The 111,447-nt window shown below is 31.8% G+C and overlaps 3 protein-coding genes and 7 non-coding genes across 14 annotated transcripts; 9 read left to right on the top strand and 1 right to left on the bottom strand.

The window, feature by feature from the left end:
* Nucleotides 1-14,326: 14,326 nt before the first annotated feature.
* On the top strand, nt 14,327-44,239 carry LOC139512132 (serine/threonine kinase-like domain-containing protein STKLD1). Of its 3 annotated transcripts, none has more exons than XM_071299529.1 (19): nt 14,327-14,418; nt 17,466-17,555; nt 18,685-18,729; nt 19,133-19,207; nt 20,844-20,948; nt 24,254-24,324; nt 24,942-25,054; nt 25,680-25,870; nt 27,133-27,200; nt 28,273-28,382; nt 32,294-32,533; nt 35,757-35,818; nt 36,669-36,735; nt 37,176-37,304; nt 38,091-38,219; nt 39,101-39,232; nt 39,598-39,750; nt 42,291-42,373; nt 43,150-44,239. In XM_071299529.1, the coding sequence occupies exons 1-19, from the start codon at nt 14,392-14,394 to the stop codon at nt 43,219-43,221; spliced, it is 1,962 nt and encodes a 653-aa protein (XP_071155630.1). In that variant the 5' UTR covers nt 14,327-14,391; the 3' UTR covers nt 43,222-44,239. The 3 variants fall into 3 exon arrangements, with proteins under 3 accessions (XP_071155630.1, XP_071155632.1, XP_071155633.1); XM_071299531.1 differs by lacking the exon at nt 42,291-42,373 and adding an exon at nt 40,934-41,013; XM_071299532.1 differs by lacking the exon at nt 42,291-42,373.
* A 1,968-nt stretch (nt 44,240-46,207) lies between these two features.
* Nucleotides 46,208-50,860, bottom strand: LOC139512105 (mediator of RNA polymerase II transcription subunit 22-like). 2 transcript variants are annotated; one of them, XM_071299495.1, is made up of 4 exons: nt 50,753-50,860; nt 48,949-49,100; nt 47,611-47,691; nt 46,208-46,438 (listed from the first exon to the last, which is right to left on the bottom strand). In XM_071299495.1, exons 2-4 carry the CDS (start codon nt 49,072-49,074, stop codon nt 46,220-46,222), a joined length of 426 nt encoding a protein of 141 aa, XP_071155596.1. In that variant the 5' UTR covers nt 49,075-49,100; nt 50,753-50,860; the 3' UTR covers nt 46,208-46,219. The 2 variants fall into 2 exon arrangements, with proteins under 2 accessions (XP_071155596.1, XP_071155597.1); XM_071299496.1 differs by having other exon boundaries at nt 50,778-50,859.
* Nucleotides 50,861-59,108: 8,248 nt separating this feature from the next.
* On the top strand, nt 59,109-87,545 carry LOC139512104 (large ribosomal subunit protein eL8-like). 2 transcript variants are annotated; one of them, XM_071299494.1, is made up of 7 exons: nt 59,109-59,151; nt 66,584-66,704; nt 67,629-67,778; nt 68,401-68,621; nt 70,372-70,502; nt 72,674-72,743; nt 87,397-87,545. In XM_071299494.1, exons 1-7 carry the CDS (start codon nt 59,149-59,151, stop codon nt 87,499-87,501), a joined length of 801 nt encoding a protein of 266 aa, XP_071155595.1. In that variant the 5' UTR covers nt 59,109-59,148; the 3' UTR covers nt 87,502-87,545. The 2 variants fall into 2 exon arrangements, with proteins under 2 accessions (XP_071155595.1, XP_071155594.1); XM_071299493.1 differs by lacking the exon at nt 59,109-59,151 and adding an exon at nt 64,264-64,287.
* LOC139513913 (small nucleolar RNA SNORD24) lies at nt 68,119-68,195 on the top strand. Its single transcript, XR_011662548.1, has one exon. It is a non-coding gene; the product is annotated as a small nucleolar RNA SNORD24 (small nucleolar RNA).
* LOC139513909 (small nucleolar RNA SNORD36) lies at nt 69,066-69,141 on the top strand. Its single transcript, XR_011662545.1, has one exon. It is a non-coding gene; the product is annotated as a small nucleolar RNA SNORD36 (small nucleolar RNA).
* Nucleotides 70,154-70,230, top strand: LOC139513911 (small nucleolar RNA SNORD24). Its single transcript, XR_011662547.1, has one exon. It is a non-coding gene; the product is annotated as a small nucleolar RNA SNORD24 (small nucleolar RNA).
* LOC139513910 (small nucleolar RNA SNORD36) lies at nt 70,931-71,005 on the top strand. Its single transcript, XR_011662546.1, has one exon. It is a non-coding gene; the product is annotated as a small nucleolar RNA SNORD36 (small nucleolar RNA).
* On the top strand, nt 71,421-71,499 carry LOC139513908 (small nucleolar RNA SNORD36). The gene has a single exon (XR_011662544.1). It is a non-coding gene; the product is annotated as a small nucleolar RNA SNORD36 (small nucleolar RNA).
* LOC139513906 (small nucleolar RNA SNORD36) lies at nt 72,037-72,115 on the top strand. Its single transcript, XR_011662542.1, has one exon. It is a non-coding gene; the product is annotated as a small nucleolar RNA SNORD36 (small nucleolar RNA).
* On the top strand, nt 72,489-72,567 carry LOC139513907 (small nucleolar RNA SNORD36). The gene has a single exon (XR_011662543.1). It is a non-coding gene; the product is annotated as a small nucleolar RNA SNORD36 (small nucleolar RNA).
* Nucleotides 87,546-111,447: the final 23,902 nt, after the last annotated feature.

The following is a 111,447-nucleotide window of genomic DNA, read 5'->3' as shown; positions in this document are numbered from 1 at the left end:
ATTGGAAGGCCATATAGTTTACAACTTTTTTGGAGTTTTGGGTCCTCAATGCTCTTCATTTTTATATGTTTGGCTCTTTAACAATTTTGATCTGAGCGTCACTGATGAGTCTTATGTAGAGGAAACGCGCGTCTGGTGTAATAAATTATAAGCCTGGTACCTTTGATAACTATAACCTCAATTTAAGATAGACTCTTGAATTTTTGAAAAAGTCTAAATAGGATGTACGGATCATATAAACCCGCAGGCAAATATAATACAGTCCAAACGAAAAATTATAAACAAGTCTAAATTAAAAACAACGTTCAAACCTATGGTCGCGTTGGATAAAAACCACAAATGGTATACCTGTGCATGGAAAACAAAACGTCTTGGTGATAGAGGGTCTACATACAGCACCAACAACATTTTCGAAAAAAAAATTAAAAAGTATATTTTAACAAAACTCATTTGACTAGCAGAAAAAAAAAATTTGATACCAAAATAGAACGAAAAAAATCTATTATGCAATGCCCAACGTTCATGCGAATTAGACCGCTGACTTCTGGATTAACGATTCATTAAGATATTTCTTGAAGTTATATTTTGAATTCGAATTCGAAATCGACATGTTGAAAAATAAATAATGACCATTTATAATAATAGTTATTGCTTTTTACAATAATTTCAACTTGTCAGTAAAATTAACTATTATTTCTGTGATCTTGTAACAATGGTTACCAATTTGATTATATAAATCATAACCTGATAATTTATGACACCTTATATGAAGGGCATAAATAATGCAAAGATCCTCATATAAAATACCCGGACGCGTATGGTCGGACCATACGAGTGTACATACCCATATGATCATGGCCATGCTTCGCGTATGGTCAAAATAATTGTATGATCCGAAACATATATATAAAAAGAAGTGGTATGATGGCCAATGAGACAACATATATACACACATATTTTTTTTAATGAAGCGTGAATAAAAACATCGCCAGTTTGTCATATGGTCATTTGCCAGTTGATTGATTTTAGCTAGTGAGTTTGGGATGGAATGCAAAAGATATACAAAGGCATGAAAAGTTTCGATAGTGCACTTGGACAATCATGTATGATTCTGTAGTGAATTCGATCGGTTTTTTGGTGACTTAGAAATAAATTAGTCTAGAATAAAATTTGTGATGAATGTTCTCAATAAAAGGACTAATAGAACGACTTTTGTTGGCTTTAATATATATATATAAGAATGTCTTATGATTTTGCGTACATGGGTCAGGTTAGATATAGGCTACTCTTCCCCATAAACATATATCTAACATTGTTGGGATGATGTTTAGACGAATTATATATACAGATATATTTTCAGCCTTGTATCACCACCACTGCTGATGATCCGATTGATAAAATTTGTTGTAGAGTCGTCACTGGTTCAGACGTACTAATATTATAATTATATCTGTGACTGTATCTTACATTAACTTGAAGGAATCTTTATTATAGCGTATTCAGCTGATTTGTAAATATTCCATCTTCATGCCTTATACCGGTATCATTCCATGTAAAACTGACGAGGAAAGGTATAATCCTGCTTTATTATTTGTAGAGCCAAGGTGGTCGAGTGGTCTTACGCGTCGGATAAGGTGCAAGGCGATTAGTTCCCACGATATATCAGTAGCATGAGTTCAAATCCCGGCGACAGAAGAACAAAAATACAAATCTAACATTGTTGAGCTGATGTTTAGACGAATTATAGATATTCATCTGTAAGGTATACTCTTGGAACAATATACTTTTGTATATTCCTGGTTCTATTCTGTTTTTGTATTATTCCTCAACTATTTTGGAGAACCATTGAAAAGACAACGTAATAAGTCCACTACTGTTACTCAATTATGGACTGAAACACCACATTATCGTCCAGGGAGATAGATATTAATAAAAATAAAGATCATAGAATGAAAAATATTTTAAGATCCTTTAATGAGATCAATAGTCCTCCGTTACTCTCACGGTAACCCAATATTGTATGCTATCACTATACATTAAAAATTAATGTTCCTGTCACCCTGTGACACTATATCGCACTTCTGCTAGGACCACAGTTATTGTAAAGTCTTAATCATTTCACTCATCTCAATGTGTACTGCAAAGCACATGCCTCTGCTCAAAGCTTCAAATGTTTCTTGTCTAGATGAAGGGATACAACTTTATATCCTGTACAGTCAGGAATCAAAGACAACAACTCGTCCGTCTGTTCAAAAATTGCATCACTTAGATTCACACGCTTTAGCACCTCGGTGGTTTTTCCATGTAGTAGTTTCAAGAATGGACTTTTTATACTGTCAAAAGCGACACATTGAATTAAGAAATGTTTCCTATCCTCATCACCATTATGACATAATAAGCAGGTTGAGTCTACTTGATACTTGTTAATTTTTTGTTTATGGATTTGGAGTAAGTAAGTGTCTAACATAAGTCTGCATTTGATACCTGCCCTCTGGATTGAGAAATAGTCAAATTTTGCACTTATCCATACAAGATGTGGATTATCAAAAGTTAATTGCTCAAAGTTTTTATATTGAAGAGATGATTGTTCACGGGCTTCCGAATGTATTTTGTTAGCCAAATATATTTTTTACAGATTTAGATACTAAGTTTTTCCATTTGAATTTTCCTTGTGGTTCTTGTAATAGTACTGATGATGAAGGAATGTTATATTTCTCCAATAGCTGTTGAACTAGATAATCCAGCTTTATGAATGTCTGTCGTTGATAGCTAATTGTCTCTGTGCTAGTTAAACTCCACTGTATTTGGATTTGTTATAATATTTCCGAACAATGTTAAAGTTCTTTTATCAATTTCCGCTTCTATTGGCGTCTGGCCAGACAAAAGGTAAATTGCTAGATCAGCTGTTAGATGTTGACTACGTTTTAATAATTGTTTAAGATAAGATAACAGTGGTTTTATATCACTAACTGTTGATCAAATTACTTCAAGTCCATGTATGAGTCTTGGTATTATAAATATATGGATAATATGGATAGGTATAGTGGGGTTTAACCCATTCAGACCGTGGAGGCCACCTTCCATCAGTGAATATGTTGCCTTTCTTGCAGGACTGTTCCTTGAGTTGCTAAAATTATTTGTGCCAAACTTTGATGATTTATATCTTTCGATACCTAGATGAAAAGCAGATTGTGACGTTGGAATCTATTTCGAGTTCATGGTGAAATTTCAGGATTGTTTGTCATTAAATTGAACCACAGATTATTTTGTTTTACTTATACAGTAATGTTCTTTATCTGCATAATCCCCTTGTATGTCAAGCATTGCTTGTAGATCCTCTGGGTGTTTGAGACCAGACATACATCATCTGCTACTGTGCCACAATTATATATGGGTCCGATATAACTTCCTAAATTTTGAGTCTCCATATGATCCAACATTCATTGGGTTTATTTTAAAAGTTTATATGCTGCAGCTCTCCCTTGTCTTACCACCTTTTCGTACCCCTTGGTGTTCAGAGAAGATTTTTGCAATAGTTCACTCTCCCACTTTATTTGTGAGGTTAAGTTTTTATACCATTCCTTGAAAATTAGCCACGAGTCACTTTTACTATCACTTTGATGGAGCTTTTGCAGTAATGAGCTATGTCAAACTAATTCAAATGCATTATGGGCGTCAAGAAATGCAACATAATGGCATGTGCAGGTCCTGTGCATCTACAATTACTTCATTCAGTATCAAAGCTGTAAATGGTTCAGATATACCCCTAGTGAAACTCTGTGCGTTTTTGAGTGTTTTATCTTTCTTTTCTAAATTTATTTTTTCAGTCTTATATTTTATTTAGAATACTGGTTACAGTTATTTTTCTACAAGATTTAGGGTTATCTAGTGGTTTCTCTGTACACGTATACATTGGTGTTGATATTCGGGGGGGGGGGGGGGGGGGGGGGGCAGGACGATTTGTTTTGGATCAGTTATTTATTTTTGTAAACTGAGAGATTACCTATTTTCTGCACTATTGAAACAAGATTTTTCATTTTCATTAAAGCAAGGGACTGATTATTTATTTTCACAACTATATTTATGATATTCGAAAACATACAATTTTTAAATTATTTGTTTATCATAAATAATACATGTATAGACAAGTCATTATATTATTTAATCAGACTTAATCATCATCCTCTGCAGAAATGAATCTTTTATATTCCCAACTGCATATACATGTATTGCATTATTGTAACATACACAGTATTAAAGTTTGGTTGTAACTAGGCTCTTTTAAAAGTATTGGCAAATATGTTTCGCCGAGCGAGGTAAAAAAAAATTGAAGGCCCAAGAAGCTATAGAACAAATGATGCAAAATTATGCTTTCTGGGTGTTCCCATGCAGACCCTTTCTTAATCTGAAAATGCAAGTTCTGTTGTAATAATTGTTTAACAATATTTTGGTCTCAAAACAAAATGTATAGAATTAGTGTAATACTTAAGTTTCAAGGGACAACATCAAAAGACCAATATGCATCATCAAGCAAAAATGTAATTCACAAACTGAAATCAGAAGGGTAATCAATGAACAAAAGACAAATAAATAAGAAACATTGATCCCGAAAAATCAGTTTGCAGCTACGTCTGAGGGAGAACAGAACTTGCTTCTTGCAAGGGACTCGCTGGGAGCACAATTTGCCGATATGGAGACAAGCGTTTGGTTTTGAAATTTCCTACATGATGCATATTTGTCTCAATCTGTCAATGTAGTTACGGTCCTGATTTAATTAAAGTGAGGTAAGTGTTCCTGAGACAATATACCTCAAGTTAAATGAAACCAATTTACAAACATTTCACTATATTTAAATAATATTTACACTTTTATTATTAAAAGATTTGGGAAGAAGTGTTTACCGAATTTAATAAAAAAAAAAGAAGAGATTAATTTATGAAGAATCTGGTGCCATATCATACTTTTGATTAGACCTGCTAATTTTTAATACATCATTACAAGTCAGGTAACGTATTGTCAAACTACTACAGAACAAACCATTTATTTTTCAGTCAACCAAGAACTTATTTTTAGACGTGCTCTAGCCTTAAAAAAGTGCAGAGATGATGTAACCGTCGAAAAACTGTTGTCTTTCCCTATAGAACCAATTCCGACTGCTCTGTTCCATGATGACGGTACCATGAGAAAATGTACAAAGGCTGATGAACTTGAAAATGAGATATGTTCATCTTTTGCTCTTCCTCCTTTTGACATTTCCTTCACAGCCTTAATAAGCGATGGTATGGATGTGGTTCAATCAATGGAAGCTAAGAAATTTTCAAGTTTTGGTGAGCTAGGTATTTTTTACATTCAACAACAATCTTTACATTTTTCGACAGCAGCAACTATTACAGACGTCTTCGTTAGATATGATGTCGAAGATTCTATTAAATCTGCTGAAAGAGAACGAAGGTCTTTAACATCTGCAAGTCATCGAATTTATCAGGTAAACGAGGGAAGCAGTATCCCTGACTGGAAAAAGTTTCTTTAAAACAGCAAAAACAAGCAAGCCCTCATCACTTTCCTTGGAGAATTTACAACACAATTTTACAGCGAAAAAAATGTCCTAACTGATGGACGTATTTCATATCTGGCCGGAGCATTCCATAATCCTGAGGCAGTTAAAAAGATCCGCAACGACACAATAAGTGATTGTTTGTGTTTGTTCAGCACACAAGAAGAAGCAGATACCCGTATCATATTACATGCCCTACATGCTGACAAGCAGTTCGGGAATTCTAATGTAAGGGGTAGAATAGTTATACGGTGTTCAAATACGGGCGTTTTAGTTCTTTGTGTCCATTATTTTTATCATCTGCAACACACGGATCAGCTATGGATTCTTATGGGAACAGTAACAAGCGGAAAGGATGGTAGGCGGTATATCCCATTGCATGATTTATGCAGTTCCCTGTCGAATATCACTTGTAAAATTTTGCCATCAGCCCATGCTTTAATATCAGATTTGATGCAGATTGCTCAGTCTGATCTTGATATTTCAATAAACGCCTCAAGAAAACTTGTTACAAGATTATATGATCCTAAGGGAAAGTATAAATCTTGTCAAAATGTTAAATAAATTGCGTGTCAGACTGGCGACCAGAAAAGACTCTGCTCTTGTTCGTCTTCCACCAAGCGAAGCGTCTTTCAAGCAACATGTCTTGAGAGCGTGCATTCAATCAAAAGTACCTTACACGAAGCAAAACCCCACATAAGTTCTCCGTATGACTTTGGTTTGCAAAAAGGCAGCAACGGTCCAATGCCAATTCTATTTACTGGTATGATGTCATCCGACTTTCTACAAGATTTGGTCTGTTCCTGCAAAGGTAAATCAATCTGTAGTAGATCTTGTGTCTGCTTTGAGCAAAACCTCTGCTGCACTGAGTTATGTCCTTGCCAAGGAAGTGCTCTTTGTAAGAACATGTTGACAAATGAACCAAGTCTGGACGATGAGAATGATGAGATTACAAATTAAAATACAGCTCTGGTATCCCGACACCCCAATATTTCTACACCTAAATAGCCAAACACCTAAATAATCAGACATCCGTCACCCCAATAGTCCGAACTCTCTATCATTTATAGGATAACGGAATACTTTTAAAAAGTATATATCTTAACATAAGAAATCCAAATAAAAGGTTCAATATTAGGATGACCTTGTTGTCGTTTGAACCGGCGATGCAAGTTATGAAAATAAGTTGGTATATTATTGTTTAAACAATATTTTATTCAAATAAATTGAATTGGATTGGCAACAGGCATAGCCTATGTAAGCCCTCTCCACAAAACAAGGTACAATATATTACATTCAAACAAAGCAACACATACACAAACATAATGAATAAAACAGAATTATTTTTTTTCAAAAATACCTCTTAGCTGACTGGAATGATGTTTCAAATAGTTAAATTATGAAAAAAGTTTTAATATTCTAGGCGATAAGCTCCAGCATTGATTTAGAGGTCTCACATTAAATTAAATGGTCTCTAGACTAGTCAGTTATATAAAATAATAAATTTAATAACTCATTCATAAAACAACATGTTTTGTATCATGATTGTACTTATTTTTACTAAATTATTGCACCTGAAGAAAAACGACATTGAGTAGTAACTATATTGATACATTAAAGAATTATAATGATATAAAAAGAATTTAGAATGTTAATAATAAGAAGAGAGAGAGAGAAAAAAAATAGGTTTAAGAAATTAAAGATATACAAATTGAATATATGAATGATACAAAAATAAAGGTGCATTTATTTGCTTTTTAGCTTTAATAATATTAATTTCAATGTACTGTCATTTCATTATTAACTTTTGTTTCAGTTTTAATTATTTTTCAGCTGGTTCGGGTCTAGGAGCTTAAATATAATATAAAATAAAGACATACAAAGTAAAAGTTAATTTGGTTTTGGACTATAAAATACATTTCATTATACAAATGATTAATCTCTCTGAATTTTATATATATTCCTGAACAGCCTTAAATATCTGTACATCTGTTGGTATATTAGTGCCAAAGTAGCCGAACATCAAGTGTTGTTTAATCAATTCGATATTTCAAGATACACGGTGGCCGACCACAGTAAAATCAAACACAGTTTAAACTTAATGAGTGATCGTATTCTTGTGATGTTTTATATCAAAATAATCTAGTTGTTGCAGATTTTATAAAATGTGAGTTAGTACTCTTATCACATCTGATTAAGTGATTTAAATGAAATTGCAGTATGATCCAGTATGTCAACATATTGCACATCAATAAGTAAAAAAAACACCTGCCATATGGTTCTCTGACCTTGACGCGGTTGGTAGGCTTTCAAACTAACAGGAGACCACACGTTTCATCCATTTTAATGAACAGTTCATCTTACTTTTCTATGAAAATGAAAATACGCCATAGTTATGTTTCCCCTTGCTTTAAATATTTTGTCTCGGATTATTTATATCAAATTTGCAGTAAATATGTTTGTAAATACGTGCAATCAGTTGATATGGAAATCTTATAAGATTTAAATAATGCAAGGGCGACTACCGATGAATTTGTGCAATTAATAGTTGACTTTTTAAGACTCCGAGAGAAAACGTTACGTAACATACGTTACCGTTAAAATGGACCAAAGTTAATTAATACTATATGATAGAAATATCTTTTCCCATCAGTAATACTGTATTCTTATGAATTGTTTCGTTTTTGCAGTTGTTTTAACTCGATTTTTCTACTGCAAGTATCCAAAGAATTGAAATTGCACCAACGACCTTTGACCCCGATTTAAAAAAAATTACACCATAATTTCTTTTGACGACCGGGATATTTGAAAAGTACACATTCTTAGCTTGCCATTGATATATAATTTAGCCGTGTGTTAGGTAGGTGCATTAAAAATGTATATTTGGCTATCATGTCACTCGCCTATTAATATAAATAAGAAGATGTGATATGAGTGCCAATGAGACAACTCTCCATCCAAGTCACTATGAATAAAAAGTTAACAATAATAGGTCAAAGTACGGCCATCAACACGAAGCCTTGGCTCACACTGAACAGCAAGCTATAAAGGGCCATTTGCGATTAACTCTACCTGATGGACATACAATTTACATGTGTCAAGTATGGAGCCAGTAATTCGCCGTTTCAGAATCTAATGCATTCCGGGTAATATTTTCAAAAGTGTACTGTAACACCAAAGCGCCGTGGCTGGTTAAAAACGTCCTACACAATTGCAATTCAACCAATGACGTGACGTTATTTTCATTTTGGGGTACGAACAATAAAATGGCCCATAGTCCTTTAGATTCTGAAACGGCCAATTGTCTGTCATGCTCGTTTTCGTTTGCTGTTTTACCATAATTTATGCTGTTGGTTTTCTCGTCTAAATTATTTAACATTTTGTCATGTCGGGGCCTTTTATAGCGATTATATTGTACTATACGGTACGTGTTGTGTTCATTGATGAACTAAAGGTTGTGCAGTGACCTATAGTTGTTCACATCCGCGTACTTTGGTCTCAACTAAGTTTTCGGACGGTGATTTCATATATAAAAACTCGAATGCTCATAGGACAAAAGTCAAATGGTGACTTATATACTCATTACGGCAGTTTTACTACGTCTTTTCTTAATACCATAAATTTAAGCTTTGTTGAGAGATGATACGTACCTTTATTCGCATTAATATATATATTGCGAAAATGTGTGCATTGATTATTAAAAAGTGATCTGAATGGAATTTCCAAACGAGATAAGGGAGGAGGGGAACAGCGTCATCCCCGTTCGATGTCGTTATTTTTTTCTAAATTGATATTTCCGAAAAGCACCGCCCTTTATTGTCTGATGCCTTACATGCAACTACCGATAAGTATCAGTTAACTAGCTAGTATTTCTTATGGACACCCGAATAGGGTTTTTAAGTGAAGTTTTAAATAATTGAAAATCTATGCAGAATGTTATGTTCATCTTACTTAAATTAATGACGCCTAGTTTCAATTTTGAAAGGCCGTCTTGTCAGTAGTGGATACTTATTGTTTGTAAAGAAAGGGGTACATTTTATATAGATAGGTTTTGACATTATTTTTCTCTCTCTCTTAATTTTATGCCGTGCTCTATTTTGTAACCTAACCCATACCCTCAATGTTTCAAGATTGCAATGCAACCTCTCTAAATATTAGCAAAATTAATATTTTGGGAGACTTCGTTACAAGTAACCTTCAAATATTGTTTTTGCTCAGTTCTTATGCCTCATAAATATTGTCACCGATGCATACGTATATATTTGTGTACAATATATGAGGTATAGTTTATATGCTTAACTTGCAATTTAATCTATAAAAGAATATCAATTATAAAAATTATTAATTGTCTACTTTGAAAATACAATTTTGTCGAAAATATATATTTGTATTCAAAAAAAATCAATCAAAAGAAGCAATATTTATGTTTGTAAAATATCAAGGGAAGTAACTGCGTATTTTTACCGAGTTTAAATGTTTTCATTAGGTAACTGATTTAAGTCAGTTTGTCTTGCCACCTATGGACCACTCTTTTAAAACATGTAAAGAGCGTTGCACTTTCTCTACACGAGGCATCGACTTTAACGTGACGGTCCCCATTCTGACCGATCGTTCGAACGTGACTGCGTACTTGTACATACAGCACAGCCAAACGAACGACACACTTTGGCAAGGGTTTTACTGTCCGGATTAGAAGCTAGAAGACCTGTAGACTAGTTACCATATTTCTATTCACCGGTTACCCTTGGAGTTGGTGGCCAGATTAATAGAAGATGCATCACTCTTTTTATTTCGTGTTTTACTCATTCTTGTTGCTTTTGACGTCAGTAATAATCACCCAGTAAGCTCGATGTTTATACTATGAGATCAAGTTCAATTACATTATGTAAGGGTTTAGGTGAGTTCATTATTCTTTAACTTTTCAGACCATTTTTCTCGACACATTATTTATTTTTACCGGCTCTTATTCTCTATTCTTTATATTTCCGGACCCCTTCATTCTCTATATAGTCTTATTTCTTGGGTTTTTTTCTGTATTCTTTATACTTTTTGTACTTTAATTTATTCTGCTCTTTTTACCAATTATTTTATGTAGTAAATTTATAACAAAACTAAGAATTAGTGACAAAATTCTAAAAAAAATTTTAAAGTAAGACATTATAAGGTTCATATACCTTGAATGTGAGAGGATAAAAACTTGTATCGTTAGAAATTTGAAATAAATAGAGAACTCAGAAACAACATTTTTTTCTAATAACTTGGAAAGAAACATTTCTGTTCAAGATTTGTCTTATAAAGAAAATGTGATCTTTATACTCAATCCATCGACACCATCACAAACTATTAAAGGGGCATTAGCTACGAGATATATATTTTTTGTTTGTTCAATCATTAATGAAAGTGATATAGTGAAATAATCATTCGCTTTTAGTAGCCACTTTGGTTCAATTTTGTTAACATAAGATAAGGAACATCGTTGATGAATTATTCACTTGCAAGTGAATAATTCGACCTCATTGAATCCGTATTTATGTGACCTTTAATTTAACCCAGTCCCCTAGTTATAGATGTGTTGTGCATGTATTCAGCTATATATTAAAAGGAAAATAATGTTATCATTTGAAGTGAAACAAAGATGGGTGTTTCGGTTGACTGATTAGATCCACATAAAATCATTCTTACACAAGTAAACACGATGATAAACATATTTTTAACCCCCAATGTAAAATCAAAGAGACATAGAAAAATCTAATTGCACGCGGTCGCTATCTGTTTATTTGTATGTGTATGTTTATACCGGATTATATGACGATCGGACGTCTTCGGACGTCATCTCGATGGTAATAAGATATCGTCTAGAAACAAATACACACGAACTGTTGATGCATTTTATCCAGTCCATGCATTGTTAATTATTCATTTTAGACTTTTTTCAACAAATTATACCATTTTGGACCGGGTATCACAAAGCAATTTCAAAACATTGTCCATTTGTCAGTATTGTAGCATATATATGCACCTATAGTTGATGCAAAACCAAGTGACATGGCAACTGTCTATACTACGATGAAAAGATGTGTTGACATGTGTCAAAAAGCCGATCAAAGGTTCTCTGTCCAATGCTTTGACCAACAGCTATATACCATCGCTCAGCAAATAAAGTGGACAAACCCTTTGGAATTTCTTGATCATATTATACGCCTAGGTTGCTTCCATGCTTTATCTTGCTTCATAGCATCTGTTGGAAAACTCTGGGGTGACGGAGGTCTCACAGATCTGTTTGTTGATTCTGGTGTGTATGCAGCAGGTACGGTTGATCAAATTTTATCTTGAAAACAGTTTAATAGGTCGGTTCGAGGTCTCACTTTAGTGTATGATGCTACTATGTCTCTTTGGCTCTCGTCTGGATGTGAATATCTAATGGCCATCTTGAGAACATACCAGATGAGTTTTGGGATAGCCTCCAAATATGCTATAGTAGCTTTTCAGATGACCCGACTTCGTTTAATCTTAATATCACCAAATTTGGATCTTTATTTTAGACATATCTGTCACCTCTTCTTGAAGATTTTAAAAACTTGGGTTGTTCCGTTTCTGCAACATTTCAATACTGGGATATGTTTCTGCAAGCTATGGAAATCATGCTAGAAAATATTCGAGCGGAAAGAGATGGCTTGTGGTCACTCCATTTAAGTTCAGCTCGTTCAATGCTTCCTTTTCTTTTTGTGACCAACAGAAACAACTACTCTCGATGGCTACCGGTATATACTTGATATGCTTGATCTCCCTCCCGAAATTGAAAATAGTTTTCGTGTTGGTCTGTTTGCTATTCGTAAAAAAAAAACCTGGTACTTTTAATGGGGTGTGGAGTGACATGGCAACAGAAAAAAAAACAGTAATAAAAGACAGCAAGGGAAATGGAGGCATTGTTGGTATAACAAGAAAAAAGTCTGCACTCATCAGGTGGAATCTAAAAAGGCATATTGTAGGACATTTCACCGCAGAGATGAAAGCAAGATCCGGAATACTTCATGAAGACGATGTCAAACACGCCGAAAGTAGACCATCTTCCATGAAAAGAGATGAACAACAAGTGCAGGATTTAATTGGCCATATGAAGGATAAAATTATTAACCCTTTTGACACTAAAGATCACCCTCGTAAATTAATCAATATATCAACTGGCTTGCATGCAACAAAAGAAGTTCAAGACTGTTTACTTAAAGCAGTTACCACTGGCACGTCAATGCTTAAAAAAATTGTTCATGAAGCTTTGTCTGCGAATGAAAAAGGGAGTTTCTATGATCCAATTCAACGATCAAACATGAAGACTTGTACTGACATGAACAAAAAGACAAAACTGAAGTGCAGATCAGATGATATAATTAAGGGAAACACGGTGATCATCAAGGCTGAGTTATTTATTTTCAAAATCTCACTTACGCCCCCCCCCCCTAGAAAATCAAATGACCGTCCCCTACGGTCCTACTAAAAAGCGCCCGGGAGCGCCCGGGAAAAGAAAAAGCGCACCGGCGGGGAAAAGAAAAAGCGCCCGGAGAAGGAAAATTAGCGCCCGGAGAAGAAAAATTAGCGTCCGGGAGAAGAAAATAATAATATTTTATAATAATATTTGTTTCCCTTAAAAAATAACTAATCATTGCTTGTTTTGTCTTTAATATAAATGGGGATATGTACGATGCTACATCTAAAGTGTTGTTGTACTTTTACATTTTAGATTTCAAAATTGTATATAAGTAAGTAAATAAATATAAATAATAGTATATAGAAGAATCATGAAAGACAAAATGTATATTTTGTTACTAAAAATAATCGGTGACTGAGGTCTAATATTTTCGCAACTGCATGGTGAACACTTTGTTTTTATACAGATGCTAAGATAGGTTTATTATATCTTTTTATAAAACTAAAACTGTTTCAATGGCTATGGTTAGGGTTTTAATGCTCAGATTTAAATTTGAACCAAACACCTGCTTTTTACCCCCTTGTTTTAACTACGGTATATGTATAGTACTGCTTTTTTGCTGATTGTTTATGTGTACCTCTTTTAATTTTGATTAAATTAATACTTATCTGTGAAATTTGAGTTGTCTTATACATTTTTCATTTTGATATCGTTTTTGAAAATCATGTGTCTTTTGATGTCTTACATGTTATAAACCTTCCGCATAAACTGTGATCCATTATTATCAGTCTTTCGAAATAGTATTCATATATTATTGTTAAAATTGAAATATTCATACTTGTTTTTGTGCTTTATTACAAATGTCATCTGAATTTGCAAATTACTTGTCTAAAACAAAAACAAAAATCGATGTCCATAACTTAACAAAGTTGTCTCATGCCAATAAAATATCTATATATTTTTCTCCGGGCGCTTTTCCTTTTCCCCGGGCGCTATATTTTCTTCTCCGGGCGCTTTTCCTTTTCCCCGGACGCTTTTTTTTTCACCCGGGCGCTCCCGGGCGCATATTAGTAGGACTCGTCATCTAAGTTTTGTTACTGCTGACATTATTATTTGACCTCCATTTTCCAGGTCGTTTTAAATACTGTTCCCAGTGTTCCCTAGGCACTAGGAATAGCCGAAAACAAAACTAATTTCATAGCAAGAATTTATATCAATAGGTCTTATTACAAATCCTTGCTCATGGCAATAACATATACATTACTTTTGAAACAGAATAAATTGGACAGGTTTTCGAGAAATTATTTTTTTTGACGCTATATAATTTTACGGATACATTTCAGTGTTGCAACCGTTTACGGTTAATATTTTTATTTTTCAACACAACAACACGCAAGCGCAGACAGAAAGCTTCATGTTGTCAAGCATGGAGAACTACAAGGTACAAATTTAGATTTTTGTATACATTCTTTCTTCAAATGAAGATGTGCCCCTAATTTATCAATGCGTGCCCTACCTCTTTATAGTATTTCGTACTGAACAATCAATGTGTAGTCGCATTTGGTCTCACAAATTAAAAAAGAAGGCCCGAAAAGAGATATTTGTTATAAACTTTCCCAAAAATTCTAGGCTATATATTATTTTTATGAAGTTAATAATTATTTATTAAATTATTCAGATATAAGTTTTGAAGTGGTTTAAAATATTTAGATAAAAGACTATCCTGTAGACTGTAGTGTATCCTGCCAGATTGTGGAATTTTGTCAATCTCATATGATTCCTCAATTGGATTAAAAATATTATTTAAGTGTGTGCCTTTCCCAAGTCAGGAACCTGTATTTCAGTGGTTGTCGTTTGTTTATGTATTACTTATTTGTTTTTCGTTCATTTTTTATATAAATAAGGCTGTTAGTTTTCTCGTTTAAATTGTTTTACATTGTCTTATCAGGGCCTTTTATAGCTGACTACATGTATGTGGTATGGGCTTTGCTCATTGTTGAAGGCCGTACGGTGACCTATAGTTGTTAATGTCTGTGTCATTTTTGTTTCTTGTGGACAGTTGTCTCATTGGCAATCATACCACATCTTCTCTTTTTATATATATATATATAGTCAAAGGATAACTACACTCAGTCTATATTCTCTGTCAAATATGTGATAGGCAGGTAGGTCTGAGAAAGAGTCTTGGACTAATATACCAAGACTGATGACAGTCATGACAGAATGTCCTTTTGAAAGGAATATATTTTTTTATTTGTCATTTTAATACATTGTATACATGTAACATGATATCAATGTCCATTTTTACATTGTAAATTTGTAAACAAAATTACAAACAACAGTGAATAAACTCTTTGTTTACACACAGCCTGTGATATTGCTGATTTCCTCATATCATGATCATGCATATTAACACAGAAACACAAATAAAATCAATCTTGTTATTGTTTTATATAGCCTTCCGAAAGGGATAAAAAAGAATAAAATTGATAAGTTCAAGAGTTAATTAATAACTGCAATCCTGTGATTTACCATATTTGGCCAATTTCCATTAAAAAAATTACATCATCAGATAAAATTTGTCAAATTTATATCAGATTGAAATAATTTTTGCTCTTCATCCTTGGCAGTGTGCTTGGTTCAAACTTAGCTATATTTTCGTAGTGCAAAATCTTTCCTTTATTCAAAATTAGCTATTTTTGGAAGGCATGCATGAAATCACCTAACATTTGAGGAACTCTCAGAACAGGGGTTTTCTCTAATTTTGGACACACATTACCAGATTACACATTTTCTAGAGGAGGAAACCATACAAACAGAAGATTTTATGAAATAAAAGAATGTTGTGAATGTGTACACACAATATTATCCAATTATTGGTTTTAGAATGAAATTCAAAACAGTGTGGCTGTGGCCATTGATTGACACATTAAATTCATCCATTGACTGGGAAAATTTAGGTGAACATTTGTATGTAACGACCACTGCTCACTATGTACTTTTTAAAGACACTTAAACTATATGGGGTCACTAAAGGTTCTCAACACCTTAATAAAGTAATTCGAAAAACTAATCAGAAATAACACGATGTTTTGATTTATATCAATTTTATAAATCAAAACATAAAGGTTATTCCTGATTAATTTTTTCAATTATTTTATAATTAAAGGCGTTAAGAAACCTTTGGTGACCCCACAGTTTAAATGTCTATCGTAGGTACGTCGTGAACAGTGGTCGTTACAGACAAACGTTCTTGTAAATTGTCCCAGTCAATGGATGAATTTAATGTGCCAATCAATGGCCACAGCCACACTGTTTTGAATTTCATTCTATCAGTTGAATGAAGTGAAGTCTTAGGTGCGTGGATACACTGGAGTGCACCATACATTAAATACCATTGAATCCCTAAAATGAATACCTCGGGTATGCAGGACTGTTGCGATAAATTAAAAATGTAATTAAAATGTGATTTCACTGTTATCAACGTAGTAACACTTCCAGAGGATTATGGCAGTAATTCTTAAATAATGTGCTGTTACAACTGTATAATTGCTTTCACAATGTCAATGGATAAAGATTTATTGATTGTCATTATTGATCAATAATGACTAATGTATCGTATTTTGTAAAGTCCAAAAAAATCATACTAATTTTTGCTCTCGTTATTCCATAAAATTGAATTGAAAAGTTTGAGCATCAAATTTTTGTTGAAAAAACACTACAATAATTTCTGGACCAATGGGATAGGAAAAAACAGAATAATTACCTACCTGTATAAAACATGCTAAAACAACCTCAATGTTCATATAAACCCGCTTGGAAGGCTACATTATTCTTCAACTATCTAAAATCAATTTTATTGTACAAAAACTTTCATATTTAACATGTTTTAAAAATTCCCCATGGCCATAATGCGAAACTAAACTTCTAACTGTGTATTGCTAAATAAAGATCTTTGTTGACTAATTATTACTGTAAATACGTACAGAATTGTCCTACAGGATTTTTCACAGTTTAAAAATAAAAAAGTTGTGTAACAACCACATAAGCGAGATTGTTTTTGCTTGAATCTTACTCATAGATATAGGAAGATGTGGTGTGTAAATGTATATTTTTTTCTGTAGTTGTAAGTGCCTCGCATTTCAAGAAAAGTTGCATGGTTTATTTTCTTAACTGCATGATTTACTGTCAGCCAATATTGATTGATGTTAATATTAAATATGCTGTCATAACAATGATAGAAATTTCCATGGCAAAAAAGTAAAAAATGAAGAAAAGTCATACACTCAGCAAAACACAACAAAGTAAACTAGACAAATCCCATAAAAAATGAAAAAAGTTCATAATGCCTTAATGCTTGTGTCATACTTGTAGTAAAACAGTAAATTCTATTTGATCAACCTGTCATAACTGATGTCTGTAGATATTATTTTACCCTTGATACATGTAGATACTGCAATTATGATTGAATATCCTTTTTTTTAACAGATTGTAAAGCAGTTAGGACAAGGGGCTCAGTCTACAATATTTTTAGTAGAGGATCTGAAAAACGAGAACAAAACATGCATCTTGAAAAAGGTAATGATGAAATGTATAACTTCTCTCTTCTGCTACATTGTATGATAGAAAAAAAATATTGAGGTGAAGAACAGGGCTGTCAGTAATAAAATACAATTGATTTGTTTATAGATCAGAGTAAATTGTGTAAATTAAAAAACCTTTATTTAAATCACATGTCAAAAGATGAAAAAAAAAAATTGAAAAAAGTGGGGTATACTGTTTAACCTCTGCCTGTCAGTCCATTCGTTACATGATCGTCAGTCTGTCAGCCCTTCTGTCCCCTGAATAATCATCAGTGAGCATTAGATCAGTTTCACTTGTTATAAACTTTAATTTTATACAAGAATTACAAAATTATTCTTATGCAACCCCTAGTTAAATTTTAAACATTTGCCTTCTTTTTTCAACTCTTACTTTCCAAGACCAATAGCTGTATCTATTTTTTATAGTAAATCAAGGGTTTACTTATGCTTATGTTAGAATTTATTAGTTGTGTATGTGCATGCTCATGTTATGTTCAGGTGTGCAGGAGAAGACTTCCAAAAGTTGATGGAACTTTTGTCTAATCCTATTTGCATCTTTAATCAAATAAAATAATTATATACCTTTTTATGCCCCACCTACGATAGTAGAGGGGCATTATGTTTTCTGGTCTGTCCGTCCGTCTGTTCGTTCGTCCGTCTGTCCCGCTTCAGGTTAAAGTTTTTGGTCAAGGTAGTTTTTGATGAAGTTGAAGTCCAATCAACTTGAAACTTATTACACATGTTCCTTATGATATGATCTTTCTAATTTTAAAGCCAAATTAAACTTTTGACCCCAATTTCACGGTCCACTGAACATAGAAAATGAAAGTTCATGTTTCAGGTTAAAGTTTTTGGTCAAGGTAGTTTTTGATGAAGTTGAAGTCCAATCAACTTGAAACTTAGTACACATGTTCCCTATGATATTATCTTTCTAATTTTAATGCAGAATTATATTTTTTATCCAATTTCGTGGTCCATTGAACATGGAAAATGATAGTGCGAGTGGGGCATCCGTGTACTTTGAACACATTCTTGTTATAACTTATGTATATTTATAATTTGGAGGTATTATAAACATGTTTATATTTACATGACTAATACTAATATGTTTTTGTGTATTTCAGGTGGAATGTTTTGATGAAAGCGAGGCAAACAAAGCTTTTAGAGAGGTTAGACTTTATATAGTAGTATTGAAAAGTATTTTATTGTTTAGGTTTTTTTTTAATTAGGTTTATTGTGAATGGCATGGGCTGTGAAAATTCACCTTCAATTGCGATTCTTGAGTGAATAAAAAATAATAAGCAGAAAATACAAAGAGGACATTTAAGAAATTGTAAGTCAGAAGAAAAATTAAAACATAAAAATCGATGGAAAGACAAACCAGTCCACAAAACACTACATAGAAAGCAGTCTATCATCATTCTGAGCAACATGAGCACCATCAGTCTTTCTTTTCTCATTAGAATTTTATGTTATACACCAAATATTTACATACTGGTATATTTTATTGTTGAATTTAAATATTTTTCCTTTTAATAAAATATATATATATTATATACTTCTATATTCCAGTCTCTGGCTTTGCAAGAATTAAACCATCCATATGTATCAGGCTATAAAGAATTTTTTGTTATGTGGGAGAAGAAGGTGAGTTTAGTGATTTAGCAATAACAGAGCTGTTCCTTTTCTCTTTTTGTCAAGTGCTTGTAGGAATTTTGTGTGGTAACATTAATTGAGCAAATCCATTTCAATCCCATAGATTATTGACAGATACATGTATGCTAATTTGATTTAGAATATGTCTATCTTCTTTTAAATATCTGGAGTACTTACATATAATATTATGCGAGCTTTTAAAAAATATACACATGGAAAAAAGTATTGCAACACCTTGATTTTTTAAAATTTGAAAAATCAGCCTCTTTTTTTGGATGGAATATAATAAAATATTTGTATAATATTATTGAAACATAGTTTATGATAACATTGGCATTGAAACGAACAAAAAATGTTTGAAAAAAAATGATTTATATAACCACAACTTTAATAACAAAATGAAGTGTTTTTTGTACAAAAAAATGCATTTTACAACTTTTACTGTAGTCGAACCTTACAATGTCAGACATTTCAAAATTAATCTTCAGATGACTGTTCACATCATGGTTAATCGTTATTCGCCAAAAAATTAGTACTTTGTGCGCAGCCTCCTTTCAAATGGATAACCGCATCTAAACGTCTTCTGATTCCTGCCAAAAATCGACTAATTTGTTGCTAAGGTAGCACCAACCATTTCTGATGAAGAGCATTGTTTATTTCATGATGTGTTTGAACTGGGGTGTCCTTTCGCGCACGTTCCGCCCAATAGTGTTCCATATATGCTCGATATGGTTCAAATCCGGCCTACGATCCGTCCAAGGAAGATGAACCAAGTTCCATTGGGACAATGGATCTTCCTCCACGATGCTAATTTTCAACTTTAGCGAACTCTGCACTACATTGGATACGGAAAACTGTGTGTCTGTTTGTAAGCATAGGTCTCTGAAATGGTCTTATCGCACGATAACCAGTAGCGATGAGTCGATCACAAACAGTTCTTGTTAAAAAGCTCCTGTATGCCCACCACTCTCTTTTTAGGATTGTATTGTATGCAATGGGTTTCCTTCTGACCAACCTTAATTATGTTTGTTTTTCCCTAGCAAATGGTATAGGGGGTCTTCTTTATCTCGGAAGGTCTTGAACATCGTTTAGTGCCTTATTTTTTAACTCAAAACGACTTATAGTGGAATGGTGATGACCAACAATACGTGCAGTTGTTACAGCGACATCCCTGCTTCTCTCATGCTGATAATATGCCATCTTGCTGCAGTTTAGAGTTGTCGAGGACCCATTACAAGGTGTCAATCACATAAATTTAAAAACTTTGTTATTTAAAGTGTTGAAAACAATGAGGATGAAAACATCTGTTTTGCTGTTTACGGGTACAGTAGCTGCATGTGCAGATAACAACTTATCGATTCGATATTTATTGATTAAGCTCAGGTGATACTTAAATAATGTTTAAGTTGTTCTATTTTACCAAATTATATCACAAAAGAATAAAAAGTGTTTTTTTTATTTCAATTTCAATTTGGTGTTGCAATACTTTTTTCCATGTGTATATATGATGATCTAAAGCAAAATCTGCTGTAATGTACAATTTGCAAGTTTATAATATCCATGTTTTCAAAATCATTTGCAGGGTTTATCTATGTACTGATCTCATTTATTCCATATATTTTTTCAGGATTCATCTATGTACATGTGTATAGCAATGGATTACTTTCCAAAAGGCCATCTAGGTCAATATATTGATGAAAAAAGACAGAGCAAAGAAATTATTGATGAAGAGGTGAGACTTCAGATTTGATCAAATTGAGATACTGTAGATGTGCTGGTATTTTATTAGGATTGGAGAATATAAATATCCCTTCAACCAGGGGTTTGTCAAAGAACTTCTAGTCCTTTTTCTAAAAAAGTTCATCGGAAGGTACCAAGACCTTGTTGATAAATATTCCGTATCAACTTCACAAATAATATATGATGGTCTTGATGTATAGATTCTGCGTACTGATGTTGTTTATCATCTTAACAACGTGTTTTATTGTTCTTTCATTTGTCTTTGTATTTCTGAAAGTAATTCTTACATACTTTTGATTTTTTAACCCTGTATGCTAACATTGCCCATGCAAAATTTTAAAATTGTTTGTATAAACATTGAACAACAAAAATATGTGATGTATAAAATTTTCGGAAGTTAGACACACAAAGCAATGAATGTGTTTGTAGATAGATGTTTTTGTGTTCTGTTAAATTGTTCCTTTTAAAATTGTGTCACGATGATGACTACTGTACCCATATTTTGATTATTTTATTTATTATGTCTGTTTAGGGCAGATTTTACAGTATTGTGTTCTGTCTCCTACTTTCATGTTGCTAATGTGACGGAGACAAAAATGAGTAACGTTAGCGACATTTGGACATGTCACATGAGCAACAACATCTTTAAAAGTTAAAATGTATGCACACAGTGATGTTTAATATATGCCTGGAGTAATAAAATTGTACAGTCTGGTTTAGAATTTCTAAATATACAGAATGTCATTTGCAGGTGTACTTTATATCAAATGAATACACAAGAAACCAAAAAATTAGTAACGTTAGCGACATTTGGACATGTCACATGAGCAACAACATCTTTAAAAGTTAAAATGTATGCACACAGTGATGTTTAAAATATGCCTGGAGTAATAAAATTGTACAGTCTGGTTTAGAATTTCTAAATATACAGAATGTCATTTGCAGGTGTACTTTATATCAAATGAATACACAAGAAACCAATTCGTAATAGTAACATTAGCAACATCTACTATCATGACATTATGTTTTGTTGCGAACGTCTTTTTGATGGACGGAATACATTTAAGGTCCTCTTGTAACGATATTACATACAACTTACCTTCTTTGCTTCCCCATCATGTGAAGGAACTGACTCCGAATCTATTTCTGCAAAGGGCGATATCGTAACTCCTATACAGGAGAGTTACAGATATAAATATATGTTGCTCACGTGACACTGATTTGGACGGAAACCTCGAACAGTAACGTTCGCAAAAAATAAAACAGCCAATGATATTGATTCCTCAAGTCCTTTGACCCCCTTACGTCATCCAAATTTAATATGATTGCTATTTTCAATTATTTATAAAACCCGGGATAAAAATAACTACAATGGGCTGTCTGAGAACTAACAAGAAAATTGCGATCGTGACATACCACAATGGACGGAAAAGACGTGACGTTAGCAACAATATTATTAAATTACCTTTTTTAGCCTTTACCAATAAAAATCTGCCTTAAAGTTATGATTAAAACACAAAAGAAGACTTTTTATTAAAATATAAGTCCATGTTATTAGGCTCCACTTATAAATAATACTTCAAAATTCCACTCCAAATAAGCTGGATGTCAGTAAAGTAGGTCATGATGTCTATTCCATGTCCAATATTTTGAAATTGAAAACCCTCTAATTCTAACATAAAACACAAACACAGAGTAATTTTTATTTTTATTTACTCAGAAAGACACATTTTATTCAATAACATAATGCATTACTCCATTACACAGGTTGTTTCACAGTTTCAGCAATTGCTTTTTTGATGGATACAAAAAACAATAATTCCTTCTTATTGTAAAATCTGCCTTAGTTCACACATCATTGTAAATATAATGGAATTTGATGAGACTTTCAACAAAGTGAGAGGTTTAGCGCTATAAAACCAGGTTTAATCCACCATTTTCTACATTTGAAAATGCCTGTACCAAGTCAGGAATATGACAGTTCTTGTCCATTCAATTTTGATGTGTTTTGTCATTTGATTTTGCCATGTGATTACGGACTTTCCGATTTGATTTCCTCTGAGTTCAGTATTTTTGTAATTTTACTTTTCTCAACTACTGTCACATTTTATCTAGTGTCCCAGTGGGTATTCATTATCTGCAAAATTAAGATATTATAACAAAAAATCTGTAAAAAGCTCAGTTAATTGTTCAAATTTTTTAGTAGACCAAATTTCCATACTATACACTTAGTAGTTACATATTTATGCAGCATTCAAATTGCAAAGAAATTAGATAAATTTTTCATAATTTTATTTATATAAATCATGAAAAATGATACTCTATAAGAAGGAAAGGAATTTGTCAAAGTGCAATATATTGCAACAAGAAAGAACAGATGATGTATACTTACCTCTTTCAAATTCTTGTGTCGACAATAAAGACAACAACACTCATGTTTTTACCACATAGTATCTGTTTATTGGGTCTACATGTTTCGCCTAATCGATAGGCATCATCAGGACAATTGTACAAAGAAATATGACAGTGAAGTATGAATTTAGCGGTTAGCGGTTTTAACCGGAAGTGTAAGTTACATAATAGTAGTTATGGTGACGTTATATGAATGGAAAGTGAAAGTAAATAGAAAATATATAAATAGAAATGTTAGTGTTTTCTTGAAAGGTAACAGCATCTCGTGTGGTTGACATCTATCCGGTTCTGTGTAGTTAATCTCATGGGAGGTCTTTGGTGGTATTGTACGTTATTGTTATCTAATAATCATGTCAGTGAATTCCAAATTGGACAACACCTCACTGTTCATTCCGTACAGCCAACTGGCTTCGCTCTGGGACCCTCGAGTTACTGCTTCCAATTGTATAACTTATTAGTATACAGCATTAATACCATGGTTCAGAAATGTGTAGATTGGAAATCCTGACCTCATATATACTTCAGGTTTTAATTAAAATGTATTTATCAACTTTACATCATATTTTGCATGATTTGATGATTTAAACATTTAAAGTATTTAAAAGCAATGAGTATTAAAAAGTAAAATCACAAAAATACTGAACTTATAGGAAAATCAATTCAGAAAGTCCATAATCACATGGCAAAATCAAATAACAGAACGCATCAAAAACGAATGGACAAGAACAGTCATAAAATATATTTCTTGTTGAACTTGTTGTCTTGGACTTCTGATGACTTGATAATAAAAAGAAACAAAACTTTTTAAAAGAAGACTACTTTCGATGTCTTGAAACAGCATGTTTACTTAAAATAACTGTATATTTACATTTTTTTTTATTTTAGAAAATAAAGACTTGGATTGGACAGATAATAGAAGCCTTAGTATATGCACATGAGAAGGGAATAATTCACAGGTATTTAAACAAGGACTTTCTTCATGTCATTTTGTAAGAGAGTTGTTTTAAGAAGACAAATGTAATAGAGCACAAAAGTACTTTAGATTTAGTTTTCAAAAACCACCACAATGTTTATGTGCCCTGAGACTTGATTGCAATTATTTGCAAAATGGTTTAAAGAAATTCTGTATATATTTAACATGTTTTACATTCAGAATGCATGCTTTCTAAATTAATCTTAGGTAACTCTGCTTTCTGATTCCTGAAACACATACTCAAAAGAAGTTTTCAGACAGAAGGTTATTACCACAATCTTTAAAAAGATTAAATTCAACAGAACAATACAAAGAATTAGGTATCCAGTTTCATAATTAATTGTTTCTTAAAATGATAAATGGAAGTGATTTTGTCTTCACCAAAACTGCATTGTCATGTTAAATAGACTTTATGTTAAATCCACATTTAGCAAACTTTCTCAAAAAGGGTTTACACTATATATAAGATCACAACTAATCCAGTTTTTTTTGTCCATATTCATTTACAGATTATTTATTTTTTTAAGTTAGTAAGGAAATAGAAAATAGAGATTTAATAGTTTGTGTATTTCCTCTTTCTCATTATATTTTCCATTTCAGAGATGTTCGACCCAATAATATGTATGTAAATGATGATGGTAATTTGGTTCTTGGAGATTTTTCTGTTGCCTCTGTAATGGGGGATACCAGAACATGTACAAGATCAACATTAGGTTAGTATTGCTGTTCATTGCCATCAACACCAAATTCCCTAAAAGAACAAAAGCCTAGAAGAGTCCTGATTTGGCACAGTCACATATATTATATGGTGGTGTTAAAGTTTTAACTATAGTTATTTTAGCTAAGGACCCCTTCTCTCATGGCACTTTTTATGATGTACTGTGGATTCATTAATATTTGTTGGATACCAATTTTCGTGGGTACAGGTAAACAACGATTTCAACTGTTCAACGAACAACATATTTTCAAAATGCTTTGTATACAGAAATTGTCTAAACCACGAAATCATATATCCACGAACATGTAAGTATTTAGCAATCCACGAAAATTGATACCCACGGAAATAAATGAATCCACAGTAGTGTTTTGTATACTGTTATTTGTCTGTTGATCATTTTCCCCTTTTTTTGTTAGTATGACATTGTCAGTTTATTTTTGACTTATAAGTGAGAAACCCTGAGTATTTTTCTTCTCTCTTTTTCAAAAAATGATACTGACATTGACATATAATGGTATATATGTATTATGAGTAAACTTGATTTGAAACAGAAATACATCCTACTGAATTCAGGACATAGTTTCAAAATGAAAAAAAAAAAATCCTTTTTTTTTCTACAGATATAACAAACTACATGGCTCCAGAAATGACTGACAAGTTTACCATGGCATCTGATGTGTGGGCTTTCGGTTGTATCTTATTGGAGCTGACAACAACATCCTTATACACACAAGAAGAAATTATGGATAAAATCAGAGACATCAAGGAAGATTCATTTGTAATGGAACAGATATTTGAAGAAATTTCTAGAGTAAGTAAAAATATAAATGTTACTGTTGCATTTGTTGCACATCACGTAATGAAAGAAAATGGTAAGAATGCATACATGAAAATACACGAAGGACTTTACTCCTACAACAATTTTTTTTTAATGAATTTTTTGCAATGTGTTACATGTAAACTATTATCACTTAAAATATATAAGAATGTGTAGATTGAATATTAATTTTTCTGACTTTTCAAGCAAATATACTGTATTTTCACTATTTATTTTATCTTTCAATTTTTAACAAATGTCTGCTTTTAATATGGTTTTCTTTGTTTTGTAAAAGTAGTTAAATAAAGTACTGTAATATTTTTTTATTGAATAATCCCAAAACATGAGTATCACATTAATAAGAACCGCACTTGAATTAATTACAGATATCTAGATAAAAATTTGCCTGATATCTCGAAAATTATTTCACTTTGACGAGTTCTCGTTTTATAAATCAAAATGATTTCAAATTTATTACTTTGAAAGTTAAAATTGACACAATCATTATTAAAATTGTTTCTGTTTGCAATATAAATAATAAGGGGAGATAACACAAGGGAAATATTAGTTTATCAAGGGAGACAACATGTCTTTGCGATGTCAGAAAAAAATAAGAACATTAATCTTTTCATGAGATATTATTATGAAGAAAATGGATAATTTGACATACAGTTAAGAGGGTAGGGTTTGGTTATACCAAAATTTTCCTCACTTTTAATTTCTTGTATATTTACATCATTGAAAATGATTAACAGCAGTCTTTATCTAATTTTTATCTATTATTGAAAAAAATGAAATGTTGTGCAAACTATACAATCCTTCATTGAAAACAGTTATCACTTGATTTATTTCACTTGACTGGTTGGGGTTTAACAGGTTCATTTATTTAAGACCAGACCATCTATAGACAGGTGTATCGGGATAAACTCGTCAATGAAGTGTCTAGTTATTTGTCTATTATCAAACACTCAGTTCATTTGTATATCTGTTTGGGACACTGATAGGTGATCAGAAATCAATTATAATTATAACGGCCTTCATCGTTATCACACACATCTTCAAATAGACTGTCCATATGCAAATTAAAACGTAAGCTCTGCCAAGTCAGTTGATATAACATTGGCAATATACAGACAGAAAACCATAAACAATAGGTTAATTTTGAAATTAAGATATTCTTACCATTCCTTTTCATCATATTTTTACTGCAAACTGCTTTAAAAATTCAAAGCATTCTTGTCTTTCTTTTTTTTCAGTTCTATTCAAGTGATATTATAAGCTTACTAAGAAATACTTTGAAGAGAAATAAAAGACCAACAGCCAGGTAAATAGTTATTTCATGATAGATAGCTCTTATTTAAAAGTACCTTCCAAATTAATACTGGTATAATTAGCAACTTAATGAAAATTATGTTACACTACTACTACGGGAGCATTAAACAACCTTGACTGGCGTTTAAGCCCTCACAAGGTTGGCACTATGACATTACATTATGATTTTAACAGTTTATTGTTGAAAATATTCAGTTTTACCATCAAAAGTTATGTTTTGAAGGAAACAAAATCTGACAGCAATTTAGAAATGAAAAAATAAGCATTTCCCAAATACAATATAAATTTTTAAAGTACCTTCAATTAAATAACAGTAGAATTCCGCTGTTTGCAAATTCATAAATCGATTGAGAAAAAACCAAAAACTGGGTTACAAATTAAAACTGTGGGAAATACATCAAATATAAGAGGAGAACTATTACACAACAGAAACACAACACTGAAATGTAACACACACAGAAACAAACTATAATATAACAATGGCCATTTTCCTGACTTGGTATAGGACCTTTTAAGAAAAAAATGGTGGGTTGAACCTGGTTTTGCGGATTGATTTACTGCATATTATCACAACTTATCTTGCCAGCTGAGAACCCAAGGCTTTGGTTAATTGCTTCCTAGATTTTGATATGGTTGCATAATAGTTATGAATTTTTTACTATGACATTTTCAACTAGGCAATTACTATTTAAAGGTTTTGTAAAAATATAAACTGTTAAATTGAATGAAAATGTTGTTATTTAACTGTAAAACAATTGTGCTTATAATACTTGGTAAGGTCATTTAAAAAAAAAATGTTTTACCACAATGAAGAAGTGCAATGATCAATTAATTTGCAAATCAAGCAGCAATCCAGCAGAATTAAGGTACTTATCTAGTATATAGAAAATTAATGAAAAGATAACATCAGTTTCAATTCATCACATTTCTATATATTTCCCAGATATCATTTTTATTTCATATCCCCAAAAAATAATGAGATTTGTAAGCTTACCAATGACACAACTTCCAACCACAAAGACCGAAGGTCAAGGGTGTAATTTATTTGCCTTTAATCATTTCAGAGAATTGCAAGACAAAAATAATTATGTACAGGAATGTGTAAAAAGAAGTGATGCTTCACAGTTAGAGAAGAGAAAGAGGAGAGAATCCATTATAATACCCAAAGACCAAAGTATGTTTACTTGATCATGTATTACATGTATTGTAGATTTATTTTTGTTTGTGTGGTATTCATTTTTCTGGAATTGTGGGTAAAGGGTCACCACAAAGGAGTAGGTCCGGTAAGGGCTGATTTCGGCCTCAAATATTTCAGGTTCATCTGACGAAAGATTTTGGACACTTTTTATACACTTAAGTATCTATTTCAGTTGCTTCAATTAGTTTATGTGAAAGATTATAACTGATTTAGTCATTAAAAACGCTTGGATTCAAGCTTAAATATGAAAAATCTATTAAAGATGCAAAAAAATGTCACTTTTCAGATTTTTTTGTCAAAAATGAAAGTGGCTGCATCTGTGTTCATTCTCAACCTTTATATATGTTATACATGCACATATATATATTATCATCAAATACAACTTGCATTTCAATATTAAGAATGAACACAAATGCGGCCACTTTCATTTAAGACGGAAACCGTCTAAAAATTAACTAAAATGCTAAAATTGTGAAGATTTCAGTAATTTAGCATGACTTAATGATGCTAGTACCTGATAAATTGTGAATTTTATTGTCAAAAACAGCCCATATTTATGTAGCAGAAGTATTCTACTTTCCAATAAATAACTTAAAGTTTACATTTTAACAATTTTTTGGGACCAAAAAGGGGTCTTACATACATGGTACCCAGGCAATTGAAATGGGGTATCCACCAATATAAGCAATTTTTGAATACTCTTTTAAGTGTACAATGAATTCATATTTTATATTCTCCTTTGCCTTCTATGCAGTTTTCTAGAGCCATGCAGTCTCCTCAATCAAAACCAGGTGCTCCGCAGGGCGCAGCTTTATACGACCGCAGAGGTCGAACCCTGAACAGTTGGTGCAAGTATGGACAAAACATTCAAGCGTGATACAGCTCTGAATTTGGATTGTGATCAAATTTTTGACATTACATGTTTTTTTTTTACACAAAACAAATGTCAAGATTTTACAAATCAATTAAAGATTTCTTCTTCAACATTTTTAAATCTAAAATTAAATAGTTGACACAGCATAGGTTTCTGACACAGAATGAATGTGGTCTAATGAACTTAAAAGTTTTTTTTTGCCTTTGAGCAATTCACTATGCTGTTGAATATTAATCCTCTCAAAAAAATGTTTGAAGAAATTTTCTTTTTATTTATGAAATCTGAAATGAGAAAAATTTAAACCCCCCCCCTTTTTTTTCACATCCCTGTTTCCCTTTTTCCAAAACTGATATCAATTCAAATTTCTAATGGAGTTTGCAACAATAACTACTCTTTTAAATACATCATAAAATATTAAAATGTAAAATAAAGTGCTTGTTATCACTGAATGGTAAAGATTGGTTGGTAGTAAAAGTGAATATACATTGTTTATTGTATAAAACAATAAAAAAAACTTCATCAGCAACATTTTATATTGGCAAATTTCCAATGAAGTTATTTACATAAAGTTATTGGCAAATAAAAATAGAAAATGACATCATAGTCATGTCTGGCAAAAGTCCAACATACATTATCTAAAAACATTTTAGATAAGATAAGGAAAAAAAGCTTCATCAGCAACATTTTATATTGGCAAATTTCCAATGAAGTTATTTACATAAAGTTATTGGCAAATAAAAATAGAAAATGACATCATAGTCATGTCTGGCAAATTTCCAACATATATTATCAACTACTATTCTATACAAAGAAAGATAACTCCAATTGAAAAATAATTGCTATTGCACAATATTGTGCATTAGATATTTCTTGCTATTGTGCAATACTGTGCAATTGAAAATTTTTTGCTATTGCACAATACTTGATATGGAATCCTGATTTGGACCAACTTGAAAACTGGGCCCATAATCAAAAATCAAAGTACATATTTAGATAAAGCATATCAAATAAGCCCAAGAATTTAATTTTTGTTAAAATCAAACTTAGTTTAATTTTGGACCCTTTGGACCTTAATGTAGACCAATTTGAAAACTGGACCAAAAATTAAGAATCTACATACACAGTTAGATTTGGAATATCAAAGAACCCATTTATTCAATTTTTGATGAAATCAAACAAAGTTTAATTTTGGGTCCCCATTTGGACCAACTTGAAAACTAGGCCAATAATTAAAAATCTAAGTACATTTTTAAATTCAGCATATCAAAAAAACCCTAGGATTCAATTTTTGTTAAAATCAAACTAAGTTTTAATTTTGGACCCTTTGGACCTTAATGTAGACCAATTTGAAAACAGGACCAAAAATTAAGAATCTACATACATAGTTAGATTCGGCATATCAAAAGAACCCCAATTATTTAATTTTTGATGAAATCACACAAAGTTCAATTTTGGACCCTTTGGGCCCCTTATTCCTAAATTGTTAGGACCAAAACTCCCAAAATCAAACCCAACCTTCCTTTTATGGTCATAAACCTTGTATTTAAATTTCATAGATTTCTATTTACTTATACTAAAGTTATGGTGCAAAAACCGGACCAAAAATTAAGAATCTACATACACAGTTAGATTTGGAATATCAAAGAACCCATTTATTCTATTTTTGATGAAATCAAACAAAGTTTAATTTTGGACCCCCATTTGGACCAACTTGAAAACTAGGCCAATAATTAAAAATCTAAGTACATTTTTAAATTCAGCATATCAAAGAACCCCAAGGATTCAATTTTTGTTAAAATCAAACTAAGTTTAATTTTGGACCCTTTGGACCTTAATGTAGACCAATTTGAAAACGGGACCAAAAATTAAGAATCTACATACATAGTTAGATTCGGCATATCAAAGAACCCCAATTATTTAATTTTTGATGAAATCACACAAAGTTCAATTTTGGACCCTTTGGGCCCCTTATTCCTAAACTGTTAGGACCAAAACTCCCAAAATCAAACCCAACCTTCCTTTTATGGTCATAAACCTTGTGTTTAAATTTCATAGATTTCTATTTACTTATACTAAAGTTATGGTGCAAAAACCAAAAATAATGCTTATTTGGGCCCCTTTTTGGCCCCTAATTCATTAACTATTGTGACCTCAACTCCAAAAATCAATCCCAACCGTCCTTTTGTGGTCATAAACCTTGTGTTAAAATTTCATTGATTTCTATTTACTTATACTAAAGTTATTGTGCGAAAACCAAGAATAATGCTTATTTGGGCCCTTTTTTGGCCCTTAATTCCTAAACTGTTGGAACCAAAACTCCCAAAATCAATCCCAATCTTCCTTTTGTGGTAATAAACCTTGTGTCAAAATTTCATAGATTTCTTATCACTTAAACTAAAGTTGTAGTGCGAAAACCAAGAAAATGCTTATTTGGGCCCTTTTTGGCCCCTAATTCCTAAAATGTTAGGACCAAAACTCCCAAAATCAATCCCAACCTTCCTTTTGTGGTCATAAACCTTGTGTTAAAATTTCATTGATTTCTATTCACTTTTAGTTAGAGTGCGAAAACTAAAAGTATTCGGACGACGCAGACGACGACGCCAACGTGATAGCAATATACGACCAAAAAATTAAAATTTTTGCGGTCGTTTAAAAATTGGTACGCTCTCAAATTAAACAAGTCCACAGTTAATTTATGCAATACACTGTTAATTGTAAAGAACAATTTCTAGTATGAATTTCAAGAAAATATTTTATGAGCATATTCCCTTTCCAAAATTATTACTGCATATTAGCATATTCTGCATGTTTCATTAAAAAAAAGATGTGGTATAATTGCCAATGAGACAACTCTCCACCATAGACCAAATGATATAGAAGTTAGCAACTATAGGTCTCGGTACAGTCTTCAACAATGAGCAAAACCCATACTGCACATCAAACTATAAAAGGCTATATAAAATGGCAAATAGCAAATATATATCATTTATACAATTACTTTTCTATTTGTCAGCTGAATTGCCAAAAGGACAAGGAATAAGACCAGTAGTACAGTATCTTGCCAATATGGTCGATTATGAAGACAATGTTAGATCAGCTTTGGAGTATCTTGTAGAACTTGCAAAGGAAGTTGAAGTGTTTGAAATTGATGCCAGCGGAAAACGTATGATTAAAGCTGCCATGCGAAATAATCTGCTAGATAAAGACATACAAATAGCTGGCTTTAATATACTTAACAGTTTAATTATAACAGGTAGGGTAGTATGGATAGAATTATAACTGCTTCTAGAGTGCTCATTCAACCATGTTTGTGTTAGTAAAATTTATTCTGAGTTGTTTTGGTGTATTCAGAGTATAGGCTAATCCATAAAAGCATACATAAGACCCAGAACAGGCAATTCCAAATCACAACTTTGAGTGAGTGTCAAATACTTTTTGTACATATAAGAGGATTTCAAAAATTGCTTATATAGGTGGATACCCCATTTCAATTGCCTGGGTACCATGTATGTTTGAATGGTACAGCCCTAGCATTGCTCTTTGTGTATTCAATAATGATTATCTTTCTTTCAAAGTCTTATAATTTCAGATTTCCAACTTTGGGTTTGGAACACCATTGACAAGAAATAATGATCGTTTATGGTTGGGCAGTAGCATGATATTAGCTAACATTATACCATGCATTTTTGATATAGTTTAACTTAGCATTTTTGTATATTTAGTGTTTATATGGTAAAAAATTATCGTTGAAATTGTTTTAGAGGCTAATTTTAAAATTTTCGCTACATAGGCATAACTATCATGATGTGTATGTGCTTTTTGACTTATTGTTATATATTGATCCTGTCTATTTTTTTTAATGTAACATTAATCAGTTGATATTGAAGAAGTTTAATTGTTTTATGTTTTCAGCATTAAGAGAAGGTATAAATGAAAATGACCCCTAATTGATTCCTCAGACACTAATGAATAATATTCTATGAACCATAATACACACTGTTTATTAACTAATTACCACAGCACACCAGGTATCCCGATTTGAAATCTGTGGAGGGAACTAAATCGGGAGAAGCAATTTAGTTGGAGTCAGATTCAGATTTTACTTACCCACCGTAACAAACTTTCCATTAATTGCTCAATTTGATACAGATCCATACACAGTTTCATATTGAGATACTCAGTGTGCACAGGAAATCAATATTGTTTAACTTATATCCAATGTTTCACATACTGAATTCACAAAGGTTTGTTGCAATTTTATGTTTTTTTTCTATGACTGAATGTCCATGAATATTCTGATGTCTGAGGCAAAAGTACTGTTTCACTCAAAGTGAAAAATGATTGATAAAAGTGATCAATATTCACTAAGAGTTATTACTTCATGAATTTGGTCTGTAAAAGACTGTAGATTCATAATTATTATTCGTTGGATACCAATTTTTGTGGGTACAGGTGAACCAGGAATTTTTATGTTTAATGAATTACAAATTTCTATAGGCTTTGTATGCGGTAAATCATTTGTTACATAAATGAGCAAAATTTGTAATTGAGACACAAGTTATCTGTGAGTTGCTACATATAGAATAATAGGTAGTTTCGTTTTTGATACTGACTATATCATGTGGAATATCTAGAGCCCATTAGGGCGAGTTTAGATATTCCACATGATACAGTCAGTATCAAAAACGAAATTACCTATTCTGTTTATCGGTAATTATGACATCACACAATGTATTGCCTAATACTTTCAGTGATACAGCCAGTACTTTGATACTAGAAAATATTAGGCAGTAAGATCAAAGGGAAAATATATGAATTACCGATAATTGAGAGTATTCAGTCAAAATATTTAGTGGTGTTAAAAAGTAAATTTGTGATCACTATGATAGTTTACCTTTTGTGTACATGTATAGCCATGTTTATCCAAATCGTTGTTGACAAATATATGTTAACACATTTGTTTTAGCTATGCTATACAATAAAAATATTATTGCATTTGTTGATTATTATCCTTAGTAGAATATGTATTGCTCTTGCAAGCTCATGCAAAATAAAAATCTATTCAGTACAGTATTCACCAATAGCCCTACAATTACCCTATAGTTTGAATTAATCTTTTAGTCCTTAAATTGTGAAACCACAAAAGTTATTTTAGTTTTTATTAAAATGAAAATTTTCAATTAAGTATAAAAAAAGAAGATGTGGTATGATTGCTAATGAGACAACTCTCCACTAGAGACCAAAATGACACAGAAATTAACAACTATAGGTCACTGTACGACCTTCAACAATGAGCAAAGCCAATACCGCATAGTCAGATATAAAAGGCCCTGAAATGACAATGTAAAACAATTCAAACGAGAAAACTAACAGCCTTATTTATGTAATATTTTAAAAATTTCTTTGTCCTAAACTTACTGTGGCTGTCCTTAGTTTCAATTATTTTGATTGCAATTTATGTATAAAACTAATGTTTTTAAATAACACTGGGCATATATTGGATTCTATATATAGTTAATAGGAGTTTATATATATTAATGAAAAATAAAAATATGGTTTATGATGTAACTTCAATATGCCTTTAATTTTAAGTTTTCTTCAAAGTATCAGCATAATAAAACAATTAACATTATATATGACATACTGCTAATTCAGAAATAAGTGATATGTTATGGGGTTTTTTTATTCAAAGAAAAAATGCTTGACTTTCAATTATTGATTCAAAAGTCAAATGTTCATTCAAATTAAGAATAATAACCCGGTAATAGAAAATCAATTTTTGTCATATTATTGAATGATATTCGCATTTTAAAATGTATTGCATGTCAGAACTCTTAACTTAGAGAGTAGTTAAATTATAATATATTAATAAAGATATATACAAGTAGCATAAATAAAACAAAACAACATTTTAATGTTGAACAGAAAAAGATTATGAACAGTAGTGCTTATAAATATTATATGTTAGCAATATTTCCTTTTTGCCAGTGTTCTAGACAGAATTATGCATACAATTAAAATGTCTTACAATTTTGAAATACGATTTTCACACAAACTTAAAACCAATACTTATTTTAAATGAAAATCAATCATCAGTAAGACTTCCTTCCCATTGGACAACCTTCAAATTAAAGTCAATTGAAAGATAAGCATCTTTGCAATTTTCTTTCTACCCAATTTTTTTAAATTGAATTTTGCATATAGTCCGAACAATTTTTTACCCAGCCAGATCTTAGACTTCTGTATATATATTATCAATGTTTTTCAATGTTTGTATGGTATTTGCTCTCTGCGAATCTATAATAATTCTAAGTATCAAGTTAAGACAAGTGGTCATCTTTTAAATTGGTAAAATGATATGCATTTTATCTCAATTAAAAAAAATGCATTCTCTGTTGTTTACAGTGACAAAGGAGCTTGTTTTATACAGATACTAGCTAGAGTTGATTATGATATTTACATGTTTTTATTTTCAGCACAAACTGATGATGTTTTGTTTACACCAGAGATTATATCTATCGTGCCTGTTGCTATGGAGGTATAGTATTTTATTTGTTCTATCATATTCACTTTCTAGTTAACATATATTATGAGTATTTTAGCCTCAGGACTATTGAGGGCTGGGGGTCAATAATTTTATAAAAAGACATTGAATGAATAAGTTGCTGCTTTCCCATCAAGCAACTGCATTTGGGAGTAAGAGCACAGACAGGTCAGCTTGGAGTCTTGGTCAAGTCAAATAATGTCCAGCAGATTTGTAATCTGACAAGTTATACAGTATAATTTGATGAAACTAATTACAACTGAGAGAGTATTAAAGTATGGTTTTTCTTTGTAATACTTATTCATCATGTCACTCAAAATGTATAGCTGTATAAAGGCAAAGGGCAAAAAGATTGCATAAACCTCAATATTTTCTTCTTCCGAATTATGATAAAATGGCCAACCAACGCTTGATGACAAGTTTAGGCTCTTCACAATCAGCCAAAAATATAAATTCCTGGACTTGTCTGGACAATAATACTTTTTTGAGAGACATGGACTTTAAGAACTGTTAACAAATTTTCAACAGCTAGAGTGAATCAAACATTAATTTTGACAGTTATATAGGCATTGTATTTACCCAGAAAAACAAATTTATATTTCACAAATGTTAGAAGTGGTGTTTCAGAACATACAGTTTCTCCCAATAAGAAAAAAAAAGGATTACATATTTATTTATAGAAAATGCTATTATTTTTTTGGCTATTTTGATATCACCCACAATTAATTTTTCAAAAGCTATTTGTGAATTCAACACTTACATATGATCAGGTACAAGAAAAAATGTATAAGTTTGTAGCATCTCGAATGTAATACACCTCAATCATGTCAATATCTATTTACAGCACCATGAAACATCAGCAGAACTCCAACAGTCTGGTGCAGCACTTTTAATGGCATTAGCATCACAAGGTAATAATATCAGTCTTTTAGCGTGTTTTCACATTGCTATTGTGTACCAATCACAATATCTTATACTACTTCTATTTCTTTAACTGCTGGCTATATGAAGTATTTTTGTCTTTTAGTTTTATATCTGAAATATTACTAATTGAAGTCTAGGTGAACATTTGTATGGAAAGCACACAAAATTGGCTAAAAAAGTTCTTAAAAAAAAGTTCTGAAGTTGCAATTCCATTTAAAAAATATTGTTTCATAATATTTGAAAATAATTTGTTTACATTTAGTTTAAGATAAATGAATTTTATAGCATTAATAATAAGAAAAGGATCATCCCCAAAAAGAGATAACTTGTGCATTTTAAGAATTTTTTTTAACAAATGGGAGACAACTTGTAGATATAGAATTACTAAAAAAATCAGGAACTCATGCTTATGTGTTTATAATTACAGAGGGTGCAGCTGAGGTTATTGGTCTCTATGGAGGTGTAGAACACATTATTACTGCACTTAAGACACATCCTAACAACCCTGAGTTGTGTTCAACATGTTGCCATGCTTTGTGGAGTCTTGCAGTTGTTGGTAAGTACATGGAGTCTCCTGTGGTAGATATTGGTAGCTAGGTTTATATATGATCTTCTTATTATACAGATCCTGTGTCAATACTTCATCTGACAATGTTCTGTTCTACTGCTTGATATGGTAGTTATTACATCAGCAAATTATTTGAAGGTGTGTTTGTTATGAAAAAAATAGAGGATCCCAAAAGGTCAAAAATTAAAACAGATATTAGGGTGGAGCCATGCCATATCCTTGTAAGCAATATGTATTTTAATAAGATCATATATCATACTTTATCAAAGATTGAAAGAATGTATTTTAAAAAACGTTATCCTAGTTTGACTGCAATACAACTAGGACAAAAGATTTTGTACTTTTTCTTAATTGTAATTATATACAAATGTTCATTATGGGTCAAGTCAAGTATAACTATACAAATATTTGTATTCCACAAAATATTTTTTTTTCATTTTTTTTTTTTTATAAATAAATTGACGTATTGATAAACAAAATTGGTATATAAGTAAGAATGAGAAGAAAATCTTTAGCTGGTCCATTAGCTGAATAACTTTGGGAAATTTGTTATGCAGTCTTTGACAAGGGACATTCAGGAATATATTGGGTCTTCAAAGAACTTGATTGACCTTATAAAACTTTCATCTTTAACCCAATATCACAGCATACTCAGTATGTCAGGACAAAGCCAATGCAATTTTTAGTTTTCTACAATGAAATTCTTTTAATTAGGTTACTGTTGCAGTCAGAATTTCAAGATATAAATTTAGATTTACAGAATTTATTTTGTAGAGGATAACGTAAAGATAGCAACAGAACAGAAAGCCATATCACATGTCTGTGGTGCACTGAAGACACATATGAACTCACCAGATGTGGCAGAAGCTGCTTCAGCTGCCCTCTTGTCTCTTACACTAAATGGTAATGATTACAACATCATTCATGTTAAACTTTATGTCTGGACCATATCAATAGAAAAAAATCAGAAGATTTTATCATGACAATACACAAGATAAAACATAGTAGAAACTTTTTTTTTAATCCCAATTTTATATAGATTTAAGAAACTATTTTCCTTCAAAGCATAAGACTGGCTTGCAGTCAGAATAAAATGTCAAGGTAAAGTGACACATCTCCATGTGTATACTGTTACAGTGTGTACTAGCTTCATAAAATTCCTGCTCAGCCTGTCAGTCTAGTAAAAAGTAGGGTACATATTTATACCACATAAACCTATTCTCATCCTGATATACATGAAAAATTTTACTCTGAACTTTGAATATCAATTCATTATCGCTTTCAAGGAAAATAAATCACCAATACATCAAAACAAAACAAAATAAATCACCAAAACATCACCATCAAAGAAAAATGAATCAGAAAATATTACCATTATTTAAAAAAATATCAACACATCATCATCATTTAAGGAAAACAGATCACCATTATCTCACCATCATTCAAGGTTAGCAAATCACCAATACATCACCATCAAAAGAAAAAAAATCACCAATACATCACCATCAAAAGAAAGAAAATCACCAATATATCACAATCAAAGGAAAACAAATCACCAATACATCACAATCAAAGGGGAAAAAAACCTCTACAACATCATCATCAAAGAGAAGTTATATCTGAAAAGGACCGTAAATTCCAAGAAAAGTGACTGGAAAAAAATTCATTGGGAAGTATTTTCTGAATTGACTGAAAAGGGATAGAGATAATTCTGAATAATAAGGAATATCAATTTGGAAATTATTGTTTTCAGTTCATAATATTCTATTTATTTACTTTTACAGATGAGAATTTTGACAATGTAGGAGACTTGGACTGTGTTGGGTTATTAATTGATGCAATAGAAAAACATATGAAGAATGCAAAAGTTGTGAAAAATGCTTGTCTGGCACTGGCCAGTCTAGTGGAACCAGATGGTTAGTAAACTCATTACTTGGTTATGTTTGGTGTGTTTCATTGTTGGTTCCTAAATTAAGATGAAACTGATTTATCTATAGAAATAAAACACTACACATTTTAACATTGTTTGATGGACTTGAGGAATAAATATGAAAATAGATTACTTTGGTTTATTTTTGTGGGTATTTTTTTTTCTTCACTTTTCTTATTTTTCATTAATGTTAACTTTAAGCACTGATTATTGAAATAAATAATCTATAAAATAACCTCTTAAGTTAGTAAGCAGACTTTACTGATGTAAAGTATTAATCAGAACATTTCACTTGACATATTACCACTGAATTGCAAATTAATCCTATAATACTCATTTATTTTTTCCTAGAGGAAAGTGCATACAGAGTATTGACAAATGAGGTTTCAACTGGAGGTCATGTGGCAGGAGTTCCCATCATACTTAAAGCATATGACCTTCACAAGGACAATGCTGAGGTTGTGGAAAGTATTGTGTCATTAGTAATGGAATTATCAGAATATGGTATGTAGCACATATTAAAAAAATGATTCGTGTATCACCATTATAATTCCTTTTTATTAAAGAAAAATTTAAACATTATATCTCCCAACAAAACATTTTTTAATTTTTTTTGGGGGGAGTAGGGATTTTTGTACCATATCATAAAGTAATAACTGATAGTGAAAGAAATAAAATTTGTAACGAAAAAATAAAAGTTTAATTTTTTGCTGAAATGTTTGTACCCACGAGCCACATTAAGTAATGTAGACAGGGATATCATCGTTGTCTAACTTGTTTAAGGGGAAGTAATCAAATTAATTTTCTTGAAAAACTAAATGCATTGGTGAATTGGGGATTTTATTTTGTGATATGTTGATCTGTATGTCGTATTAAATAATTAGTGTTCTCCCCTCAATTTTTTGGTAAAAAGTAAAATCACAAAAATACTGAACGTAGAGGAAAATCAATTCGAAAAGTCCATAATCACATGGCAAATCAAATAACAAAATGCATCAAAAATGAATGGACAAGAACTGTCATATTCCTGACTTGGTACAGGCATTTTCAAATGTAGAAAATGGTGGATTAAACCTGATTTAAACTGGGAATTTCAAAATACCATTTTGCTTTTAAAAATTATAGCATCACATCCATAACACAGTAAGAAAATAATTTTCATAGCATCTGAGTTATTTTTAGGTGGGAAGCAACCCAAGGCCCTATTGTGGGAAAAAATTGGTTGATTATCTAGGGCTTTGCTGGAGCAGGCCCCCTTATGAAAAGTTTTTGAACCACAACTGAGCATCACATTCAATCAATGTAGTGAGATCACTGTTTTAATTTAAGAATTGCCAGCAGTAGTGGTGAAACTTTTATTCTCTTTAACAAATCAAATTTTCTCGTTCAATGTTAAAAAAAAATGATTATCAAAGCTGCTGATAGCCATGAATTAAATTTGAATATTGGTTATATTTGTAAATGATGTAAGTGGACATCATTAATGTTCAAAATATAGGTAACATGTGTTTCAAAATAATTTCGGATTCACAAAGAATGGATCGAACTGAAATTTGTTGACATAGAAATTATTTTATCAACAAGATACTCACTGCACAGTAGATATAAAATTGTCTGCAATAAAGATCTTATCTTCTATGACATAAGCTTTCAAGTATATTATTTCTTTGTAAATATCACCTTCTAGATGATATATGTGAGGATTTATCAGACTATAAGATTGGTTTCAATCTTTGGGAAATACAACAAAAATTTACAAAAAATAAGGTGAGGTGTATGTCAAATGGCTGTTCATTTGTGTGCTTTATGGGGTTGTTGGTATGTGACTGTATCATTAGTTAGATGTGTGACTTTAAGCTATTTTGATGTGGTGTTTGTATACATTTAATAAAATGTAAATGCTTTTGTAACAGAATAAACAATATATGATGCTTTTTGAGACATAACCAGAAATGTATATGACAGCATGAAAGACTCCTAAGATAATATATTTATATTTTCCAATGTCTACTTAGCTATATACAGCCATCACTAACCATTGGTAATCACAGCTTTTCTTTTTTGCTATACCTAAACTTCAGACACATTTTAAAAAGTTTTCAGATTTTTTTGCCCCACCAAATTCTTCTTTATTGCTATTTTGAGTTTATTTTGAGCTAGCAAATCATTGAAAATAAAAACAAAATTGTCATATTGTTACACGTAAAATTATCACATTTTACATCACGTAAATTAAAAGGGAAATAATTTTAAAGTTTAGTTTGTGCTCTCATTCCAATTTTTACTAGATATGAAAATATCTGCTCTTTAGCATCCATGGATAAACTGCTGCATGAAAATAACCTTTTTCAAAACTCTGATAAAATGAAATATTATAATCCTTGCTTAAAATTCCTTTGGTCTATAAGTGTTTGATTTATATGTGAAATTTATCTTCAATGAAACAACATGTACTTTTAAAAGAGTCAAACCTGTATAATTAAGTCTGCCTCAAGACCAGAGAAAACCAACCTTTGAATTGATGTTAAAAATGTAAAACTATAACAGGATAGAAGAGGGCAAACAGACAACAGGTTTTCACGGAATAAAGGTGACCTTGGGTATGACATATATATATCGCAGTATAAGCTGTGTTGCAATATACAAATTTAATCTACACGGCTCTTATTCTAATTATTTATAATATTATTTTGTGTTGTTCTTTGAACGCATTGAAACTAAATTTATAAGTATGTGTAAACTTGAAGAAGATCAGTGTAGGTTTAATTGTTTTATGGTGTTTTGCTGGTTTATGCTCAATCTGAATTAAATACAGATCATGTGTCTAAGCTTTGCTTACAAGGATATGACAACACTCCTTTTTGCTTTCTTTTCTGGTAATTTCACATGAGCCACTGAAATTTCAGAATTCTAAAGTTCAAATTTCTGTAGGTGTGTGTTAATCCAACAAAACCAGACACAAGATATGTATTCTAATGAGATAAATTTATGCTTTTTTGTGGTGATTGTTTTAACATGTGTTTTCTTGTATGATAACCTTACAGATGATGTGTGTGCTGAAATGAAACATTTAAATGTTGGACCAAATCTTCTATCACAGATATTTAAACGATTTAAAGAAAATAGGGTAAGATGTCAGATAAAAATAGTATTACCGTAGTTGAAAGTTGAAAGGTAAATATTTCATATGGTAGCAAATCATACTTTCAATTTCTATTTTATTGTTTACAAAATCAACTTGCATGTCTGCTTATCTGGTGGATCGAGCTACTCAATGGGAGATAACTCTTCTTTCCAGCTCCCCTAAGAGGGAAATTATGTGTGACAACCTTTTTTCATTCAAAGTTTTCAATTTTGATTTTTTTTAAATTAAAAGAAGGAGCCTCCTTACTAAACATACTGTGTTGGCAGGTATGTTGTTGCATCAACAGACTTTGATTGAGAGTTTACAATTATTTTATGGCATTGATATAATGATCCTTCGATAATATATAGATTTTTTATCTTTAAATTTAAACCAAAAAAATCGTCAAAATGAAAAGAATTTCTTGGATAATATGTTCAGTGTTGAATTAATTTTCCAGATTTTTTAAAACAAGTAGTAAAAATGATTCTATCAATTTTTAATTCTTGATACATCATGTATTATCAACCTGTGTTTCAAACGGCAAGTACATTATAAATGTCACATTTAAGAAGAGTGCCACTTGAAAAGCACAATAAGATACCCCTGGTATCATTCATTAAAAGAAGACTTAACAGGAACAAATTACTTGATGTTATTTAACTCCATCAAAGTTTATATGGTTGTTTCCAGTGATCAGCATTTTGGCAATTTCTCCTATCCCTTTTCATGACATATTATAACAAAAATTAAATTGTTTATCTTGATTTTATTTTCAGGATATAATGGACCCATGTGAAAAGGCTTTAGGAAAGCTACAGTTGATATCTGGACAGAAAGCTAAAGCATAATCAATTACCCATCATGCACCTGATTGCTCATTTAACTAAGAAAATGAACTCTAGACAGTCCATATGGACTGAATCAGAGTTATGAGAGGATTATAACAATATTTTAAGGTCGAGATGATATTTATTGTAAAGATAAACACTAAACAAAATATGCAACATAGAATATTTTATTCCAGCATTAGTCTTTTGTTCTAAATAACTGCCAAAACAATGAGGAACAAATTTGGCAGGAACAACAAATTAATAAGGGGTTGATCTTTATAAAAGTACTCATTTGTTACATTGATGAAGACATGGCCACCAAAAGCAATTATTGATTCTCACAAGGCAAATATATTCTCTGAGATTGCAAGGCTAAATTTTTTTGAAATAATAAATATAGTAAATATCAACACTTCGCTGGTTTTAAAAAGTTACATATAGTATTAAATAGTATTAAAGATGTATATTTGATTCATTTGGTAGAACTCACTTTATACTCTAAGAGTCTGACATTTTATATATATGTAGTTTAAGTCCACAAGCAATCATATCTTATGTATAATTTTGTAATTCAAAATATGGCATTCTTTATGACATGTAAAAATGGCAATGACATAGTTTTGATTGGTTGCAAGTACCTTCATTTATCTTCTTAATCCTAGATATACAGGTCAGAAGATACATTCATATTGTTATTTATTTATTGTTTGAGAACATTTGGTGCCAATTTGAAAGGTATTATAAATTAAGGGATATTTGAATTACAACTTTTTTGAGATTGTGTCTTATATTTAATAATATGATACAATTTACTGGTAATCTAGATTTTTATACTTTCTGGGAGACATACATGTATGCTATATGCTTACTCAAACTACTATTGTATTATTTGTGAAATTTATGTTTTGTATGCCACATTTTATCTGTGATATTGTAAACTGTGATTTGTTTTTTATTATTATTGTTTTAAAGACGTGTTATGTATATGGTATTTTTTATGACATTTTTATCAAATAAAATATAAAAACCTTGATAAGTTTGAATTAGTGCAAATACTTTTGTTTGTCCTGTAAGTCAGTTCATTGTACCTTATGTTAATAAATTGAACAAAACTATCAGATGAATGGCATCAGTAGTATTAAACAGCTGTTCAATAGTCATAAATTGTTTAAGCGAAAACAAATCAGGGTCACAAACCAAAATCGAGGGAAACACATCAAATATAAGAGGAAAACAAATAAACAACAGAAACACTGCAACAAAAACCAACACCAACAAACAGACTATTTTTAAAATAACAACTTCCATATTCCTGACTTGGTAAATGAACATTATTACCAGAGGTGAACAAAAGATATGATGTACATATATGTGCACAAGACAATATATTGAAAATATAAAAGTTTAACATAATCATACACATGCTGAACTGTCTCATCTGCTTTACTTATGATTAAATGTTTGTTGAAATATGTTACTGTGGATTCATTTATTTTTAGTTGGTATCAATTTTCGTGGATTGCTGAAAACTTGCATATTCGTGGACATCTGATTTCGTGGTTTTGCAAACCTCTGTATACATGTGCAAGGGTCTATTGAAAATATGTTATTCGTTGGACATTTGAATTCGTGGTTCACCTGTACCAACGAAACCCACGAAAATTGGTATCCAATGAATAATAATGAATCCACAGTATTCTAAGCTGGAGGTTGCACCACAAGTATTACATACACTAAACATTATCAACAATCCATGAAAATGATACCAGGGTCAGATGAACCACATCAGACTGATATTGGAATTATTTTATACACCAAATACAGTGGCTCTAAAGTCATGCCTTCTTTATGTAACGGAGAAAGACAAAACCACAAAAAAACCTTCCCATTAAACAATGAACCATAAAAATGAGGTCCAAGCCATACAAATCCTGCCAAGCAGATATGTTAACCTTACAATCATTCCTACACCAAATGTTGTTGACCTACTGCTTATAGCATTAGAGAAACTGACAAGACCATGAAAACTTAACACCGACCAATGTACCATGAAAATAAGGTAAAGATCATATGTAACCTGCCAGACAGACTTACAATAATTAAATACACTGATTGTAATGGCCCTATTGCTTATAGTATCTGAAAAAAATTTACACCAGTAATAGACCTAGAATAGATATTTAGGTGAAAATTGAAAGAATTGTCTCAATTTTAATCACACTATTGTCTGAGAAATAAGAGTGCATGGCTAAACCAACTTGATAGTAAAGTTAGAAAGGACCTTTGTTATTACAAACTTTAGTGTTGTAAGATGTTTTTTGTGTCTGGTCCTAATGTTTTATGATAACATTCAAAGTACAAGTACTTAGATTTAAATGAAAATTGATATCTAGCTAGATAGAAGGTTGCTGGTGTCATATTCATCAGCTTCCTTTTTATGCCCAACTTCAGGACATTATTTTTATTGGTTTATTTTGGTTTGTCCATCTTTCCCGCTTCAGGTTAAAGTTTTTGGTCAAGGTAGTTTTTGATGAAGTTGAAGTTCAACTTAGTACACATGTTCCCTATGATATGATCTTTCTAATTTTAATGCCAAATTAGAGTTTTTACCCCAATTTCACAGTCTACTGAACATAGAAAATAATAGTGCAAGTGGGGGAACCATGTACTATGGACACATTCTTGGTAAAATTGGCTACCATTTTGAAAATAGCATGGTTTTAAGATACATTTTTGAAAATACATTAATTAAAAATTTAATAGAAAAAAAATGTTTCAGTTAGGCACAAAATTTCAAGTTTACAAAAATTGATACCCTAGGAACATGTATTTCTTTGTTTGCATCAGTCTTAATTATTTGTTTCTGTGCCTCACATAAATGTGTAAGTGGGGTCCTAGCTGACATGTCAGTTTTTTTAAGTTTATAAGAATCAAATGCACTCAATAATTTCCTAATTTACAGGAATCTATATATAACAGAAGGTATCACAACAAAAGACTAAAATCTATTTTAAATTTATTTATAAGATGAAGAATAATATTCATCTTCTAGTTCAAAGAGTTCAACAGACATCTCATCCTTCAGGTTCATTAATGTTTTGTCACATTCACTTTGTATGTTTTTATATAGTTGAGTGTTAGTCGTAATGGACTCATTCACTGATGGAAAGTCATTTAATACAAGGAACTGTTTGAGATCTGATACCAGCTTCATTAGAGATTCTCCAGCCCTTCCCTGCAAAAAAAATTAATTCAAATTTCAATTAAGTACATGTATATATAAAATTTAGGTGGAAAATCTTACCATTTGTATCATCGGCCATAAGTCCTTTAGGATTTTCCCTTCTACAAGGATGTCATTATGTTTAAAAGTTATAGGAGAATTGAGAAAAGTTACAGAAGAAATGTTTGACAGTGAAATCTGGCTATTTTTAAAGCTTTGAAATAAAGAATGGAAATGGGGACTGTTGTCAAAGAGTTCACTCTTTTACAAATGTTTTACAATACATTAAAAAAAAGTTGCATGTCAATCTCTGTATTTGTTATAATATTTGGTTAAGTTTATATCTCATACACTTCTGGCAATATATTTAACTCTTGCTGGTGAGACCTGGCCAAAACAAAGACATATTCACATGATTTATAGTGTAAGTATCTAATTTTGGGATAATGCAGGAATTGTACTTACAAAAAATGTTAAAGGTATCATTTTTTCACAATTTTTTTTTAATTTTGATTCCAATCTGAACTTTTAAATACAATTAATACCTGTAAAGTCATGGTAGTGAATAAATCAGAGTAGAAATGAACATTTCAATACTTAAAATATTTTGTCTTGAACATCATGACTATATTTAGAATAACTTCATTTTACATCACTTTATAATTCAGATGTGTATGTATCAAATGTAAGTAACTTTTACAAAGCTGTAATTCAAAAATTATTGGCTGATTTTTGCTTCCAAACACTAACAACTGTTGACTATGGATTCATAATGATCTAAAGACTTGTATTGAAAATTTGTCAAATTTTCAAATGTAATATCTCTTATTATATATAAAGGTGGTACCCAACACCTTAACAAAAATTAATTTGGCACGTTTAATTTTCATAAAATTTTGACAAAGTATTTACTTTGACCCTTTGACAAAAATATAAAGATTTCAAAAAATTGGAACCAACCGTTTTATCAGAAAAAATACACTGGTTATATAGCAGTTTGACAAACACTTATTTTGATCATTGAGAAGCTTAATATTCCCTTACCAACACAATGTAATTAAAACGTTAAGCTGATTTTACAGAGTTATCTCCCTGTAGTGTTAGGTACCACCTTAAATCTTTAATCCACACACTTTTTAAAATTAAGTGAATCCACAGTATGTACAATTTATTGGAATACTTACTATGTTAGAAGCTCTGACTTGCATTTCATACTGGTCCTGCTCTGTCTGAGTCATCTTTGCAATCTGGGAATCCTCTTCTACCTGCCAATGCATATGTTATGCTCAAGATTAATAAATATAACCCGATACATGTATCTAAAAACATCAACACTTTCTTTCTTATTCCTTTCTCAATTTCAATTTAAAAATTCCATTGAAAAAGATTAATATATCTGATTACAGATAGTAGTGTTTATACTTGTTCACCAAGTTTTATATAAGATTTTGAACTAGTTTCTATTGTTTATAATTCGTTGTTTCAGAATCTAATGGATTCTGGGTACTTTTTCGAACGCATACACCAAAATGTTGTGATTGTTTAAAAGGTTATTTTTATTTTGATGTACAAACAATGAGGTTACCCATAGTCCTTTAGATTCTGAAAAGGCAAATTGATTGTCATATGTTCTACAGTGGTGTACATGACTACATGTATATATAATTGAATCTATTTACAAATACTTTAATTTTGGATGTAACACGTCTTCTAATTGGCTGACGTTATTTTGTTATCAGCCCAGACATAATTTAGTCATATGACCGTGACATCATCAACGTTTTTTCATGGTTTTCTACGGTATAAAATGGAATTTAGAATTAAATTATAAGGAATGACTGTAATATTTTTTCTGTCTATGAAGAAATAACATAAAAAATTTGGTGCACACTGAATAACGCACATATTTCTACAAATCACATCATCAAGTATATAAAAATAATAAGATGTGGTATGAGTGTCAATGAGACAACTCTCCATCCAAGTAACAATATATAAAAAGTTAACAATTATACGTTATCTAGGTTAAAGTACATATAAACATGACCTGTATATTATATATATATATATATAAGCGTATTAGGTCATTAGTTTTCTCATTTGAATTGTTTTACATTTGTCATTTCGGGGCTTTTTATAGCTGACTATGCAGTATGGGCTTTGCTCATTGTTGAAGTCCGTACCGTTACCTACAGTTGTTGATTTCAGTGTCTTTTAGTCTCTTGTCATGCTTGTGGAGAGTTGTCTCATTGGCAATAATACCACATCTTCTTTCTTTTATGATAAGTATTACACTTTACTGATACAAGACTATTAAAAGGAAGGGGAAAAAATATCCTTTTTTCTATTTAAAAAATATAGTACATTAATTTTTATGAAAAATTTACATCATTGTCATGTAAACAATTTACTTGATCAGAATTAACTTTCTGAGAGAAGCTGAATAAAGTAAAATTTCTGTACTAACATAAATTTCAAAATTGTTATCTTGTAAACAAAATCTGTATGTTTGGTACACTCACCCTAGCTAGTCGTATTATTTCTGTAAAGTTATCAAACATAGACCTGATGTCATCCTTTAACTTTTTGTGGTAGGTTTTCAACAAAGCCTCTTTAGTCTGTGATATTGCTCTTTGAGGTTGAGACATGATGTATCTATTTCAAACAACCATAACTGCAAGAAATTGTTATTATAATTTTATAATGGTAACTATAGGATAAATATAGATTCTACCACTGCGTCAAAGTGTGTCATTTACATTATACAATATTTACCAATTTAAGGTTTACATAATCTTTTGGCTAATATGGCCATATTTACACCACAAATTTTACTCTGAGACTGAGTACAGACAAACCTATGCACCTGCAAAAGTTTTAATAAAGGCATGGGTGGACCTAGAAAATTCAATTTTAAATGCATTTTATGTTTCAGAAAATTAAAACTTTAAATGCATTTTATGTTTCAGAAAATTAAAATTTTAAATGCATTTTATGTTTCAGAATTAAAATTCTAAATGCATTTTATGTTTCAGAAAATTATAAACTTTTTTGGATTTTTCGCTAATTATTTTTTTTCATTCCTGCAGAACGTGCAAAAATAAACTATTTTGGGAAAACATTTGAGAATCTCCACTCATTATTCCTATAAGAGGGTGGTAAAGGGTTATTTTCGTGCAACGTAATCTGCCATTTTTATTTCATGTGCAGCCATCACAACTGTTCATTATTTACAGTGTTTCGTGAAATCAGCAAAAAGATCAACGTGCATGAAAGTTTATACTGTTTTAATTGTTCGTTCATAGTGAAATGGCAATTTTATTTCCAGTTCTTCCGTGCAGATACCCCCCCTTTACAGCCCTCCTATAACATATGACCTCGGGGCATTATTTTCTATTTCTGATAATTTTTCATTACTATCAACATGATCAATGATCTCATGGTCAGTAAATTATTTTTTTTAAATCAGTGTAACCAGCTGGTGTAACGTTACATGTATAAAAATGTTAAGGTTCATCATAAGGAATTGAAAAATATGGCCGTGTTTACACCTCCAAAATTACTATGAGTACAGACAAGCTGGTACATCCAGGAAAGTTTTAAGGCATGGCAGGAACTAGATATATAAAAGTTATATGAAGTCTACGTTTCAGAAAATTAAAAACTTACCTGGATTTTGATGTTCATTTTTTTTCCAGTTTGCGGAAGATAGCAAAATAAACAAACACCCGAGTTTCATTTGATACGGTCCACTCAGTTACACAGTTTAAACCTGTTAAATCACCTATTGTTTACAGGTGTCTATTGTCCATCTATTGTCCATTTAAATCAATACTACTCACAACATTGATTATATGAGGGGAGCTTCTCAATCGTTTTCACTACTTAGTTAATTTTTGCACCTTCTGCAGGAACGAAAAAAAATGGATAGCAAAATCTAGAAAAGTTTATAATTTTCTGAAACACAAAATGCATTTAAAATTTATATATCTAGTTCCTGCCATCCCTTAAAACTGTTGCAGGTGTATAGGTTAGTCTGTACTCAGAGTAAAATTTGGGGTGTAAATACGGCCATTTTAGCCAAAAGGTTATGATGAACCTTAAATATTGAAGTCATATGTTATACAATTATAGAACTAGGAACACAGGCACTTGTTTCTATCCATATGGATAGTCGACCTTTATCAGTTTATTATTTATATGGACAGAAACAAGTGCCTGTGACAAGAAAGATGAATCTATCTTTACCGTTCTTCTTTTACCGCATATTTTCAATTAAGAAGAAAAGTTAATTGCTTCTTTAAAAAAAAAGTAGTGGTAGCTCACCAATAATTTGTTATCTTGACAATACCTCAGTCAAATAAATAGATTGTCTTTTGTTATTTTTTTTCCTCAACTAAAATGCATCAAACATTTTATTGATTTAGATTTTTATATGGTTTCGACCCTAAGTACATTTCGGTCCTCCTGTTAGTTCATAAGGATTATTTATATCAATCAAGCGGAATTTTATTCATCAACAATATACACAGTTTTACAGAAAAATCTTGGATTTTGATTGGAGAAAGGATGATTTCAAGAAAAATTTAAGAACTATTTGTGCCGATTTTTGCGCTATATAGTATTTATAAATACGAACTGTTCACCTATTAATAGATATAACAACGAAGATGTGGTATGAGTAAAAGTAAACCACTATAGGACTGAGGTCAAAGTACGGTCTTCAACATGGAGCCTTGGCTCACATCGAACAGCTAGCTATAAAGGGCCCAAAAATGATAAGTATAAAACCAGATTTAAACGGAAAAGCCAACGGTCTCATATCTATATACATTCCGGGATATTCCACAGGGGATGCGCAAAAATACCCATAAACTAGTGGCCCCAAGGATTCCGGGATATTCCACAATAAATCGTAATTATGGCAAGCCGTTTTGCTATTTATTCTTACTTCAAGATATCTCATAAACTTTATAATATATCTTATATAGTTTACATGATATCTCCTAAAGTTTATAAGATATCTCCTAAAATTTATAAGATATCTTATATAGTTTATAAGATATCTCATACAATTTATCAGATATCTTATATAGTTGTCTTTATAAGATATCTTATATAATTTATAAGATATCTTTATAGTTTATAAAATATCTTACACAGTTTTAAAGATATCTTATAAAGTTTATAAGATATCTTATATAGTTTATTATCTCATATAATTTATCAGATATCTTATATAATTGTCTTTATAAGATATCTTATATAATTTATAAGATATCTTAAATAGTTTATAAAATATCTTACACAGTTTTAAAGATATCTTATAAACTTTATGAGATATCTTATATAAATTAAAGATATCTTAAATAACATTAAAGATATCTCATATAACCTTAAAGATATCTTATATAATATATGAGATATCTTATAAAAATGAAATTATATAAGTTATCATATACTTAGACTAAATAACATATGATTTTTACTGTATGATAATAACATCAAATTAACGTAAACTCCATATTTTACGAATTGGTGCTTAGCGGGCTGATATGAAAAGTTTATCACATGCTTCGATTGTTATCACATGCCTTTCCGTAACGTTATCACATGGCATTCCGGTGATACTCGGTAAATTCCGGAAAATACACCCCAATGCTACGTTTTCAGTGAAAAACATTACAAAGTAGTGTACAAAACAATTATTTGAATACTGGAAAGTATATTGTGTAAAATAATAAAATTGAATTAAAAAAAAATATATTAAATAAATGCTTTTTTAAGTTTTTCTGAAACATGATTTAGAAAGTTACTTTAAAAAAGTTGACTTTTCCAAACAATGTCCATTATGTATATTGTTGAATTATTATTTTTTTGTCGATTCGTCCATATTAAAATGTGTTTTTTTCTCTCTGTTGAGTCATATGCTCGAAAGATTTCATATTGAATGTATCTAATTTTGGGTCCGACGTCCGTGACATTTTTACTCTTTCAACTTCTTTTCGGGAACCACGTAAAAGGATCAATATATGAATCTGTTATCTTTCTCTACTGTTGAAGCATATGATAAAAAAATCATAACATGTCATTTTTCATATCGCATGTATTATCAGCCCTCGGTCAATATCAGCCCTCGAGCCATGCGGCTCTTGGGCTGATATTGAACCTAGGGCTGATAATACATGCGATATGAAAAATGACATGTAATAATCTGATAATATCTTATATATTAAAGGAGATATCTTATATATTATATAAGATATCTTATATATTATATAAGATATCTTATATATTATATAAGATATCTTATATATTATATAAGATATCTTATATATTATATAAGATATCTTATATATTAAAGGAGATATCTTATATATTATATGAGATATCTTATATATAATCTTATATATAATAGGAGATATCTTGAAATTCGAATAAATAGTTAAACGGCTTGCCATACGTTATGGTTCCGCGGAACCCAGTGTATCTCCTACTTTTGCTGTTAGTCACAGGCTCGATAAACATGGGGGGGGGGATATTTTTTAAAAATCCTCAAAATACTATCTTTTGATTGTGAGAAGCTTCTGTCCAAGTTTGGTAAAAATCCAGGACGGTTTACAATTCTAATAAAAGTTTGTAATTAAAATCTTTAACTGCAGATTTATGTTATATATTATAAGTGAAATACAGATAAACAGGAAATACATTTTTACACCGTGAATGTCCTTCTATATACTATCTTAGTTTGATCATAACCTAGCTTATTTTTTTCTAAGTTTGGTAGAAATCCAGGATAGTTTAAGAAAGTTATTAAAATTTAAAATCTTTAACCACAGAGGGAATATTTGTAGACACCGCCGCCGACGACAACAACGCCGAACACGGAATGAAGGAACGCTATATGTCTTGCTTTAGCGACAAAAGTCGCAGGCTCAGCAAAAACCAGAATTGAAAAACGAAAAACACTAATGAACCACACCAACAAACGACAACAATACAGTGAACATCAGGTTCCTAATTTGAAAGCCGCATGATGTGTGCACTTTCCTGCAGCATGCATTTCCAATGTGACTTGATGATGCCATGACCCTGTAATGATACTAATACACAGCTACTGTTGCATAGGTACTATTTCTGTACTAAAAATATGTACATGTAGTACTGGAAATTTACTTTTAATATTTAGTACTATTTCTTTACTTTAAAATTATTGTAATATTTAGGTACTTGTATTTTACAGTACTTGATTTGTACTAAATATTTTGGTACAGAAATAATACAATATTCCATGTTTGAAAATCATAATTTTAAGAGATTTGAAATAGAAAAACTTTCAAAATGCTGAAAATGTAACGGTAGTAACCAAAAATCTGTAGTACCTAAATTTCAAGTACAAATTAAGTACTGTAAAATACAGGTACCTATTTAAAATATGACAATAATTTTAAAGTAAAAAAAATAGTACTGAATATTAAAAGTAAATTTCCAGTACTACAGATTTTTAGTACAGAAATAGTACCTATGCAAAAGTAGCTGTATACATAGAGATATATGCAGGTTGTTAAGACACTAAATGAAAAAGTACATGTTCATAGAATTAAATGGAACCAAATGGATACTTCGGAGTACGAAAAATTGGTTGACATTGAGTTGAAAACTGAAGAAGATAAATGTATCTGAAACTTTAAAATTGGATTATATAAACTCATTTATGTCATCTATATGTAACACAATAGTTTCAACAGCAGAAAAACTGCAGCCAAGGAAAAAGAAGTCTTTTAAAAGGAAACGTGAGTGGACTCCTCAAATGTCAATTCTTGCTAAAGACTTAGATGCAAATTTCTTTCATTGGAAATGGAAAATGGAGGATGATAGAAACAGGAACAGTGAAAATTATAGAAAAATGAGATCAATATATAAAGAAAAACCTACGTTATGTCCAGAGGAAGCATGAAGCAAATAAGCGTCAAACTAAAATGTCAGAAATAATGACACTTAGTAAAACAAATGATAAACAATTTTACACATTGGTAAAACATCAAAGAAGAAAAGGATCCTCGAGCTCGTCTACCTCAGTCTTAAAATATAATGACAATGTTGCAGACTTTGATGAAGATATTCTAGAAACATGGGCTGATTATTTTGAAGATCTTGCCAACCCAGTTAATAACCCATGTTTTTTGATAACGAATATAACACCCGTGTTGAAAATGACAATAGTTTATTGCATGAGATGTATTCTACAAATAGAGACCCACTCCAGATGGTAAATGAAGACGAAGTAACGGACTGCATATTTTCATTCAAAAATGGAAAGTCTCCTGATGAGACAAGATTTACTAGCAATCACCTTAAACATGGAGGTCAAAATCTTATATAAAATTGAGAATGGAAATGGGGAATGTGCCATACTTACAATCCTTGTGAACTTACAGTCCGCGGTTTCAATTTGCAATTCGTAAAATAATTGAACATGGTCAGAAGAGGCCGAAAAAATGAGGAATTGGTTCTCAAATTGATACCAATATAACTTATTTGGGTTTAAGTATTACGTAACTCTGTATGTATGAAAAATTACAAGATAAAATATTACTATGTTACATAAAGTATATCCATACTAACAATCCTTGTGAACTTTATATTTCAAAATATACATGTTCCAACATGACACGGGTTATGTTCTTCTCATATATGTTATGATGGTATGATACTAAACCCCTAACGGGAAGGATTGTGCCTGATGTTCATATGATGAAATCATAATCTTTCAGTCAGTTTAATTGAAGTCTGGAGCTGGCATGTCAGTTAACTGCTAGTAGTCTGTTGTTATTTATGTATTATTGTCATTTTGTTTATTTTCTTTGGTTACATCTTCTGACATCAGACTCGGACTTCTCTTGAACTGAATTTTAATGTGCGTATTGTTATGCGTTTACTTTTCTACATTTGTTAGAGGTATAGGGGGAGGGTTGAGATCTCACAAACATGTTTAACCCCGCCGCATTTTTGCGCCTGTCCCAAGTCAGGAGCCTCTGGCCTTTGTTAGTCTTGTATTATTTTAATTTTAGTTTCTTGTGTACAATTTGGAAATTAGTATGGCGTTCATTATCACTGGACTAGTATATATTTGTTTAGGGGCCAGCTGAAGGACGCCTCCGGGTGCGGGAATTTCTCGCTACATTGAAGACCTGTTGGTGACCCTCTGCTGTTGTTTTTTATTTGGTCGGGTTGTTGTCTCTTTGACACATTCGTCATTTCCATTCTCAATTTTATATTCCAACTGTTCTCAAGAATGGCATAGCTTGTACAATTTTTAAAAGTGGTGGCAAACCAATAGACAATCCTATAATTCTTACAGAAAAATCACTGTAACCAATCCTATAGGGAAAATGATAGAAAAACTACATTTATTCCGAAACAGCAAAACTATTAGTAAAATCCAAAGTATTTTTTGTCCACTGAAAGATAATTTTGTATGACAAAATTTAAATTTGTAGTATGCTACAAATTTGGTTAAACTGATGAACTCGTTTTTGTTGAACAAAACTCACTTTTGTCCGTACCAAATTGAATTTCGAGTACAAAACCACAAGAGTCCCATTCGGCGCCCCGTATTGCTTGTGTAATAAAAATATTGCAACTTTATTACTCATAAGAAATAATGACTTTTAATACCAAACATGACAGAAAAAGAAGAACATGTTAAATTCACTATTTCACGCAATTTTACAACATGATATTTGGTTCAACTTGATTGTAAAGAAACTTAATACGCTCTATAAATATATATTGTGTAGGTATTTTTTTAAAAACACCATGTAGTTTGAAAACAAGTTCAATGACCCATAATTATTATCCATATTTTGTCAATAGATACCGATATGAGTTGTGAAAAATACAGTCCGGTTTCAATTTGCAATTCGTAAAATAATTGAACATGGTAGAAGAGGCCGAAAAAATGAGGAATTGATTCTCAAATTGATACCAATATAACTTATTTGGGTTTAAGTATTACGTAACTCAGTATGTATTTTATTAATGAAAAATTACAAGATAAAATATTACTATGTTACATAAAGTTCAAATGTGGGATTCGGAAACAAGTTTGGAAAAACTTATATAAATCCGTCTCCCAGGCTAAAAAAAATAACATCTATTTAACAAACAATATAATATTACGTGCCAACAGTTTATTCAGTTTAAGGTATAGCATATGATAAATTGAATAAACACACATGCACACAAAATACAACTAACAAAAAAAAAATAAAGAAATAAAAAAAAAATGAAACAGTCAACTCTAATTTACTTTCTTGATAGACAGTCACTGGAACTAACACACATCGTGACATGTCCGATTATAGTCAATAACACCGGGCAATCCACTCGATTTTACATCGTAATTATATATATATAATATAAACATATATATTATACAAGATCAACTTTCAAAATGTTTTGTTTTATTTATGTATTCAGAAAAGGGGTAGGTTCAGTAAGACCCCTTTTTGGTCCCAAAATATAGCAGTTTTACAAAATTGTGAAAATGTCATCTTTTAGCTGGTTATTGGAAAGTATATAGAATGCTTCTGCTACACAAATATAGGCTGTTTTTGTCAATACAATGCACATATATCGAGTACTAACATCATTAAGTCATGCTAAATTACTGAAATCTTAACAATTTTAGCATTTTACCTAAATTTTAGACGGTTTCCGTCGTAAATGAAAGTGGCCGCATTCGTGTTCGTTCATAATATTGAAATGTAAGTTGTATTTGATAATAATACATAACATATATAAAGATTGAGGATGAACACGGATGCGGCCACTTTCATTTTTGACAAAAACCATATGAAAAGTGACGATTTGTTGCATATTTGACAGATTTTTCATATTTAAGCTTGAATCTAAGCGTTTTTAATGACATGATCAGCTAAAATCTTTTACATTTACTTATTGAATCAACTAAAATAGACACTTAAATGTTTAAAAAGTGTCTAAAATCTTTCGTCAGCTGAACTTGAAATTTGAGGCCAAAATAGGTCCTTACCGGACCTACTCCTTTATGAAATATTTGCATATTGTCCTTGTCAGCCTTCAAACTGTCCCCATATAAGATAATTTTAAGATTAAAACAAGAGACCGTACCGATAGTATACCTTGGAATTTCATTAAATTTTGGACATTTGAAAAAGTAAAAGAGCCGGTAGTTTCTACTTGACCACAGGAACACCGTGCGTTTTCGATAAGATTATTTTTTAAATAGATGGTCCCTTAGAACACTACTCTGGTGTCTGAGTCTTGCTAAACATATCTGTTCTCTTCTACAGCCTAAGTGAAAATACTTTATTAATATTTTGAGAGAGCTACGTCTTAAAACCCGACTTTGATTGATTTAAACGAATGTCGTCTGGAATATTGTTCCAAAGGTTTATTACGGCCGGTATAGAAATGACTTTTGATAATAACTTGTTCTGCATAATAAACAGTTTGTAAATTCGAAGACCCCCTATTCCTGTGGTCGTGTAGATCTAGTCTCTGATTTGGAACTAACACAGAAAGATAATCAGACGGAACAATCTCCGTGAAACATTTGATGAAATTTTAATAACTTATGTGATCTTATGTTTATTACGCGAGACTGGAGAGTTTTCCAACCGGTTTCGTCGTACAGCAACTGTTTCGGTGTTATCTTCCATTTGTATAGTACCACCTGTAACGATTCTTGCTGCTTTTAGTTGTAAGTTTTCCAGAGATGTTTTAAAAAAATCAGGTATGTTATCCCAGACAATTTCACCATATTCTAAGACTGGGGGTATGAAAGATAAATAAATAGTTTCTAAATTTTTCCTTTTAAGTTTAAACTTTAGATTTTGGTAAAATGCTAATCTAGGAATAGCTTTATCAATAATCATTTTTACATGATTATTCCAGCTTCCGTGGCATCTTCATTTATAATAACCCCTTAACGCTTGTGCGACTCGACTTCTTTTATGTTATTATTACTCATATACACTGGCGGGTGGTCGGGTTCATGGTGCCTTTTTGAAATGGTCATTATTTCTGTTTTGTTTTGGGTTGAAATTGACAAGCAATTGCTTAGACCAATTATGTATTTTCTCAATATCTTTATTTAGATTTTCTGCCGCTTCATATTCGTTATCAACTACTATATAAATTGAGGTGTCATCAGCGAAAAGTTTAATATCACATTCGATATCATTAACTTTGTCATTTATATAAATGAGAAATAAAATAGGACCCAAGATATAGACCCTTGGGGTACCCAAGCTGAAACATGTTCATTGTTGGACGTTTCTCCACCAATCGAATGGCAACTTTTTGCCTTCTTGAGTTTAAATAGCATTCATACCAAAGTAACAAGTTTCAATTAATTCCGTTTTTTTAAGCTTATTATAAAGTAAGCCTTTATGCCAAACTCGGTCGAAAGCTCGACTTATGTCACAGAAAATTACCCTGACCTCTTTTCCTGTTTTCTGTTTATATTACATATAGAATAATATAATTGTTCAAGATTTGAATGAAAAAAAATACCTTGGGAAATGAGAATACAATTCACCAATGATTTTTGTTTTGTTTCTGTCATAGCTACTGATTCTTTACATTTTGGGACGATTGTAAATTATGGGACGAAATGTTAAAGTTCCACAACCGGAAGTGAATACAAATGCTTTGTCTCTTCCGGTTAAGTCAACATGGTGGGTGAACTGTTTCTAAATACTAAATTTTCAATCTGCCCTTATCATTGTAATCCTATATTATATTCAACTGAAAACTTGATTATAACTTCACTGTATATGTATTAAATATGTTGTGCTGCAAGTGCATGATTTTAATATTGATAAAATTGGATGTCAGATCACAATTGCAAGTTTACAAGCGATTATATCCATTCATCATACATTGATTAGAAAAATACGTAAACATATTTATTTTTGGTATGCTTAACTAATTAAACATGTTATGGTTTGAACCTGTCTTTTAAAATCACAAAGCGAAGAGTGGAGTGTTCGTATTGATAAATATACCTGGCATGAATGTTTAGCAAGTACTTGACGTAGGTAATTTTAAAGTCGGTATCGTCGCATGTACGTTAACTAAAACGGTAAAACTTGATACATTAAACTGACTTTCATGCAAATATCAAAACCATAATTTAAATGTCGATATAAAATCGAATTATTTTTTTTGATTTTTGAGCCCATGCACATGTTGCTGAAAACATGAAAACCAGCATTCACTGTAATATGTCATTCCAAAAAGATAACACTTCAAAGCAGCTTTACACATGTTAAATAATGCTTAAAACTGTTGAGCCAACAAGATGCATTTGCCTATACCTTTTGATTAGTCCGAGATTACTCTGACGTCCAACGGCTGTTTTGCCAGACAAGCTGGGGCCGTGGGACGTCGGAGCTCATCCCATATCAAAAAGTAGATATTTGCCCACCCAAAATAGATCCGTTGCTTCTGGTGCTGGTTAAGGGCCTTTGAATTATATAAATCGGGCATCAATCTGTTCATTTTTCATTTATCTCATCATTTATGTAAGTTTCACCTTCCTGCCAACCTTTATTTTTCCATATTTTAACAGTTTTCACCGAGACCCATCGATTTCTGCATTTTGACTTTCATTTTCAAAGATTATCACGTGACCACGAGAAAACAGTGCAAATAATCATAATGTAACACCTCGTTCATTAACGATGCAAGTTATCTAAATGTCGGAGAGCTTCTGATTGTTATCGTGATCAACTAAATGCTTAATACCGATTTCCTGTAAAGGAGGTGAAAAATCGTGGTTGGCTTCTAAATGTTAAACATCGATCTCCTATAAAGGAGGTGAAAAAATATAAATATTTGCATATTTGAGTCTGGAGGCTCTCTCGTAACTTAATGTCCATTTGAAAGTGAAAGTCAAAAATACAGAAATCGATGGGTCTCCGTGAAAACTGTTAAAATATGGAAAAATAAAGGTTGGCAGGAAGGTGAAACTTACATAAATGAAGAGAAAAATGAACAGATTGATGCCCGATTAATATAATTCAAAGGCCCTCAATCGGCAACAGAGCGACGAAGCAGCGCATCTATTTTGGGTGGGCAAATATCCACTGTTTGATAAGGGACGAGCTCTGACGTCCCACGGCCCCAGGTTGTTTGGCAAAACAGCCGTTGGACGTCAGAGTAATCTCGGACTACCTTTTGATATAAAGTGAACTTTATTCAGGAAAAGTTTTAGATGGGCTAATAAAATATATTGTCATTTCTTACTGGAGAGTCTGAGAAAAATGTGTGCTCCCATACACCTTATTGCTATTTGTCCGCCATTACTGGATATCACAGGTTTCGTAAAATTTTTAAGTTATCAAACAACATATCTGACGCTAGAATGGAATAGTGATGGTTGTATGTGTCAAAAGTTCAAGCAGCCGGGACTAAAGATAAGGGGTATTTAAGCAATCAAAATTTAAAATTGATATAATTTTACCACCATAATTTTAATACACACATGTATGTAATTAAGAGGGTAGTAATGCCCTAACCGTTGGGTGTCATACAGTAATTTTTGGCTATTGTTCGCGTCAATTTGGTTTAAATTTTACTGTGATTCATCAAATTATTGTTATCGTGATTCGTCAAAGGTTTGAAATATTAGTTATTTTTGGAAAATATTTCATGTGATTCAACAAAGTTATTGGATTTTTTATTGTCTGAAAGAAAGTAAATTTTATCGTTGTGCACCAAAAATTATCGCTAATGTTATTTGGTAATAATTTTTACCGTTACATGTCATGGAGGTACTCCATTACTACCCTCATGTAACTGTTGCTCTTAGTTCTTGTGATATTATTTTCCTAAGTGCTGAGCTACAAAGATTTTTCCTATTTTAAAGCGTTCTAAATTGCCACACGGGTTGAGGTTGCACTTATTTCCCCTTAAAGTCTTGTGCATCCAGAATCTTGTGGTGACGTGAAATACAAGAAAAGACACTAACTAAAATAATTTTGATTTACTCTGTTGGTGTAGAAATTTTTGCTTACAGAAAAGGGAGATGTGTTGTTTCGTTTATTTATTTGTAATTATTCCTAGTGGAATTCAAGTGTTTTAAGGCTTTGAAACATTAGTAAATAGTTAAACTGCTTGGAAGAATTATAAATTCTGTTTTTATTAAGTGTAAATAAAAGGTTCCTTTATTCTTAAAGTAGTTACAATAGAATAAACAACCCAACACATTTTTTCCTACCAGAGTTATCTTTTTTTGTTTTGTGTGACATCAAGATACATTTGTAATGTTGAGGAAAAACACCTTATCCCTCATACTAAATATGTGCTTATGCTATAAAATGATGAAATTTTCCATTAATCCATTCTCCTCCAACATATGAAGTAACAATGACAACACCAGCTCTGTGTAATAAGGTGACAGCGAGTCCTATATACAAGGTTTTCTTGTGTTAAGGATGACCTTGAACTTTATCGTCTAGTTATGGATTGTGTTGATGAAGAGAGCTTGGCTCTGATTATAGCCCACCATTAACACTTGCATATCTTAAATGATGTAATGGCAAAATTGTTCTTTTGGTGCTTATTTACCTTCTGGTTTATTCAAGTGCAAGTTTCACCCCAACCCCACCCCAAAATAAATTTTAAAACATACTTTGACATGTTTAAAGAAAAAAAATGAAATCATTCAAGGCCAGTGTCTTGACCAACTACTGTAAATTCAGAAATTATTGTGATGTTATTAATTTTTGCGAAAAATGTGACGGAGTTGTAAACGCAATAATTTAAACTCCCATTTTGAAATGTATATGAATTAAACAGGATTTTTCTCAAAATCATTATAATAAAAAATTGCATTTAAGTCTAGAATGACAAAATCACAATAACAAGTGCACACAATAATTTCTGAATTTACAGTAATTTAAAATCTGAAGTTGGTATAAATGAGGTAACTACAAGCAAAGTTTTTTAAAAAGTTGCGGCGGTTCACTTACATAAAGTTCTGAATATAAAAGAACACCTAAAAATTGTCTTTAATAGTTTATTGAAGTCTTCTGTCTAAATAGTCATCAGACTGATATGTAATGATAGTGGTGCAACTTTTAAGCCTACATCATCGCAACTATTGTAAATCCAAACCAAATTATAATTTATAACTCAATCATTATATCACTGTTTATTTGGTAATGCTATAACATGATGAAATTTTCCATTAATCCATTCTCTTACAACATATGAAGTAACAATGACAACACCAGCTCTGTGTAATAAGGTGACAGCGAGTCCTATATACAAGGTTTTCTTGTGTTAAGGATGACCTTAAACTTTATCGTCTAGTTATGGAATGTGTTGATGAAGAGAGCTTGGCTCTGATTATAGCCCTCCATTAACACTTGAATATCACAATTTAAAATGATGTAATGGTACAATTCATTGATAAGTAGTGTTTCCTACAGGTGGTTTTGGCGTGTAATGACGCCCTGCCGCGATTTCTCGACGCCCTGCCCTTTTTAGGAAAAAAATTTGGCGCCCTGCCCTAGTTTTGTCGAGATTCCTGACGCCATGCCTTTACGGTACTGAAAGACATATTTTATGAATACCGCTCGAGTTATTTCCCTTCAAACGTAAACAAAAGTACACTAGGACGCCATTTTGTAATCGATTTTGTAATCAGCTGATTAGCAAACTGCAATAGATTGAATAGTGAATACAGATACTAATCATGCGTCCTGATTGTATCCCCCAAGTCCCAGAAACATCGTTTTGCCTAGAAGATTAATGATATGACATTGTTTTGACAAGAAACTAAACCGGAAAACGATTTCAAAACATCGATTGCTTAGATCAATATTTTTGACAGCTGATGGATTTCTAATTTACATAATATACATTGTTTGCATGGTTGAACAAGCCAATGAACGGCGATCATGAGACATTTGTCAAAGTGAAAAGTAAAAATTCTTTGCAAACTATTTTTAAATACAAATGCTTGACTGCACCTTAAATGAAAGAATAAAAATCCAAACTAAATTATTAAAAGCAGAATAATCCAGAAAATAAATGAATTCCTTGATGAAATATGTCTTTTGTTTACAAACATGTCACATGATCATTTTAGGCGGGAAAAATACTTGGGAAAACACCTAAGTAACAGACAACTATTTCTGGCTATTTATAGACATTTAAAATAAACAGCTGATATGGTAGTGCCATGAAAGTAGTAAAACTTGGTGTATCTATATTAATTTAATTTGGAAAAGGGTGTAGAGGGGAAGGGGTTAATTTGTAAAGTTATTTTTTTTTTGTAATTTACTAAATTTTGGTTACTTAAAATGACCAGACAAATTCTTTAAGTTAATCATTTTAAATAGTCCATTCATATTTTAAAAAAAACCCAACCTATCACCCTGATATTTTTTATGGAACTCTGGCTTTGGCAAACCAACATTTTTTTTCAATGTGGTCCCACATCAAGAATATGATAGACCCAGAAAGAAGTCTGTTCCATGTATATATTTTGAACAATAACTATTAAGAGGTCATTAAACTAGTATTTTTTAAATGAATCCATTTTATAGAAATTGCCTGTTTATGTTAAGTAAGTGCCCTAAAATTGTTGTCCATCGCGCTTAATGTGCCCTCTGAGCTAACAATTACCCTGCCCTTTTTAAAAGCTGCAGGAAACACTATTAAGTGTTTGTCTGCCTTTAAATGCTGGCAAGTGCAATTTAATTTTTAAAGATTTATTAAACATAATTAAATTTTACAGGAGCTTAAAAAGAAAAATAAAAATCCAAGACCACCTTCTATTCTAGACTATAATGTCTAAAGTTGGTATAAATGAAGTAACCACAACAAAATGGGGAAAGAAAATTTGCGGAGGTTCAGTTTGGTATTAAATAAGAAAACTGATTCACCAAAAAAAATTCATAATTGGGAATATAAAAATTAAATTTTGAGCAAAAATCATAAGGGTCAATCCAAACCAAATTATAACTAGTAGATATATTTGTAGTACATCACTGTTTATTTGGTAATGCTATAACATGATGAAATTTTCCATTAATCCATTCTCTTACAACATATGAAGTAACAATGACAACACCAGCTCTGTGTAATAAGGTGATAGCGAGTCCTATATACAAGGTTTTCTTGTGTTAAGGATGACCTTGAACTTTATCGTCTAGTTATGGAATGTGTTGATGAAGAGAGCTTGGCTCTGATTATAGCTGTATAGTTAAAGCATACAGACAATTTGCTTGAATAAGTTGTCAAAAAAATGTTCTGTGCATTTTTACCAACTTGCTTGAAATTACTTTTCATCACCAGGTAGTTCAGGACAGAAGCTATCTTTCATTGATCTTCATTTCAAACATCATTGCAACAATCTTTAATAGCCCAAAATGGTCCAGAGGATAATTGCTTTTAGTAAAACTGTCTTTGTACATTTGTCTATCACAGGATATATTTTTTGGCTTGGGTTTTCAATAACAAAGAATGAAGAATGAAAAAAACGTGTTGTCTTAATTTTGTAGGATCGAAAATTACTGACAAGCCTGTACTATGATCTTGCTATGAATTATTATTTAATTTTATTCCTAGAATTAACAGTTAAAGTGTCAAGCTTGAACATGATGAAATTTTCCATTAATCCATTCTCTTACAACATATGAAGTAACAATGACAACACCAGCTCTGTGTAATAAGGTGACAGCGAGTCCTATATACAAGGTTTTCTTGTGTTAAGGATGACCTTGAACTTTATCGTCTAGTTATGGAATGTGTTTTTGAAGATAGTTTGGCTCTGATTATAGCTTGACACTTTTAACACATCTAAAGCAGGGCTCACGCTACCAGGCGACTTGGGCGAAGAAGTCGCCTTCCTGACCGTCACTTCGCTTTCCCCGACCCCCAAAAGCGAAATCAAGTCGCCTTGTTCTTGACGATACTCGCTTTCAGTCGCTTCCGTCATCGGACATTTTCAATTTTTACCAAGTTGATGAAACATCAATTTTTTATTGATAATTAAAGAAATTCAGACATAAACGATTCATTATCTTTAGAAAAGAGGTTGAAGCATTGTCTTCGCAGTGTGTAGCAGGTTATTTGATAAAAATACAACTTTTTATCACTTCATGCATTTTCGGAAGTTCCGGTGGTTGTTACTCAAAAACGTACATAAACCTAAATTTCGGCGGCAAAATAAGTTTGTTACTTCATTTAACCGTGATAAAAGTTGCCTCCAGTAAATGTTTAATCCATTTATTGCATTAAAAACGTCATGTTCCTTTTCAAATAACTTGTCAAACATCGTTTATTTTTGTAAATTTTCTTGCATTCGTCCGCCATTGACCGATTTCTAAACTACGGATCTGAACCAGAGCAGCTATGACCGAAATCCGTACTTTTACAATAATTACTACGGACGCACGGACGGAACAGCTGACAGAAGAATATTGATCCCAAAGGGAAAAATTACGCATTCCACACACATTAAGAGACTTTTGGTTACATCTAATTAATTGGTGTACATAATTCCCTATATTTTTTATGGATTGTTTCAAACTATTGATTAAAGTTGCTTAACTCTAAGACTATTATACTAATTTCAATATATTATGGCCCAGCTTAATAACTTTTATATTTTTTTATGAGAAACACTGAATTTCATACACAAGATAATTTTTAATTAAATTGTAATATAAATGATATATTATAATTTCTTTACATTTTTTTTAGTGCTAGATATTTAGTTGGAATAAGTTTCTCACAAGAACCTTAGTAAAACTTAAACAACTTTTAATTTCAAATGTTACTTTAATTGTATTTTTTTTTTACTCAGATATGAATTGAACAATATAAAAAGAACATTATTTACATATGGCCCTTTATACTATTGTAAAATCCAAACATTGTAGCGCACCGCGCGAATGAGCACTTCTCTTTCAAATCTCACCACTTCTCCCTATCAGTTTCAAAAAGAGAAGTCACTTCTCCCTATAATTCTGAAGTAGTGTGAGCCCTGATCTAAAGTTATTATTAGATTCTTGAGTCTATCCTTCAAATATATCTAGAAACAATAGGTTACAAATCGTGATGTCTAACTAAACATAATTTATTTTGTAGCCCATTAAAAAGGGGAAAAAGAAGAAGGTGGCATCTGCCCCTTCTGTAATCAAGAAGGCCATAGAAACCAAAAAGACTGTCAACCCCCTGATAGAAAAAAGACCAAGAAACTTTGGCATTGGTAAGTTTAAAGTATATACTGATTAACAAAAGATACATACATGTACTTCTATGAAAATTTATTTGTTGAGAAATAACTGTTTATTTAAGTTTGTTTTCAGATTGGTTAGAAATAATGACAAAATTTTTACAGCATTCACATAGATGCCAATCATTACGATTTTTCCGTGGTTTTTCCGATTTTGCGATAAAAACTACGCCATTACGGTCAAAGTCGAATAGTTACCAATCATCGACGTTCAATTTTGTAAAACACGGATTTTTATCATTACTTTTCCGTCCTGGTCCAGTATTTAGGAAACGTCAATGTAATGCTTCCGGTTTCTCGGGAGTTATCAACCTATTGTTGGGTAACTAACTGACTTCCGAAGAGGCAAACTTGCATTTTATTAAGTAGCTTTCCCCCTTTCTCTACTTCTCCTTTACAAAACAAAAATGTTTGAGTCGAGAACATCTGAACAATTAATGAATGGAATACATACTACAGACAACATGTTAAATGACAAATTTTAGTGTACATCACTTTGCAACCACTCGTCAGTAATTTTTATTGGTAAATGCACGTTTATGAATGATTACTGAAAACTTTTTAAAAATACGGATAATTTGATAGTTTGTTACTGATTGTGTCAAAAGGGGGTTGGCATCTATGTCAGAAATCGGCTTCTCAATGTTTGATATAGTTATATGAAACCACTGTACATGCAACGTATACAATCTGTTGATAAAAATGTAAAATTGGCAAAAGAATGGAAGTTAATTTATAATATTGCCTCATTTGCAATATGCTTTATGCACACTTTTGTGTAATTACTGACACTAAAATCTTTTGGCTTGCTAGTTCTAAGATCTATAATGATGCAAGGACTGAAAAAAAAAACCCCAAGATTTTATGGGGAATGTGAATTTTAATTTTTAATTACAGGCCAAGATATTCAGCCTAAGAGGGATCTCAGCCGTTTTGTCAGGTGGCCTAAGTATATCAGACTCCAGAGACAGAAGGCTGTGTTACTTAGGAGATTGAAGGTTCCACCACCAATCAACCAGTTTAGACAAGCTCTTGATAGACAAACAGGTAAATCCATCATTGTATTAGTCTTGTCAGCAAATAAAAAGGGCAGAAAGTTTTTTTGCAGTCAACATTTAAAGATTCTAATTTTTGGCTTAGCATCAGAAAGAGGCAAGAATTAACCATGAATGAGGTCACATCAACTATGACTTAAAATTTGAGAAGCATTTTCATTATAAAGATGCCAAATGAGTGTTTTGACATAATTTTGCACTTGTAATATTAGACATGGGAATGTTAAAGTGCCAGTGAGTCATGATGTCTTATGGACACATTCTTATTTGTGATAAATAAGCTCAAAATTGCACTTGAAATTACCAAATGATGGTATTTACAAGAAGCATTTGAACGATGATGATAAACATATTTGCTATTTGACAGCAGTATGATACAAAAAAATCTACCACCTAGATCTCTGAGTTCAAATTCTTGAAATGTATAACTCTTGGAATTATAAGTATGTTTCCATATTTTTTTAATTTGAAAACTAGTGTGATGTACATGTATGTTGCTTCAACTTGATACCAAGTAGTGAAATAGGAACAAATGTTTTTAACAAGAATACAATGTACGTAGAGTATATTCTAACAATTTATATGTATATATAAGAACGTTTATAATGTTTTAGCCACCCAGGTATTCAGGCTGTTAGAAAAATACAAGCCTGAAACAAAACAACAGAAAAGACTGCGTCTGAAAGCTCGTGCTGAAGAACGTGCTGATGGGAAAGACGACAAACCAACAAAAAGACCACCAGTTGTAAGATCTGGTATCAACACAGTTACCAACCTGGTAGAGCAGAAGAAAGCACAACTTGTTATCATTGCTCATGATGTTGAACCACTTGAAGTAAATATATAAAAAGATATTTCTGCTTGTTAAAATGCTGGGGTGGGTGAGAGTGGACCTTTTTGTAGTAGTATGCAAAAAATAGTTAATTATCTTTTCCAAAGCAATTCAAATTGATAATCAAAGGAAAATTTGTCGGACAACTATTTTATCATTTATTAATTTGCTTTAAAGGTATATCTGAAGATGTTTGAATATCTTTGTCCACAATTATTTGGTGATTAATATTTGTCATAGGTAGAGGAGAAAAAAAAGTAATGCTGGCAAATCTTTGGAGATGTCTAAGAAAACATGTCTCTTGTTAAAATACCACAATGTTATCCAAGACAAACATGACTTTATTCACAAATACACTTTCATGTGGTTTGTATGCCTGAAATGAGAATCTTGAGATACTATGCAAAAAAAAAATATAAAGAAACCAGCCAGAAAAAGTATGTTAGATAGCAGTGATGCATGAATTTCTTCACCTGAATACTCTATGTGGATCAACATATCGAGCTTTTTAAATCTGAGCTTTCTAACATGATTTATATTTGGAATTTCTTGTTAAAAACCGTCTTTGCTGGCCAAATTCTTAATGCAAATTTCCATAAAAATGAAACACATCTCCTTAAAGTTAAAATCCATGATGATTTCAAAACCAATTTCTATTTTAATTAATCAGAGTTGTTATTTTCGTTGGGGTATTAAATAATTTATAATCTGAAGGTATTTCTTGCTCTATGTGTAAATAGTAAAAAGTTATTGCAGTTGTGGTTTCGGTTTAAAATTTGTGTTTTGATCTTGCTTTTGTGAATTTTGAGGGAAGATTTTTTAATTACAGTGATATCCTGTCACTCACAAATGTTTATTGGGGGCCTGATACAAGTTGGAATTCAATATATTATAAATTCAGACTTGTATACAGGGAAATCAAAAGTAGAACCTGATCTAGTATATTTAACTGTTCATAAATTTATAGTTGTTACAATCTAATAATCAGATAATTGGCTTCTAAAATACTACATTGTAGTTAGATCTCCCCATGAACATGTACATAAACCTCAGATTTTCAATCAAAATTTGATGATAATGATGAAGACAATATTTGCTATCTGATGCAAATTGATGCATAACAAATCTACCACCTAGATCTCTGAATTCAGAATTTTGATGAAAAGCTGGGTTTATTAATTAAACATTTTTTTTTAAGTCTGTTCATATCTAGATTATACTCCAGTTTTGCCAGAGAATTGAAAGAAATATTCGAAACTAATTGCTACTGTCATTCATAATTATAAATGGTAAATTTCTCAACAAATATTACAAGTCGACTAGGCTACCTTGTCTATCATGCTTATCGTATATGGATCTGGAAACTTGTAATTATTAAAAAAACAAAAAAAATTAACATCTGAAATGTGCCTGTGCACCAGTAGGTTGTCTTGAAGCAAGTGAAAATTTAATATTCACCAAAACTTAAGATAAGGAAAAAGAAATTGTGTTCCAACAAAAAAAACTATCGAAATTATAACTTGATATTAAATTCTGAATTGTGATGAGAAAAATATTTGCTATCTGATGTAAGTTGATGGATAAAAATTCTACCACCTAGATCTCTGAATTCAGAATTTTTGTAATTGTTTTATAAAACAACACTAGAGTCTCGAATTTGGAAGAATTTTGTTCAATATTCATAATGAACAAATTCTTTTAAAACATTTTCTTGTATTGGAAGGTTGACATGATAAGATTTTCCTGTTTTCAGATTGTGATCTTTTTACCAGCTCTTTGCAGAAAGATGGGTGTTCCATATTGTATCGTTAAAGGCAAACAAAGACTTGGACGTGTTGTACACCGAAAAACATGTACATCTTTAGCTATTACAACTGTTAATCCGTGAGTATTGTATTTAAGATCAGCCATGGTTAGCTGTGACAATTATACCTATCAGTATATCTATGACCAAGGAGGTTTTTGTGATAAAATGACCCCACCTTGATATGCATATCATTTTAAGTATAATCTTGAATTTAGCTCCTGTATATCACATACCTACAAAATTAATATGACTTGAAAGTAGTGAGAGTCATCTATTTATTAGCAACTATCAAGTCGCTCAATTCCCTTGTGTTCCTTGTAGAAAATCTTCAATTTTATTTCTGTTGCAAATTATCTAAATTGTTTTGATGGTAAAAAACCTAGTGACCACCATGCTTTGAGAACTCTTGACACAGCTGCCAATATTTTATCTTTAACCCTTATTTTAAATTTTTATACATTTTGATGAATTTAAGTTTACAAAAATAATGTATGAAAGCACTTGCTGGCAATGATATAAGAATTTCTTCACCTGACACTTTAATGAAGATAAAAAATCGAGCTTTTTAAAACTGAGTCAGCATTATATATCTGAGCAGATAAGGTCTAGGAAAATGAATTTGTTGTCTTAAAACACTGAAAAATATGACACACAAGCTTGTGAAAGACCTTAACCATGCAGAAGTACAAAGAACCATTACATGTACATTCACAAAGAAATGTCATGGTGTTTAAAAGGGGAGAGGAGGGAAAGTCCTTTTTCCCCACTGACAACACAGTCATCATGACAAAGCCACAGTTGCTGAATGTGATGTTAAACACCAAAATACAAACCAATCAAAATTAAGTACAATAATGTTAAATTTGAATTATGCCACAGTTAAATCCCAAAATGAAACTTGACAAGGATTAAAGAGTTCTTTGCAGTTCCACAACCCTTTATCTTATAGCATGGTTTTATTTTTAGTTGGGTCAGAGAGCATGTAATATTACTGTTAGCAATGATGATGCAAGAATTTCTTCACCTGACAGCAGTCATGAAGATTATAATCCGAGCTTTTTAAAACTGAGCTAACAAATGTTGCAACTTTTGTCTTTTAGTTTGTTTTCTTCATCATAATAAAATTCTTCAAATTTATTTTGAAAACAATGGTAAAATGTTTTACATGTTTGGACATTAAATGAAAGACTTTTTAAAAACATGATGAATGTTTCCCTTTGATCTGGCTAAAAGGCCATACTCTAACCAACTATTAGGTTTTACTTTGATTGACCAATAATAATTAAAGAAGTAAGAAAACACTCTTTAATACTAAGATTAAAAATTTGAATCCATCAATTGTTGATTGTATTTGTTGATGTTAAGTTTTGACAAACTTTACTTTTATGAATAATTTTGGTCTGTGTTAAACATGCTTAGGGCTGTTCCAGAATTAAATGTAAGGGAGGGGGGGGAGGCACTTTTATGAATAATTTGATGGGTGGTGGTTATTAATGAAAGATTGCTTGAACATTTAAATGAAATATCCAATTTGAAATGTATGCATGGTGGGGTCAAATAAAGAGTGCCTTCCCCCCTTACAGCCCTTAATGATTTGTTAATTTTCATTGTTAGCAATGATGATGCAAGAATTTCTTCACCTGACTAAAGTCATGAAGATTAAAATCCGAGCTTTTTAAAACTGAGCTAACAATAGTTGCAACTTTAGTTTGTCAAGCATAACAAGATTCATAAGATTCTTAATTTTTTTTTTTAAACAATTGTAAAATGTTTTACATGTTTGAACATTAATAAAATCATTTAAATAAGACTTTTTAAAAAAAACATAATAAAAACATGAATGTTTCGCTTTGATCTGGGTTTAAGGCCAGACTCAACTTTTAGGTTAAATCACTTAAATTGACCAATAAAATTAAAGAACTAAGAAAACAGACTCTTTTAAACTAAGATTAAAAATTCAAACCCATCAATTGTTGATTGTATTTGTTGAGGTACAGTTTGGACAAACTTTACTTTTAGTAATTATTTTTTTGTCTTGTTCTTGAACATGCTTAATGATTTGTTAGCAATGATGATGCAAGAATTTCTTCACCTGACAAAAGTCATGAAGATTAAAATCCGAGCTTTTTAAAACTGAGCTAGCATTAATTTCATTAATTGTTAAAGACTGACAGCTTAAAAAATGCACTAAACTATTCATCTCTGAGATTCTAGAAGTAGTTTAAAACAATTGTAAAATATTTTACAGAGAGGACAAATCACAATTGAATAAATGTGTAGAAGCTGTAAAGACAAACTTCAATGACAGAGCTGAAGAGGTAAGAAAATAGTTACTGAATATTCAAATGTCTTCATTTGAATTTTCCTGAAATATGCATGTTTGATTTGATAAAAGATAAGGGGTGAATTGCCTAGAGAAAAAGGTTTTTTTTTACCAAAGGATTTTGTATGTTAAGCTTTGCCTACGTTAAAGTTGGTTTTCCTGTTTCAAATTGAGACAACCCAGTGAATTGTGTAGAGCTATATATATATATATATATATTGTAATTTGTGACAGTAAGGTCAATACCAATGTACAACAAAGTTATCCCCATTCAATTGCAACTTAAAAAAAATTAGAAATAAAAAAATAGGGATGCCAAATAAGTACAGTAAGCAACATTTTAATTAATCTAGCATACACTTCAGAGCAACATAAAAGAATGTTTTTATGTAGTAAAAAAACGACTTTATGTTGCATGAACATCATATAAATTTTAAAGAATTTGTTATGACCATTCCATGGTCCTTTGAAAAGAAAAAAGATAGGATAGATGTAATTGATTCATTCTTCCTTGGCTGGGTCTGAGAAGTGTTAACTGATTAAGGTTCATACTTAAGAGATCAGGTTGTACATTCACTTGACAAAAATATACACTGGCAGTGTAAATCAGGCACGACTATCCAAGATCAATTAAAGTGGCTTAAAACAAATATAAACAACAAAGTCAAACAAGTCGGTGATATCAGTATATACATATGGTCAGGTACCTGTAACCTCACTACAAGGGACAAGAATGGTTACATCTCTCTAAGATCTACAAGTGATGATACAGTTCAACTCATCTTAGACAAATTTCATGAGTGCATTGATATTGTAAAGAAATATCCACATTCCAAGATCACAATACTTGAAATACCACCATATTCCATCATTAAATATAATCAGAAAATAGCCTCAAAGATCAACAATAAAAAACAAAACAACCACAAGGACGGCAATAACAATCACACCGACTTAGTGGCACAATCAGATATTATAGATAAATATACAGAACAAGAAACACAACTTCAACAACAAATAGTCAAAGTCAACGACGGTATTAAATATTTGAATAGTACTCTCGGAACAAAATCTCCCTGCTTCTCTATCCATCTACAAAGTAGGTGACAAAGGTCAAGAGGGAAAAGTAAACCGACTGAAAAATACATAAACTACAATTTATATTCTGATGGTATACATCCAAAAAGACTACTCGCTAAAGCCTGGCTTGGTCAAATTTCAGACTTAATACAGAAAGACTGTTGGTATTAATATCATAGTTGTAAAGCAGACTATAAAAACAGAAGGCATGGGATATCCAAGCCACGCTGTTAAAATATAGTTCTGATTACAACTAAAAGTGAATAAATAATAACCCGACACGATATTCTTTAAGCAACTACTCAACTAAAGGTAAATAATAACCTTGATACATCATGACAAGCATTAGCAAACAGGAAATACATACAAGTACCAACCCTAGAACTGAAAATTTACGATACAATGACTTTGAGCTAAATTTAGATAGGGCGATTGCTCGGAAACTTCAAGCTGCAAAGCGCCAAGCAAATATCATCTATAAATTTACAGGGGGAGGTATTACAGGAGAAGCTGATGCTGTTTCCTTCGAACTATTAAAGAATGCTTTGATATACTATTATCAACAACTCAACAGTGAGAATAACAACATTACTGTAAAAACAGTACAAGACCAGGATAAAAAAGGTCTTGTTATCAGCATGATATTTCGTATGTACATAGACCAAACCCACATCTATACATTGTCAGCATACTACACGACTTGCCGCTTACTAGTCAATGGGAAAGATACAGAGAGGTTCATGAAAACCGACCTACCTAATATACATAATACCATCAAAAATGTAGTCCTAAATGGTAACCGAGTAAATCTTCAAACACTCAATAACCAATTAGAAGAACAATTGCAACAACTATCAAATATGAGGAACTCGCCAACAAACTCCAGTCAGGACTCTAGCATTAATACCTCCCATACTGCAGTCACAATTAAAGATACTGTAATATCTAAACAAAACAGTGAGACAATCTCTATTAAATGTGTAAAATGCGGACGTAACGTTCAGACAAGAGGGGTTCTTTGTACTACTGGTAAACACTGGATTCACTACAGATGTGACTATTTAAATGAAGATGACATTCACAAAATAGAAAATAATACTAGTGACAATGCCTACACATGTAAAAAATGTACAGAACCATGTGTTAGTAAAAATAGAATACAAAATCTGATGTTAAAGCCTCCTCCAGAAATTGAATGTTTACACTCTGCAAGGGACATTCTAAACGAAGAGCTACAATTGGATTGCTGCATATGTAATCTACAGATAGATGGTGTCATTATCAACTGTGAAGTATGTACCTTACCCTGTCACCAAATGTGTATTACACGTAACAAAGAGAGCGATGATACAAGCATATGTACCAACTGTATAGGCAATATGGATCAAAGAACTGACTCGTCAAACACCAATGAACCAGATGTAGTTGATATTAGTACTCCAGCTACTCCGCTAAATGTTAATTCTACAAGGAATGATGACGAAGAAAATACAACTGTGAAAAATACATACAGTAGCAACAACACAGCTGTAACACAGAAAGAGAACATCGTAGATCCAAAGGAAATTAAACAAGCTGAATTGAGGCAAAGAGAGACAAAGTTACGTAAGCGTGAGGAAGAGGTAAAACTTAGAGAAAGAATGTTGGAAGAGACGAAGAATGAAAGAACGTGGTTTCAATCTCACATACATAAATTAGAAACTAGAATCAAAGAGCTCGAGAGATCAAACGAGATATTACGAAAAGATGTACAATTAATACATAGAACGGAAAGCAGCAACCCGACAATAGTACACACTAACCAAGATGATCAACATGTTAGAAGTACCCCAAAGGATAATAATTTCCTATTAAACAACCTGCAAGACAGAGTCTCCAACTTTATTTTACGTCAAATAGATACACAGTTATCCAAAATGGAAGGAAATTTTAACTTTGAAAATGAAAAGTTTGATAAATCACCACCTAAGGCTACACAGGCACCATCATCAGGTCAAAACCAAAATGTAAATATACCACAGCAAAACATAGCGAAACCATCCGTCCAACTTGATACAGATGTGAACTTTGAGGAGCACAACACTCCCATACTACCTAGAAATGGCCATCTACCACAATATACCGGCCCTCTTAATATTCAAAGACCAGAAACACATCATATAATGGGACAACCAATATACTTCCAACCACCTCCGAACATCAACCATCCGCCTCCGAACATTAACCATCCTCTAAAGAAACAAAATATACAGCATCATCCTGCTCAAACCATGACCAACTCTAATGCAAGTCAGGATTACCTAACGACAACTACCAATTCTTTTTTAGAGTTGAATCGCATGGTAAACAGACTGACCTAACCTCTAGTCACCGAGAAAGAAACATAGAGTGCAACAACAACAATCAAGACACTCTAAACATTCTATCGTTTAACTGTAAAAACATAAAAACTACAGGTCAATTCTTCCAAGAAATAGAGAAATCCATAGATATTATATTAATTCAAGAACACTGGCTATTTCATTTCGAACTAGAACAATTAAAAGAACTACACCCGAAATTAGTAGGTGTCGGAAAAGCAGTAGATTCAGATAACCCAATTGCGGCCTCTCATGTGCCTCGTGGATATGGTGGTGTAGCAGTGCTTTGGCAAAAATCAATAGACCGTTATATTAAACCACTGCCTGACGGATCAAGTAGATTACAATGTATCGAATTAACCATAGATAAACCACAGATAATTATATCAGCATACCTTCCTACAAAATCCTCAAATGATAGCTACGACATATTTTTAGACTGTTTAGACCAGATTTACGAAATTGTACAAAAGTATGGTGGGACCCATGAAATTATAGTCGGAGGAGACCTTAATGAAGATCTATACAATCCATCCAATAACAGCAGACGCAAACATAAACTCAACGATTTAATGGTGGAATGTAATTTGAAAACTAACTCTAAAGGCCTCACTTTTATAAATGTAAATGGTATTGATACATCTGAAATTGACTATTTTCTATATACTGATCCAAAGTGTGAACCATCGAAAAGACTGATTGATTTACCATCTAATGTATCAGACCATCATCCTATATCAATGCGAATCAAATGTAACATTACTCGAGAACAACAATCAAGGAACTCTGAAAAACAAAAACACAAAATTAGATGGAATAAGGTGGACAAATCTAGGTATGAAGAGACTATCAGCAGAAATATTGGAGATTTTGTAGAAAGGTTAAACTCCGATAAGGTTAATATAGAAGTGATTACCCTTCAAGCAATGGACCTCTTGTCTAATACTGCAAAACAGCTGGACCAGAAGAAAACGTATGGGAAAAATAAATTAAAACTCAATGTGTGGAACAAAGAAATTTCGGAATCATTAGAAGCAAATAAATTGGCATATAAAAACTGGAAATCAGCCGGTAGACCCTCAAATATTGATAATATACTTTTAACAGAAAAGAAACTCACTAGAAAAAACTTCAGGACAGCCATTAGAAATGAAGAAATCAGAAGAAAGCATAACGAAAGAAATGACATTATTAATTACAATCAAAATGATAAACAGAAATTTTTTAAATTAATACGGAAACAGAGGCAAAACGGAAACACCTTTATCAATGATCTACACGTTGAAAATGAAATATTTGAGAGAAATGATATATTAAAAGGCTGGAACCAACATTTTAGTAAACTTGCTATTCCATCTGAACATCCTGACTTTAACTATCAACATTTAGCACTATGTGAAATGGATTATGTCTCTATAAAAAGGATAAGTGAACATTATGCTACCAGATATGTAGATTTAGACACTATCGAGAAAGCTATAAAATCAATCAATAAAGGAAAAGCTGAAGATGTATTTGGTATATCTATTGAAAATGTGTTATATGCCGGACAACAATTTAAATTATTTTTGCATAAACTGATAAATCGAATGTTCCAAGATAGGGTACTTCCTGACATCATCAAAACAGGGTTATTATCACCAGTATTTAAAAACAAGGGAGACAAAAACGATGCCAAATATTATCGTGGAATAACAGTCCTTCCCATACTTTTGAAGATCATTGAATTTATTTTACGTATAGACCTAAGATCTGGCTCTCTAAAATTACAGTCCATACTTCAAAAAGGCTTCACGGCAAATACATCACCTCTGAATGCTGCTATTATTTTAGAAGAAGTGTATAGGGAATATATGGACAAAAAATTACCTTTCTATATAGTACTACTGGATGCAAAGTCAGCTTTTGATGTTGTTGTTCTAAAAATGTTGTTAAGAAAAGTATATATATCAGGCACTGATCCATCATCTTGGCTACTGATCGATGAAATCCATAAGAACACAGAATCTCGAATAAAATGGTCAACCGAAATCTCAGAAAAATTTTCAGTTCTACAAGGAGTTAAACAAGGCGGTTTATTGAGCGCAGACCTATATAAGGTATATATCGAAGATCTTCTTAGTACATTTGAAAATACTACATCTGGATGTGAGATAGGTGAAACGCTAATTAATGCAGTAGCGTGTGCTGACGACGTAGCAATTGTTAGCGAAAACCCACATGAACTACAATACCTTGTGAATATTGCTGCACAATACAGTGAAGATCATCACTATCTCTTACAGCCACAAAAAAGCGTAGTTATACAAGTACAACCCTCAAACCGAAAAAAATCTGAGGATCCAGTAAGAATATATATAAACAACAATGCAATGCCAATTTCAGATAAATCTCCACATTTGGGCATCTTAAGATCAACAACCAGTCAAAAAACACAAGATGCTACCATTGAACAGAACATCACCAAATCAAGAAGAGCCGCGTACAGCTTAATGTCAGCCGGTATGCATGGAGAAAATGGACTTGATCCTAGTACTGCTATTCAACTATTCAAAACCTTCGTACAACCCATCTTAACCTATGGTCTCGAAGTCATACTACCAACTTCAAAAAACCTACTTAAATTAGAAACATTTCAGAAGAAAATATTAAAACAAATTTTATCCGTTCCTATATCAGCTCCTGATCCTAGTGTTTACATCATGTCTGGCATTTTACCTATAGAAGCTCAAATTGATCAAAAATCATTAAATTTATTCAACAACATCTGTAACCAAAATGAAAACCATTTAGAAAAGAAAATAGCAAGGAGGCAATTAATAGCAAAAAATCAAGAAAGTAATAGCTGGTTCATAGCGATCAAGAGGGTACTATTCAAATACGATCTACAATCACCAATCGTACTTCTAAACGACCCACCAACAAAATATTCTTGGAAGAAATCCGTTCGTTTAGCAATTGACCATTACTGGAAAAATGCATTAATACAAAAGAGCTGTACTTATAAATCTCTGAAATATCTTGGGACCTCGAACATTTCACCAGGAAAATGCCATACATTATTATCCATTGGAAATACAAGTGACCCAACGAGAGAAGCTGTCCGAATATCTGTGAAACTAAAGGTTATTACTGATACGTACATTTTACAATCTCATAGATCAAGATATAATCTAAATGAGACTCCTACTTGTAAATTATGTGATACAGATATCGAAGATCGTTCTCATTTTTTGCTTACATGTAAAATACTCCAATGCATTAGAGAAAGATATCTTAACCAAATCTATGAAATTATCTCTGATTTCTTGAACTTTAGAATGAGGGACATACCAACTGATGACCAACTACAAATTATCTTGGACTGCACCGTGTTACTTTCTCGGTATACAAATGATAATACAATACTTCAAAGGATAGAAGATTTATCAAGGCAGTTGATTTATGCTCTTCACGTTGCTAGATATAGAACGTTGGACATTAAGAAGAGATAATTGTGCGTCTTTAACAGGAAATAAGTATATTGTTAGTGTGCCGGGAACATTTAGTGCTAATTTTACCGTGATCGATATTATGTATATATATGTTGTATATATATAGTGTATATAAATGTGGTGATGGATATAATTGACATTATTGTGATGACGGATTACTGTTGTCTGTAGATAGTGAAGAAAACTGTACTCAATTGAGGTTGTCCCAACGTGGACGGAAAAAGAATACCAGAAGAAGAAGAAGATTGATGTGTTAAGACTTGTTTAAATCAGGGTTGGCAATATATAACAGTGAAAAATGGCCTGAGCAATACTCCTCAACCCAGTTTTCTGATGACCCTGATTTTGATTTTATTATGGATGAATGAATGCACTGGAGATCTTTTCACAAAAATTATTTGCACAAAAATTGTTAATGAGTTGTGCTAAAATGTTATTTAAACTCTCTAAATGTCTTTAATAGAGAATTTTTATGCATAAAGTTTTACCCTCGTCATACTGTATGTACTTAAATTGGTTTCCATTCTCCAACTTAATTTTGACTTAACCAAATGTTATGAATCTTATATACGGAATGCTTATCAGCCTTCACAGTAAACTTTTGAGTCCATGAACATGAAGCTACATTTTTTGGGAAAATTTTAGTTGGTTTCTGCTGGCTTGTAGAGAAGAATTTTACACGTACTGGCCGTAGGACTTGTGGTTAAGCCTGAACACTGGCTTATTACCACAAAACACAGATCAGATTTGAATAAAAGTGGCATCACTTTTATTGTTCTAGAGTTGTGCCTCTTTAAAATGGAAAAAGTTGCTGAAAATTTTCGTATTTATTCCAAAACACAAGTTTGTCTCAAACAAATGTTAAATCCAATGTTTATTGCTACAAAACTCGGATCAAGTATGAATAAGGTTAGCAACCCTTTTACTGTTCTTCAGTTATGTTCCTCTATAACGTTATATGCAAACGGGGGCATTATCTCACAGACACATTTCTCTTCTTTTTTTTTCTCTTTATAATAACTACCTGATTTCTGATTATGAATGTCAAGTTTATATTTGTATAATGATTCTGTTGATTGTTTACACTTATATGATGCATAATGGATAATGGAAAATGATCAAACATGATTTCATACTTCCTTGGCTGTGTCTGATAAGTGTAAACTGATGACAGAATAGGAAACAGTACCATATACCAAAAACATTGGACATCTTCATTTAAGATCTATTAAACCGTTGGAATATGACATGGGAATTATTCAGTCAGGTTTTAAATGGGCTAGTTGGTCTTTGTTAAGTGACCTGTAATAGTTCGACAGGTTGCAGTAAATTTTACATGAAAATCATAGTATTTCATATTAAGTGTGATAATCTATGGTCTGGAGAATTACAATGGTTGTTTAGACTTTAACAGATATTGGCTCTAAGAGTTAATTATAACCATTCCATGGTCCTTTGTAAGAAACTAAGGAAAAAGATGTTTCACTATTGTGAAGTATTATGATTCTATTGATTGTTTACGCTTATATGATGCATAATGGATAATGGAAAATGATCAAACATGATTTCATACTTCCTTGGCTGTGTCTGATAAGTGTTGACTGATGACAGAATAGGAAAAAATGGTAGGAAACAGTACCCTATACCAAAAAAGGGTGACCATATAATAGGGATTAAGTAAGAAATGGAAATTTCTTCAGGGATTTAACAGAAAAATGTTGAGGTCAAGTATGGTCAGAATTCCAGGCAATATAGGAAAGGTGTACTGACATAAGTAGTCTCTAAACACATTAGCTCCATGGAGCTTTCGTTAGTAGAAGCCATATTAACTATGTGTATCAGTGAGAAAAATGTAAAAGCATAAAAATATAGTATATACCAATACACATAATTAACAGCGCCTGGTGATGTTTGATAGCCTGACCGGTTTCGGTCCATAAAGGACCTTCATCAGAGGCAGAATGGTGGATTAATGTTTGCACCCTATTTATATAGATATGGTAACTGGCGGTTGGGTTAACCGGCGGTTGAGTTAACCGGCGGTTGAGTTAACCGGCGGTTGAGTTGACCGGCGGTTGAGTTGACCGGCGGTTGAGTTAACCGGTGAAAAATCCCAGTGGGATTTTCCATGGTTACAATTATCTATATTTAGCAGTCAGAGCTCAGACATAAATAAGTCTGAATCTGCTTTTGACTCATAGAGGTCTAAATTTGTAAGTTTTAGGATTTGTCTCCCTTTAATGCAAGACAAAATACGACTTTAATAAGTCAAATATTGTTAAGCAAGAAATGATTGACCAAAATCAAAAAGTTGCAAATATCGACTCGTACAAGTCGATAAGTTACCAAAATTGGTTAACTTCAAGACCCACGCATATTTATAAAAAGGTCATGCATCTAAATCAAATAATGACAACATTGAAAGCCAATGCTTTGTCTTCTAAAGAAAAATATGAATGAGAGGCTAAAAAATGGGGGAATCATGTTAATTAACCTTACAATGCAACCACCTGGATCCACACTTAATGAGGTAAAACATCTATGTTAAGTAAGGATGTTCAATTAGATAATTAAATATAGATAGCTCAAGTCCTTGTGAACTCTCAGACAGGTTTTTGCTGTCATAGGTGGTGTACTTTGGCCACTAAGTCAAGTTAAGTTTTTTCATCAACATAAATAGACCTAAACAAGTCTGTCATTTTCTGACTTAGATAAGTCTAAAATTGAAAACACATTTTTATAATAAATACATGTTTTGACTTCTTTAAGTCAAAAACAGAAATCGACTTATTTATGTCTGAGCTCTGACTGTTTAGCTAATGTTCATGTTACAGTAAACTTTTTGACATGTTACGGTAAACATTTTTACACTATAAGGTAAACATGTGACCTGATGATATAACCATATTTGGGCTTTAGCATTGGATAAAGGGTGTTTTAATAATTTAAGAAGTACATAGTAATCATTTAGTCTTGATCTTTGGCTTATGATCCACCTAAATATCAAGTCTTGGAATAGTATTTCATGGTAGTTATGTGATCTTAATATTTGGCTTATGATACACCTAAATATCAAGTCTTGAAATAGTACTTCCTAGTAGTCATGCAGTCTTGACCTCAGGCTTATGATACACCTGTATATCAAGTCTTGAAATAGTAATTCATGGTAGTCATGCAGTCTTGATCTTTGGCTTATGATACACCTAAATATCAAGTCTAATAATAGTATTTCATGGTAGTCATGCAGTCTTGACCTCAGGCTTATGATACACCTGTATATCAAGTCTAATAATAGTATTTCATGGTAGTCATGCAGTCTTGACGTTTTAGCTTGTGATACACCAAAACATCAAGTCAAAACTATTACCCCCCCTAACCAAACAAAATTTGGTTTAGGGGGGGGGGGGGGTTCTTATTGAGAATGCTTCATTTAAGCCTTTAGTACTCCTTTCAAGATCAAAGGTAGATGAATATTAATCCTCAGTGTTAAAAAGTTTTCAACACCTTAAGTTTGTAATGTAAGTATTACATATATACATCAATTTCAGGTAATCGCTAGGCTTACGCTTAGAGCTCCTATGCCAGTGAAAAATCAATAGGCAATATAGGAAAGGTGTACTGACATAAGTAGTCTCTAAACACATTAGCTCCATGGAGCTTTCGTTAGTAGAAGCCATATTAACTATGTGTATCAGTGAGAAAAATGTAAAAGCATAAAAATATAGTATATACCAATACACATAATTAACTATGTGTATTGGTATATACTATATTTTTATGCTTTTACATTTTTCTCACTGATACACATAGTTAATATGGCTTCTACTAACGAAAGCTCCATGGAGCTAATGTGTTTAGAGACTACTTATGTCAGTACACCTTTCCTATATTGCCTATTGATTTTTCACTGGCATAGGAGCTCTAAGCGTAAGCCTAGCGATTACCTGAAATTGATGTATATATGTAATACTTACATTACAAACTTAAGGTGTTGAAAACTTTTTAACACTGAGGATTAATATTCATCTACCTTTGATCTTGAAAGGAGTACTAAAGGCTTAAATGAAGCATTCTCAATAAGAACCCCCCCCCCCCCCCCCTAAACCAAATTTTGTTTGGTTAGGGGGGGTAATAGTTTTGACTTGATGTTTTGGTGTATCACAAGCTAAAACGTCAAGACTGCATGACTACCATGAAATACTATTATTAGACTTGATATACAGGTGTATCATAAGCCTGAGGTCAAGACTGCATGACTACCATGAAATACTATTATTAGACTTGATATTTAGGTGTATCATAAGCCAAAGATCAAGACTGCATGACTACCATGAATTACTATTTCAAGACTTGATATACAGGTGTATCATAAGCCTGAGGTCAAGACTGCATGACTACTAGGAAGTACTATTTCAAGACTTGATATTTAGGTGTATCATAAGCCAAATATTAAGATCACATAACTACCATGAAATACTATTCCAAGACTTGATATTTAGGTGGATCATAAGCCAAAGATCAAGACTAAATGATTACTATGTACTTCTTAAATTATTAAAACACCCTTTATCCAATGCTAAAGCCCAAATATGGTTATATCATCAGGTCACATGTTTACCATATAGTGTAAAAATGTTTACCGTAACATGTCAAAAAGTTTACTGTAACATGAACATTAGCTAAATATAGATAATTGTAACCATGGAAAATCCCACTGGGATTTTTCACCGGTTAACTCAACCGCCGGTCAACTCAACCGCCGGTCAACTCAACCGCCGGTTAACTCAACCGCCGGTTAACCCAACCGCCAGTTACCATATCTATATAAATAGGGTGCAAACATTAATCCACCATTCTGCCTCTGATGAAGGTCCTTTATGGACCGAAACCGGTCAGGCTTCAAACATCACCAGGCGCTGTTAATTATGTGTATTGGTATCTATAATACTAAAATTACGAGGTCCAATTTGTCAGCCGTCATCACGTAAAAACGACGAATCAAAGAATTCAACTTTATATACAACTAATATAGTACAAAGGTGTAGATTAAAAATTACACCACTCCAGGCCCTTTTGTTTTCCACGTAATTAATAATGCCAATAATTAGGAAGTTCCGGGTCGAGTCCGATACCGATACCAATAGTATAATCACCTGTTACCCACTATTACCTTATCTGTACGTTCCGCATCTGACAGGCGCACCACCAAACGGTGTATTCATGATTAATATGCTATATACACGGGTCATAATCACAGGGTTGACACTACTAAATTGTCAAATTGTTACCTATTGTAGTATTTTAATCCGTAAGACTTTCTAAGATAACAATACGAATACTAAAAATCTGGACTGAAAATAAGTTTCAATTTGTTAGCGGGCATGACGTAAAACAGCGAATCAAAGAATTAAACTTTATTTATAACTAATATAGGACAATGCTGTTGATTAAAAAATACTCCATTCCAGGACCTTTTGTTTTCCAAATAATTAATATTACCATTAATTGATAAGTTCCAGTTCGACAGGTTCAAACAGAAAGATTTGAAAGCAGAGAAAATTGTGTATCTTATAATCGGCATGACCGGCTTTATCAGATGACAGTACTAATACTAAGATAAGGCTTGCGCATAGTTATATACTTTAATTCATTCACGGATCTGTGATATCACGGGTGTGTTCTAGTATACTATATTTTTATGGTCAGAATTCCACTTTATTTACCTACATGTAGGTTTGACATCCTCATGGGACAACTTCATTTCAGATCTAGTAAGCCATTGGAAAATTTCATGGGAAGTTTCATTCAGGTTTTAAAAGGGCTAGTTGGTCTCTGTTCTTTGTTAAGTGACTTGTGATTAGTTTTCTCATTTTTCTCATTGGCAATCACATCTTATTTTTGACCCAGTTAGGATTATGTCCAGTAAGATGCCCATATTTTTAGAGCCTGGACTAAACGACAGACTACAATGATGGATACTTATAACAGGAAATGATGTAACCATGATTTTACCATTCCTTGGATGTGTCTGAGTAGTGGTCCATTGAAAATATATTTTCTGGAAATATTGATCTAATCAATCTGCATTTAACTAATTCCATAAGGTAGTTATCAGCCACAAGGTTTTCACTTGGTGAATTTTCTCTTATTTGTCAAAACAATGTCTTTTTGACCAACTTGTCACTTATTAGTATATTTTAATTTACAACGTCAGATGTGTGTGCATTTGAGCCACTTTTGGGGTATAATATTAATTATTATTAATTAATATTAAACATATAATGTTTAGTCCCAGTGTACAGCAAGTCCATCAACTATATTTGAAAATCAACATTTAAGTAAAAGAACTACTAAATTTATAGAATTATTACTTTTATTTACATTTGTAGATACTATAGTAGATTATTCCAAAGGCAATATAACTTTCTTGCTGCCACTTTTATCAGAGTACCAATACCAATAATTCTTATTATATTCAGAACATCAACAGGTTGTGCTTTGCCTTCATTCAGTTTCTCAGATAACTTCATGTATAGTATTAGGGCTCTGAATAAATTTTGATTTTGAGGGTGTTTATTTTAAAAGAAATACACAAAACTGGTTTTTATAATGAGACTACTTTTACAATGATGGATACTTATAACAGGAAATGATATAACTATGATTTTACTATTCCTTGGATGTGTCTGAGAAGTGGTCTATATTAAAAATAAATTTTCTGGTATCATATTTATCAGACAGTTTCCACTGGGTCAATTTTCTCTATCCCCAAGTAATTTTTTTTTTACAAAAGTGCTAAATTTCAATTTGCAACATTATGGGTCTAATTTTAATAAGTTGACACTCAATTATAATTTTAGAATTATTACTTCTTTACATTTACAAATACTAAATAAAGAGCTACTGAACCAACGCCTCTTTTGTTTTGTGCTGGTAGAGTTCCCTTAAGGGGATACCAGATGGTATGCAGGGTTGTCGGATAAAAAAAAATCAAATACCGCTACATTGACAACAACACTTGAGTAAACTGCATCTTTTATTGTCGACATGTTTCGTCGATTAGATCAGCTTCATCAGGACAAAGTATACAAAATTAGAACCCCTGAAGTACAAAAAAGTGGCATCATGTATGTGACGTCATAATTGTCCATAATTGTAATAGTCTAAGTACAAATACTGTAGAATTATATTACAAAGGAAATAAAACTTTTTTGTGAATAACTTTTTGTTTAAAAAAATTTAATTTGTATCCCAAATCATCAGCAGGCTCGGATCATCCACCTCCATTCAATTTATCATAAATTTTTTGTTAAGGCCCTGAATAAATCATAGGATTGATTTTAACTTTGATTTTGATTTTGAGGGTGTTATATATTTTTTTTTTAAATACAAGACTGGACTTAGACTATTACAATGATGGATAATTATAACAGGAAATGATGTAACCATGATTTTACCATTCCTTGGATGTGTCTGAGTATAGTCTTCCTTATTGAATACATTGAAATTTCTGTCAAATCAATGATTTGAACTCTAAATACATAAATTTCCTTCTCCTGTCCTCCTGTACTTGTTTTCTTGAAAATTCATTATGTGGGACATTTTTTCATCAACTTGTAACATGAAGCTGAAAAAATATTTAGTATTATGAATTAAGTGTTTTTAACCTGTATATGTAGGTGAATATGAATTATTTATATTTTGTATTTTTCAGATCCGAAAACACTGGGGTGGTGGTGTTATGGGTAACAAGTCACAGGCTCGTATTACCAAGCAGGAGAAGATCAGAGCTAAAGAACTGGCACAGAAGATGGGTTGAGAGATCCATAGACATTATAAATAAATTATGGCTGAAGAAGAGAATGTTTTTCTTGTTTGTTTAATATATATATATACAACTCGTCTAAACATCAACCCAACAATGTTAGATCTGTAAATTTGCTTTCATATTTATATATATTACAGTTTAAGGCCTTGATGTAGTGAAAATTTTATAAACTACAGATGCTTTATACCATAAACTGCCAAATGACATGATTATTGACATGGGGAAAGGTCAGTAAAAATCACCTGACTTGTTGCTTCTCCTAAGATGATTTTTTTTTTCATCTTGTGATTTTAGAATATTTCTAGCAACATGTTAATGTGCTCAGCACAGGGTTCCTGGCATCTGTTTTGGTTTCTTGTGGATTATTGTTCCATTGGCATGTGCTTTTGTATTCCATTTTGAATACATTTTGGACAAATAAGTAACACAACTTTTTTAACAAATTTTGAAGGTGTTTCATCTCTAGCATTATGTTCAGCTCACAAATAGGTATAGTGAAACATCAGGTTGATTGTGACAGTGCAACCTAAAATCTCCATTGGTGTTGCTGGTGGGAAATGTAATAAGCGAATCCATCTAACTAAAAATATTTGTGCAGTGGTTCCCTAAAAAAAAATCCAGTTAAGGGTTTCCTAGTATGATTGAAGTTTGTCTGTCACATGCCATTGTCTTTGACCTCAATTTCATTGTTATGCAACCGCTTGGAAAAAAACTCATTTTGTCATGTGAATTTATCACAAATGCTCTGGCACTCAACCTCCTTTATTAAATGGATTAATATTGTTCATATCTTTTACTACAAGCAACAGTTCAGCTTTATTTGATGTATGGGATATTTGTATTGCGTGCATGTCTGACTAGCAGTTTTCATCTAACTTTACCTCATTTTCCTAGTTCATTGGTCCACATAAGTTTCCATTGGTTTTTAATTTTTAACCAGATTTTTGTGACAAAAATGTCGGTTATTGATTTGGGGATGTATGGCGGGGCGGGCGGCAACCAAATGTTGTCCGTGCAATTACTCATGAACCATTCAACCAAAGCTTTTAAAATTTTAATATGTTGTTACTGACAACAAAATGAAGGTCAAGTTCAATAATGACGATTTTTAATTTTACCGTTGAGGAGTTATGGTTCTTGAAAGATTGAAAAATGGCGTTTCCAGTCATGTCCGTGCATTTACTCATGAACTGTTAAACCAAAGCTTTTCAAATTTTAATATGTTGCTGATTACAAAATGGAGGTCTGGTTTAATAATGACGATTTTGACTATCACCGTTCAGGAGTTATGGTTCTTGAAAGATTGAAAAATGGCGTTTCCAGTTGTGTCTGGGCATTTACTCATGAACTGTTCATCCAAAGCTTTTCAAAGGAGTAGGTTCAGTAAGACCCCTTTTTGGCCCCAAAATATAGCAGTTTTACAAAATTGTGATAATGTAATCATGAAGCTATTTATTGGAAAGTAGAATGATTCTGCTATATAAATATGGGCTGTTTTTGACAATACAATGCACATATATCGGGTACTAGCATCATAAAGTCATGCTAAATTACTGAAATCTTCACAAAATTAGAATTTTAGTTAAATTTTAGAAGGTTTCTGTCTAAAATGAAAGTGGCCACATTCATGTTCATTCATAATATTGAAATGCAAGTTGTATTTGACGATAATACATAATATATATAAAGGTTGAGGATGAACACGGATGCGGCCACTTTCATTTTTGACAAAAACCATCTGAAAAGTGACGATTTTTGGCAAATTTGATAGATTTTGCATATTTAAGCTTGAATCTGAGCGTTTTTAATTACTTAATCAGTTAAAATCTTTCACAAAAACTATTTAAATCAATTGAAATAGACACTTAAGTGTTTAATAAGTGTCTAAAATATTTCGTCAGATGAACTTGAAAATCGAGGCCAAAATCGGCCCTTACCGGACCTACTCCTTTTAATATGTTGTTACTGATGACAAAATGGAGGTCCAGTTCAATAATGTTGATTTTGACTCTCTTACCGTTCAGGAGTTATGGTTCTTGAAAGATAAAAAAATGGCGTTTCCATTCATGTTGTTGCATTTACTCGTGAACCATTCAACCTAAGCTTTTCAAATTTTAATATGTTGATACTAATGACAGAATTGAGGTAGAATTTGATATTGACGATTTTCACTTTCACCATTCATCAGTTATGGTTCTTGTGATATTGCCAGTACACAAATAAATGTAAATAAATCCGGTTTGCTGTCGTCGTGACAGCCTCTTGTTCTGTGTATTTACTACTTTGATCAATAGTTCAACTTTATTTGGTCTTGAAGGGCTCATCTGACCATGACCTTATTCTCGTGTATAATTAGTCCCTTGCGTTTTCATGGTGATGGTTGTTTCTCAGATGCTGTAATCAATAGGTCAACAATATTTGGTGTATGGATAGGTTACACGGTGTGAAATATTTCTGATCAGGTTCATCTGACTGACCTCATATTCTTTATTCATTGTAAAGGTGTCATGGTTATTATAAAAAGAAGATGTGGTATAATTGCCAATGAGATGACTATATACGGTGTATGGAATGATTGACCTGTAAAACAGCAAGACGAGATCCACAAATATATTGTTGATCCACTCGTTACAAGAGTTTTGGGCAAAAACTTATTTCGTGAAGAAAAAATTGAGCAATATTGGATCAACATAAAAAAAAATATATTCCAATCAATGCTGGAAAGAGGCCACTGTTTAGAACTCCTACCAACCAGGTGAGCTACAAGGGCTCCATTGAACCTCGTGTATTCTTTGAACATTGTTTGACTGAACTGTGCTGTATATTTGGCCAGTTCAAACATGATAATCCGGTCATTGTTCGGGTTCTAGTAGAGCTTTCTTACAAATTGACGAAAGGTACAAACGAACGTAAAGGGAGCACGTATTACATTTCCACAATAACAGTTTAAAGAGTTTGTTTTGTCCAGTAAAACAGCATTCTTTTCTAAATCAAGTTTATTTTTCAAAAATAATAATATCGCAAATAATACACGATTTCAATATAACAAAACAGAGAAAAATAGTGTCAAATACACTTACGTCCGATACGTTACTTCGTAAACTACGTGTACACACATTTCCGCGGGAATTTTTTAAGCACGAGTTTCACGGTTAAAATTTCAATGACATTATTGAAGTACGTTGGTCTAAATTTAACAAGATAAATATTTATTTTTATTTTTTGTAGTACACTTTCAGCAAATTGTCAACGTGGAATATCAAGATTTGCTTAAAAATGATGCTACAATGTTTTTTAAAAAGTAATGTTAAATAAATCTACAAAAACAAATTTTGTATATCAAAAAAATAAACCTACAATTTTGCAGTATATATATTGTGGATTTTATAATGACGATTTAACAGTACACATGTTTGGGAGATAGACGCGAAGTTGTCACTAATCGTCCAGTGGCTAATATTTCATGAATGTTCAGGACTATAAGCAAAACGGAATAATACGCTAAAATAACCGTTCCATTGCTCCGGTGTACCATATATACACATTAAAGGGGGGGGGGGGGGGGGGGGGGCAATGAATATTACCAGGGGAGAGGCGATGATTCAAAAGTTATCAAACCGAGCACCAGCATATGGCATATAGTATGAAGATCATCTTTTTTTCTTCATTTTCATTTTATTATTTTGAGCGTTGCAAATTTTGAATCAAGGAAGTATTTGTGTTTTGATTTTCTTATTTTATGTAAGGGAAGAAGACAATGTATTTGCTTTGACATTTGTTTAGGTTAAACAATGCAACATTGTAATATTGAAGAGTGGGGGAGGGGCGGCAGTTTTTAGTCTCTAAGGGATATTTTTTTTTCGTCTGACTACACTATATTTAGGATATTTTGTAGTGTTATCTCCTCCGACCTGGTGATATCATATTTTAACTTATCATACGTCCCGAAATCCTAAATATTTCACAAGAAAAATCCAATTTACTGATAAGTGTCGTTGCATGTAGGATAATTGTCCGAAGTTCCACGACTATTATTCGAATATGTCAAAATAAAGGATCCCTAAAACGAGTCTTACGTATGATTCGTCAAGCATACGTACCTTTCGTCAATTTGTAAGAAAGCTCTAGTAGGACACTGACCTTTAGTATTGGCTGCTGTATTGGAGACTTTATAGGTGATCTATATTATGGATTAAATATAAAAAAATATATTTGCCTTTCTTTAAGGCTTTGCTTTGACTAAATACTAATAATATGTCCTGAGTTTCACAGTTTGGTTTGTTAAAAATGAAACTTTAACCAAAGAAGATGCCTCTTGAATTTTAGTTAAAAAAAATCAAAGGTCACTTGTAGAATTTTTGGACAACTGGTTTCCTGATGCTAACTTTAAATAGCTTCCATGCGGATGCAATTTTTGGACAACTGGTTTCCTGATGCTAACTTTAGCTTCTATGCGGATGTCGATGACACTTGTACTATGGACAATGTAGGCCAGGGAAAATGTCTATCGAATTTAGGGTACTTGATCAAATGTCGGCTTCTTATATTGACATATTATTGTATTGATGCGACAAGGCAACACACCCTCGCGAAACCTCCAATAGGAAACCCTGCTATAAACAGACGATTAGGGTTGGTTGATACTAAACTTAACGAAAAATGAGGTGATTAATATTTCCCCCATTGTGAAAATTCCATTTCTATTTAACACCATTTCCATATGTTATTCCATTCTTTCATTTCCTATTCTATATTTACCGTATTGATGTTTAATAATAATAGATTCTTTATTTAAAGAGGTTAACTCAATTAGAACTAGTCTAATTTTCATTGAGGCCCTCAAACAAAATACATGCACACAGTTAACATTCATACAATAAAATACAATATATATTACAATATATATATATTACTAGTATATATGTTACAGGCATTTTCTAAATTTAGGCATTTTGTAAAATTGCCTAATCTTGACTGGCATTATACAAAATGACTAAAATTCTACAAATTGCCTGTCCGGTTTTAAGCAATTTGTAGAAAAAAGATATCATTGAGATGCAATAAAAAAACCCGACAAAAACACAACATCTCGGTAATAAATAGCCATGATGATAACTAATGATTCGAGAATTAATTCACTTTGCAGATTGGAAGGTTTGTATGTCATATGATATGTCCTTATAGTGAAACTAAGTTAAGTATGTCCTCACTCTGTATTTAGTTACTGAGTGTCAATAATGAGTCTTGTGTAGACGAAACGCGCGTCTAGCGTACTAAATTATAATTCTGATACTTTTGATAACTATTTACTAGTAGTAAATTTATCATTATGTTGTCAAAACGACAGAAGGACAAATTGTTCTTTCAATAGAATAACATTTACAATGAATTTTTATAACATCTAGAATTAAAATAGTGAATTGAAACATATGAAGCAGAGAAAACGTTTGTTTATATTTGACTGATTGGTGTTTGTTTGTTTCAGTGGCAAATATTTCATGCCATGCCAAGAAATTTCCTCCGTTGAAATTCTGCAAACACCCCATAGAGCAAATTACATGGATGATTAATTTTGACCATTTGGTATATGGCCGTGTTCTTAGCGACACGTACATGAAGGTCATACATTAATTTCTTGAATGAAATCAAATCTTTAGCTACTAATGACTGCCGTAGGGGGTCGACCGGAATTTTTAGCGAGGATTTCTTGGCATGCATGCATTTTTAAAGACGAGAACCGTTTGGTTATAATTCATCTTGGTTATTTCTGCAGTGGATTGACATGAGGGGGGGCAAGGGGTTTAACTGTTATGCTGTTATGGGGCATTTTAATTCTTTGTTTTCTGTTATTCTGAAAATATATTTACTGTTAGCTGTTATTGTCTTATTCTTTGTTATCTGTTATAGGACTATTATCTATTTTGTTATCTGTTATTGTGATAATCTATTTGCTGTTAACTGTTATTGAAAATTGGAATGTTAGCATTTTGACAGCCAATCTTCCGTAGAAATTGAAGATAATATTGAAAATTGTGATTTGAATGGATAATAGTCTCATTGGCACGCTCACCACACACATCTTCTTACAATGTATATCTGTTTGGGGTCGTTCTACTGGTAATATCGGGTGGCCATGTATTTGCAGAAGAATTTCAGTAACATACATCAAATAAACATATTAAAATCAATTGGACCCAGGACCATTCCAGTATATATTATTATTATACTTTGTAATGAATTCCATTGTCTGTGAACATGTAGCATTTTGTACAAATTATAATTCACTTATTACTTGTACAATAACTTATAGTATGGATTTTGTTATAAAAAGCATCGGTACACCCTATAGATTTTTTTATTCAATGACCACATAATAATCTTTATGTTGTACTATTACACCACTGTCCCTGATTAGGGGAGGATTGGACACCAACTAGCATGCTAACGTTGACGCAATCACATTCTGTATGTGCCTACTTCCAAGTCAGGAGCCTGGATTCAGTGGTTGTAGTTTGTTACTGTGTTAATAAGTTTCTCGTTCACTATTTTGTGGATAAATTAGGCAGTTAGTTTTCTCCTTTGAATTGTTTTACATTACTAAGTGGTATGGGTTTGAATTATGGATTTTGAAATTATACAACATCTTTTTCTTTTAGCATTTATATTATAAGTGCTACTCCCTCTCTTTTCATTTACATGAAAGAGAACGTGACCACCATATTTTAAAAGCTTTTTAACTGCTTCACATGGCGAAAATTGAAACTCTGAAACCATTTATGCAAATAAAAATGTGTCTTCAGTTTAATTTTTCGACAAATACCCTTTTTAAAATCCTACAGCTTCTCCAATGCTGTACCCAAATTTTCCATATTCTATAATTTCACATAAGATGCATGATTGGTGTTTCACTTGGTGTCATCCAAATTTTCACTAGGTCCAAATTCTATTATACTATCAAAATTGTCACTTGAGGCAATTTCTATTATCAGAGGAACCATAACTGGCATGCATGTTTCAGTTACATGTCCTGTCTCCACTGATCTGGGTATTTTTGTATTTTATAAGTAAGTTTTATCATGAAGTCATTAAATAAGAAAAATATATTGTGCATCAATGTTTTTTTTTTATTACTTGTAAAGTATATATATTGCATTTCAGAAGAAAAAAAATCTAAAAATCAAATTGATAATAAAGTGTCACCGGGTGCACTATTTTCAAAAATTAAATAAAAAAAACATAAATCATTAACAATTCATCCCTCAAATGCCCTAGATTAAAAATATCCCTATATCAAAAACAGAAACTAGTAATTTCGTTCAGAAAAATTCAATGTAAAGGTGTCATGGTTATAAAAAGATGTGGTATAATTGCCAATGAGATGACTATAAACGGTGTATAGAATGATTGACCTGTAAAACAGCAAGATGAGATCCACAAAAATGTTGTTGGTCCACTTTACAAGAGTTTTGGGCAAAAAACTTTTTATTTTGTGAAGAAAAAATTGAGCAATATCGGATCAACATAAAAAAAAATATATTCCAATCAATGCTGGAAAGGGGCCACTGTTCAGAACTCACATCAACCAGGTGAGCTACAAGGACTCTACTGAATCTCGTGTATTCTTTGAACATTTTTTGACTGAACTGTGCTGTATATTTGGCCAGTTCAAACATGATAATCCGGTCATTGTTCGGGTTCTAGTAGGACACTGACCTTGAGTATTGGCTGCTGTATTGGAGACCTTATAGGTGATCTATATTATGGATTAAATATAAAAAAATATCTTTGCTTTGACTAAATACTATTAATATGTCCTGAGTTTCAAATGGCAACAAAGTTTGGTTTGTTAGAAATGAAACTTTAACCAAAGAAGATGCCTCTTGAATTTTAGTTAAAAAAAATTCAAAGGTCACTTGTAGAATTTTTGGACAACTGGTTTCCTGATGCTAACTTTAAATAGCTTCTATGCGGATGCAATTTTTGGACAACTGGTTTCCTGATGCTAACTTTAGCTTCTATGCGGATGTCGATGACACTTGTACTATGGACAATGTAGGCCAGGGAAAATGTCTATCGAATTTAGGGTACTTGATCAAATGTCGGCTTCTTATATTGACATATTATTGTATTGATGCGACAAGGCAACACGCCCTCGCGAAACCTCCAATAGGAAACACTGCTATAAACAGACGATTAGGGTTGGTTGATACTAAACTTAACGAAAAATGAGGTGATTAAAATTTCCCCCATTGTGAAAATTCCATTTCTATTTAACACCATTTTCATATGTTATTTCATTCTTGCATTTCCTATTCTATATTTACCGTATTGATGTTTAATAATAATAGATTCTTTATTTAAAGAGGTTAACTCAATTAGAACTAGTCGAATTTTCATTGAGGCCCTCAAACAAAATACATGCATACAGTTAACATTCATACATTAAATACAATATATATATATATTACTAGTATATATGTTACAGGCATTTTCTAAATTTAGGCATTTTGTACAAATTGCCTAATCTTGACTGGCATTATACAAAATGACTAAAATTCAACAAATTGCCTGTCCGGTTTTAAGCAATTTGTAGAAAAAAGATATCATTGAGATGCAATAAAAAAAAACCGACAAAAACACAACATCTCGGTAATAAATAGCCATGATGATAACTAATGATTCGAGAATTAATTCACTTTGCAGATTGGAAGGTTTGTATGTCATATGATATGTCCTTTTAGTGAAACTAAGTTAAGTATGTCCTCACTCTGTATTTAGTTACTGAGTGTTAATAATGAGTCTTGTGTAGACGAAACGCGCGTCTAGCGTACTAAATTATAATTCTGGTACTTTTGATAACTATTTACTAGTAGTAAATTTATCATTATGTTGTCAAAACGACAGAAGGACAAATTGTTCTTTCAATAGAATAACATTTACAATGAATTTTTATAACATCTAGAATTAAAATAGTGAATTGAAACATATGAAGCAGAGAAAACGTTTGTTTATATTTGACTGATTGGTGTTTGTTTGTTTCAGTGGCAAATATTTCATGCCATGCCAAGAAATTTCCTCCGTTGAAATTCTGCAAACACCCCATAGAGCAAATTACATGGATGATTAATTTTGACCATTTGGTATATGGCCGTGTTCTAAGCGACACGTACATGAAGGTCATACATTAATTTCTTGAATGAAATCAAATCTTTAGCTACTAATGACTGCCGTAGGGGGTCGACCGGAATTTTTAGCGAGGATTTCTTGGCATGCATGCATTTTTAAAGACGAGAACCGTTTGGTTATAATTCATCTTGGTTATTTCTGCAGTGGATTGACATGAGGGGGGGCAAGGGGTTTAACTGTTATGCTGTTATGGGGCATTTTAATTCTTTGTTATCTGTTATTCTGAAAATATATTTACTGTTAGCTGTTATTGTCTTATTCTTTGTTATCTGTTATAGGACTATTATCTATTTTGTTATCTGTTATTGTGATAATCTATTTGCTGTTAACTGTTATTGAAAATTGGAATGTTAGCATTTTGACAGCCAATCTTCCGTAGAAATTGAAGATAATATTGAAAATTGTGATTTGAATGGATAATAGTCTCATTGGCACGCTCACCACACACATCTTCTTACAATGTATATCTGTTTGGGGTCGTTCTACTGGTAATATCGGGTGGCCATGTATTTGCAGAAGAATTTCAGTAACATACATCAAATAAACATATTAAAATCAATTGGACCCAGGACCATTCCAGTATATATTATTATTATACTTTGTAATGAATTCCATTGTCTGTGAACATGTAGCATTTTGTACAAATTATAATTCACTTATTACTTGTACAATAACTTATAGTATGGATTTTGTTATAAAAAGCATCGGTACACCCTATAGATTTTTTTATTCAATGACCACATAATAATCTTTATGTTGTACTATTACACCACTGTCCCTGATTAGGGGAGGATTGGACACCAACTAGCATGCTAACGTTGACGCAATCACATTCTGTATGTACCTACTTCCAAGTCAGGAGCCTGGATTCAGTGGTTGTAGTTTGTTACTGTGTTAATAAGTTTCTCGTTCACTATTTTGTGGATAAATTAGGCAGTTAGTTTTCTCCTTTGAATTGTTTTACATTACTAAGTGGTATGGGTTTGAATTATGGATTTTGAAATTATACAACATCTTTTTCTTTTAGCATTTATATTATAAGTGCTACTCCCTCTCTTTTCATTTACATGAAAGAGAACGTGACCACCATATTTTAAAAGCTTTTTAACTGCTTCACATGGCGAAAATTGAAACTCTGAAACCATTTATGCAAATAAAAATGTGTCTTCAGTTTAATTTTTCGACAAATACCCTTTTTAAAATCCTACAGCTTCTCCAATGCTGTACCCAAATTTTCCATATTCTATAATTTCACATAAGATGCATGATTGGTGTTTCACTTGGTGTCATCCAAATTTTCACTAGGTCCAAATTCTATTATACTATCAAAATTGTCACTTGAGGCAATTTCTATTATCAGAGGAACCATAACTGGCATGCATGTTTCAGTTACATGTCCTGTCTCCACTGATCTGGGTATTTTTGTATTTTATAAGTAAGTTTTATCATGAAGTCATTAAATAAGAAAAATATATTGTGCATCAATGTTTTTTTTTATTACTTGTAAAGTATATATATTGCATTTCAGAAAAAAAAAATCTAAAAATCAAATTGATAATAAAGTGTCACCGGGTGCACTATTTTCAAAAATTAAATAAAAAAAACATAAATCATTAACAATTCATCCCTCAAATGCCCTAGATTAAAAATATCCCTATATCAAAAACAGAAACTAGTAATTTCGTTCAGAAAAATTCAATGTAAAGGTGTCATGGTTATAAAAAGATGTGGTATAATTGCCAATGAGATGACTATAAACGGTGTATAGAATGATTGACCTGTAAAACAGCAAGATGAGATCCTCAAAAATGTTGTTGGTCCACTTTACAAGAGTTTTGGGCAAAAAACTTTTTATTTTGTGAAGAAAAAATTGAGCAATATCGGATCAACATAAAAAAAAAATATATTCCAATCAATGCTGGAAAGGGGCCACTGTTCAGAACTCACATCAACCAGGTGAGCTACAAGGACTCTATTGAATCTCGTGTATTCTTTGAACATTTTTTGACTGAACTGTGCTGTATATTTGGCCAGTTCAAACATGATAATCCGGTCATTGTTCGGGTTCTAGTAGGACACTGACCTTGAGTATTGGCTGCTGTATTGGAGACCTTATAGGTGATCTATATTATGGATTAAATATAAAAAAATATCTTTGCTTTGACTAAATACTATTAATATGTCCTGAGTTTCAAATGGCAACAAAGTTTGGTTTGTTAGAAATGAAACTTTAACCAAAGAAGATGCCTCTTGAATTTTAGTTAAAAAAATTCAAAGGTCACTTGTAGAATTTTTGGACAACTGGTTTCCTGATGCTAACTTTAAATAGCTTCTATGCGGATGCAATTTTTGGACAACTGGTTTCCTGATGCTAACTTTAGCTTCTATGCGGATGTCGATGACACTTGTACTATGGACAATGTAGGCCAGGGAAAATGTCTATCGAATTTAGGGTACTTGATCAAATGTCGGCTTCTTATATTGACATATTATTGTATTGATGCGACAAGGCAACACACCCTCGCGAAACCTCCAATAGGAAACCCTGCTATAAACAGACGATTAGGGTTGGTTGATACTAAACTTAACGAAAAATGAGGTGATTAATATTTCCCCCATTGTGAAAATTCCATTTCTATTTAACACCATTTCCATATGTTATTCCATTCTTTCATTTCCTATTCTATATTTACCGTATTGATGTTTAATAATAATAGATTCTTTATTTAAAGAGGTTAACTCAATTAGAACTAGTCTAATTTTCATTGAGGCCCTCAAACAAAATACATGCACACAGTTAACATTCATACAATAAAATACAATATATATTACAATATATATATATTACTAGTATATATGTTACAGGCATTTTCTAAATTTAGGCATTTTGTAAAATTGCCTAATCTTGACTGGCATTATACAAAATGACTAAAATTCTACAAATTGCCTGTCCGGTTTTAAGCAATTTGTAGAAAAAAGATATCATTGAGATGCAATAAAAAAAACCGACAAAAACACAACATCTCGGTAATAAATAGCCATGATGATAACTAATGATTCGAGAATTAATTCACTTTGCAGATTGGAAGGTTTGTATGTCATATGATATGTCCTTATAGTGAAACTAAGTTAAGTATGTCCTCACTCTGTATTTAGTTACTGAGTGTCAATAATGAGTCTTGTGTAGACGAAACGCGCGTCTAGCGTACTAAATTATAATTCTGATACTTTTGATAACTATTTACTAGTAGTAAATTTATCATTATGTTGTCAAAACGACAGAAGGACAAATTGTTCTTTCAATAGAATAACATTTACAATGAATTTTTATAACATCTAGAATTAAAATAGTGAATTGAAACATATGAAGCAGAGAAAACGTTTGTTTATATTTGACTGATTGGTGTTTGTTTGTTTCAGTGGCAAATATTTCATGCCATGCCAAGAAATTTCCTCCGTTCTGCAAACACCCCATAGAGCAAATTACATGGATGATTAATTTTGACCATTTGGTATATGGCCGTGTTCTTAGCGACACGTACATGAAGGTCATACATTAATTTCTTGAATGAAATCAAATCTTTAGCTACTAATGACTGCCGTAGGGGGTCGACCGGAATTTTTAGCGAGGATTTCTTGGCATGCATGCATTTTTAAAGACGAGAACCGTTTGGTTATAATTCATCTTGGTTATTTCTGCAGTGGATTGACATGAGGGGGGGCAAGGGGTTTAACTGTTATGCTGTTATGGGGCATTTTAATTCTTTGTTTTCTGTTATTCTGAAAATATATTTACTGTTAGCTGTTATTGTCTTATTCTTTGTTATCTGTTATAGGACTATTATCTATTTTGTTATCTGTTATTGTGATAATCTATTTGCTGTTAACTGTTATTGAAAATTGGAATGTTAGCATTTTGACAGCCAATCTTCCGTAGAAATTGAAGATAATATTGAAAATTGTGATTTGAATGGATAATAGTCTCATTGGCACGCTCACCACACACATCTTCTTACAATGTATATCTGTTTGGGGTCGTTCTACTGGTAATATCGGGTGGCCATGTATTTGCAGAAGAATTTCAGTAACATACATCAAATAAACATATTAAAATCAATTGGACCCAGGACCATTCCAGTATATATTATTATTATACTTTGTAATGAATTCCATTGTCTGTGAACATGTAGCATTTTGTACAAATTATAATTCACTTATTACTTGTACAATAACTTATAGTATGGATTTTGTTATAAAAAGCATCGGTACACCCTATAGATTTTTTTATTCAATGACCACATAATAATCTTTATGTTGTACTATTACACCACTGTCCCTGATTAGGGGAGGATTGGACACCAACTAGCATGCTAACGTTGACGCAATCACATTCTGTATGTGCCTACTTCCAAGTCAGGAGCCTGGATTCAGTGGTTGTAGTTTGTTACTGTGTTAATAAGTTTCTCGTTCACTATTTTGTGGATAAATTAGGCAGTTAGTTTTCTCCTTTGAATTGTTTTACATTACTAAGTGGTATGGGTTTGAATTATGGATTTTGAAATTATACAACATCTTTTTCTTTTAGCATTTATATTATAAGTGCTACTCCCTCTCTTTTCATTTACATGAAAGAGAACGTGACCACCATATTTTAAAAGCTTTTTAACTGCTTCACATGGCGAAAATTGAAACTCTGAAACCATTTATGCAAATAAAAATGTGTCTTCAGTTTAATTTTTCGACAAATACCCTTTTTAAAATCCTACAGCTTCTCCAATGCTGTACCCAAATTTTCCATATTCTATAATTTCACATAAGATGCATGATTGGTGTTTCACTTGGTGTCATCCAAATTTTCACTAGGTCCAAATTCTATTATACTATCAAAATTGTCACTTGAGGCAATTTCTATTATCAGAGGAACCATAACTGGCATGCATGTTTCAGTTACATGTCCTGTCTCCACTGATCTGGGTATTTTTGTATTTTATAAGTAAGTTTTATCATGAAGTCATTAAATAAGAAAAATATATTGTGCATCAATGTTTTTTTTTTATTACTTGTAAAGTATATATATTGCATTTCAGAAGAAAAAAAATCTAAAAATCAAATTGATAATAAAGTGTCACCGGGTGCACTATTTTCAAAAATTAAATAAAAAAAACATAAATCATTAACAATTCATCCCTCAAATGCCCTAGATTAAAAATATCCCTATATCAAAAACAGAAACTAGTAATTTCGTTCAGAAAAATTCAATGTAAAGGTGTCATGGTTATAAAAAGATGTGGTATAATTGCCAATGAGATGACTATAAACGGTGTATAGAATGATTGACCTGTAAAACAGCAAGATGAGATCCACAAAAATGTTGTTGGTCCACTTTACAAGAGTTTTGGGCAAAAAACTTTTTATTTTGTGAAGAAAAAATTGAGCAATATCGGATCAACATAAAAAAAAATATATTCCAATCAATGCTGGAAAGGGGCCACTGTTCAGAACTCACATCAACCAGGTGAGCTACAAGGACTCTACTGAATCTCGTGTATTCTTTGAACATTTTTTGACTGAACTGTGCTGTATATTTGGCCAGTTCAAACATGATAATCCGGTCATTGTTCGGGTTCTAGTAGGACACTGACCTTGAGTATTGGCTGCTGTATTGGAGACCTTATAGGTGATCTATATTATGGATTAAATATAAAAAAATATCTTTGCTTTGACTAAATACTATTAATATGTCCTGAGTTTCAAATGGCAACAAAGTTTGGTTTGTTAGAAATGAAACTTTAACCAAAGAAGATGCCTCTTGAATTTTAGTTAAAAAAAATTCAAAGGTCACTTGTAGAATTTTTGGACAACTGGTTTCCTGATGCTAACTTTAAATAGCTTCTATGCGGATGCAATTTTTGGACAACTGGTTTCCTGATGCTAACTTTAGCTTCTATGCGGATGTCGATGACACTTGTACTATGGACAATGTAGGCCAGGGAAAATGTCTATCGAATTTAGGGTACTTGATCAAATGTCGGCTTCTTATATTGACATATTATTGTATTGATGCGACAAGGCAACACACCCTCGCGAAACCTCCAATAGGAAACCCTGCTATAAACAGACGATTAGGGTTGGTTGATACTAAACTTAACGAAAAATGAGGTGATTAATATTTCCCCCATTGTGAAAATTCCATTTCTATTTAACACCATTTCCATATGTTATTCCATTCTTTCATTTCCTATTCTATATTTACCGTATTGATGTTTAATAATAATAGATTCTTTATTTAAAGAGGTTAACTCAATTAGAACTAGTCTAATTTTCATTGAGGCCCTCAAACAAAATACATGCACACAGTTAACATTCATACAATAAAATACAATATATATTACAATATATATATATTACTAGTATATATGTTACAGGCATTTTCTAAATTTAGGCATTTTGTAAAATTGACTGGCATTATACAAAATGACTAAAATTCTACAAATTGCCTGTCCGGTTTTAAGCAATTTGTAGAAAAAAGATATCATTGAGATGCAATAAAAAAAACCCGACAAAAACACAACATCTCGGTAATAAATAGCCATGATGATAACTAATGATTCGAGAATTAATTCACTTTGCAGATTGGAAGGTTTGTATGTCATATGATATGTCCTTATAGTGAAACTAAGTTAAGTATGTCCTCACTCTGTATTTAGTTACTGAGTGTCAATAATGAGTCTTGTGTAGACGAAACGCGCGTCTAGCGTACTAAATTATAATTCTGATACTTTTGATAACTATTTACTAGTAGTAAATTTATCATTATGTTGTCAAAACGACAGAAGGACAAATTGTTCTTTCAATAGAATAACATTTACAATGAATTTTTATAACATCTAGAATTAAAATAGTGAATTGAAACATATGAAGCAGAGAAAACGTTTGTTTATATTTGACTGATTGGTGTTTGTTTGTTTCAGTGGCAAATATTTCATGCCATGCCAAGAAATTTCCTCCGTTGAAATTCTGCAAACACCCCATAGAGCAAATTACATGGATGATTAATTTTGACCATTTGGTATATGGCCGTGTTCTAAGCGACACGTACATGAAGGTCATACATTAATTTCTTGAATGAAATCAAATCTTTAGCTACTAATGACTGCCGTAGGGGGTCGACCGGAATTTTTAGCGAGGATTTCTTGGCATGCATGCATTTTTAAAGACGAGAACCGTTTGGTTATAATTCATCTTGGTTATTTCTGCAGTGGATTGACATGAGGGGGGGCAAGGGGTTTAACTGTTATGCTGTTATGGGGCATTTTAATTCTTTGTTATCTGTTATTCTGAAAATATATTTACTGTTAGCTGTTATTGTCTTATTCTTTGTTATCTGTTATAGGACTATTATCTATTTTGTTATCTGTTATTGTGATAATCTATTTGCTGTTAACTGTTATTGAAAATTGGAATGTTAGCATTTTGACAGCCAATCTTCCGTAGAAATTGAAGATAATATTGAAAATTGTGATTTGAATGGATAATAGTCTCATTGGCACGCTCACCACACACATCTTCTTACAATGTATATCTGTTTGGGGTCGTTCTACTGGTAATATCGGGTGGCCATGTATTTGCAGAAGAATTTCAGTAACATACATCAAATAAACATATTAAAATCAATTGGACCCAGGACCATTCCAGTTTATATTATTATTATACTTTGTAATGAATTCCATTGTCTGTGAACATGTAGCATTTTGTACAAATTATAATTCACTTATTACTTGTACAATAACTTATAGTATGGATTTTGTTATAAAAAGCATCGGTACACCCTATAGATTTTTTTATTCAATGACCACATAATAATCTTTATGTTGTACTATTACACCACTGTCCCTGATTAGGGGAGGATTGGACACCAACTAGCATGCTAACGTTGACGCAATCACATTCTGTATGTGCCTACTTCCAAGTCAGGAGCCTGGATTCAGTGGTTGTAGTTTGTTACTGTGTTAATAAGTTTCTCGTTCACTATTTTGTGGATAAATTAGGCAGTTAGTTTTCTCCTTTGAATTGTTTTACATTACTAAGTGGTATGGGTTTGAATTATGGATTTTGAAATTATACAACATCTTTTTCTTTTAGCATTTATATTATAAGTGCTACTCCCTCTCTTTTCATTTACATGAAAGAGAACGTGACCACCATATTTTAAAAGCTTTTTAACTGCTTCACATGGCGAAAATTGAAACTCTGAAACCATTTATGCAAATAAAAATGTGTCTTCAGTTTAATTTTTCGACAAATACCCTTTTTAAAATCCTACAGCTTCTCCAATGCTGTACCCAAATTTTCCATATTCTATAATTTCACATAAGATGCATGATTGGTGTTTCACTTGGTGTCATCCAAATTTTCACTAGGTCCAAATTCTATTATACTATCAAAATTGTCACTTGAGGCAATTTCTATTATCAGAGGAACCATAACTGGCATGCATGTTTCAGTTACATGTCCTGTCTCCACTGATCTGGGTATTTTTGTATTTTATAAGTAAGTTTTATCATGAAGTCATTAAATAAGAAAAATATATTGTGCATCAATGTTTTTTTTTTATTACTTGTAAAGTATATATATTGCATTTCAGAAGAAAAAAATCTAAAAATCAAATTGATAATAAAGTGTCACCGGGTGCACTATTTTCAAAAATTAAATAAAAAAAACATAAATCATTAACAATTCATCCCTCAAATGCCCTAGATTAAAAATATCCCTATATCAAAAACAGAAACTAGTAATTTCGTTCAGAAAAATTCAACAATCATACTATAACTTATTGTACAAGTTATGGAAAAAAATCAACCAAGGTAGAACTGCCTCAACGGCCGAAACGTCTTGTTTACACAAATTACAATTTTCTAGGTCCATACCACAAGTTATATACCAAGATCTACGAGTCATCTACTGGATTGGTCCTTGGCAGATTTATTTTCATATTTCATTTACTGTTATCTGTTATTATCCCTTTTCAATTCCTTGTTATCTGTTTTTCACCAAACCAATTCACTGTTTGCTGTTATGGGGACCCCCCTTGCCCCCCTCTGACATGGGTAAAGAAATTGAAATCTAACTTCCACTTGCTTTTGAAATAACGGTATTTTGGATAGGGACAACAAAATCCAATTGAAAAACGGTGATAGGGTTCTCAATGTGCAGAACGTGCTGCAGTTTACTGACGTGCGGCAATATATTTAATGTTCCCATTCAGAAAGAATGAGAATTTATACATGCACAACCAAACTTATTCACCTCTTTAGCATGGGTTTTGCCATTCAAGGTCCTTTTTTTGTTGTCGTGATTCAAATATAAGTATCTGAGTTTCAATAAAAAAGAACATATTATTTGTCAGACTTACTGCCGCGAGGAAATTCGTGGGTCTTTGCAATCTGATAAATTAACAAAACAGTAATTAACTGTGGTAAAAATCTTAAAATTCGCAAAAAAACCCAGATTTTACGCCAAACAATGTATTTGCAAAAAATCAGGACAGATATTGTGTAACAGTTCAGTTCTGTCATCCAAACATTTTTGAAATAACAAATAATTGTCGAGCTCTGTGCTTGTGTGAATTTGGAATAATTTAGTAAAAAAAAAAATTTTATGTAAACTCTTAACATTCAGTAATTATCAACCATAAAACTGCTTTGTTGACCAAATTTTCCAATCGTTTTTTTTTTAACATTTTATTTTATTAAACAAATTTCAGGCATTTAGTAAAATGCCTTTCAATTTTTCTAGGCATTTTGTGAAATACCTAGAAAAATTAAGCATTATGTAAAATGACTGAATCTTGCAGGCATTTTAGAAAATACCTAAAATTTTCAGGCATTTTACAAAATGCCTAAATTTAGAAAATGCCTGTAACATATACACAAAGGAAGTTTAACAAGGATGCTTTTGTTCCAAGGATTCTTTATTGTTAACCTGAAGTTTTCTTAGTGTTATGCAAGCATTCGCGATTGCTGACCGTTAAGGAACATCTGATGCACCATGTATATGTTGAGCTATAACGAAACGCGCGTCTGGCGTATATAAAAAATTTAGTCCCGGTATCTATGATGAGTTTATTTACAACCACAGGGTCGATGCCACTGCTGGTGGAGATTTATTTCCCCGAGGGTATCACCAGCCCAGTAGTAAGCACTTTTTGTGCCGATATGAATTATCATTGATATGGTTATATTTCTCAAAATTTTGAATTTTTGAAAAACTAAGGCTTTTCTACCTCAGGCATAGATTACCTTAGCTGTATTTGGCATAACTTTTAGGTATTTTGGTCCATAATGCTCTTCAACTTCGTACTTTATTTGGCCTTTTTAACTTTTTTTCGGATTCGAGCGTCACTGATGAGTCTTTTGTAGACGAAACGCGCGTCTGGCGTATATACAAAATTTAGTCCTGGTATCTTTGATGAGTTTATTTACACTCACAATCATGTTCTCTGACTCATTTCGGCATAACCAAAGAAACGCTTCACCAGTTGTTCACTTGAGCAAAACTACAAATGCCACTAGCCATCCTTCATTACAGCAGATTCCAACGAGTATGAAGCTATAGGTAGATTCTTTGGTTAGCTTCCTTGCTAGCTCAACCATGAAATCATTATTAGACCTTATAAGGTAAGGTACAACAATCATTTGGGTGGAGTTAATAGTTAAGCAGAGAACCAATCAGAACTAGTGACATAATTAAATAGTGTAAAACTAGTTTTACAAGTCAGTTTAAAAATAAGTTTTCAATCTAAATTTAAAATGTAGTGATAATTATAAGCTAATTCACACGCATGTTGTAGATGTGTTTGATTTGTCAATTTTATTTCAATCAATTACTCAGTTCATTTATAAATCCAGTTATGTGTATGTATAAGGTTAATGACCCCTTCTGTAGCCTTTGAATTACGAATGTTTCAAACTGCAATAATATAAAAACAGCAAAGATAATGAATAATAGAGATGGGCCATTTTGTACATTTACAATGAGGAAACTTCGATCAAGCAATATTATTTGTAGTTTTATTGCATTTAAAAGTTAAACGGGATTTTGTGGCAAATAAACCAAGATTTTTGTAGAAAATCCACAGATATTTTTGTTATAAAATTTTAAGCATAGATTACTCAGACACTTGATTTTTTATGATGTGCTAGCGTTTATTGTTTACAAAAAGTCCTAGACAACCGTTAATGTAAATTAAAAAAAAATCGTCCGAAGTCACGAAATTCGAGCGCACCCTAGAAGGTGTACTTGAATTGGTCCATATATATATTTGTTTAAACCAATATCTAAATTTATAAACTTGTTTTAATGAAATCATTGCTAGCACTGCTTGCAAAAAATCCTCCATATATCAAGTACTAAATTGTCAACTATGAAAGTGCAAAGGAAATGCTGTGGATTTTCTATAAAATTTCCATTTGTTCAGCATTGAATCAACACAACGGTACATCATTCTTGAACAAAACATAAATCGTAACTCCGCTTCTAATTTATTGTAATACATAGAATTTTTTAATTCAATAAATGAAATTTAATTTGCGAAGTTGTTTAGGGAAACCTGTTTGTATGAAACATACACAGTGATAAACAGGCCATTGGTATGAGTGTTTCCATTGGATTCTGAATTGGTGCTATGCTCCTCCCAATTTTGAGGTAATAATCATTTCATGGTTGAGCTAACAAGGAAGCTAACGAAAGAATCTACCTGTAGCTTCATACTCGTTGGAATCTGCTGTAAGACCTGAGTACACTCTGGTTTACTGTTTGGTTTGAATGGTAAATCAGTTTTCTGTAAAATGTTTCTTCGACTTTGGTTTTTGATAACTCTCTTGGTATATTCCCGCCCCTTTTTGTAGTAGAGATCTAAAAGTTTAAAGGAAACAATATGTTCAATGTATTCCTTGCATTTCGTATTAAAGTCAAACCTTTGATATTTTAGAACATTTGACGTATACGTAGAATTGATAGTCATACGATGCAGTATAGTGGAACGCATTTCATAAATCATCAGCCAGTATTGCATATATCATTGTATTTCAACAGCTGGCTTCTGTCACCATTCGTCTGTGAGTCAACGTAATTTAATCGTCTTCGTAAAAGTGCAGTTGATTCAGAAATTTTGTTAAAATAAGAAAGGTTTCCCCTTATATATAGCCCTGCTTCTTTGTTTGGGTTTGGTCATAATTTTTTTTTTTTTTTTTTTTTTTTTCATTAAAACTAAGTTTTATTAACATATTTACATTTGTTAATATATACATCAAATACCGGTACCTTATCCCGGCCTCGTTAACATTAGTATAATACATCTAAAATTATGGTTAATTATGTTAGTACACAAATTTTCTTAAATCCGGATATAATTCATGTCTTTGCCAGAATGATTTTCTAAACTAGTATCTTTGTTTACAAAGAAGGTAGATAACACGTGCAGTGCATATATAATGGAATATTGAAACTAATAAGTGCTTTTTATTCAAGGAAATGTTTCCAAAATATTTGTTTTGAAAGGATTATTGATATGCCGTTATCTTTTTCTGTTGTGAATATTCGATTGATATGCAAATGCATTTTGCCAAATATGACTACAGTAAAATCGGATGCTATTTTATCAATTGAAGGTAATTGTCATTTATGTCAGATTATAGATTGTAACGTTATGTCTTGAATAACGTTAAACTTGTGGGGGGATATGAGTGGACAACAACAAAAAGAGACGAATAATACATAGTACAAGTAATAACCATGAAAACATAACAAATACATATAAAACAACAGCTGACTGTTGTGTGAAAATACAGTCAAATCTAAACTCACAATTTATAAACACTATAATTTGCATGCACATACATAACCAAGTAGTTATACATGTGCTGTGCTTGAAGAAAAATTACAGTATAATCTCAATATTTCAAATCAAATATTTACATGTATATACATAAACATAAACAGGTAATTATACCTTTGCCTTGTTTGAAGAAAATTACAGTATAATCTCTGTATTTGGGTGAATGAGTCAGACATTCAGTTCATTAAATTGCTTTAATAGTCTGTCAATTTTATATCCTAAAAAGTTTCTTATTTCAATAAAAGTTCTGATCTCTTGTCTTAATATTTTGAGTGGTTGTATAACTTTTATTTTTTTGTCAGACATATAGTATACTTTATATATTGTGTAACTAATAATAGTTAAAAGTAAATTGAGTCCATAGTACTCTTTATCATGTATTTTATATCCAAAAGCTATGCTTTTTAGATTGATAACATGTCTTCCAACATTTAGTTTCTTAAGAATTTGTTGTACTTTTTCCCAGAATAATTCAAAATATGAACATTTGAGGAAGAAGTGTTCATAATTCTCTATTTGTTTACAGTGTAAGCAGGTGTCTGTTTCTACTATATGCCATTGTTTTAATAGTTGATTACAGGGAAGTATATGATGAAGTAGTTTCCATCTAAATATTTTATATCTATTATCATCTAAAAATGTAAAGATAAATTTTAATGTTTCATATGCTAGATTAGTATTTTCTAGTGAAAAGTATGATTTCCATTTTAAAAAGCCAATAGGTGTTTGCATTTCCTTTGTTTCTAGTAAGAAGTTATAAATATCATGGTTATTTAGGGTTTGAATAGGCTTTTTGTTTATGATGTTCAGATTTTCTTTTATATTTATATTGACTTGTGTATGTTTAGAAGGTGAATTTTTGATGATATTGGTCCACTGTTTTGGAATAGCTTTCTTCAGTTTTGTGAGCTCAGCTATCCAGTTTTCCTTATTTTTTAGTTTACTTAGTATGATATTTGAGGATATATTTCCATCTTTATCTAATAAGTCATTTATAACCAGAATGTTGCTTTGTATCCAATTTTTAAACAGTAAACATTTATTGTTGATGTTAATATATTTATTGCCCCATATTATTTGTTTCCTTATTTCCCAAAACAATGTAGGCTTTTGTATAGTTTTTTCTTTTACTTTTATCCAGGTCTTTATTAACTGCATATAAAACTCTGGGATTTGTTTTATAATATTTTTTTCAATAATATTTATATTGGCTATATTCATCTTGAATATTAAAAAATTATCTCCTAACTTATTCAAAAAATATTTTGGAATTATCTTCCAATGTTGCTCATCATTTTCTTCAAACAATAATTGTTTTATCCATTTTAGTTGAATTGTTGAAATATAGGTATCTATACAAATCATTTTTAATCCCCCTTCCGTATAATTTTGCGACAAATTATCTCTTTTAATCATATCTCTTTTCCCATTCCATACATAGTTATATATCATAGTTTTGATGTTTTGTATAAAATCTTTTGGTAATATCATGTTGCTTGCTATATATGTTATATTTGGCAGTATTAGAGACTTGACTACAGTTATTCTTCCTAGCATACCTAGCTTTCTTTTTGACCACATGTTTATAATTTTTTCAATTTTATCAGCTTGTTTTTGACAATTAAGTTTTTTACAGTTTTCTTTATTATAGCCAAAATAAATGCCCAAACTTTTTATAGGTTCTTTCGTCCAATTTGGTTTGGTCATAATTTTTGTATTGTCGATTTTCAAAAACTTTGTCATCGAGCATTGCTGAAAAGACATAAAATGTCGAAATACACATCTAGCAAATGTCTAGGTCAACTCTAAAAACAATTATTTTAATCTGAACTTTTTTTGATTGATTCACAAATGTA

Source organism: Mytilus edulis, chromosome 2, assembly GCF_963676685.1.
Source record: "Mytilus edulis chromosome 2, xbMytEdul2.2, whole genome shotgun sequence".
NCBI lineage: Eukaryota > Metazoa > Mollusca > Bivalvia > Mytilida > Mytilidae > Mytilus > Mytilus edulis.
This window is presented reverse-complemented; position numbering and strand designations above follow the sequence as displayed.

Bases quoted from the DNA above. Each gene is read 5' to 3' on its own strand.
- LOC139512104 (XM_071299493.1), top strand. The intron at 67,779-68,400 runs GTAAATCCATCA...ATAATGTTTTAG, and splicing joins AGCTCTTGATAGACAAACAG to CCACCCAGGTATTCAGGCTG. The intron at 70,503-72,673 runs GTGAGTATTGTA...AATATTTTACAG, and splicing joins GCTATTACAACTGTTAATCC to AGAGGACAAATCACAATTGA.
- LOC139512132 (XM_071299529.1), top strand. From the start codon at position 14,392: ATGTTGTCAAGCATGGAGAACTACAAG. The intron at 19,208-20,843 runs GTGAGTTTAGTG...ATATTTTTTCAG, and splicing joins TTGTTATGTGGGAGAAGAAG to GATTCATCTATGTACATGTG. The intron at 37,305-38,090 runs GTAAGTACATGG...TTTATTTTGTAG, and splicing joins GTGGAGTCTTGCAGTTGTTG to AGGATAACGTAAAGATAGCA.
- LOC139512105 (XM_071299495.1), bottom strand. From the start codon at position 49,074: ATGTCTCAACCTCAAAGAGCAATATCACAGACTAAAGAGGCTTTGTTG. The intron at 47,692-48,948 runs GTGAGTGTACCA...ATGCATTGGCAG, and splicing joins AAATAATACGACTAGCTAGG to GTAGAAGAGGATTCCCAGAT. The intron at 46,439-47,610 runs GTAAGTATTCCA...TTTTTTTTGCAG, and splicing joins AAGTCAGAGCTTCTAACATA to GGAAGGGCTGGAGAATCTCT.